The sequence below is a fragment of the Electrona antarctica genome (genome assembly GCF_951216825.1).
Source record: "Electrona antarctica genome assembly, chromosome: 13".
Lineage (NCBI taxonomy): Eukaryota > Metazoa > Chordata > Actinopteri > Myctophiformes > Myctophidae > Electrona > Electrona antarctica.
The window spans coordinates 6,773,757-6,903,517 of NC_136794.1; the positions used below are offsets into that span (position 1 = coordinate 6,773,757).

At 42.5% G+C, this 129,761-nt stretch overlaps 7 protein-coding genes and 1 long non-coding RNA gene across 22 annotated transcripts; 3 read left to right on the top strand and 5 right to left on the bottom strand.

Annotated features, from left to right (window-relative positions):
* Positions 1-247: 247 nt before the first annotated feature.
* me3 (malic enzyme 3, NADP(+)-dependent, mitochondrial) lies at positions 248-18,848 on the bottom strand. 2 transcript variants are annotated; one of them, XM_079518291.1, is made up of 15 exons: positions 18,613-18,848; positions 17,478-17,694; positions 13,669-13,802; positions 13,003-13,152; positions 11,624-11,699; positions 11,373-11,534; positions 10,463-10,566; positions 9,262-9,371; positions 6,559-6,656; positions 4,786-4,899; positions 4,368-4,473; positions 3,111-3,253; positions 2,518-2,691; positions 1,907-2,005; positions 248-1,700 (listed from the first exon to the last, which is right to left on the bottom strand). In XM_079518291.1, the coding sequence occupies exons 2-15, from the start codon at positions 17,691-17,693 to the stop codon at positions 1,539-1,541; spliced, it is 1,848 nt and encodes a 615-aa protein (XP_079374417.1). In that variant the 5' UTR covers position 17,694; positions 18,613-18,848; the 3' UTR covers positions 248-1,538. The 2 variants fall into 2 exon arrangements, with proteins under 2 accessions (XP_079374417.1, XP_079374416.1); XM_079518290.1 differs by having other exon boundaries at positions 17,478-17,698.
* Positions 18,849-20,790: 1,942 nt separating this feature from the next.
* LOC306935235 (immunoglobulin-like domain-containing receptor 1) lies at positions 20,791-34,365 on the bottom strand. The gene is made up of 8 exons (XM_079518199.1): positions 34,185-34,365; positions 32,943-33,113; positions 27,513-27,662; positions 26,316-26,435; positions 25,990-26,136; positions 23,518-23,640; positions 21,435-22,372; positions 20,791-21,243 (listed from the first exon to the last, which is right to left on the bottom strand). The coding sequence occupies exons 1-8, from the start codon at positions 34,243-34,245 to the stop codon at positions 21,205-21,207; spliced, it is 1,749 nt and encodes a 582-aa protein (XP_079374325.1). The 5' UTR covers positions 34,246-34,365; the 3' UTR covers positions 20,791-21,204.
* A 3,857-nt stretch (positions 34,366-38,222) lies between these two features.
* Positions 38,223-52,782, bottom strand: LOC306935736 (immunoglobulin-like domain-containing receptor 2). 3 transcript variants are annotated; one of them, XM_079518921.1, is made up of 10 exons: positions 52,648-52,782; positions 49,257-49,586; positions 47,950-48,069; positions 44,533-44,589; positions 43,018-43,164; positions 42,264-42,428; positions 41,609-41,722; positions 40,866-41,064; positions 39,719-40,430; positions 38,223-39,148 (listed from the first exon to the last, which is right to left on the bottom strand). In XM_079518921.1, the coding sequence occupies exons 1-10, from the start codon at positions 52,685-52,687 to the stop codon at positions 39,113-39,115; spliced, it is 1,920 nt and encodes a 639-aa protein (XP_079375047.1). In that variant the 5' UTR covers positions 52,688-52,782; the 3' UTR covers positions 38,223-39,112. The 3 variants fall into 3 exon arrangements, with proteins under 3 accessions (XP_079375047.1, XP_079375048.1, XP_079375049.1); XM_079518922.1 differs by lacking the exon at positions 44,533-44,589; XM_079518923.1 differs by lacking the exon at positions 41,609-41,722.
* A 2,837-nt stretch (positions 52,783-55,619) lies between these two features.
* On the bottom strand, positions 55,620-63,337 carry LOC306935596 (uncharacterized protein; the record flags this gene model as incomplete). Its single annotated transcript, XM_079518693.1, has 5 exons — positions 55,620-56,337; positions 58,122-58,251; positions 60,239-60,403; positions 62,541-62,754; positions 63,305-63,337. The coding sequence occupies 5 exons, from the start codon at positions 63,335-63,337 to the stop codon at positions 55,620-55,622; spliced, it is 1,260 nt and encodes a 419-aa protein (XP_079374819.1).
* Positions 63,338-66,977: 3,640 nt separating this feature from the next.
* Positions 66,978-83,320, top strand: LOC306935053 (POU domain, class 2, transcription factor 1-like; the record flags this gene model as incomplete). 12 transcript variants are annotated; one of them, XM_079517882.1, is made up of 15 exons in its annotated part: positions 66,978-67,044; positions 73,643-73,708; positions 74,623-74,765; positions 75,594-75,689; positions 76,321-76,500; positions 76,648-76,798; positions 76,890-76,981; positions 77,087-77,260; positions 77,669-77,810; positions 78,449-78,594; positions 81,077-81,256; positions 81,374-81,485; positions 81,695-82,013; positions 82,113-82,198; positions 82,328-83,320. In XM_079517882.1, 15 exons carry the CDS (start codon positions 66,999-67,001, stop codon positions 82,609-82,611), a joined length of 2,217 nt encoding a protein of 738 aa, XP_079374008.1. In that variant the 3' UTR covers positions 82,612-83,320. The 12 variants fall into 12 exon arrangements, with proteins under 12 accessions (XP_079374008.1, XP_079374004.1, XP_079374009.1 ...); XM_079517878.1 differs by having other exon boundaries at positions 77,669-77,809; positions 78,439-78,594; XM_079517883.1 differs by having other exon boundaries at positions 76,648-76,786; positions 77,669-77,809; positions 78,439-78,594.
* Positions 83,321-85,284: 1,964 nt separating this feature from the next.
* On the top strand, positions 85,285-89,985 carry LOC306935738. The gene is made up of 2 exons (XR_013791418.1): positions 85,285-88,234; positions 88,611-89,985. It is a non-coding gene; the product is annotated as an uncharacterized lncRNA (long non-coding RNA).
* Positions 89,986-90,979: 994 nt separating this feature from the next.
* On the bottom strand, positions 90,980-98,277 carry LOC306935722 (uncharacterized protein). The gene is made up of 6 exons (XM_079518900.1): positions 98,182-98,277; positions 96,703-96,800; positions 96,259-96,288; positions 94,186-94,230; positions 94,051-94,089; positions 90,980-91,256 (listed from the first exon to the last, which is right to left on the bottom strand). Exons 1-6 carry the CDS (start codon positions 98,243-98,245, stop codon positions 91,095-91,097), a joined length of 438 nt encoding a protein of 145 aa, XP_079375026.1. The 5' UTR covers positions 98,246-98,277; the 3' UTR covers positions 90,980-91,094.
* Positions 98,278-99,934: 1,657 nt separating this feature from the next.
* On the top strand, positions 99,935-108,233 carry lamp1b (lysosomal associated membrane protein 1b). Its single transcript, XM_079519005.1, has 6 exons — positions 99,935-100,337; positions 103,117-103,313; positions 103,939-104,067; positions 104,674-104,740; positions 104,977-105,144; positions 106,575-108,233. Exons 1-6 carry the CDS (start codon positions 100,271-100,273, stop codon positions 106,712-106,714), a joined length of 768 nt encoding a protein of 255 aa, XP_079375131.1. The 5' UTR covers positions 99,935-100,270; the 3' UTR covers positions 106,715-108,233.
* Positions 108,234-129,761: the final 21,528 nt, after the last annotated feature.

The window sequence follows — 129,761 nt, forward strand, 5'->3', positions numbered from 1 at the left end:
ACTTGTGATATATGATTTAGTTATTCAATTGAATTTACTTGGTTTGCTTTAGAATATTAATGTCTTAAATCTTTTAAAGGTGACAGGATTAAGAGCAGCCTGACAGAGAAACAAGCCTAGCTGAGAACATAGAATATTATATGAAACACCCTCCCAAAATGAACATGTGCCCTCTCAAGCCCCAGGCAGCTTTAGTGGTATTCACGCTGTCTAAACAGTGTCATCGGAAGTGATCCAAAACAGGGAGGAGGGGGGGAAAAAAATATTTATTTTGAATTACATTCCCTTCTGTAACAATGAATTTCCTCGACCCCACTGTGTGTGACTCTCACACACATACAGCAGTGCTTAGCACAACATAACACTTTCTCTGGGAGAAACAGAAATAGGATTCATCATGTCTATCAGTAACTTTGGCAGAAACACTGGAAGCAGAACTTTGTACAAAACAGATCTAAAAGAGGGGGGGGGGGGGGGGGAATTAAAAACACAAAAGGACCTAAATAAAATTCATTAACCTCATTCTATGCTATAAATAGCTAGCCATTCTTGCAGCATTTCAACAGGGAACCAGAGACGATGTCTAGATACAAACAGAAATAAGACTTGTCTTCAACAAATGGAAATATGCACGTCATTCGTTGGCATTCTAGAACAGGAGTGTAAAACAAGCCACGACTGTAAGATGTTACAAGCTGCTCAGTGTTGTTACAAGCAATAACAATCTAGTTTATTTGTATAGCACTTTTTAAAACCGTAGAAGGTGCCTCACACAGCCTCAGTAAAGGAAAACGAGGATAAAAAAAAAAGTTAACACAATAAAAGAGCAAAAGCAATGGATGAACAAGATCTTAGTTGGGAGTGTTCATTAATGGGTCAGCCATCAACAATGTGAAGAGGACTTCACTCGGTAAAATTTGATATGACATCCTGAGGTCAAACGGACAAGTTCAAGTCATTACTGTGGCATACTGTCTGTGAGATCAACATGCATGCTATACTGTTCCATCTGGTACTCAAAAACTGTCAAATAAAGAATGACCTTCAACATTGCAGAGGACGTATACAGGTGAGCTTGGATAGATTCAAGACCTTTCTTGTCATTGCTGCGCAAGCGCAATGAAATTGCAATACCCGACAAAAGGAGTGCAGTTCAGGTATACGAGACATGCTTATGACACTAGATATGGTGTTTTACCTATATAAATATTACTATGTTTTCAGTCACTTGAAGAGCACAGGGCACCGATATGAAGAAAGCACAACACCGATATAAAACATCTCCTATATGAAACATTGTGACAAAAATATTAGTAATAGTGCATTACTTTGGTTGACCATTTCGCAATGAACTCCTGTGTTTGGATCCAAGAAGGGGACAGACGTATATCAGCGTTTACAAAAAAACAATATAGTATTCTATATAAAAAAGGCATGAATGATTGGCAGCTTTTTTAGGTGGAGACATTACAGGAATTGTATGACTCTATTGTGTCATGAAATGCAGCCCAAAATATGTTAAGGAAATATTGGTGCACTCAAACATCCTGGATATTCATGGCTCCCTGGGGCCATTGGTACGTGTCGAGAGCGAAGGAGTCATAATCTGGGCTGTAGACATGAGACAACACAAATGCCTCCTTGTCAATGGGCTCGGGATACAGTGAAGCAATGTTGTGTTTGTACGCGTATTTGACGATCTGAGAGAGAGAGAGAGAGAGAGGGGGGGGAAATAAGAGTGGAAGACAAGCAAAGGGACAAAGAGCAAGAAAACAGTTGGAGGTTGAGAGAGTAGAGTAGACACAGCGTCATGTTCGAGTAGAAACCTAGGCTCAGAAGTATTTATTTGCAAAGGAGATGGTTCAATTTGAGGAATGTGGGTGGAAAACATGTAAAGATGTCCTACCTTCACGGCAATCTTAAATGATACCTCTCTTATGGTACTGAGAGGGGGATACAGCCTTCCTTCAGCCAAGTTCTCTTCCGTTACCATGCCAGCTATTGCCTGAGAGATAAAACAGCAATTCAATCTCAGGCGCACATGGAGAGGATAGATGACAGGGATGCTAAATTGTTAATGAAAACCAGCCTAGTTAAAAAGACACAAATGGCCAAAAACAGGAATAGAGAACAAATGCTATTTTTTATTCATGGGTCATTATGTTTTACTTACTCCTTTTCCATTTCTACATCCTGTATTACATTAGAGTAAATGGGTTTATTACTTATTAGTTATTACCACAGTGAAATTTAACTTACTGACTCCTAGGGGAAAAACTACTGTATTTGCCTTTCATGGAATCCATAACCCAGCCTTCATATATATACATACAGTGGTGTAATATTATGCTTGCTTTATTTACATAGGAGTACAAACGAAAGGAAGCCGAGGTTAGAGAGGTTGGGGGGTGGGGGGGGGACATGGAACACATGGTTGATCTGACATTCAACAGTATTTCATCTCTGATGTTGTGGTATAACAAATCACTTTCTACAGTGACAAGCAACACAACCCACCTCTGCAGTGGTGAGGAAAACGTCATCCGATATGTGGCGCACACCACAGGCAATAACACCCAAAGCCACCCCGGGGAACACGTAGGCATTGTTACCCTGGCCCGGATAGAAGGTACGCCCATCAGCCAGTGTCACCTTGTCGAAGGGGCTCCCGCTGGCAAAGATTCCCCGACCCTGAAGATGAGTGAGAGGACAGGTTACTGAAGTAGTATAGTCTGGCAGTGTGTGGAGTCGGTGACTCGGGTTCCTCGATGTAAAATAATAATCCACTTCTGGTGAAGTTAAACGATTTGACTTTTCAGTCCGTTTGCAGCGTTACTGTATTTCAATAAGCTTATAATTCAACTTTAATGGCGTACGTACAGTGATATGCTTCATACCATTATTATGTCTCTATACCTCCTAAAGCGACTCATATTGCTCCACACTTTTTGTATAGCATTTATTTGCCATATTATTATATTATTTCTTATAAATGATTCTAGTTTCTAGGGTTTTAGTGCATTGACTGGAGAGTTGAAATTCAAAATGTGTTACGCCTGGAATGAACAACAAAAGCATTGAATTAAATTGAGGTCAAGAGGATTCCTTACGTTAGTGAGTGTGTAGCACTGCTCCGCGGTGCACTCTGCCTTGCTGGTGGGGTTACTCAGGGCGAAGATTATTGGCCTCTCGTTGAAGGACGCCATGTCTTTTATGATCTTCTCAGTGAATGCTCCAGCAATGGCAGCCACTCCTTCAATTCAGAGGGACAATCCATCATATATCAAAAAACCTTCTGCGATTTCAATATGACAATTCAAAAGCAGTTTTCTGGGAAGATACATTTATTGTGGTGTTTATAAATGCACCTTGCACCCCATAACACAGATGATCTGTGACATCAACTGTGCTATTCAAAGAGAATAAAAGGTCAGCTACTGTATGAATAAGCCTATAAGAATATCACTGAAACCCTGATCATATGTGACATATGAAACTAGGGTGTTTGCATGATTCTGAATCCATTCCAAGCATTAGTTTTGCACAAAAAACACTCCTTGGGCTAAATTAGGCCATATCCACTTGACCAAATGTGCTGACCTCAACACGTTTGTGTGGCCGTTTTCCTCCCAAGGAGTGTTTTTTGTGCAAAACTAATGCTTGGAATGGATTCAGAATCATGCAAACACCCTAGTTTCATATGTCACATGTTACTTAAAGAATGATGAAATTTGGACTTTTTTGCCTTATATATGATGTTATGGGTATTGGTCACATATTATGCTAATAACTAAATTTCCCACGGGAGTTGAATTTCAAACTTTTAGTACATGTTATTAGACACCTTTAGAAACACATTGGTGAAGACATTTCTTGGTAACGATTTAGTTCCCAGATTTTCATAGATTTCTCTTACTATCAGGCCAATCAAATGGGCAACCAGGTTAAGTTAGACCCAAGTATTTCGCAAAATGGAGAAATCACCCGTCAAGGGCTTCTGCCAGAAATATGGGGAGGGATAAAGTAAAGTTTTAGACCGCGACGGAGTCCAACATACGTACAGTACATGGACAGTTAAGACTCACTCCTGGCTTCCCTGTGAGGTTAGGGTTAGTAATGTCCCGACATACATGTATGCATACGTGGCCGGTTAAGACTCGCCCGTGGCGTCCGCGTGCGGTGCCACTCAAAGTGACTACTGGGTTGGGCTGCTGGACGCAAGGGGTTGGGCCGTTATGTCTGGCAGACATATTTGAGGGGTGATATGTCCCCGTATGCAAGCATTTCCTTGCACACGGGACATATCTGAGTGGAGTGATTTTAATAAGCTTGATCACTGAGTGGCGTGATGTGCAGTAAAAGCTCACCTATGATAGCCGTGGGTTTGATGGTATTCACCACCTCGTCTAGTGTCCTCAGGTGAGGGTGATCGTGAGCAAACTCCTCCTTCTCATGGTTGAGATTGCCTCTTCCCTATATTGTATAAAAAAAAAAAATTAAGTTAATGCACTCTAGGAATTGTTGTGAAGTGCTGCTGATCACAGAGTAGAATTATAAAATGATGAATAAATTAATTATAAATGTGTCATGTGCATTTGTCTTTTTATTGTAAATAAGAGCAATGCATGTGGAGCTGGAGTGTGTTGCATATTTTTCTGATGCATGCATTGACTTTTTCCATGCAGCATTCATTGGTGATGACTGATGAGTCTGATGACCTAACATAATCTAACCGGGGATTGTATAAGAGAAAAGTGACAGAGAAAAGTGACAACGGCAAACTACCTTTACAATGAGACCTCTGGAGTCAACCAACCAGATCTTCTTGACGGCATCTTCGTGAGCCACGCCTTCCTTTGCCATCGCCATCGTGAGCAAATGGGCAATACCCAAAGCAGCCTGCAAGGTTAGGAAGAGTACCAATCAACACCTTTTTACTGTACTACTATATATATATATTTTTTAAATATATGTTTATTGGTAGCAGGTTTCAACAATTTAAGTTTAGTTTGAACTCCATTTTCTCCCTCACCCCATCCCTCCCCCCACAGTTATCGTCATCATTAACCCATTTAGACCTGAGGACGCATCCGTGTCATATTATAGCTTTTAACCCATTTTGGGCGGGAACCCCTTTTGGTGTTTTAACTAAGCATTATGTTATACTTTAGCTATTGAAAAATAGCAGATCTACAAGCTCATAGCGCGCCACCGAGTGGCGCGCTATGAACTTGTAGGTCTGCTATTTTTGAAAAATCGTAAAAATGCGGCACAAATCTTTGAATATATATTCTTTCAGCGTTTTTTTTATTTCGACGTCAGGCCTGAATGGGTTAAAACAATGTAAAAAAATAACAATAATTATTGAGTACAGACATACAAAAAAAGAAAAAAGAAAGTCCAGTCCAATCAAACAGCCATGCATATTTAACCAAGTGTAAACAGTAGGACACACAAAAAAATATATAATTTATGTACTACTATATTTACATCCGGGAAGACTAGAGGATCATTCATGGATCTCTAATGGAGATCCTTCCATAAACAGGAAGACTAGAGGATTATTCATGGATCTCTAATGGAGATCCTTCCATAAACAGGAAGACTAGAGGATTATTCATGGATCTCTAATGGAGATCCTTCCATAAACAGAAGACTAGAGGATCATTCATGGATCTCTAATGGAGATCTTTCCATAAACAGAAGACTAGAGGATCATTCATGGATCTCTAATGGAGATCTTTCCATAAACAGAAGACTAGAGGATCATTCATGGATCTCTAATGGAGATCCTTCCATAAACAGAAGACTAGAGGATCATTCATGGATCTCTAATGGAGATCCTTCCATAAACAGAAGACTAGAGGATCATTCATGGATCTCTAATGGAGATCCTTCCATAAACAGAAGACTAGAGGATCATTCATGGATCTCTAATGGAGATCCTTCCATAAACAGAAGACTAGAGGATCATTCATGGATCTCTAATGGAGATCTTTCCATAAACAGAAGACTAGAGGATCATTCATGGATCTCTAATGGAGATCCTTCCATAAACAGAAGACTAGAGGATCATTCATGGATCTCTAATGGAGATCCTTCCATAAACAGAAGACTAGAGGATCATTCATGGAACAATTAATAACATAAATTAATGAAAATAGCACATCTACAAGCTCACAACACGCCGCATCACGCGTTGTGAGCTTGTAGATTGGCTATTTTCAGTAATTTTAAAGGTTTGTCTTTTGGATCTCGAGCTGAAAGGTTTGGGAACAGCTGGTTTACACGAAGATGAGTTGTGTCACAGGGGTGGGCTTAAAGACAGCTTAGGTGGTTATTTTTATTCATCATAATGGATTAATCTCATGGACCAGCCACCCAGTCATGAAATTATTGGCTCAAGAAGAAAATAAATAAATCTCTCCATGAATTCAAGGCTGTGGGCTGTGTAATTAATACAAAATAAAATAATGGAAAAACAAATAATAATAATAGTTTTTCGAGTGAACTACTCCTTTCAAAATAATCACAGGCAAATCTTAAGTCTCTTAATACCTCTCCTGCTCCCTGGAACACAAACGTGTGGTCTGCGAGCTTGTTCTTGGTCATCTTCAATGCAGCCAAGATCCCGGCAACTGCTACCGAGGCTGTGCCTATGACGGAAGAATGACAAAAATGTGCCACTCAGCCATTGAAGAGAGCATTTGAAAGCTTGTGGATCAGTAATACAGATCATGTGTTGTTGTGAGCAAGTCAAAGAGATTATAAATGTTATTATGTAGAATTCTGACAGAATCAAGAGAGTATTTCGAATTATATTACTTAAATTATTAGGTACTATGTAATACTATATAACCAAACATTAAAATGTCACATAGTGCCTCCCTAGGGAGGTCCTCGACGCACGTCCCACTGGGAGGAGACCCCGGGGCAGACCAAGGCGCAGTTGGAGGAAATACATCGACTCACTGGCCTTGGAACATCTCGGAATCCCCCAGGAGGAGGTCACTGATATTGCTCTGGAGAGGGAAGTCTGGAGCACTCTGGTGGAACTGTTGCCCCCGCGACCCGACTACGGATAAGCGGTTGAAGATGGATGGATGGACATAGTGCTGGTCTTGGCAGTGCAGTGGGCACTGGGGAACCAATACCAGACTGTTTTAACCCATTTTGGGCGGGAACCCCTTTGTGTTTTCAGCAATAAGTTATACTTTAGCTATTGAAAAATAAGATCTACAAAAATAAGATCTACAAGCTCATAGCGCGGCATTGAGTGCCGCTCTATGAGCTTGTAGGTCTGCTATTTTTGAAAAATTGTGAAAATGTGGTGCAAATCTTGAATATATATTATTTCAGAGCGAACGTAACTCAAATCTTTGCTTCTGGGGTGTCCCTGGAACAACATATTTTCAGATGGGGGTCAGTGGCCAATTACATATAATTTTTGGGGTCCTTGACATGAAATATTGAGCACCACTGATACAGAAACCTAAGGTATTTCAGAAAACTGTCAGAATTTAGAAGACATTTTTTAAATTTTCGACGTCAAGCCTAAATGGGTTAAAGCTGCAATGCAACCCATAACTTTTGTGTTCTGCTTGGGATTCAAGCCCAGTCTTCCACTTTTTATTTTATACCAGCAATTTCCGTTTGCCCAGCAGGGAGATATTGTGCTCATCAGGACTAGTGCTGCACAATAATAAAAAAAAAAGATAAGAGATCTAGATTCAGACACCTATGCAATCTAATTGTGTAGAATCGTGCAGCACTAGTTGGCTGTCCAATTCATTTTAGTTACTCGTTTTTGTTTGTCTTTTTTTTTTACCCATTTAGACCTGAGGACGATTCTACAAATGCCTTCTAGACAGTTTTCTTGAAAAATCCATGTTTCTATGTCAGTCGTCGACTTTTTCCATGCAGCATTCATTGGTGATGAGTCTGATGACCTAACTTAATCTAACCGGGATTGTATAAGAGAAAAGTGACAACAGCAAACTATGAGCTTGTAGATCTGCTATTTTCCAATAGCTAAAGTATAACATAATCAGGCCTGCACACAACTGGTGCGCCAGTGCGCATGCGTCGTCAAAATGTTTTCTGCGCGGTAGATCAAAGGATGCAAAGCGCATTTGCGCACCAAGAGCTGCGACAGTTATATGTAGAGAATCTGACAGGTATTCAAAAGGAACTCAAATATGATGTTATGTCCTGTAAGTAGACTTAGAAATAAAACTTGTGTTGACTAATCTTTACACGTGACTCTTATTTTTAAGAGTCAGAGCACAGGAAGTCTGTTTCAGTTGTAAACAAGCTACTATGACACTTTCCCAAAGTTTACGTTGCTCCTGTCATAGTGCTAGTCGCTAAACCACGCGACCATATTTACCCCCCCGCTGTGCGCACCAACTTGCATGTCCAGGTGCTCCTTTGAGAACTAGCCCAAAATAATTATGTGCAGCCCTGAACATAATGCTTAAAACACCAAAAAGGGTTCCCGCCCAAAATGGGTTAATAAATATCTTCTTGGGGTTGGTAATGGTAAATCGAGATTCAGATTTGAGCACTAATCATGACACCTGTTGGTTGTTTGGTTGCCTTTGCTGTTTTTATGTCTCGTTTTTAAACCCTGGAGCAAATGTAGTGCAAAGATTTAGCGCGCTATAAATAAAATGTATTATTATTATCACATACAGTAGTGCTCGTCAACCATTAGGGGTTTTCATTTATCAATGGAATAGTAGGCGGGTGACAACCTCTATCCACTGCAGATGTGTAATAATAATATACTGTATACCATACTGGATTAACCCATTTTGGGCGGGAACCCCTGTTGGTGTTAGCATTATGTTATGCTTTAGCTATTGAAAAATAGCAGATCTACGAGCTCATAGCGCGCCACCGAGTGGCGCGCTACGAGCTTGTAGGTCTGCTATTTTTGAAAAATCGAAGAACGACTGACATAGAAACATAGCTTTTTCGGAAAACTGTCAGGATGTAGAAGACATTTTTAGAATCTGATCTCAGGTAAAAAAAAAAAATCTGGATTACAGCAGCTTTAAGTCTGAGCCAATAACATTCAGCCATTACTCCTGCCCTAACCCAAATACCACTGCTCATTTTGAAACTTGATCCAATCTTGAAAATACACGAAGGTCAGGACACTAGTACAGTGTTGTGGCTGTAGTGTAGGCTTCAGGACAGTACAGTGTCGTGGCTGTAGTATATAGGCTTCAGGACAGACAAAACACTGAGCATTACCTTGAATGTCATCATTGAAGGTGCAGTAACGGTTGCGATATTTTGCGAGAATCCGAAAAGCATTCATGTTGGCAAAGTCCTCAAATTGAATCAGGCAGTTCATCCCATACCTGTGGAGTGATGATGCAAGCAACATCAATTGACATAGACCTACTGCACGCACAGTCACACACAGTCAAACAGACACACAGAAACACACACACACACACACACACACACACACACACACACACACACACACACACACACACACACACACACACCCCATCCCTCAAGTGTGACGTACACAGTAAAATACTACTACCCATCTTCCACCCGACGCAAAAAAACGCATAGCGCCGAGTGCAAGGCATATTTTGGTACAATTCTCCTGACGCACGTGCCTTATGGCTGCCCACGTCATCTAGATATCAGATGATCTAGCGCCAATTTTGCCCATGGGCGTGTGCTGCTCTTAAAATGAGGTGTGGTCTGGCATGATCGGGGCGCGATCCCCACAGACATGGTTGACTGGTGGTGGGCAGAGGACTTTGCGCCACCAGCAGTGCAAGCTTGTTCTTGAAGGTGATGGCAGTCAACACTCAACAGACTCGACACCGATTGGTTTAATTAATGTAATGCCCAAAACACACCCATTGATAATTCAGGGCGTGTTCCGCCAGTCGCTAGCCTACTAGCCAGTTCTCGGTGCGCTCTGTCGCGCGAGTTGTCAGACTGCGTGACGTACGGTATCATAATGACATTTTCGGGGGCCTGTCATTGGATCTTTTAAAGGAGCATTCAGTGATTTGAGTGATTTGGAGAACCACCCAGTCCGCCCCGGTAACAAAATGTGCACATGCACGCTCTACAGTGGGGGGAAGTGCAACAGGCCAACAGCATGTGCACCCCACTCGATTATGATTGGAGGAAGGCCCCTCTAATCCTGATTGGATGAAGGCTTTGCCACCCGCCACCAAAACTAGGGTTTTTTGACCCCAGGGGCTCACTGGGGACAGGGAGGAACTCCTTATATGGTCAGCACACTCTATAGTAGGGAGGATTATCCAGAAAAAAATAAAAAATAAGTGATATTTAGATTAAGTCAAATCACTGAATATACCTTTAAGTGTCAATTGAACTGAGAAGAGTGTGCAAATGGAACCAAATGGATCTATTGGGATAACGCTGTGAATATGGCCAATGCAATGTTTGTACTCACTTGTCCGTCACTGCCTGCATGAATTCGTCAATGAGATCGTCATACTCCTTTCCTCTAACTCTGTTGTGCTTAAGTCCGATGTACAAGGGATCATCAAGGAGTTCCTGATCAGAAAAACCGATATGATGATTAGCCTACACATGATACCGCATACATATCTGTGCTTTGCGATTACTGCTTATATATCACACACACACTGGAATGGGAAAATGACATATCTATCTATGTTATAATGTAAGTCTGTATGTAGAGAACTGCTGACAGAGGTAGCCCTCCTGGGAGGAGGCCAAGAGGAGTAATGATGAATTAATGAATTGCATTTTATAGCGCTTTTCCAAGTGCTCAAAGCGCTTTACAATGGTTCATTCATTCATACATTGGGAGGTGAAGCGGCAAACAGTCGACGCCAGCGTCCTCACTTCCCACATTCACACACCAATGTTGGCAAGCTTACACCGACCGACTCATTGGAGGCAATGTAGGATTCAGTGTCTTGCCCAAGGACACTTCGACATGTGAACAGGAGGAGCCGGGATTCGAACCGCCGACCCAGGGATCATTGGACAACCTGCTCTACCTCCTGAGCCACAGCCGCCATAAATAACTCTTTCACCTGTTACCAGCAGTCAAGAGCCTATTTGTGTGATTTCTAGCAGACTTGAAGAACAGCCATTTAAGGCCATGTGTTAAAGGAGTGTTCTATTTATTTTCAACCTATGTGTGTTTTTTATTTTGGGACTCTAGAAGTGTATAGGAGAGAGGGTGTGAAACTGTAATTGGGAGATGTCATGAATGATACCTTGGTGTTGTGTCATTCTCCAGGAGCGCGCGCGCGCACACGCACACGCACACGCGCACGCACGCACGCACGCACGCATGCATACAGAAAGGTCTCACAGTTCTGAAGCACCTGGTTGTTAGTTCCTACGTCCAGCACCACAGGCAGACATTGCTGGGGAGGCACACCTCCGCAGGCCGTGTAGAGGGCTAGTTTCCCCACAGGAATGCCCATGCCGTAGCTTCCCAGGTCGCCCAGACCCAAGATACGTTCCCCATCTGTCACCACAATCGCCTAGGGGGTGGAGACGTTAACCGCTGTTAACAAAGGGCTAAACAAGCTCCCAACGTACAAATCTCTGAATCCGAGAGGGCAGACAGTACCTTAATGGTTTCCTCAGGCCAGGAGTTGAGCACAGTGGCAATGTGGCCTTTGTCATGGATGGTAATGAAGAGCCCTCTGTAAAGCAGTCAGGTTCATGAATCAGTTTTGTTTTCGTTTATTTTTCCCAGTAATGACATGTTTACTATACATTATCATGCTTATTAAATGGTTATTTATGAAAACAATCGACGTGAAACTTGATTTTACCCAACATACTCTTCCTGACATGCTGATATATATTTACAGAGGCAGAACACTTATCCGTTATTGAGAGCGACAGCGATCTGCTATCAGGAGCTAACAGACTGCACTGACTCACCAATTAGATATACAACAAAGCCTTGTAATAAATACAGTAATCTAACTGTAGCAATGGTCTGTAAAGGAGCATTTCCTTACATTTTGAACCCTCTTTAAAAAATGTTTCATATCTTAAAAGTACAACATCATAACTCTTGTAAATTAAGTAAATGGCAGAAGTAAAGATGTCTTTATAAAGTGATACAGAACTGTACAATTCACAGGAATTAACTTATAGTACTGTATTCCCATTCATAGCAACACTGTGTTGACTCATCGATCCACTGGATGAGTCTCCGTGACACACTTGTTCCATATGAAGTTAGTCAACAGGTGCAACCCATCTTTTCTTTAGATAAGAAAAGGTAAGACCAGTGTTGTTTTCGTCGACTAAAACTAAGACGAAAAATGTTCCGTCGACTACCTTTTTCCACTGACAAACTATTCCAAACTAAATGAAAACTAAGCTATGATGACTAAAACTAAGACTAAATGTATTGACAATTTCGTCAACAGATTAAAGCTAGGCTAAAATGTTAGGAAGGGACTAGTGGACAAGAGATCCAGTATACGTCATTTTACACTTGGTTGCATGCTGAAAATAGCACACAAGCACACAACATGTCGACACGTTGTGAGCCTGTAGATCTGCTATTTTTAGCAAGTGTAAAATCAGTCATTACAACGGCATCAAGGCCCGCCAAAATACATTTTAGTCGACTAAATCAACCGTAGATTTAGTCGAATAAAATCGTATGATATTTACGGCAGTATTAAGACTTAATACCTGGAGGCGTGGTCAATGCTGTTTGGCCACTCAGAATAGCCAAATGGCATTGATCACGCCTCCAGGTCTTAAGTTAAGTAATAGGACCTGGTACTTAAGACACGCATAATACTGCCCTTAGTCGACTAAAACTAGACTAACACTAAAACATCCCAGGTGACTAAAATGTGACTAAAAAACTAAATGAAAACTATTCAAGAGACTAAATCAAAATTTGCTGCCAAAAACAACACTGGGTAAGACAGTTATTGACTCCACAAGGGAAATTTGGTCGCCGTCCGTTTTTCTCACCGTGGTCTCCTGAACGCGAGGCCGTACTGTTGGCAGGCCAGCCCAACCGTGGGGGTGTACACAATGGGCATGAACTTCTCTACGTCAGATGTCAGCACACGGTAAAACAACTTCTCATTTCTGTCCTGCAGAGTCATCAGCAAGATGTACCTGTGTGTGAGAGGGGGATGGGGGTCATCTCTGCAACTGAAATGTGCATAATATAGTGACGTCGATTTTCTAGTCCTATGGATGCCTATTCTCAATTGCATACAGTACGTCATGACCCTTGGCATTTCTTTATTATTGACACTATACATTGTAAATATGACATACTGGTAGTACTTGCCCTAGCCTCGACCTCCTACAGGTGTATGCAAAGGCTCAACTTATGTAACTTAGACAGCATTTTATGTAGACTTACAGCATTTTATGTAAACAGCACTATATATATATATATATATATATGCATAGTTTCATTTTATAGATATTCCACTGTTACGTTCTTAGCTTACGTATGATTCATGATAACTACTTTGTATGTTGTATTCATGTATTGCCATGCTTTTTTGCTCTTGCTCATTGTAAATCGCTCTGGATTAAGAGAGTCTGCTAAAATGTTTTTTTGTAAAATTGTAATACTGAACATGTTACCGTGTAGTGTGTACTGTATAAGCATGTGCTCACTTGTCCAGGGGTTTGACGCGGGTGTCATAACTCTTCATGACACGGAGCACTTGGACGTCCTGGGACAGGATGCAGGGCGGCAGCAGGCCGTGGATGCCCAGTTGCTGGCGCTCCACTAGGGTGAATGCCATTCCCTGCGAGTTCGGAGGAGTCAGACCATTAAAGCAAACATCTTTCCTGGAAAGTAATTCACTCCACTCCAGCAAAAGCTAAAGCCCACAAAATAAATAGGAAACCAAAGTTCCACCACAATGAATCACTGCTTCCATCAGTAGAGCTAAATGTGACTCATACATCCCAAATAGAGGGAAAACGCCTTTTTATCCTTTTGGCTGCTCACTGTGCACGTTTTTCAGAAAACTTAGGTCAGGATTTAGAAGGCCTTTTTAGAAATCGGCCTCAGGCCTAAATGGGTTAAAACAATCACATGAAATTAAATCAAATCACATCTAATATGATCAGTTATAAGGATGATTAACAGACGTTTTATTTCATTGATGTGTTAACCCATTGATGCCTGATGCAACGTATACGTTGTTCTACCCTTGATGCCGGCGCGCTCTCTGCGTCTCATCAGCTATTGCTATACATGTAGCAACATAACTATTTAAAAAATAATTAATCAGAATTTGAAGGTTTTTAGAAACCTTAGGTCAGGCCATAGAAGGCGTTCCTAGATTCGGCCTCAGGCATCAATGGGTTAATACAAGGAATAACACGAATTATACTTCAACTTCAACCATGTTTATTCAGCCCTGGGGGAGCTTTGGCAAATCATGCATGTAGTATATGCGAGCTAGTAAGTTATAGATGTAGAGGACTGGTCAACAGGCCCTACAGTACACATTAACCTATTTAGGCCTTCTAAATCCTCCAGTTTTCTGAAATAAATATTTTCACGATTTTTCAAAAATAGCAGACCTACAAGCTCGTAGCGCGCCACTCGGTGGCGCGCTATGAGCTTGTAGATCTGCTATTTTTCAATAGCTAAAGCATAACATAATGCTAACACCTAAATGGGTTCCCGCCCAAAATGGGTTAAACAATAAACAGTCATGGTGTCTTGTGTCTAACATGTTTCTCTCAATGGCCAGTCTACACAAAGGCTATATGCAGCTTCTGTCTAATGTGTAAAGCCGTAAGGGAGCCCCGTAAGAGATTATAAAAAAGGTACAGTAAAGTACTGATGATGTTATATAATGGAAAACATATCATTGATAATTTGGGTTCACAGTCATTATACTCATTAAGCAGAAAACAATACAGGGTCATGCCATTGCCAGCCAGGTCACCGAGAACCGTCCACAGCTGCATTCTATCCTGGTAAACGTTCTGACCCCGCCTCTGCCTCCTGGTTGCGATTAGTGCTGCTACACGCACGCAAGGGTGCTGGCAGTCGCTCCACAGGGTAAATTGGGGTCGTGTGTGAGACTTTATCTATTTATTCTATCCAATGGGCATGGGAGCCTGGCTTACCTCCCCTGCCCAGTGTGCCCACACTCTCACTTTCATGTCTTACATGTCCTACTGTACATTCTCGCATTGCTCTCATTGCTATTTCATTCTTGTATGCCAGCAAAAGCCAGAGAGTGTTGTAGGAAAGAAAACAATCTAATAGGGTTCGTCGCACAATACATTCATGCCTCTTCTGAATGCACATCAGATGTTTTCTTGTGTATGTTTTGCAATGTGGTATACACTTATTACACTATAGTCTATCAGAATGTCAATACTCTGCCTGACTCCTTTTTCACCTCCTGGCACATGCTCATTTAAAACTACTGATATTTATGAGTAGTAGGTGATGAAATCGAGGCTGAAAATAGCACCGCGCAACATAAACATACTAACATACTGTACTATAGTCTATGAGGGAGCGAGGGAGAGAGAAGACAGAGATACAGTCAACAGTTACCTTGAACTTGACAGAGTAACGTGGTTAAATAGAAGCTAAAGAAAACCGATTAAGGGAGCCTGCCTAATCATCTCTAGAGTAATTTAATTAACCTATCCTTTCACAGCAGTGAAAGAGAGAGAGAAAGAACGAGTGTGCGAAAAAAGTTGTATTGCTGTGGGTGGCACAATGCCTATGATGTGCGTGCGTGCGTATTGTAATGTTCCAATTTGGAACACTTAGCTTTAAACCAAACACAATTACAGATTTCTCTGCAAGGTTCAAGGTTTCTTTATTTTGTCTTCCGAGGGAGAAATTTGTCTTGGACCCCAAGGACCCGCCTGCAAAAGTTGCTGCGGAGCCCTTGGCTTGTGCCCGTGTCGCCACAGAGCAGCGCCACATAACATCTTCCTTGCAACATCAAAGAAAAAAGATTACATTATGCTTTGCTTATACCATAGTATATAGCCAAATGTAAAAAATAATGTCCCAAGGAGTAGATTGCATTACCTTTGTGGACAATATATGATCATTGGCAGATTTCCTTAGTTCATCGAGTTATGTCATCACTGATTTCAAAGCACACCCGACTGTCATTATAACTGCTTGCTTCTGTCCAATGGTTGAGAACATCAGTGTTCAAAACTAAAGCCTAATTTCACCTTAGTTTGCATCACTTGAAAATCTGTCATTTTCAGCAAGCTGCACGGTCCTTACGACAGTACAAGATGTACTGAAACTCCTTACTTAATAATGAATTGCATTTTTATAGCGCTTTTCCAAGTGCTCAAAGCGCTTTACAATGGTTCATTCATTCATACATTGGGAGGTGAAGCGGCGAACAGTCGACGCCAGCGTCCGCCGTCCTCACTTCCCACATTCACACACCAATGGTGGCGAGCTCACACCGACCAACACATTGGAGGCAACGTGGGGTTCAGTGTCTTGCCCAAGGACACTTCGACATGTAGACAGGAGGAGCCGGGATTCGAACCGCCGACCCTGGGGTCATTGGACGACCTGCTCTACCTCCTGAGCCACAGCCGCCCTACTAATAAAAATCCCCACCTAAGAGAATGAATCTGTGAACTTAACTCCTGGGCCAGTTCCCAGTTTAGTGCTGACAAAGCAAAGGGACTGGAAGGAAGTGCCATCATCCGCTGTAGTGTTCTCCGTAAAACTGTAAGTTAAGTCACTCCCAAACGCAGAGAAATCCACCGTTACGTGTCTCTGTGCAGTTTTTCTATTTAATGGAATGACATTGGAAAAATGTCTGTTTACGTGATGGAGTACTGCTGTAGCCAAACCTGAGTCACTACTTTGTGGACCAATGACAAAAAACTCAAACACAGCAGCAAGATTTGTGAACTGTTGTGACAAAAGAAGGATAGCCAATGGAATACAACCACCCTAAGGACTACTATCTGTACCAAGTAGACCGCTGGACCTACTGCACATGTAAACAGAGCTGCTACCTTTAAGCAGATCTTAAATCTGAGTTTTTCCTGTATACTATTTAAATAGTCCTGAGAAAAAAATGCTGCCATTTGTCCCAAAAAAAAGCTTTATACCCTGTTATAACATGTATATAACGATGAAATGTGACATAGCTCTGTTTACAAAATGCTGTACACCCTCCAACTGTATATACTTTCCCCATTTACAACTGGTTTTATTGTATTTGTGACACTTGCTTTGGCAATGTGTTTTCTCATGCCAATAAAGCTCCTTTGAATTGAATTGGATGTTTCCAATCCAATCCACTTTATTTCTATAGCACATTTTACAACGCAAGGTTAGCAAAGTGCTGCACAGATGATCTAAAAAGCTAAATACATTACATAAAAACTGCCTGTTGATGGAAATCAGTTCATGCATTCATCAGAAATTGCTTTTCACAACCTATGAAACCAACCTTGTTTAAGTGGGGGTTTCTGGTGATATCATAGCCACGTCTCTTAGTACTGACGCTGCCTTTGTGGCTGGTTCCTGAGTGACAGACCCGTAGTGCCTGGAAGCAGGCCTTATCCTGGACAGGGAGGCCAGGAGAGCCTGCCAAGATCCCCATAGCGCCTGTGGACGTGCGCCTGCATAGTAGTGACAACACTGTTTTTCCAGGAAGGGTGTTCATTCTGCCTGCAAAACAGAAACACAACTTAGGCTACAACACAACAGCACATGCGTTCAACGTCGGTAACCCTCATTGTACACGTCACCAAATATGCATACGACTTTAACATGCCGTGCATACCACACGTGCAATTCCAGACCAACGAGTTTAGTCTAGTAAGACTACCCTTCAGTAAACAACTCCCTTTTAAAGCAGGGGTAGGCAACTGCAGGCACGGCCCCGAAGGTGATCACTGGGACACTGGCATAAGTGTGAGAGAGGATTTATTTTTATATTAAATATTTAAAAAAAAAAAAGTTTAGTCAGTTAAATGAAGTCCCCTCATATACAAATTACATCCTGAACATAATTCTGCATTCATTCAAACTCCTAATTGACTGGGGAGAGATTCTGGGAGATAGGTGGGTGGTTTATTGAGTCTAATGAACATTCCTGATGTGAAAGAAAAAATATCTTTTTCTAAAATAAGAAAAATACATAAATAAAAAGGTTGTTATGTTGCCTCCAGTCCTATGGACAATCAGTGGGAATATTTAATTTGGATGTGGTGTCACAATTAAACCTAATATGGAACACTGACCAATGAAAATGAAACCAGTCACCCAGGGCTACTGTAAAGTTTAGGCAGGCCTCTATAGCCCGGATGAGTCAGTTGCTTGCAGCTATAAACAACAGGTGCTATATTTAATCAAACACGTTATTATTTGGGGGCGGCAAGACGGTAAAATAACATTCAACGATTCGCGAGGAATTTAAATCTCATAAGCAGTTGACATGTACATTTTTACTTTGAACTGTATGCTGCTGCTAACGTTTAGCTGTATACTAGCTGATATGAATGGATTTATTTTCGTCATACAGGCTGCCTGTGCAGCCATCTGCGCAGTTGCATGCAAGCTAGCAAGTAGCTATTTGTTACCTGAACACAATCTGAAGCTGCCCGTGGCTTCTTCTTATTATCTCCAATCTTCATAGGGTGCACTTATAGCCCGGCCGCTCGTCTCTGCCGCCAAGGATTTTATTATCGGTGGATGATCTGATGAAGATGATGATGGTGGTAAAAATGAAATCAACTAAACCAGCTGACTGACTGTAGTGCTCCTTTGAGTTGACTTTGACGTTTTCACTTCAGCAGCATCTGTTTCTGCAAGGACCTCCCCGTCTATTCTGCGCCCACCAATCGGTTACATTTAAACTAAAAGTCTGGTGACGCGAGGTTACCAGACTGGATAAATTCTTTGTTTATACCTCCATAGCCTCCTCCCCTCGACCTCCACCCACCCCCCCAGCGCTCCTCTTTTCTGTGTTGGATGAACAGAAAACAGATCACATCACATGCTTCTCTCGAGTTAAGCCAAGTCTGGTCAACGTTAATGTTTAGAGTTGTCCATCAGAATAAATGTCTAATATTAATGGCTAAGCACAACCTAAAAAGGCCGTGATAAATAACTAATGTGTCACTGCACAGGTGTAATAGAAACTGTATTACAGTAACAGTACTCTACTGTATTATTACAGCTCCTGCCTGGAAGGGTAAAGTGAAAACACACGCGCGCGCGCGCACAAACACATACACACACACACACACACACACGATTTGCATTGATTTGCGGCTCCCTCTTCTGGCGAATTATGATATCGCTTGTTTTCAAGATTCAAATGTTCAGTTACATCTACACAAGACTACAATTCTTTGCTCTCTGCTCCTCTCTACTTACACTGCCTGCAACTCAAAACCAGGTAGAACTGCATTCACATAATAAACCTTTTTCATGGCAGTCATAATTTGACCTGAAATAGGGTAACACACGTTACCAATTATACTAATTAAGGTTCCATTCCATTTAGTACAGCAGAGCCTTTTCAGTGTGCCAACATACACGTGCGAACGGTGCGATAGCAGCACCCTGACTTTGATCTGAATGGAATGCCACACCTGAGTTTACCCTACTATTGTATGTCTATTGTACATTTGACATAACCTTTCCTCATCAGCATTCCACAGCTTTCACAAGCTCCCTCACACACCTACCTATATTTAAACATATGCCACACAAAGGCAGCTGACACTGTACACAAACATTCACAACTCATAGTTCAGAGATAACAGAGACAGGGGTGGGAGCACAGCTCTTTCTGATTCATCTCCAATAAAAGATAAAATCACAAGTGTGCATATTATGTTTATCTACACATTTATTGGAAATGTACAGTACACATTTCATGACAATACATTTTCTCAATTATTCTTATTACAAAAAACAAACCCCCAATTGAAATAAAATGTTAAACATCTGTTGTTCAAGAGCATCTGAATATTCCCAATCCTCTCAAATTAGGATTGCCTTTAATTGCTGTTATGATTCATGATATAAAAACATTAAATAGTGCATAAAATTAGAAAAGTAAAAAAAGAAATTAAACATTTAGAAAAAAATGCATTTCTGCCCGCATGCATGTGTGGGCAGGCACATACTGTATACATATACAGTGTATATATACATATCATACTTCTACACATACTTCTTATATCTGACTGGTGTCTTTCCCTCTGAGAAATGACACACTTTAAAGCAGTGGTAACCAACCTTTTCAAGCCCAAGAGCCCATTTTATTCCCAATTGTAAGCCATGATCTACCACTAAAATAGGCTATGTTTAAAAAAACACTTTTTGACAGGCTCAATGCATGTGCACACAAACACTATAGTTTAAATAAGAATAAATACTGATAATCAATGCCAAAATATTAAGACAAATGTATTTTTCCATAGTCAGACTGCTTGCCTGTGTAGGTATAGTAGTGAGTGAGAGGCTGTTTAGCTCTGTGGGTTTTTAGTTGTGCATCACAAGTTCACAGCGGATAGCGGTCAAACAAGAGAACAAACAAACTCTGCAGTTGATGACTCGATACACATGTCTGGGGCCATCCCTGCAAGCTATTCAAAATCCACATTCTGTGTATTGGTAGTGATGGCTGGCTGCCTGTCAGTCTGACACCCGCTCACTCCGGGATCTACTTGAATGGCTCGTGCGAGCTACTGGTAGCTCCCGAACCCCTGGTTGGTTACCCCTGCTTTAAAGCATAGGCTACGCTACTTCTACTTGTAAAAAAGGGAAACATTTTTACAAAAGTTACCACGCAAAGACTCTCACAGCACAAATAACACAGAATACATTAATCCCCCATCAGACAAAACACTTAAAATGAAAAATTATACTATTTTGGTACAAGACAGACAAGCATCGAGAAGACTTGCATGAATTATTCCAAAACAGGAGCATGCTTCATTAAACTGCAAAAATAACTAATTACATAATAGTGTAGACAGTAGTAGTAGTAGTAGTACACATACATTTTAACCATATTTGTCCTTCAGAAATGTTCAACACAAACTTATATCCTTATTCTGAACTTGGTACATCGTATGAATTCAAAGTACCTATTGTCTGTCTTCATTTTCACCTTTGTGGAAAACAGTCACCCAGTGGAAGAAAACACAGAAAAGGCTTCAGATGACTACGCTGGTTCCACTACGGGAGCTTCTATCCTACAAGAGAAAGCAACAGAGAAAAGTCAAAAGCAAGTAAATGAGGTAGAGAGACACACAGAAACAGTGTGGCAGAGAGAGAGAGAAGCAAAATAAAGAAAACACATATAAAATGTTAAGATGTACTCGACAATATGTCAGTGTGTATTTGTGCAAGATCAACTCATATACTCATGTGTAGTAGGTCTTACAGAAAGGCGATCATAGTTCCTTCTATCGCTGTGGCGACCAGGCTGGATGTCGATGGCCGAGTAACAGGGAGGTTTTTCTGGCCAGTCCTTCCCTTTGCCTTTCCGTCCTGCTCCTTTCCCGCTATCCTCTTCGTCAGAGCTCCAGGACCCTCGCCGACGTTGTGGGGGTGTATAGCTCCTGTCCCGTCTCGGTGCAGAACGACGCAGTTCGTCCATCAGGTCGTCGCGGCTACGGGAGCGCGGTGCGGACCCGCCGCTTCTCCTCCCCCTCTCATTTCTCCCTCCTCCTGCGAGTGTCCCACCTCTTCCTCCTCCTCCTCGGTTCTCCCAGTCAGAGTCGTCGCTGTAGCCTCGCAGGATCCCCCGGCGAGGCGAGGAAGGATCTCTACTCCCGTGGCCGTCGCGGTGGTGAGCTCCTCCACCGACGGTGCGACTGGAGCTTCCGCTGGAGTGGTTCGACATGCGGTAGCCGCCCCCCCTGGTCCCCTCTCCTTCTCTTGGGCCCCTGCGCGAGGAAAAGCTTGATCCGCGTTGGACGATAGGCGGCAGGGTTATCACCCTTCTTTCCAACCCCCTCACCCCCATCTCGTCCAGGGCTGACAGCATGCTGGGAGGCCCCGCGGAGAAGGGCACCGCCTGGGAAGTGGGCTGAGGATGAGGTTGTAATGGGGGCAGGTGCTGCGCATTGTTGGGAAGCATCAGAGGCCCCCCGACGTCCATTCCCCTCACCTGGTGCTCCAGGAAGTCCAGCACCTGATTGGTGCCATGGAAACTGTCGCGCGCGCTGCCGTTGCTGTGAAAAGCGTGTGGTGGTGGGGGAGGGGCGTGCTGCAGGTGGTGGCTCATCATGGGTGCCGGGCCCATAGGACCCATAGGACCCATAGGACCCATGGGACCCATGGCGAAGTTCTGCTTAGAGGGGTACTCTGAAAATGAGCCTGGAACGACATTGTTGAAATGGTTGATTTCATACTAAAAACAAAAGTATAGAGATCTAATACTCTTATTTAGACCTGAGAGCAGATTCTACAAATGTCTTTTAAATCATGATTTCTATGTCAGTGATTTTCAAATGTCAGGGACCCCAATTAATTGGCCGTGGACCCCAATCTCAAAATATGTTGTTCCAGGGATCCCCCCAGAAGCAAACATTCGCTCTGAAAGTTATATTCAAATATTTGACAAGCTCGTATTGCGGCAGACTATGCCACACTATGAGCTTGTAGATCTGCAATTTTTTAAATTGCTAAAGTATAAGATAACACCAAAAGGGGTTCCCATCTGGGACACATTTCCATAAAGTATGCCCTGTGATAGTGGCATTAAGACCATTACTTCTGGATACTTATGTGTCCTTGTAGGCATATCACTAAATTGTATACCATCCCTATGATGACTGACTCTCACCTTTCCCATTAAGGTCAATTTATGCTTTGCGCAACAAGCGTCGAAAGACACTACGTGTTTCACAATGTTCTGAGTTTTGAGCGTTCTGTCGGCCATTCGCCGAGAGTATTGCCAGAAAATGTTACCAAGGAAGCGATATTGTTATAAATTGTTCATGCATCTCTGTCATAACAGAGTCATGACCAATCACAGAATGGGACATTTTAATATGCCTGCGTCACTGCGTGCCACCATTAATCTTTCTAGAGGTACACGTCTGTTAGCCTGGAACTCACCTATGCTTTTTATGGCATAGGCAGCTCCCGGCAGGATCCGCCGGGAGAAACTATGCGCAGCGAATTAAGACTAATTACTTAGAGCGACAGAGAGAGAGAGAGGAGTGTGTGTGTACATGTGTGCGTGTGTGTGTCAATTTAACAAAGGTGCAGACGATCAGAAATCAGCAGAGAGTGAGCGATGTTTGCGCTACTCTATGCCGAAGTGAAGTGGACTCGGACCCAGACATTTTCTTTCTCCCTGGAAAGAAAAACGTCTGGGTTTCCGAGGCTACACGTCTGTTGACACACAAAGCATACATTTATCTTGTCTGGCTGAATAAAATAAAATAAAACCGAGGGCAGAGACCTGCCACTCATCTTAAAACAACAGCGTAAAGAAGAAAGAATGTCACCTGTACCTGAGTATAGTACTGGGTTGCCATGGGAAACGTTGGAACTAATGGGAGCATAGATGGGTTGTCCATGGAGCCATGGTGCCATGGCCTTCTGAGCATCCCGTAACATTCGATGCTGCATCACCGCTGGAGCAAATGGAGAAAAGGTGTCAGCTTGCGTGATATGGACACCAACATGAACTCGGGGGTGCATATCATATCATATCATATCATATATAGGTGCTGCCCCTCAATAGTCAACAGTCGACAGAGATTTGATTCGAGCAGTCAGGGTTTTTGCATGTTGATTTCTTCCCAGGCTGCCCTAAGGTTCGACCTCCCGTTAGTTCGACCGGATCAAGGTTGGTGAGGGATGCAAGTTTCACCTACTGCTAAGTTTCTCTATCTACTTCCAATAGGTAGAATTCAAAATAAAACCTTCAGTTATTTTCAGCTTTTGGACAAAAGAAATCTGTGTATGTACAATTACAATAGCGCAATTATGAACAATGATCACCACAATTTGGTGTCACGGTGTCACAATCTCAACCAGTCCATGGTACAGGTAGTCAGGTCCATCTGACATATAGAGATGTGTTGACTAATAATATGAATTAATATTACGTTTCCAATAGTGTAATAAATAAAAGTAGCTTATTTTGAAATCTGCCCAGTTTTGAGAGAAAATTCAATTTCTATTGAAGCCATCATCTTGACCCTGGTCAAAGTAAACAAAACAACTATACTACAGTACACACAATCTGCACCCAGTCTGATGCAGTCTGCCATCATTATTGCGAACGCAGTGATTGCGAACGCAGTGAGCATTTACTATGAGACCCAGCAGATCCTGTCTGTGTGTGTGTGTGTGTGTGTGTGTGTGTGTCACGCTGTAACACCACCCGCCCACCACCAGAGGGCGCAGCTGTATCACACACAAAAACACACACACACATGCACGCGCACACACACACACGCACGCACGCACACACACACAAAACTTAACTTAAAAAAAACTAAACTTAAAAAAAAACTTAACTTAAAAAAAAAAAACTTAAAAAGGAAAAACTTTAAAAGGAAAAACTTTAAAAAAAACTTAACTTAAAAAAAAACTTAAAAAGGAAAAACAATTTACGAGCTGCGTTCGCTTCCCGCGTTCGCGTGTCTTACTTGTGTAGTTGCCTTACCAGATTTATAGATTTTTACATGCTCAAAGTTTACTAACCAAGTATCCAAGTTTCCAACGTGGTATAAAATCACACTGAAACGCTCGCAAATGTGGGATACTTTGACATAAAGACCTATAATGTGTATCAAAGAAATCGTCAAATATTAGCATTAAAAGCCTGAATCTTATTTGACTAATTAGTAATTATCCAATCCTCCATCCTTAAATAATAAGGATGGATGGAGAGAACAGGGTCAAAGGTGTAATGTGCTGCTAAATTAATCAGATGGCACTAATGAGTCCCTCTATTACACATACTGTAACTGTTCAAGTCAGTATTTAGTACTGGAATGTACTGTGGCTGTATTATAACTTTGCATGTATAACTTCTTGTATAATGTATTATGATCCGACTAGACCTAGAGTATTAGTAGGTTCAGGTTATGTTTTATTGTAGATATTTACTGTAGGCTATTAACCCATTTTGAGCGGGAACCCCTTTTGGTGTTTTAAACATTACTTTATAATTTAGCTATTGAAAAATAGCAGATCTACAAGCTCATAGCGCGCCACCGAGTGGCGCGCTACGAGCTTGTAGGTCTGCTATTTTTGAAAAATCGTGAAAATATTTATTTCAGAAAACTGGAGGATTTTGAGGTCAGGCCTAAATGGGTTAAGTGGATGTTTACGATGTGTTTTGGTTTGTTTTCCTTTTTATTCCTATAAAAGGACACAGACTAAACCCCACAAAAAATGTATATCAACCAAAGTTATTATTAAACATCACCAGAACCATTCCTAACATTTTAAATGTTTTTTTTTGTGGCTTTCGCCTTTATTTTATATTTTTTATGGAGGGACAGACAGTAGGCTGACAGGAAATGGGGAGAGAGATGAGGGGGAAGACATGCAGTGAGGGCCGTCGGGATCGGGAGTCGAACCTGCGGCACACTGCCAGACTGGATTACCAGCCAAGGTGCCTGGACCACTGAGCCATGGCCCAGGCCATTCCTAACATTTTAGTCTAGTTTTTTATTGACGAAATTGTCGATATATTTAGTCTTAGTATTAGTCATCATAGCTTAGTTTTCACGTAGTTTCCATTTAGTTTTCGCCAGTGAAAAAAAGGTAGTCGACGAACATTTTTAGTCTTAGTTTCAGTCAATATAGTTTTCGCCAGTGGAAAAAAGGTAGTCGACGAACATTTTTAGTCTTGGGTTTCAGTCGACAAAATCAACACGGGCAGATACAGTCCATTGACCTCTCACCTACCCACCCAGTGTCAATGTGTGTGGGGTGGGCGGTTTTAAAAACATGACCGTATTTACCTTTCTCTGGGCAACAGCATGTCTGTGGGCAACAGGGACAGCGGACATAGCAGCAGCACTTCTGTGGGCAGCACTGGCAGCAGCATATGCAAAACAGCATGATCAGCAGCAAGGCACCAATGATGATGAATAAGACAGTCAGCCAATCTGGAAGAGTATTTGAGGTCAAGGGTCATCACCATACAAATGCTTATCGACAGACCAGGAATAATTAAACACCACACGGTTCAAATCTGTTTGACTAGCAGTGTAGTACATTATTAGATTACAAAGACTGCCAAGTTACAGAAGAAACTCTAGCCTACTTGTTGTAATGCCTAACTTACGGTAAACAATGAGCTTGACTTCACGATCCGAGTCTCCTGTGGTGTCGCCGGGAGCATCAATGGAGCAGTAATACACGCCGTTATCCCACCACATGACCTCGGTAATGACTAAATCAGCCTCTGTTGACAATATGGAAACAGAAAATACAGACAAACAGACAAACAAAAAGTTTTACCACTATGTTTGTCCTTGTAGTTGCTTTTTCATATGCTCAAGGGCCATATAACTTTTCTCTGTTGGTGTTTCACTGTAGGCATTTATTAATGGGACGATTTCATTCCTTATAGTACTGTAATGAATCCCAAATGATTATCGTCAAAATTTCATATTGAACAGTATTAAAGATAAATGTAGGTATGTAAATGTATGTAAATAGAGGCTTGATGGGCCCGGGCGGCTGGTGTAGCCGTCTGGGCACCTTGGCTGGTAATCCAGTCTGGCAGTGTGCCGCGGGTTCGACTCCCGATTTCCGACGGCCTTTACTGCGTGTCACCCCCCCATCTCTCTCCCCATTTCCTCAGCCTACTGTATACCTATCCCTCTATAAAATAAAACAAAAAGGCAAAAGCCACAACAAATATCTTTAAAAAAATCACACCCGTGTGAACTGAGTGGTGTAAGGTTTTATATAGCATGATCAGCTGTGGTCTGACGTAATAAGGTATTATATAGCCTGATCAGCTCTGATCTGACGTAATGAAATCACACCCGGATGTGATTTCACAACTGGCTTTTTTTGTGCAGAGAAAATGACCACGGTTGCTACGGTCATCCAGTTCACCCGGGTGTGATTTAATTACGTCAGAAATTATTTTGAACATAGCAACCATGGTCATTTTTTTCTGCACACAAAAGCCAGTTGTAGGAGTGGTTTACACCACTCAAAAATAGAGGCTTGATGACAAATAGTTGACAGACAGGTGGTTGGAGATAAGATTAAGAATAGATAGTGGGCCCAGGCGGTGGCGTAACCGTCTGGGCACCCGACTGGTAATCCAGTCGCAGTGTGCCGCGGGTTCGACTCCCGAGCCCGACACGGCCTTTACTGCATGTCTTCCCCCATCTCTCTCCCGTTTCCTGTCTGCCTACTAAAACCAATAAAAGGCGTAAGCCGCAAAAAAATATCTTAAAAAAAAAAAAAAAAGAATAGATAGTGATTGTGATTCTAATCCAAGGAAGAAGAAAAAAAACCTCACTGTTTTGAACGGTTATCTTGCGCTCCCGATACTCGGCACCCAACATGGCCTCATTAGTGCCCCTCTTCTGGATCACGGTGCGAACGGTACGCTGGCGATCGGGGCAGTCGTTGGCCGGGTCCTGACCCAGTTGCAGAGAAGCCTGATAGGCTTCAGAGGGAGAACAGAGGACGATGACAAATATTGTTATGATTATAAATTGAACATCTCACATTGCCCACAAAGAGCATTTACACGTACTACACTTAGCATACAAACATATGACCACATAGACCAGTTTAGAGCAGGGGGTCTAAAAGTGGGGTCTAGGATCCCTCAGGGGTCGTTGAGGGGGCAGTCTTAACCCATTTTGACCTGAGATCAGATTCTAAAAATGTCTACTGTTGTTCTACATCCTGACAGATTTCTGAAAAAGCTATGTTTCTATGTCAGTCGTTCTTTGATTTTTCAAAAATAGCAGACCTACAAGCTCGTAGCGCGCCACTCGGTGGCGCGCTATGAGCTTGTAGATCTGCTATTTTTCAATAGCTAAAGCATAACATAATGCTAACACCAAAAGGGGTTCCCGCTTAAAGAAAATGAGTTAATACTTTATGATAATCAGTTTAACTCGATTTTATACTTTGGCTATTCAAAAATAGCGGATCCACAACCTCACACCGCATCGCACCATGACACATTGTGAGCTTGTAGATAAGATATTTTTGAATAATTGTGAAAATATGTGAAAACTTTTAACACACAAACCTCAGCCAAATATACATATCAATCTGGGGATCCTACATGAAAATGTTTGAGAACCACTGGTTTAGACTAGAGGAGCCTTTAGTGCTGCATGTTTTTTTTCATATGGGAAAACCCAGCGAGGAAACCCATCGCAAACACAGGGAGAACATGCAAACTCCACCCAGAAAGGCCACTGTGCGTGGCTTTGAACCAGGGACATATCTTGCTGTGAGGCAACAGTGTGTCCATGTGCATAACTGTCACTTTTCAGGAAATGAAAGAAATGACCAGCATTCCAATGGATCCAATGTAGTTATTATTGACTCACGTAAATGACACGTTGTGAGCTATCTTTTCTAATTGTACTTTGACATTGTAGTATGATGAAGTAGGCCATTCATTTATTAAAAGTAAAACACATCAAAGGAGTTTGCACATAAAGCGCATTTTTTTCCGTGCGTTTTGCAGATCCGAAATCCGCAATAACAAACGTTATTGCGATGCGAATTGTTTAAATTAGTTGCAATGTTTTCGCAGAACAAATTTGAGTGGAGCAGCAGCAGTTGATCTGATCATTTTCAAACATGTTTGATATTTGTCTGGATCGCTATACTGTATGCCTGGAACAGCACAACGGGTGACTGAGAGAAAGACAGATGCAAGGGAGGGGGGCAATGCCATCAGCATGCTGATCACACACACACACACACACACACACACACACACACACACACACACACACACACACACACACACACACGGACTGACAGTCCCAAGAATTTTATTTTGTATTACTATCATCATTATTTTATTTTATTTTTTGCACTCACTGTATAGGACATAGTATTTTTCATAATGAGCTACAGTATATTATTGGATTCAATGCCGCAATGAGGTTATAAGGTTTTCAAGGTTTGCTATGTTTAGTGTTTTGTCCTGTCCATGTTAGGTGTATGTAATTTGTTTTGTTTTACTGTTTACATGTACAATAATGTTGTGACATGTATCTGTGTTGGGAGCCCCTAGAAAACGAGATGGTTTCATCTCAAGGGGTCTTTTCCTAATAAAGAAACTTGAATCATCAATACCTATTATCGCTATAATGTATCCCCTTAAACTTTTATAGTCTATAACATGCCTCAGTTGCCTGCATGGTATTCCTTGGTATTCCAACCAAAATGTGTAGGCTACAGTAGCCGATGAAACAACGCTTTTCAGTTTGCATTGATGAGAGACGTATATAGCTCTCTCTCTCTGTCTGTCTGTCTGTCTCTCTCTCTCTCTCTGTCTGTCTGTCTGTCTGTCTGTCTCTCTCTCTCTCTCTCTCTCTGTCTGTCTGTCTGTCTGTCTCTCTCTCTCTGTCTGTCTCTCTCTCTCTGTCTGTCTCTCTCTCTCTGTCTGTCTCTCTCTCTCTGTCTGTCTCTCTCTCTCTCTGTCTGTCTCTCTCTCTCTGTCTGTCTCTCTCTCTCTCTGTCTGTCTCTCTCTCTCTCTGTCTGTCTGTCTCTCTCTCTCTCTCTGTCTCTGCCTCTCTGTCTGCTGCCTCACCCGCTCGGGGCTTTTCATAAAGTACTTTCTCTTCAATGAGATGATCAGTGGAGATCATGTTGGTCTCGAAGGGCTCAGCAGTGCTCAAAGGGTCAAAGACCATGTGGAAAAACGGATAAAATCGACCCCAGTCCGAAAACGTTTTATACGGACGCAATATTCGGCGGCAGTGTGCAAACGTGATTGACATGACGTGAGGTCGACTATTGTTTTGCTCCGACATTCACTCCGATATTCGTCCCGAAAAACATGCTCTGTGTGCAAACACCTTAAAAAAAATTTAAACATAAAAACAAGGTTTCTGCCTGGCAGCAACAATATGACTGAGTGCAGGTTGCAAACAAGCAGATCTTAATACGTGCTGAATTACATGCATGAATGACTGCCATAGTGCAACTAACATTAGCTAATGTGTGTGTGTTCTGTGCCAGCTGGCAAACGTGTTCCCCAGTGGCCTAATAATTCATAAAACATCTGAGGCTAAAAGTATCTTGTACCTGGCTGGCTCATAAGTGGCTGAGTTATATGGTGAATAAATTAACACTAAAACAGTTGAAAATCCATCAAAGCAACAAAAAAAAAGTCTCCCCAGCTGTAAATGTAATTGGCTGTTAAAGTCTTGTGTTACTCACGATAAATAGTTGATAAGACCTTCCCAGTCTTTCAGAGTGTTCTCAATTACAGTATGTGTGGATGGATGCATGTATTACAGTATAATAATAACATAATAATAATAAATAATATGGTCCCCAGTCCAGTTGGGTACTGTATTCGCAACGTATATTTGCACATAATGTGAAATGTGTCCTCTGCATTTAATCCATCCTAGCCATTTAGGAGTAGTGGGCTCAAGTTCTGGTGCAGTGCCCAGAGAGCAGTTAGGGCGTAAATGGTGCATTTATATAGCGGCGCTTTACATAGGTTGTGCATTACATCCACCCATTGACACACACATTCATACACCAATGGCAGCGGAAACCATGCAAGGCACCAACCAGCACATCAGGAGCAATTAGGGTTTCAGAGTCTTGCTCAAGGACACTTCGACACTAGCTCTGGGGGAGCCCGGGTTCGAGCTGGCAACCTTGCGGTTACCATCCGGCCACTCTACCCCTGAGCCACCGCCACCCATGGTGTCGATTGGTCAGGTACACTTCGACACACAGCAGGTGGTGAACCCAGGGACCTTCAGTTTCCCAGATGGCCTACCTATCCACTCAGCTATGGCCTAGGGCCCTAGGCAGATGTCGTGTACCAGAACACCACAGACTCTCATCTTAAGCCCCTTAATGTCTTATACAACTCCCTGTGCAGGTTTGTATTGAGATGTCCATATGATACTCATCACTGCTTCATGTACAACTCACGGGTGCAGTACTTAGTTTAGACAGTTTTTGGTTTAGACTAGTCATTTGTTAGACCAGTCATTAGTCCTACAACTACAACCTATCTCAAACCCTCACCCTAAACCTAACCTCCCACGGGGCAGCACACCTAAACCTAACCTTAACCCATGTCTAACCAATGACTAGTCTAAACTAAGTATGCACCCCCAACTAACTGACTCAATTGGCTGCAGCCTAAATCAAGAAGGCAATTACATTGGTTTCTCTTCATTTATAAATGTATTTATTTAATTTTTAAGTGTCCTTCTTACCTGAAGCAGTACTCGGACCAGAGTCTACTCCATCATATCCACTTAGACATCTACAATACCCTTACTTTAAAAATACCAAGAATCTTCAACCAAGGACTCAACAGAGGTCTGCGCCCTCCGTTGAGTCTTTTAAATCACAACTTAAAACATTTTTATATTCACAAGCCTTTGCATCACAGACATGATCTTGCACCTTTCCTTTTAGATTACTTTGTCCTATTTGCCTGTTGTTCTATTATTGATGTCTTCTGCACTGAATTGTATTGTATTGTATTGTATTGTATTGTATTGTATTGTATTGTATTGTATTGTATTGTATTGTATTGTATTGTATTGTATTGCACTATATTCTGCCTTGTGAAGCACTTTGGTACAATGAGAGTTGTTTTTAACCCATTCGCGATGGGAACCCCTTTTGGTGTTTTAACTAAGCATTATGTTATACTTTAGCTATTGAAAAATAGCAGATCTACAAGCTCATAGAGCTTGTAGGTCTGCTATTTTTGAAAAACCGTGAAAATGCGGCACAAATCTTTGAATATATATTCTTTCAGAAGACTTTTTTTTTATTTCGACGTCAGGCCTAAATGGGTTAAATGTGCTATATAAATAAATTTGATTTGATTTGAAGGTTGGACGGAGGTCTTTCTGTTATAAAGCCCCATTTGATTGGAATAATCTTCCTCTATCTCTTAGATCGATTTCATCCTTCATTCGCTTTTAGGACATCCCTTGATTTACATCTTGTAAATGAAGTCACCTTGTTTATGCTTTTGAAGTACCAGTTATAACTTATAGCACATTTACCAATGTATTTGCACTTTCATTAATGATTAGCTGATGATGTGGTGGTTGGTGGGGTGGGTGGGAGAGGCTGAGCAAGCTGTCTGTGTATTTATGTATGTGTATGTACGTATCTGTATATTGTCTGTATTGTACATTTTATGTATTTTGTTCGTGTGTCACGGGTCCCCCTAGAAAATGAGATGCTGCATCTCAACGGGCCATCCCTTCAATAAAAATCTGAAAAAACATCTTTGCATCAGTGAGTGTGGGGGTACTTATGTGGGGTGTCACTCCAAGACAGGTGTGTGTACTAGAGACCTGCGAATGGCGGATTTAGCCGCGGTTAACCACAGTTTAGGGTGGATTTGGGTCATTCAAATATATTATAAATTAATATTGGATAAACCGCGGGTGAAATAATGCAATAATTAATGGCATCTATCTATAGGCTTATTATAGCTTTTAAAACGCACAAATTCTTAGCAAAATCTCGCAATTTGCGGATTTTCTAAATTGGAATAATGAATTAATGCAGTCAACGGATGCGGGTGACAAAAAAGCTCATCCGCAGGTCTCTATAAGTGTGTACGAGGCCGGGAGGGGATCATAAACTAGACAGCACTGCACCACTATACGTCCAACTGTAAATGCAACAGTCGGGAAGCAAACCCTGAGCCCCCCAACCCCCAAATCCACCCCCCCTGTGTAGTCTCACCTACGGAGTAGAACTCCAGTACAGGGTCTTTACAGAAGGATTTGTATCTCCAGGTCACCAGGACATCTGCCTGGTTGGCGGAGGTGGAGTAATCACAGCGGATGATCACAGAGCCAAAGAGGAACGTGCTCCTCTCTGTCTGGGGAACAATCACCTGGATGGAGAACACCTCTAATGGAAATAAGAGAGTTTGATTGATTGAAATATGTATTAACAGTTTGCAGAATTACAGTACATTTCAAGCACAAACTCAATACAAAGACTGTGAGTGGACGACCCAATTAAGCATTACACTTGTTTACAAGAGGGTCCACCTTGTTCAATTCATCAAAACATTTAGAGACGTACAAATAAACACTTCTATATAGTCAAAGAACAGAACAGGAATTCATCATAAGGGAGGTAAAAAGGGAAAAGAAACATGTACAGTGAGGGGAAAAGGGGGGTGGATTCAGATTTTACGGAGGCCAGTTTCGAATTGCAGCCGTCCGTAGGTGCCCTTTGAGAGCGGTTTTGAAGGAGTCAAGGGATTCGCATGTCTTAATGACTGTTGGTAAGGCGTTCCACATTTTGGTGGCATAGGAGCGAAAATAATTTAGGGTTGTACATGGTTCGTTGACGAGAGGGGGGTCGTCATGTCATGTAAACAGCCGCCTAAATATTTTAAAGATATAATTGAAACGTCCCTATTGCTACTTTGCAGCAGGTGCTCAAAGTGTTCATGTTTTCTTGTGTGTATGATAGATAGGAATCTGACCAGACTGGTATTAAAGAACACTCGTGTTAAACTACTCCCACATAAGTAGGCTACTGTATATCATTGTCTCATCACCACCATACATGTAATTGTAGCTGTCAATCATCAGGGTCTTACGAGCTTCTAAGCATTCTAGCATGGTACTGAGAAAAACGTATTCATTGTATTAAAAGCCTATTTATTTTGCTAGTTAATAACATGTTATTCATAGGCATGCCATCAGTGTCATGTGATTATTATTTAGTATTCTTCAATAACCATTAAGCCAATTGGTCACGTGGAACAGCTCGGCCTTGTATTGTTTACAGCCTGTTGTAATCATTAACTTGCAGACATACTTTCACCATTTTTGCTCGTCTTCTTCCTATGTCGCTCGATGGAAGTATTTAACAGTCAGACACTCGTATTTACGTATTATATATTTTTGAAGGTCCATTTGGATGTTTTTAGATAGCCTATGAAATAAAGAAAAAGAAAGGCCTTACCTATTGGCAGGTAACCAAGGAGAAGCGCAACCAATATCACATTTCCCATCTTGTTCTTCATGGCGACGCGGAAGCGCGTCTCTCACTACTAAACTAACCCAAAGTTCGCCGATTTCCACCCATTATTGTGAACCTTTACATGGACACTTTGCATAGGTTCCGCTCTGCATATTCTCTCTATACTCCCCTAAAACGCCTTGCACAGCACCGCCACCGAGAGACGAGTAGATTTCCACCTGTTGTTAGGAGGACAACTTTCTCCGCAGACCGCAGGTCGGTGGAATCGACGAGTCACACCATCCCCCATCCCCCAGCTTCAGGTGACATCACCACTGACCCCGCCTCGAGTTGTAACAGGTGCAAAACCCAGAGGCAGAACTCGACTGCTGTCACATCAAATACACTGAACACTAGATGGGACTGTGTAATAATCCCTTAGTGATTTTTTTTTATTTTGTATTTTATTTTTATTTATTTTACTTTTTGGGTGGGGCTAAAACAAAAATGAAAGATGCAATAACATAGCTACTATATCCACTTGTGGTTTTGGGATTTCTTTGCTCCTTCTGAATTAGAAGAGGACTAGGACTAGATTGCAGATAATAATGATTTATTTTGTGTATAGGCCTACATATAGACCAAGATGTGTCTTTGTCTGTGTAGGCCTTTGTCTCCAGGCTCGCAGTCGCACAAAACTGAATCCAGAGGGATTTGAATATGAATTGAAAGAATATGCTGTATGTATCACAGTATCGGTGCCTAATTCTGGTTAATTGCATGTGTCTGTTTGTTCCAGGGGTCATCAACATGTCACAATACTGGCAAGACTTGTCCATGTCTGTTTATTCATTTTTTTATGTTGGTTATAATGTCTACAATATATCAAAAATATTTAAATAATTAGTTTGAATTATTTTGGTGACTGGTGAAGTGTCAAGATGGCATGCTCATTAATGTCAGGTGAGGATGCAAGACAAGACAGACAGCTATAAGTAATGTTTGCTAATAGCTGCCTTTCATTGTTGCTCTTTCATTGTTCCACTGGCATAATTCCTTACATCACACCACCTACCGGTGTGCATGTTCTAAGACTTTCTCATCAACATTGAATACTTGTTCACCTTAATGGAAACCTACTACTCTTGAAACTAACAAATGAGTGGGATAGAGTGAATTAACTATATGCAGTGATAGTGAATAAAGGGAACTTGGTGACAACTCATTTCACTAGAACTTTCCAGCAAACAGAGAACTGAGAACAAGAAAAGAACTGAAATCTCAGCCATATGTATTTGTGTACCATACATGGAACTGGATAGACTAGAGCTCTCTCATCATTATTCTACTGTAATTATTTGTCTCATCAGCAAGAACTGAACAGTGATGGTGAAGAAAGAGAACCTGGAAAGACGTTTGCGGACAAACCACAAATCATTTGACTAGAACTTTCCAGCAAACAGAGAACTGAGAACAAGAAATAAAGAACTGAAATCTCAGCCATATGTATTTGTGTACATGGAAGAATTTCAACCATTTTGCCTTATCAAGTCAGGTGCAATTATCAGTATGTTAATCATAAATAATGTTTTTATTATTGTTAGATTTTTTCATAATTAGAGCCTACACATTTGAATTAGTGGTCTATAATAAGATGAAAAGGCAAGGGCTAAATAGATGTCAAGCCCACTGAGACTGTTGGGCCCTTCTGTTCTTCTTGAATTAGCCCCCCTTTAAAATGTGTAGCACACAGGCATAGTCACTATGGCACATTATGAGTCCATTCGTATACATTTAGGGCTAGCTATTTGGGTTTCTGGTAAAATGATTGACCATTTATTTTGTGTCAAAAATCAAGCGTAGCGTTAGTTAATTGCGGCACGGAAGAAGAAGAAGCGAGTTCTATGAACACGATCACTGTGCATTTTGTTCTGCATGGTACAGGCTAGTGTATATAGGGTCAGGGTGGTCACTGTTTGTACACTGTAGCTTGCCTGTGAGTGTGTACAGGGTGGAATACTGTAATGGATAGTGTGACTGTATGTATTTTGTACTGCATAGTGCAGGCCATTCTATAATGTGTATACTGCCGTATAGCTATTATTCATACTGAGGATGCTTTTTGTACGTTGTTACGCTTAACGCTATATGCTATAAAGCAGTGGTTTTCAACCAGTGGTCCGGGAACCACCAGTGGTCCTTGAGGGGGTTCCAGGTGGTCCCCAGCTAAATGGAGAGTTGGTAACCAAATGGACCCTTATTAGATCTTTAACTCTTGAGAGTGTAAAATGAAACCAAATGGACCAAGAGTTAAATCATTGTTAAACATCTGCATTACTTAATTTACAAGAAATCTACACAATTAGAGTAATGAACAATAGTATACACATTATAGAATGGCCTGCACTATGCAGAACTAAATACAAACAGTCACACAATCCATTACAATATTCTGCCCTGTACACACTCGCAGGCAAATATGTAACCAACAGCCTACACAGTAGAATAATTGTTATTTTGAACGACTGTTATCTCTCCTATAGTACCACTACCAACATCAATACATTATGGAATTCCAATCCAATTCCAATTCCAAAATCCAATCAGACGACGACAAAACATTGTATTTTATTTTTTATTTTACTTTTTTACTTTTTGGGGCGGCTAAAACAAAGATGAAAGATGCAATAACATAGCTACTATATCCACTTGTGGTTTTGGGATTTCTTTGCTCCTTCTGAATCACTAGGCCAGGGTTCCCCAATTAATTTTCCTCGAGGGCCATATTTTGACTAGGGTACCAGGCTGGGGGCCGAGTCCGCACGCGTGAGGTCGAGGTCTTGCCCTGAAAATGAATTTTCAGGGCAGGACCCCATTTGAAAAGGATGCCCAGTTTGACATGCATAGGCTACTGACCCCCATTTAATGCCATTTATATCTGGGACCCCCCCCCCCCCCCCCCAAAAAAAAGAATTCTTCCGCGGGCCGCAAGGGGGCGCTCCGCAAGCCGCAAATGGCCCGCGGGCCGCCTATTGGGGAACCCTGCACTAGGCTATTGATTGCAGATAATAATGATTTATTTTGTGTCTTTGTCTGTGTAGGCCTTTGTCTCCAGGCTCGCAGTCGCACAAAACTGAATCCAGAGGGATTTGAATATGAATTGAAAGAACCACTAGACAAGATGCAGATCACCTAGTCTAAAAACATGGCATTCATTCACCCTGGCAGACAGACAGAATATAAAGTTCCGTCCTGGGATAAGTAGGTCTATAAGCTTTTGTGGTCATTGTGTGGTTGTTTACATCTGCAGCTTTACTACCGTATTTATGCAAAACATGCTTGCCAGAGCTGAACTCAAGCACTCCTGTCAGCTCAACAGGCTGTACTTGAAAATGCCACATAATGGAACTGTTACCCATTCTGTTGCGAGCACAGTCATTTCATTCTGAACCTTTTGCGAGGGTCCAGAATCTACCATAATTTCCTTCCTGGAATTGTGATGTCAGCATGTGGGAAGGATGCATCTTTTATATCCTGTGTCCTGTTATCTTCTACTTTAATGTTTGCATATTTTGTCATGGATGTATTCCATTCTTTTCCTCTTATCATACTATTCTATCTAAACTAATAAATATGTTATAGTTAGTAAGCTCTGAAATTTACAATGGCCCACCTTTTTTCAAAATATTTTCGTATAGGCCTACCGCAGATTTATAGTTGGTTGTGTGTAGTGTCACGCAACAGGAAATAGTCGATCTGCAAGCTCACAACGCATTCGACGCAATTTGTAACCTTTGGCTATTGTCCACGACACTGGCACGCAACTGAGCATAAATCAGGCTTTAGATTCATACCTATACATGTTGTACTTGACACAAGTGTGCACACTGAGTAGTTTACTTTAGATGAAGGTAGTGAGCAACACTGGTGTGTATTTAGCTGTGTATGTTTGATAAGCAGTGATAAAGAAAACACAAAGCACACAATGCTATCACACGCATTATCAGACATTAACCACACACAGACACAATCTCTGTCAGACAATAGGTGTTTTATATCAAAATCAGTGACGTAAAAATTGTTATATAGCAATATCGTATGGCACAGTCTCATAGCCAATCACTTAGCCAGCCTAGACACTAGAGGCCAGTTTATGCTTGGGCTATAGGGTATAGTTCATGTAACAGTGCAATTGAAATTTGCAGAAAGAAAATGTAAGTTACAATAATTGGTCGTACATTTCACAAAAGACATAAACATACTGCACACACCAACAAAGTGAACCTGAGTTGCAGCACTTTGAGAGAAAAATATTTTTGATAAAGTTTGTAGGGAAAAATACAAAACTTTACAACCACAGTGGCCGCTACCTATTCATAAGTAGTGTTGTTCAACACAAGGCAGCACAAGGCATGTATAAACATCCTTAAATTGGCAAAATGAACATGATAAATATACAGCTAAAGTATAGCCTATTGGCACAGGTACACCCACTGAATCCACGTCCAACCCCCCCATCGCACGCACGCACGCACACACGCACGCACGCATGCACGCACGCACGCACACACACACACACACACACACACACACATTTACATACCATTTGTATAGGCTACATGTGTGCTTAATCACTCAAGTATTAATGCATGCACATATGCATTCACACACAAACAGAACCATAAACCTTTCCTTTAAAACAAACTATACTGCACATGATGCACTTTCCATTTCTCACGATTTTCCATCCAATTCCGCTGTTTGTCAGTGCTGTTATTTTAATGAGATGACGCACACATCATGTGACTGCATGGTAGAAGAGTTATTAGTCCGTCCTGCTTAGGAACAGAGTGCAGGTTTAAAAGAGTGGTGTGAGATTCACAACATGGGCAGTGCAGTATGGATGGACCAAGGCTTGAACGCTGACAGTGTCACACTATGAGAGAATCTCGGCTCAGTGCTGTGCTCTGTTAAAGGAAATAGACCAGGAGCCATACATTAGAAACCTTGCATTGCATGCTGTTCATGCTGGGTTAGTCTTGCGTGTTCACTGAGGCATTTTGGTTCTTGTAATAATAAAAACAACAATAAAAAAAACAACAATAAAAAAACATGCAGATCTGTTAGTAGTATATGGTGATGATGATTTTAAGAGTGCAAATCAAAAAAAGTGATTTTTGAATATGTGGTTTGATTGAAATTCCACTGACTTTGGACTGATATCTGGTAACAACATTTACACTTTGACAACATATATTGTGCTTGTGAAGTATAAAGAACTTATAGCTAGCTCTAATAATTATTAAAAAAAATAAAACTAAATTAGAATACTTCAGTGTAAGACTTGACTCGTCAGTTATATATACTGAAATTACATTACCCCATTTTCAAAATAGAGACATGCGGAATATATGCTGGCCAACAGTATAACAGTTTCAGTTTAATTGTTTAATTTGTATTATACTATTATTTATCCTCTGCATAAGAGCGCATTGTGAGAGCCAGTGTGTTACTCTTTGCAACTACAAGTAACTCACCATGTTTCTGTTCCTGTCCCCAGTGTCCCAGTCCTCTCTGCCGCCCTGCAAGGTATGCGATATTCCCTGGGGTGGGCGGGTGTAAGAGAAAGGCCTCATGGCTGGGTCAGTGGTCCTGTACTGTTCACTCTGTGGTTCTACCGTGCGGTAACGTTCTGTTTGCTGTTGTTGGTCAAATCTTCGATGTCTCTCCACTTCGCGCTCTGAGTATGGAGGCAAAGAGTCTTCGTCCTCGAGGCGGTTGCTAGGTGACCGGCTGTAGTAACAGTCACTGCCCTTGCCCTTGCCTCTAGAACTCCCCCTGGAGGGAGTGTCACTGTCCTCGTCAACCCTTCCGCCACCCCTGTCCCCTCCCTGCCCCCTCGCCTTGCTTTCCAGCGCGCTGTTAAGAAAGGCATCGTCGTAGCCCAACCCTCTCTGAGCGTGGCGGCGGGAGGGACGGGAGGGCCGGTCATTGTCCCACGTGCCCCTTCGCTTCTGTGGCAAAGGAGAAGGGCTGCGGCGATGCCAGCCGTCGTCCTCGTCACCGTGGAAACGACGCGGGGGGCTGCCGCCCGGGTGACTGCGGTCGTAGTCCTGCGCTCGGGGTTCTCCCCGGCGAGCATGGTTGCCGCCGTAGGAGCGGGCAAATTCCTCCAGCTCATCCAGAGAGCCAGTGCGCCCCCTGCTGCTCAGTGTCTTCCGCTTCAGGTGTTCAGAGCGAGGGTTCCACCTGGTCCAACAGGAGACAGCATGAAACCCAATTGATATTTTGACGTAACAGAAATAACAGATTCTCTGAAATAAATGTCACATTTTACAGTTGATATTGATAATTCAACACAACAAGAATAAATGGTAAATGGTGCATTTATATAGCGCCTGTATCCAAGGTGCTTTACAGAGATTGTGCATTACATTCACCCATTCACACACACATTCATACACCGATGGCAGCGGAAACGATGCAAGGCACCAACTAGCACATCAGGAGCAATTAGGGGTTCAGTGTCTTGCTCAAGGACACTTCAACAGTAACTCTGGGGGAGCCCGGGTTTGAACTGGCAACCTTGCGGTTACCATCCAGGCACTCTACCCCTGAACCACCGCCGCCATACCACCATAGCCAAGTAGGCTATAAATCAAATGCACTATATGTGCATTGTACCTGCTGTCTTGCTCATCCTCTGAGTGGTTGTCCCTGTCCCTCCTGTGCCTGCGACCCTGAGTAAACGGAGCTCTCAGCACTGCTTGGTCATCAAGGTCTGGTATTGGCGGGAGTGCCTTCATCTGGACAGTCTGATAGGTCTGCTTGAAATCTATATTCCCTCCATCGTGAAGAGAGCTCAGCTCTGATAGGCTTCTGGCTGTTGGGATAGACATGTCACTTTGGAGGCCATTAACTGCTAACTAACTAGTTTACTGAAAGTTCCATCCAAAGCAAGAAAGGTTAACTGTTTGACTGAGGATCAAAAACAGAACATGACATGCTGTATGGCGCCATTCACAGTTCACAGGACGTGCATGGGGGCAACTATAGCAACTTTAGTCAACTATAGTGCTAGAGTCAACGCAAGCAAGTAGAGTGCAAAGTCGCAAGAACAATAAATTGAGTGCAGCAGCAGACTGCACTCACCATGACGTCAGCGCGCAAAAAGGTGTGCACAACTCTTCATCGAATTGATGCCAATGGCACACTTTGTCATCTATGCATGTCCTGTGGTGAAGGGCCTATAGGTTAGTTAGTTATTGTGACGCTAAGACGGAGCATGTGAGAATGAGATGAAGATATGACATGCTTTATTTACCCCAAACATTGAAACATTGAAAACAAAGACATTTAAGCTAACACACAAACACACACACACTACACACAGATCACATAAACGTGCCAACTGATGACAGGCTTACATTGGGGTGCAGCTATCTTGGCAGAGGGAAACTGAGCCATCTCCTTCTCTACGTAGTACAGAACTTTCATTGAGTCCTGGCCTTGATTGGCCTGGAGTCGAAACCCACTGCGCACTGTGGACGTGGGACACGTGCACATTCACACACACGCCAGAACATAAACATGCAGGGCAGACACTTGTAATTACCATAGAAGCCACTGTGGGCTACAAACATGAAACTAACTCACAACCAGACAAGACAAACTGGCAGCAACATCACACATACAACACCCCCCACGCCCGCCCGCCCGCCCGCACGCCCGCACGCACGCACGCACGCACGCACGCACGCACGCACGCACGCACGCACGCACGCACGCACGCACGCACGCACGCACACACACACACACACACACACACACACACACACACACACACACACACACACACACACACACACACACACACACACACATTGATGTTTCCAACACTTGTCAATTATACTTCTCCATTCAGGTTAGGGACAAACTACTGAGGTTGGTGAATGAATTACGGTAAATGAGGGTTAGTCAACTCAGTGAAAGGAAAAATGTAGCAGGTTTATCTCACTCTCAAGTGCTACTGTACTGTGTGCTGTATGTGTGGCTTTCATGAACATTGTTCATAGCACTTACCTCCAGCCAGATTGTTTTCTACTGAGGCGGGGAGGGAAACCATGTTAGGGTCCATATGGGATGAAGGAGCCATGGGGATCATGGTGGAACCCATGGGAATGTAGTAGGGATACATGGGAGGCTGGGGTGGCTGGCCACTCTTTGCCATCTTCCCTGCCTCATATACTAAGAAAAATGGTGAGAAATGATATTTATCAAATAGACGATTGCCTTTAAATTAAGCACAATTCATACTTAGCTGCATGCCAATGTTGCACACGTGACACCTTCAATTACTGTTTTTCATCATGATGTGTTGGGTGGGCCCTCTCTAGTTCAGCTATTTTTCCAACACTGGCACACATCTAGGTATACGTACATTTAGCATTACCTCCCAAAGGAGAGCTTAACTAATGGAGCAGCCAGAAATCAAACACTAGTAAAACGTAGTTGGTCTTGTCCACTCACAGTGGCTTCGGAAGACCCTTTTTGGAACTCTAGTCTAAAGGAGATATCATCATTGGAGAAAGTGTTTTCATTGGAGAAAGTGTTTTCTTTTTAGACAATAATATGTCTCTCTTATCCAGATGAATGAGCAGGCACACTTCATCATGCTGAAGATATACCCACACACATATTGCTTGTAACATGGATAGTATGCAAGGTCTTCTGGTTACAGGACAACCTCAAGCCACTCAAAAGTCACTTTCCCTCATATATATGTAGTCGTTACCGTTTTCAGGTACCTCACATGATACTAGTGCACATTACTCACAGTGTCGTGGGCAGCAGCAGGTGTCAGGGCAGCAGCAGCAGCTGACGTAACAGCAGCACGAGTGTGGACAACACTGGCACCAACAGATCCCCGCCAACAGCAGGAACAGGATGCTGCCCAGCACCACAGACCCCACAAACACCCACTCTGGAATACACATACAGTAGAGAGATAAACAAATACACCCTCTGCACGCACAAGCACTCAGTCTAACAGATAAGCTAAGATAAGTTTGTTGTTGTTTTAACCCATTTAGACCTGAGACCAGATTCTAAAAATGTCTTCTACAGTTTTCTGAAAAACCTATGTTTCTATGTCAGTGGTGCTCAAACTATTTAATCTCAAGAACCCCCAAAATGAGATGCAATTGGCCACCGAGCCCCATCTGAACATATGTTGTTCCAGGGAACCTCCAGAAGCAAAGATTTGAGTTAAAAACGTTCGCTCTGAAAGAATATATTCAAACATTTGGGCCACATTTTCACGATTTTTTAAAAATAGCAGACCTAAATAGCAGACCAAAAGGGGTTCCCACCCAAAATGGGTTAAAGTAGAGTGCAAAATGACCAAATTACCAAGTCGTGGTTCTACCATTGCTGAGTGTTCTACACAAAAACTACAGTACAATTGTGCAACGTATCATTTCCAGAATCAGTGGTGAAGAGTAGCATTTGCAAATTACATTGATTGATTGATTGATTGATTGAAAAATGTATTAACAGTTTGCAGAATTATACAGTACATTTCAAGCACAAACTCAATACAAAGGCAATACAAAGGCTGCCTCACTTTCTGTGAGGCAGCCTCTGAAGCCATCACAGGCTGAAAATATAGAGCCTTTAATAAGGTATTCCCACATAACGTCATTAAACATAGTAGTCTTTAGGAAACCTCTAGGGAACTCTATCTGTTGGGGTTAAACTTCCATTCTTATCCACCTTCCTGTCTTTCAAGCATCCATAATGACACACTTCCTTTGGGTGTGGCCAAAAATGACAAATAATAGTCCAATCAACTCCCTGCCAAGTGAACACACACATCCTGTAGATGTGTGTCATACGGAAAACTACATGAATGTTTTGAATTGTCGCAAAAACACTTTTCTTCTTTTTTTTTTTTCGCTTACAGTAGATATGCCCTGGCCTCAGTCAACAATTAGCAGTGAGAGAAAAGAATTTAAAAAATAAGTGTTTTTTTCCTTTCATCATAAAGTAGGAAAGCCAAGATGGATATGGAGCATCAGCGAAACAGAATAAAGGTCTCAGGTGAGATTCAATCCTGCCGGCAGGGGTACATGGTATCAAGCAACCATTTGTAATCAAGGCATGAATCCTATGCATATGACTGTACTACATGTACAGTTCATATTTAAGATTGGCTCACTGAGCACAGAGAATCGAAAACTTGTTTCCTCTCGATGTGTTAGTAAGAGAGCAGAGAGCATTTTGATTGGACAGTTAAGGAGTAAAACAGAGGGCATTAGCTAAGCCATAGGTACCAGGTGAGGTGCCATACCTGGCATAATCTCCACATCAAACTCAGGTAGGATATCGTTCTTCTCACCTGTCCTACCTGCAGAGAGAGGGAGAGCAAAAGTGAGCGCTGGAAAAGGAAGCCGAAAAGCAAGAGAAAAAGGTGTGGCATAATATGAAGCCAGAGTGACGAGAGTAATGGCTCATGCAATAAACAGAATAAACAGGGCCCACAAACATTTTCTCGTCAGCTCATTGAATTCAATCGGACCAGAAGGCAGGGATTTCATCCCCAGCAAATCTAACCGTGAGTCTCTGCGGTGGAAAGTCTGGTGATGTGAGGTTACCCTGAGTCTAGCTCATCAACTAAGGTTGCAAGCGTAGACTAAATACTGTATATAGCCACACAGATGTGTAAGAGAGACATGGTACTGTACATGCTCTAGCTATTATGCCGGGAGCCAGGTCCACCCCTCAGGATGAGTTTTGGGAAAATTGCTTCTGGCGAAATTATGTAATTGTACATATTAAGGTACTGCAACTGCACAAATGGTCAGAAAATGCATGCTATCATATACTCCCTGTCCCTGACTTTTAAATCCTGTGCAGGATGTTTTGTATATTGACATGGAAACATTGGGCTGTCCAGAGTCCATGCTCCTAATGTCTGATGCGACTGAGAGTTTCCGAGAAATAGGCCTCAAAATACCAACCTATGAACATAAACACAACTCTCAAAAGTTATGGTTCAGAGTTCAAAGGCCAAACTCATTACACTTTTAATTTTAGCAAAGGCCCAGCGGTGCAACATTTCTGCAAAGTGGTCACTGATCACATTAAACATGCGCAACGGTTCCAACCGGCAAAGTGCATGCACAATGGTGCATAAATGCAGACATTATAGTTTAAATCCATTACAATTGGGATTGGTTATAGGTGGAGCCTGGAGGGTTTGCAAGAGAAAGTGTGGGAATTTAAAAGCACAAAGAGGGGGCTTGGGAAAATGGAGCGCAAAGTATAATAAAGGAATGTAGGGCACCAATTGACCAGTACTCATCAAGGCCGGGTCATATCGTCATGGAGACAATGACTCTTTGTTTTTATTATAAGGTGTACAGTAAACAGGCAGTAATAGAGATAGAAGGACCAAGAGAGCAAATATTTAAGAGACATATCTGTGTTGATTTACGAAGAGTGATATGGATGATCAGGTAAACTGGACTAAAAAGAATATACCAGGGAAATAAATTGTGATTGTTACACTATCAAACAACAGGCACACAGTACTCTCTGCTCATTCTCATGGCCCAGGGAAAATAACATTAATTTGGTCTGCAACAGGTGATTTGATGGCTACACTCAGATTGTTAATATGTATGTTCTGTGTTTTCAGTATGTGCTGGTGTGAGGTCTCTGGAGGCTGTTATTAAGGTAAGCCTCTGCCCTCACCGTCTGAGTTGTCTGACTACAGTAGAAGAAATATAGGCAGCCAGGCTGTATACAGCCTGTGCTGAGTAGGCAGTTACCATGGATAGCATAACCTCCCCTTCTGATAAAAGTGCACTGTGTGTGCACACAAGGCACCTAGCTGTGCTGGCCGGCAAACTCATCTAAATACCACAATGCTGAGTAATACTGAGTAACCTGAGAGACAGCAGAAGATATGCACCCCCTGAGAGGAAAGGGTGGTAGCGAGAGATGGAAAGAGACCATTAAATGGTAAGGAATTAATAGAGGAGGGAGTGGACAATGAGATTCTGGAAGAAAGTGGGGATAGAGTGCCGGTACAAAGGAAGAAAACTTAAAGTCTCTAAGGAGGGAATCAGACCAAGAGAGGCTATGGAAGCTTGATTTTGTCTTCTTAAAACTTTCCAGCTTTTTAGCTTCCAGCTGAAAACATAGACAATCTGAATCTTAATTTCAGCACCCCATGGTTTCTCTCTCCCCTGTGAGCTGATTATAAATAGATTAGTGGAGGGCACATGCATGAACACTCTTTGGTGCAACATGGCACTGTTACAGGCAAGTTTCCAGTGCTCACACAAATTAGTTTGGTCAATGACCTTATTCTGGTATGTTTAGCCTAAACATACCAGAATAGCAGACAGAAGTAGGCTTGACAGTGACCCTAAACTTTAGGGTCACTGTCAAGCCTACTTCTGTCTGCTTCTGTCTCTTTGGAGACATGTCCACACCATTGAACCCATGCTAGAAGTTTAGTCCCTTCAGGAAAAAAAATGAATGTTGCCATAGTAACAGCTTAAGGAGTGGCTTGTGGTTCTGACAACAATAGCCTACACACAGAACTTCTCTCTGGCATGATTCAGTAGATAAAGATATTGCAGTAGTATATTAAAACACAGGCTGCTCAACTGTTATAATCATTAATCAACAACAAACAATTTGTAATGAGCATAAACCAATACACACACACACACACACACACACACACACACACACACACACACACACACACACACACACACACACACACACACACACACACACACACACACACACACACACACACACACACACACACACACACACACACACACACACACACACACACACACACACACACACACACACACACTCTGTCTGTCGTGATCCTAGTCGACCATCTATCTTGACAAATGTTACATTGTATCTAACTGACTATTCTAAGTTGTACCAAAAGTGGGATCCAGTGAAAGTGTAGTCTTTAGGCAAACAATAGAGCCTCTCACAGAGGATCAGGAGCATGTAAAGAGACCATCATCGCTTGGCTGTCTCCACGGAAGCTTGTGTATGGTCCTTTTGGAATGCAGGAGACAACAATTGCATTCACAATAGCGTTACAAACCAATAAAAAGAGAACCAAAGCGGTCTCCTGACCTGTTTGTTTATTTGTATCTCTTTTAGCTTGAATGGTAGTATTATTCCAACTTCCAAGTGTCCATATAGAGCGTCACAGTCCCGCCCCCTACCATGGACCAGGAAATGATTCTCCGTTCATTTTCCTCATAGACATTTCAGAAAGTATTTATTTAAAGACGTTTACGCCGCGGACAAAGCCAACTCGAGTCGTGACAAATCAAACAACAAACATTAGAAAGAAGAAAAAAACGGCAGGTTACAACACTTTTTTTGTTGTTTTTCTTCTTTGTAATTATTTGTTTGGTCCAAAATATTGTTTGTGTTGTCATGTGTCACGACTTGAGTTGGCTTTGTCCGCGGCGTAACCGTCTTTAAATAAATACTAATAGAAATGTCTATGGGAAAAATGCATTGGGATTCATTTCCTGGTCCATGGTAGGGGGAGGGACTGCGACGCTCTATTGTGCAACCATGTAAGAGCAGAATACATATTCAGAGGAGCCGAATTGTATTCTTTCAATGTTTGTGTCATTTGCATCACAAGGTTTTTTTGGTGCTGGGTGTTAATGAGCTTTTGGTATGAAGGCAGTAGGGGACGTACCAAGCACGAGTAACTCCACCTGGGCTTCATTCTTCCCCTCCAGGTCGTTGGCGATGACAACTTTGCAGAAGTACACTCCGCTATCTCCCCATTGTAACTCTCCGATCCGCAAGTCTGCTTCTGCACAGGGAAAGAGCAGCGAAAGGTCAAATGACTTGAGAGCATGAACAGATAATGGCCATAAACATGTCAGCACTCTTGACTAGAACCCATCGTATATTCAGAGCCAGTCACCTGGCATTCATACCAATATATTTCATATATTTTGTCTGAATACTGCTAGCTTTTTGGGGCTGAATTCCAATGATGTGTTCTGTATATCAGGGGTTCTCAACCCGTGGGTCGCGACCCCTCGGGGGGTCGCCAAATTATTATTCTTTTTTTTTTTAAAGATATTTTTTTTGCGGCTTACGCCTTTTTTTTTATTGGTTTTTGAAGGGACAGACAGGAAACGGGAGAAGACATGCAGTAAAGGCCGTGTCGGGCTCGGGAGTCGAACCCGCGGCACACTGCGACTGGATTACCAGTCGGATGCCCAGACGGTTACGCCACCGCCTGGGCTAAATTATTTTGGGGGGTCCCCAAATTATTAAAAAAAAATATATATATATATTTTTTAACTGAATGCCTGGAAAATGGAGATGAAGAGTTTACATTATATCTGGTTTCAGTATTTATTTATGGTGTATTGTCTCTTTTATTAAGGTTATTGTAGCAGTCAATTTATATTGGGAGTTGGTAGGGGGCGGGGCGGGGGTCCCGAGACATTGCCAAAGCATTTCCGGGGGTCCCCGGCCAAAAACGTTGAGAACCCCTGCTGTATATCACTGACTAGGGGTTGACAGGTTTTACAATCCATGGTGAGTTAAGAGCAGCATCACGTCTTTACTTACTAATGTAATGAATGGTGACAGCGTGGGGCATTGTTTAAGGTGGTGTGTTCTATTGATGCACTTTAATAAAAGGCGGGTGTTTGGTTTTGATAAGAAGTGTGTTGTAAAAGCAGCATAGTCACGAATAGAAATGAATAAGGGAGCGGGGGATATCTTCATAGTAGCCAGTCTATTGTGAGACACAAGGACAAAAGAGAACCATTAAAGGAACAGGAAACCCACCACAGCACAATCAGCTTTGAGTCCTACTGAGGGATAAATCACAGAGTATCACACATGGCCACCAGTAATCCTGAACAATACAGTAAGCCGTGAACAAGGACCTCCACAACCTACAGATGTTCTGTATTTCAGACATATGACAATATTCAATTCAACATATTCAAATAATGTATATAGGAATCACCACATTACTGTTTATAATGGAGATATCTCTGCCTTTGTAGTGTTCGGAGAGCGTTATGGAGGGTCCCTGTCCGGAGGCCACAACACGAACCGTGCGGGTGCTGTCGGAGCACTCCAGATGGGCCGTGGGACCCAGATCCGATGCACGGGCCCCCAGACTTTCGCGAAGAGTAAATGCGTCTCTGGTGCGGTCGCGGCAGTAGGACTTGTACCACCACTGCACCACAGGGGTCTGGGTGGAGGCAGTGTGGTACTGACACTCGAGGACCACCGTCTGGAAGAGCATAGCCCATCGCTTGTCCTCCCGCACTGTAACCTGCACGCCATCGCACACACAGACTGAAACAAAAAACACACCAAACAAACAGAGGTGAAATATAGGGGGACATTCGGAGGGGAAGCCAGTCAAACAGCTGCAGGTGATGATTACGAGTATAGCGATGCCAGTATGAGTGTATTTCCAATAATTCTGGGAAATAATTAGTTTCATACAAAATTAACCCATCTAGCGGTCCCGTGTTTGACTTTTGAATACATCATTTTAATTTTGAATACCAAACGACTCGCCCCTTTACCAACTCGCCCCGGGCGTACAGCCGGCGGAACTGTGCGGCCTGGTATTCCTAAAGTAACCTATGTAAATTATGCTTAAACCTAACCTTAGTCCTAACCTTAACCTCAGTAAAACTATGCCTAATCCTAACCCTATACGTAAACTTAACCCCAGTGAAACTATGCCTAACCTTAAATTTATTTCTAACCTTATTCTCAGTAAAACAAAATAAAGAACCGTCGGACCGAGCGGTCGGCGTGAGGTTGGCGGAAAAATCGAGGGGTGAGATGGTTTAGGGGCGACCGTACCTGATACCTTAATTTTCAGAGGGTTATGTAAATGTTGCAAAGAGATCAAAATGGGTCCAGTTAAAACCAAGCAGAAGGGTAGACTGTCTGAAGCACTACAGGTGCTCTTGAGTGCATGTTCATGTGTACATGTGTTTGAGGCTCATCCATGAGAGATTACACCTAATAAACAGCTGACATGAGCAATATCAAAACAAGCCTAGAGGCAATGAATAGAATAGAGATGGGGGGGCTCCTCTTGTTCAGTACTGGGGTCACAGAGGTGAAATTCCTCTGTGCGTGGGGGGGCTGGGGAAGTTTGTTGAGAGGTAGGGGGTTGTCATTATAAAGGGAGCTGTGAGAGGCATTGTGGATGCATTCTTCTGCACTGTAGCAAGTGATATTAGGCCTGGGTGGGGCAAGAGAACCACATCTAAACATTTCCCACAAGGGGAGGAAATCACAACAATGACCAAGTCCACTGTGGACCTCTACTTTTAAGACCAATCTGACAACGTGCACTGTGGGTATATTATTTCCATTGGTCCTCTTTCTAATTACACCAACACGTAGTGTAACATCTTCAGTGTTAATTTACCTCTGAGCAAGGACGTACAGAGATTGTTAGAGAGGCAGGGGCTGAAATCTTGTAAAAGAGGGCACTTTTGGAGAAAAAAAATAGCGAAAATAGCAGATCTACAAGCTCTCAACGCGTCGCGCTGCGACGCGTTGAGAGCTTGTAGATCAGCTATTGTCAGGGCGCAACCCAGCACTCTTTAGCTATAGAGATGCGGTGTTACGACTAGGATTTCAAAACAAATTTGTTCAACGCAAAATGCTGCGTTCAAGTTCAGGAGGACTGACTGCTGCCATTCCGGGTATGGCATGGAAAGGAGTGGCATTTGCATTTCTTTCGCCGTAGTAAATGCTGCGTTTGTGTTCTGGAAAGGGCAGTTGTTTTTACAGACGGGTAAAAGGGCAGGGGCTGAAGCCCCCTTTGATGTCTATGTGTGCACGTCCCTGACTCTGAGATTGTGCAAATGGCACCAAATAAATGGATTGGTTCAATTGTACACTCAGGGGTTACAAGTTGATAACACTGAGGAATTTACTACGAAGGCTAGCAATTAGTCCACTCATTTCCATCATGCTACATTGACTCAAGGTGCTAGATTAGTAAGTGTTCTTGTGAAAGTTTAAAAACATTATTCCCATTTCCGGGGCTTATCTTGATCCCAGATGAGGATCAAGTTTCACTTACCCCACTGTAAATACTCAACAGGTTGTTTTCTGAGTGGATGGCAGGATGACAGGGGAAATTAGAAGGGTCAGGGAAATTAGAACGTATTTAGAAGGGTCTATTAGTCGTGAGTAAGCAGAATAATGTTGCTGTGCATGTGTATGGATATATAAACGCCCCTAAACTCCCTCACATGGGCGACTGTCGTCTTCTTTGTCTTCTTGATCAGGGGGTCTACTACCCATTGTTATCGCTTTACAGAAATTCTCCCCTTGTCCCGAGAGGGGGAGGCGGTTAGAAATAAAAACCAGCCAATAAGATGATTTCATCTCTTCCAGCTGGGAGTGGACAGCCAATTAACTGTTAGAGATTTAAAGAAAACCGTTATGTGCTGATTTGCTGAATCCCATCAGTTTGTTTAAGGCTGAGAGATGGAGTTAGGGAAGGTGGAGCGAAGCAAGTAACAACCACAGGATGCGTCACCATTGAGTTTTGCATTTGCTAGCTAATCATTCACCTGAAAGCTTTTTGAGTTTTGACTGTTTTCTAAAAGTCTTTCATCAGGTGTTAATTATTATTTCATGTGTTTTCAATGTTTTTTTCTTTAACAAGATATAGATAAATAATAAAATAACACACATATATCGATGTATTTCAATCCTATATCCCTATGTGGATTAACCAGCTTGTCTCATGATTGGATCATATTAGTGGTCAAAGCTGTACCACGGCCACAGGACGCTCCGTACGTGTTTCCTGAACACAGACTTTTCCTCTTTAAAACTAAGCTGTCACATTTCCTGACCAGCAGACAGACACGTCCCTGCTTATGCATTCCTTCACGTTGACTCATTCGCCTGAAAACACTGATAAGAACAAATTCTCCACACTTGGAAAAAGTGTAGCCTAATGGGGTGTTTTAATGTTAATTTGAATCACTAAACATGGCTACCTACCTCTTCACTTCACTCATATGAAATAACACCAGCGATAATATTTGGAATGGCTAGTCCTCTAAGTTTGGTTCACTTATTTGCCGCCTATAGGACCTATAATTTGGATCAACGTTATAGGGAAGAGTCTGGACAGATCTAAAAGACGCCTAGCTATACGTATAATCCATACCATTTATGAAAAGATGCAAGGTAGGCCTACCATACAGGAGAATTGGGTACACTGTACAATAATAGGCTAGTAGGCTACTGTATGTTTTGCACAGGCAGTGCATGTTGGATTAACCTGTTGAACGTCGTCCGCTGCTTTCGCAAGATTGAAAAAGGTAACGGTTTAGGCTATACTTTTTTGAAAAGTCAAACTTACCCCATGTTGCCAGTAAAAGGGCTAACTGGCGAAGAAGCATTTTACAGCCAGTTTACAGTGATCTGTGAATAATCCACATGATGGTCAAAACTCATTCTCGTTGTCCGCTTTTTTTTAGGTCCTTTTGGTCCACCGACTGCTCAAGATACTGGCCGGGGGAATCCGTCTGTGACTAACGGGACTGTACCATTTAATGAATGGGTGTCGCCACACAACCCACAATACTACTTTGACGTCATTTTGAATACCATCATGCTATTTTAATTACGAACTATAATTACTACGGTATATTATAGCGTCTACAGTAAAAATCCAAACTACAACAGCACAGTAATAGATTATTTAATTTCTTACTAAATGTAACATACCTATTTAAGAAAGATAGTCGGGTCTGGGGAAGGGGGCAGTTTATTAATAAAATCAGGTCAGATTTGGAGTATGGCTACTGAGGAATTTTAACACAAAACGTCTTGTATTATTTATTTTATTTAAGAATGAATTGTAATTAATTATCCATTGAAAATAATTTCAGTACAAAACAATAAAAAATAGGCTATATGAAATTCCAATTTCATAAAAATTCAAGAATTAGGCTACATTTCATCTTTACAAACAACAGCAAAACCAGACATACCAACAACAGCAACATTTACTTCATAAGTGATTCTCAATGTGTGGTCTGGGGACCCCCGATGTCCTTTTTAGGGGGTACAGGGGGTCCCCAACTAAATTAAAATGTTTGAGAATCAAAGGCCTACACACAATAAAGTTTAGAAGTTTCAGTAGGCAACATTAATACAGCACAATATTTTAGAACAGTAATCGCAGTTTGTTTTGTATAGAAAATCACACCCATGTGAAGTGAGTGGTGCAACTCTGTGTGTGTGTGTGAGGGGGGGGGGGGGGGGGGGGGGAGTTCCAGACCCGCAGGAACACACCCAGGGTGTTCCTGTGGGTCTGGCCACCCCGCGTCCGAAGCGGTTGAGAAATGACAGAGTTACCGTGTGGGGGTCCCTCTACCGTGTGGGGGTCCCTCTCTACTGGACCCTCTACTGTACTGTACTGTACTGTACTGTACTGTACTGTACTGTACTGTACTGTACTGTACTGTACTGTACTGGCACACCCGAAATCATCATATATACAGTTAATATGTGTGTGTGTGTGTGTGTGTGTGTGTGTGTGTGTGTGTGTGTGTGTGTGTGTGTGTGTGTGTGTGTGTGTGTGTGTTAGGTTGCGCACAGGTGGTGAAAAACAACAATGCTGTTTTCGTGCTCAGACCCAGGCACCCAGCCAGCCACCTACCCACACACACACACATAGCTCCGTCCGTAAGGGAGTGGTTGCACCACTCAAAAAGTTAAACTGTACAATTTCAGTAGCTCACATAATTCAAGAACCTGCACACCATGATAAAATCAGATGAATGTGCATGACTACAAGGGCATATACAGAAAGAAATATTTTTAAATATATAGGCTATACCAGTGGTTCCCAAAGTGGGGTCCGGGGACCCCTAGGGGTCCTTGAGAGAGTTCCAGGGGGTCCCCAGCTAAATGATAGTTTGGAACCAATTGTACCCTTATGGGTCTGTAACTCTGAGAGTGTACAAATGGAACCAAATGGACCTGTACACTCTCAGAGTTAAATTAACATTGATTTTACTATTTAAATTGGACTGATATGCATGTCAAACTGGGGGTCCTTGAAATTAAACGGGTTGAGAATCACTGCTAGAGCCGTAGCTCTAGGTTTGGGAACCACTGGGATATATTTGACACAACACGCTCTCTCACTCTCAGCAGACACATATAACTATAGGTGTTTGAATTCTCTGACTGCTAATGTAAAGGCAATACAACATATAATTACTTCAAGGATAGTACTGTATAGCCTATTTGCAGAATGAATAATGAAGCGATATACATTCAGAATGAGTGTTCTTAAGACCGACCTACTGGCTGAGTCCACACCATATAGTCCCTGAGTACCTCATGTGACAAGATATCCTCATTTCCAGGTGAATGCAATTCATTTCCTGATAGGATGGCAGCCCAATAGTTTTATTGGAACAGCTGTTTTTCTATCCTACCAGGAAATTAATTGAATTCACCCATGGGAATTCTTGTCACATGAGGACATCCTGTCACAGGAGGTATACCAACAGTCAGACACGCCATGAGTCAGACACCCTCCCCAAATACTAAACCTAACCCTAACCTCACAGGAAGCCACGGGAGATTTTTTAACCCGCAGCACATATAAACTTTGTGCAAGTCGGGAGCCACGGATGATTTTTAACCCGCAGCATGGGTGATTTTTTTACCTGTGCCCGCAGCACAGATATATTTTTTTCTTTTATTGGTTTTTGAAGGGACAGACAGTAGGCTGACAGGAAACGGGAGAGAGATGGGGGAAGACATGCAGTAAAGGCCGTGTCGGGCTCGGGAGTCGAACCCGCGGCACACTGCGACTGGATTACCAGTCGGGTGCCCAGACGGTTACGCCACCGCCTGGGCCGGACTGTTGGTATGTCTAACCAATTTATGCACCTAACTGGAATTTCCCCCGTGGGATTAAAGGTATCCAAAAATCCCAATCCCCCCCAAAACTGAGTGACCCTGTGTCATGTATCCCTTGTAAAGGTATGGTCTTGACCTGTACTGTAAAATCAAAAATGTTATGACACAGGATACATTCAAATCAATGAGCCGCTGCTACAGGGCTCTCATTGCTACAACTACAAGTATAAAATGCGAAAGAAAACAGCACCATTGATTCGGTGATACCACATAGTTAATCTCAATTCATGACATTATTGAAAGGCACCAGTTTCAATATTGACTTTGAGTGCTGTCTAATATAGTGGGTCATGACCCGGGAGTCGAACCCGCGGCACACTGCCAGACTGGATTACCAGCCAAGGTGCCTGGACCATTGAGCCATGGCCCAGGCACGGGGATACATTTTGCCTACAAATCAAGATGCTCTTGACTACCACCATAGCGATCATGGCGGTCGTCAAGGCGATCTCGACTACCACCGTAGCGATCGCGTTTGTCATCAAGGCGATCACGACTACCACTATCACGACCACGACTATTATCAAGGCGATCACGACTACCACTATCACGACCACGACTATTATCAAGGCGATCACGACTACCACTATCACGACCTCCACGACTCTCATCGAGGCGATCGCGACTACCACCATAGCGATCGCGGTTGTCGTCGAGGCGATCGCGACTACCGCCATAGCGATCGGGTTTGTCATCGAGGCGATCGCGACTACCACCGGAGCGATCGGGTTTGTCATCGAGGCGATCGCGACTACCACCGGAGCGATCGCGATGATCGTCAAGGCGATCGCGACTGCCACTATCACGACAACGACTGTCATCGAGGCGATCGCGACTACCACCATAGCGATCTTGTCTCTTGTCCATATCGTAGGCTCGGCCATCATGGCTCTCTTTATTGCTAGTATAACTGTCTTGGTCATCCTCGTACTTGTGTTTGTCAGTTCCAACTTTGTAGCTGTAATCACTTTGGTGGGTGACACTTTTCTCCTCAAACTGCTCAGAGGGCTCTATGCGTGCCTTCATGTGGTTGTTTGACTTGTCATCCCAGTGCTGCTCTCCGTCTTCAGCAGAGGGTTTGTCATGGAACTCCACTGTTTCTGGTGAACTGAAGAACAAACATTGATCATTACAACCACATAAGCACACGCACGCACGCACGCACGCACATACGCACGCACACCAGAGCATATTTAAAAAAAAGAAAGAAACCCAAGACAGAGTCTAATGGAACGCCCTCCCTGTGCAATTTTTAGCTATAGCGAGTGCACTTTATTAACAAATTGTGTACATGGTGTGTGTCTGTCCTCTGCTGCAGCAAGTTAAAGCATTGTTAAAATGATGTAAGTGTATGCCGCGTATTTGGGTGTGGCGGATCCCAGGAAGTTTGATGAATTGAACATGGTGGACCCTCTTGTAAACAAGTGTAATGCTTAATTGGGTCGTCCACTCACAGTTAACAGTCTTTGTATTGAGTTTGTGCTTGAAATGTACTGTAATTCTGCAAACTGTTAATAAATATTTCAATCAATCAATCAAAAAACCATGCTTAGGTAAGTGTTAATGAGGATCCATAATAAAGTAAAGGGGTGCAACAAATTGTTAACCTCACGGCCGTTTTGAGGTGTGTGGGCCTACTCAGAGCCATCTAATAGAAGAGTTGCGATATTGAGGGGTTCAGAAAACAGCCCGGTCACGTGGTTCATGTACTCGCGCGAGCCCAGGCATAGACTCCAATGCATTCCGTAAACGTCCGGTTGTCCCTATGTGGAGCCTTTCGATTAGGGACAAACCAATAGTAGTCTATGTAGAAGAGCCGCCATTGGACTGGCCCCATGAAGTGAACAGAGTTTGCGTAACTCTGTCTTACTCCATGGCTCTGGGCCTACTATATGTCAGTGCTGGGCTGCTGGCCAGTGCAGTGTACATCTCACAGAGAAGATTGTGCATGTGCACTTATGCCTGTATTTTGGCCAGGTGCTGGACATCAAGGCATCAAGGCGACTCAGGCGAGGATCAAGGAGAGGATAAAAACATCCACAGATTGTTTTATATCTCCAGAGAACTTACTTTTAATGGCGCAATGTTTCAACCTTTCGTAATTCTATGTCTACTTTGTCATTCTATGTCACACAAAAGTAGCAAAAAATAGCTGATCTACAAGTTCAAAACATGTCGCAGTGCGATGCGTTTTGACCTGGTAAATCTGCTATTTTTGCTATTTTAACCTGCAGGCAGCATTAAGTGAAGGTGGGGAGTAGTGGAGACCACATGTGGCCCCCGGGCCGCCATGCAGTTGCCCATGTATGCTCTAGAGTAGACAGTGTGTCCAAAAAAACAAATACAGGCTACCCACAATAGATCCTCCTACATACATTTTTTAACGAAAATTAAATAATAATAATAATAATAATAATAACCGACATACATACCCTTCGGTATATTTTTCTTTTTCTTTCTTTCTCCGGCAACAACAAAAGAGGATAATTGCCAGGACAATGATACCGGCTAGGACTCCCACGACAATCCCTGCAGTGGCCCCAATGTTCATAGAGGCTGGATTGAAATGGGAAACATCAAAGTGCAGGGAAAATGATTACTGACGGTCAAATATCCAATACTATGTGGAGACACATGCTGGAACCTTTTACTTTGAAATGTTTTATAGTTTCTGAGTTCTTTAATTTAAACGCCCAATGCATTCTCAATGGCGAAAACACAAACTTTGGCACCACGTATTAAAAACATTTTTTTTTCAAAGACGTCCACAGATGTCTTGGGCTCTGCCCGTGCGGTAATACCAAAGACGTCCACAGACGTCTTGGGCAATTGATGTGTTTAACTAGGTATGTCTGCATTTCCTGTTCCCCTCAGAAAGAAGCTATAAGTCACGTTGAACACTCACAGGGTGTCACCGCCAGGGTGAAGTTGCTGCTGGCAGAGCCGATTCGATTTGTTGAGGCACAGATGTAGAATCCAGACGTCACCATTGATACATTGAAGAGAGACAGGACGCCATCCTCTACAACACGATGAAATTCAGTAACGTTAGTGTTGTACAGCAGGGGTTCTCAACGTTTTTGGCCGGGGACCCCCGGAAATGCTTTGGCAACGTCTCGGGACCCCCGCCCCGCCCCCTCCCGACCCCCAATATAAATTGACTGCTACAATAACCTTAAACCATTTTGGGCGGGAACCCCTTTTGGTGTTTTAAGCATTGTTATAATTTAGCTATTTAAAAATAGCAGATCTACAAGCTCATAGCACGCCACCGAGTGGCGCGCTACGAGCTTGTAGGTCTGCTATTTTTGAAAAATCGTGAAAATAAAATTTATATAATTTGGGGACCCCCTAAAATATTTTGGCGACCCCCCGAGGGGTCGCGACCCACGGGTTGAGAACCCCTGTTGTACAGTACAGTATATAAAATTAATGTTGGACTAGAAGGCAATAATAGTGAACAGTGTGGACAGTGCACACCAATGAAACAAGAAAATGAAGGTATCACTGTTCAGGTTTCATTTTTTACTAGACATAATAGATACCAAAAATAATGAATGGAATGCAAAACGTATCTTTATCTCCTTATTCCATATTCAAAACAGGGTTATGAGAAAGGAATCCACATAATGTGGTATACAGTTGGAGGCCATCGATATTGTCCTTTTCTTTTTGCTGAGGTTTGCGTTATCTGCGCAAAAGGACAGTTAACCCATTTTTGGCGGGAACCCCTTTTGGTGTTTTAAACATTATGTTATAATTTAGCTATTGAAAAATAGCAGATCTACAAGCTCATAGCGCGCCACCGAGTGGCGCGCTACAAGCTTGTAGGTCTGCTATTTTTGAAAAATCGTGAAAATATTTATTTCAGAAAACTGGAGGATTTAGAAGGATTTTTTAAAATTTTGAGGTCAGGCCTAAATGGGTCAAATGATAAGGGACAATATCGGTGGCACCCAACTGTATGTGGCTTTGGAGCATACATGAATGGTAGGACTTCCGGCCAGTGTTGATTTCGTCGACTAAAACTAAGACAAAAAATGTTCGTCGACTACCTTTTTCCACTGATGAAAACTAAATGGAAACTAAATAAAAACTACACTATGATGACTAAAACTAAAACTAAATATACTGACTATTTCGTCAACAAATAAAAACTAGACACTTAATACACTTTTCGGCCAGTTATAGCGCCACCATGAGGCTGAGTTGAAAATGTTCACGTGGCATTTCTTCCTCGGCCTAGTTGGAATGTGCGTGCACAATTTCTGGGGAATCACACGATGTGTTCATGATTTGCAGCATTTTGTTTGAAACTGAGCACTCCTGCGAACTTTGGAAGCCAATCTTAGCCAATCAGGATGGAGTCTGAGAAATCTGAAAGACCCATTTAGTTGAATGGCTCTAGAGAAACTGTGTACCAATTTGCGTGATGTTTGGACAAAATCTCTAGGTGTACTGTCCAAAAACCTGTTTTGCACAAAGCGGCCTCCTGGTGGCGCTATAACAGGCCGTTCTGGAAATTTTGGGGCAGAGGTTCATCGTTGGCATCCAGGGAGTGTGTGTGCAAAATTTGGCATCGACTGGGTTAACGGTGCCGGAGATTAGCTGTTCACAGACGGACGGACGGACGGACGGACGGACACACGGACACATGGACACATGGACGGACGGACGGAGTGCAAAACATACTCTCTCCCCATGCCTTCGGCCTGGTGGAGACAATAAGTCATTTTACAGTTGGTTGCATGCTGAAAATAGCAGATCTACAAGCTCACAATGCTTCGCGTGCATGCATAGAAGGAAGCATGAGGTCAGTCCGCTGCCCCCCCCAGGTTGGCAGAGGAAGTGTAGCGCCCACGATTACATTAGATAATTGACACTGGGTGAAGAAAAATGGGTGCAAAATCGTGGGATAAAAATTATATATAAAAAAAAAGGATTCACATTTCACACTGATAAAAAAGCAAATGAAATGAAACAAAAACACGTATGGATCAAATACATACTCTCAGTAGTCCTTGGTGGAAATTCTCGGGGGATGTTTTGGACATTGTAGCTCTGCCAGGCATACGTGGGTGGAGGAAATCCGTTCTCAGACTTACAGGTGATGCTAATGTTGTTCCCATACACTGCAGTGCCTTGCAAGGTGCATAGGGGCTTAGAGGGAGTCTCTGGAATAAAACAAATGTCCACATGGCTGTTGTTATATGCATCTACAATTTCTGTACAGTATACTTCCTTCTATTGCAAAATCATCATTGTAGAGTACACAATACATTCTGCAGTGTTCATGTATCCATTTGTAACTCAAATGTAGAGTAAGTGGTTTTGTAGGATACACTGTGAGTGTATACAGAAACAAATGGAACTTTATGGGTCATTTTGGTTTAATTTGTATGCTAGGGGTGTGCCAATATATTGATATCGTGATATATAGCGATACTTCCTCCCGCGATATTGTATCGTCCTCCCAATATTGATTGGTTAGTACTAGTAGTGGGCTACCCATTGTTGTAGACCAGGGGTGGGCAACTTTGACGATGGAGAGGGCCACTATATTTCCACACTCACTCCCTAGGGCCATATATTACTGTCGTAGCAAAAATAGCCGATCTACAAGCTCAAAACGCGTCGCGCTGCGACGCGTTTTGAGCTTGTAGATCGACAATTTTTGCTATATTCAAAATTTTTGCTATTTTTGAATTGGAATCCTGAACATTAACATTTTTATGTCATTTCAAATGCCTTTAATTGTACTTGCGTTGAGCATTGAGCTACTAATTTAGACTGAAGTAATTACAGTGAGTCATGTTTTGCATGTCGTAGAATTGTAAACAGCTGAAACCAATAATATATCAGTATTCTGACATTAACCTGAGGGCCACATTAAGTGAAGGTGGGGGCCGCATGTGGCCCCCGGGCCGCCAGTTGCCCACCCCTGTTGTAGACAGACAAGTTGTGGACAAAGTTGCAAAGTTGCAGTCGGTGTTTTACTGTTTGGAGGAGGCAAGATTCATGTACTGTCTGTCTGTACTTATTGGCCAGTTTGTGACACAAAACATCTTGTAAGATTTTGGAAGAAATACGTAATTCTACATTTTTGCCTTTTATGGTTATTTTTTCAGTTCAGTTACAGATATTGTGATATATCGTTGATGAAATCTCTTGCAATATATTGAATATCGCAATTTATCTAATATTGTGATATTATCCGCTCTCAAAGGGCACAAATCGGACGGCTGGAATTCGAAACTGTCCCCCGTAAAATCTGAATCCCCCCCACCCCTTTTTCCCCTCACTGTATATGTTTTCTTTTCCCTTTTTACCTCCTTTATGATGATTTCCTGTTTTTTGGCTAAATAGAGCGTCGCAGTCCCGCCCCCTCGAGAGACCCGGAAAAGAAATCCCCATTCATTTTCCTATTTCCTAAGTATTTATTTAAAGACGTTTACGCCGCGGACAAAGCCAACTCTTGTCGTGACAAATCATGACAACAAACACAATTTTTCGGGCTGAACAAATAATTAGAAAAAAGAACACTTTTTTTGTTGTTTTTCTTCTTTGTAATTATTTGTTTGGTCCAAAATATTGTGTTTTTATAAGGTCTTAAATAAATATAAATAAATAAATACGTTTTCAAATGTCTATGGGAAAAATGCATTGGGAACTATTTCCTGGGCCTGGCGTCATCATGAAAGGGGGCGGGACTGCGACGCTCTATAGAAGTGTATATTTGTATGTCTCTAAATGTTATGATGAATTGAACAAGGTGGCCACCCTCTTGTAAACAAGTGTAACGCTTTATGGTGTCGTCCACTCACAGTTGACAGTTTTTGTATTGAGTTGTGCTTGAAATGTACTGTAATTATGCAAACTGTTAATAAATACTTCAATCAATCAATCAATCATTATCGAGGGGCTAATATCGCCACAGATATCGTATCGTGAGGTACCCATATCGTCCCACCCCTATAGAGGGTATGCGCATGCTTAAAGTGAATGGCACATCGAGTGGCAAATCGAGTGGCAAAGCAACAGGCAAAGTGAGTTTAACATGGTTTAATGTTGTTTAATGCAATCAGATATGACTTTTCTGTGTGGATGTATGGGCTGTCAAGGCCAGAAAGTAGTTTTTTGCCACTCAGTAGGCGTTCCTGCATTAACTTCCTGGTTTGATGATGATGTCACACGCATACTCTCTATTGTATAGCCTACCAGGAATTACCGGAAAGAAAATAGTACTGGTGTGTCACAAAATGTGGGAGAATGTAAAGCAGCATGCATTATGTGGCAATGATAAATTCTCACCCAGAACCAAAAGGGATGTGGTGGCGGCTGTTGTTCCCTCGTCATCATTTGGGATCGTGACACTGCACTGGTAAATTTGGCTGTCCTCCTGATTGACGTCAGTTATTTGGAGGGTGCTTTCCCGTTGGGCAATGTCAGTGGACAGGATTGCTCTGCCTTCATACTTAGGACCAATGTCTATGTGGCCATTGGAAAAGTAGGTGGCCACAGGTGTCTACAGAAATATAGATGAAAAACATTTGACAAAAAACACCACTCACGACTCATCAGCATCACATAAAGAAAAACAGTATCCTGGTGCTAATCATGATGCTAGGTGTATACTTCTCTATACTCTTAAAGGACCACTTCACTTTTTCAACCTATCTTCATATAATAGGTCCTCACTAATAATCATGATAAAATGGCGCAATTTTTTTCTACTCAGTCTGTGTCTCATAGGAGGGATGTGGGCAGTTCAAAGTTCCACAAGTGACATCCTCGATGGGGAATCCAAGCTAATAGAAACTGCAGGCTTTCTAGTTTTTTGTAAAAAATCTTGTTTAAAAAATAATAATCTGCCTAACGATGATGCCACTGGTGAGACACAGACTGAGTAGAAAAAAATTGTGCCATTTTATCATGATTATTAGTGAGGACCTATTATATGAAGATAGTTTGAAAAGTTGTGAAGTGGTCCTATAATATTGCATAATCAGATTTTCAAATCTTTGTTCTTTTAAATAAACTTGTAGGCTACTAAAGTCAGGGCTGCTAGTGCCAACACTCCTGGATCCTGCAGCCAGGTACTCCTGCATTTCGACCACATCTCCTGGATTTGGTATAAAAGTCCCAAAATTCTTACATTGCTTCAGTCATCAAATCAATTTCTGTAGGCATACGTTTTGCGTTTTAATGACTGAAACTGTACCCATCATTTTCCAATGCTAGTAAAGCAAGCTGATAAAAGTATCAAACTCCCAAAATTCACCAGTACACAGGAAATTACATCTACTCTGTTAAAAGGTTGCTGGGGTAGGACGCCCAGAACCCCCCACCCCCCAAAAAAGAATCTCCTGGATTGTCACAGTCCAATGTTGGAAGCCCTGACTAAAGTGCTAATTAAATATGCAAATCACACACATGTCCACTATTAATAATATGTCCTATATTGCATAGAAGCAGAATATCTACACCTTGACTTGGAAGTTGTTGGTAAAGTTGTAGCCTACTCCTTTAAATAATGGAATGACCCTATCTGCTGCATTCATTATTCCCCATATACGGTTACAAACTTATAATAATTTGAAAATCACATTACACAATATTGGCACAACCGTTGTATTTTACATAAATCTTAGTGAATAGATATAAATTCGCAATAGATTTCATGATATTATTATTGCTCTGTGACTTCATTGTGAAATATATATTGAAAAATCTGCTTAATAACAAATGTGTACACTCTGGCATTATGGACTTACCACTGGTTGATTGTTGCCATGTAGGATTTCCCAGTTGAGGACTAAAAAAGTGACGTCTGGGTTGGCGGGGATAAATGTACATGTCATGGTGATGGCACCTCCTTTTGCAACCTCATATTCTTTGTTGGCGATTGAAACTTGTAAGGCCCTGGAACAGGGCAGAGCTGAAAGGAAAGAAATGCAAATACAAATATATTGAATTGCTGTCTTAATTACAGCCTGTGCCTTCATCTGTTCAAGGCTGGACTGTTGCAGCATTCTCTTCATCAAGTTAGGTGGTATAAGAACCTATACAGAGTGTATCCAGAAATCAGAGTGACAAAACAGGCCTACACGCCTTCTGCACACACACTGCACTGACTTCCTGTCTCTGTTGAATTAAAAACCATCCTCGTGGTGAAACAGTACATCCATCATGGACCTGAACCCCCTATCTGAAGCATCTCCTCGTCCTCCAAACCATTGCACCACAAGATCCAACAACTACATCAGAACCCCCAAAACAATGCCCTGAACTGTGGGGTTCTGACTTTCTGATCGGATGAAAGTTCTCTTTGGAACACCCTTCCTGGCCACCTGAAATCACCAAAGACCATATATAGTCTTTGGTGCTTCTTCCCACTCCTACTTCTGCTTCTTGTCAATCTTTTATTTATTTTTTTGTTACACTCTGAGATTTACTGTTGGTGAAAAGTGTTAAAAATGTATATATTATTACTGTTATTATTATTACTGGATACATTCATTCCTTTTTAATGAGAAAATCTAACAAACTGTCTTACCTATACGTTTGAATCAGACAACCGCAATGGTCTGTCTTCCATTTTGGTCAGTGGCAATAGGTAAAGGATTATTCATTAACCAGAGTGACTATAAGGAAAAGGTGTGTGTGGTATCCCTTTTCAGAAATGAGAAGAAATGTAAACCTACCTGTGAGTATCAGAAGAAGATTTCTAAAACTATCCCACCTTTCTTTTGTCATTTCTGGTACAGTATGATAATTAAGATCCAACAATTAAAAAGTACAATCCACACGTATGGTCCCAGAATCGGTCTGTATAACCTTCACGTTTGACTTGTAGGTGTGGTGGAGTCCCCCCACCCTGTCCAGATCAAAAATTAACAGCCGTAGGTCACATGCTGTCAGGCGAGCCAATCGTTGGGCTTATACAACTTTGATAAGGCGCACCTTTAGTACTGAATGGTGATAAGACAGGAAATATTACTCACATGACTAGAATATCCTAATTTATTAGTCTATGACTTAGTTTCAGTTAAATGGAACAATATGAAACAAAACCTAAACAAAACAAACTTTGTTGGATGTTTTATTGCACTCATTTGACCATGCAGGCACATTTGTTTTACTGTGTTGCTTATATTTGTTGTTATGTTTAACATTTCCTGCAGGTTGCAGTATTGGTCTTAAAATTGAGCCAAATGTGCCAGTTAGTTACGCATGAGGAACTGCTTTAGTGCTTGCTTAGTATCCTGGTCTTCCAAAATATTCCAACATAAAAAGATAATAAATATGATTGTAACATATAAAAAAGCAACAGTTTTCTCAGTGCTTCAACATATAATTACCCACAATTATCCTTTTTCTTGGATCTTATATTAATGTATAATTAATCTCCTATATAACTATCATCTCCTGCTAAAGACATACTCTGCTCCTTTAGAGATAATTTACAGAAATATCTAATTTATACATGTGTAATAGAGTGTGTACAAATGTCACTCAGAGATAAATGAACACTGAGGAATTTACTGAGGAATTTACACACACACACACACACACACACACACACACACACACACACACACACACACACACACACACACACACACACACACACACACACACACACACACACACACACACACACACACACACACACACACACACACACACACAGGCCTGGGCCAATATACAGCTATGGTGCGAGTTGCGACTGTGTTGTGATCTTGTAGATCTGCTATTTTCGCTGAATGTTTGCCCCACATGGTCATCTAAAAGCATTCAGTGTTGGATGTAACACGAGAGACATGACAGAATTGATACATACCAGTTAATCTATCTAACTAATTTAGAGATACTGATGAATATTTAGCCATTTGATATTGCTATTATGTTTTAATAGTTGTAATCTCTTCATTACATTTAATCTTCAAGATATTCACAGCTATTTACAGTTTGGAATTATGACTGTCTTGATGAAAATGTCACATATATTTATATAAATATATTGTCATGTGTCAAACTGCTTTCACTGTTTCCTCAAATAAACTGCCAAAACAGATAAGATCATGACAGATATTTACATTTTTCACAACATAATTATATTCATGACGTGAGTTATACTTGGTTGATATGGGGTTGTTTGTCTTATAGTAGCATTGTCTTTATGCATATTGTATTGTAGGCTGCTATTTTATTTCATGTAACGCCCTATATGCCTATCTTCCAACATAACAAAATTAATAAGAATAAGAAAACAGCACGCTACCTAAAACAGATCCTAATCTGTAGGATAAAACATAATATCTTATAATATATTCATAGCCTATTGTATCCTATCCTACAGATATAATACAGCCCATATGCAAACCTGGGTGAAAGGGGTCCTTGTCTGAACTTTTTCAACCTCCTGGACTCACTTTTAAGTATTCAGGCAGGATAATGTACTTATAGGCCTATTTAAACAACAAGCCTGCATATCTTATATCCCTGACCAGAGTTTAAAACCAAAATCACTCACTCAATCACTGGACTGGAGTTATTCCTTATTCAAGTACAAAGCTCAATGGTCAATTGGACATATATCAAAGTCGCTTCTGCGACGCGCGTGCATATGTTTGTATGTACAATACATGTGTGAAATTCCGCGTGTATTTATGTGCGCGCGCGCGTGTGTGTGTGCGTGTGTGTGACTGTGTGTGTGCGTGCGCGTGTGGCACGCTCGGGGCTGGGATTTCGGGTTAAATATTCAAAATGGCGGACGGAGGAGCAGCGAGTCAAGATGAGAGTTCAGGACCAGGTAATCATTACAGCATTTTACATATTCATACTCATATTCAAACTCTCTAACTCACAATCCGAAATGCACACAACACTCGCGAAAAGAGGCTCATTTGGCCCAAATAGGCTGGCGATAATAGCCAGGTTTAGTTTATTTATATCCAGCTGTAATTTGACAGAGGAGGAAACGGGCTATTGCAGTGCGACGGCAAAATTACAGGGAAAAACATGCCTCCCTTTGTGTGATTAGACCGCTGTACGCCGCTACATATTCATACCTCTGTCGACAAATACAATTTAGCATATTTTATTAGTAATCGGCGACGTGACTCTGGTCCTTGGGGTGACATATTAACCCATATCATAAATGCAGTTTGGTTGAAATGAAGTAGCAAGCAAGCAGCCAAGGCTAGCGTTAGCCCAGCCTGCTAAAGGCAGCAGTCAGGTCGGCTTTGCTTTGTGTGTTGATGCACACACACAGCAGCACACAGCAGCAGCATGAAGCTTTTGAAAGCGGTTTGCATATTCATTTTTTAAGGGTTGAGCGGGGCAGCTCTGCGCCGGGACGATCACATTTATTTACACACAAATACATTAACGATGATCTTGCCTAGCTGTGGTTGATGGGGAAGAATAGTTTTTTTTTTTTTTACTGGACGTGATTTTATAGCTTTGTGCCCGTTTTTTTTCTTCTTGTGCCTTTGTGTGCTCGGTGCTGCAGCTGCATACAGGCAGGCTGTTGTGTTATTCATGTGGGCCTCCCATCCCCGGCACACACACTGCACACACCTATGGCACACACACACACACACAGGACCAGAATGCCGAGTGTTGTTCTGTTCGCGGCATTCTCTACATAAACTCAACAACTATAACGGCACATTTTTGGACTTCGTCGCGCGAGCCTTTTTCGTCAAAATGACGCATTTTCCCCAACTGAAAGAAATGTAGACATTTCGGTATAGAATTATATTTCCACCCGACCGAAAGGCTAGTAGTCAGGCCACGGTGTAAATGGTTTATAGTGCTATATTACTACATTGTAAACGCGAAGTTAATGTCTCGACTGATCTACAACGAACTTTGTTGATCCGTTATTTTTGGTAAGATGTAGTATGATAATGAATTTGGGGGTGTAATCGTCAATAGCACTCGGTGGTATTTCGTTTAGGGAGCAAGTTTACGACTGCGTTCGCAACTTGGTTCCAGAATTTTCGAATGTTGAATTCATATCTTTTACATTGTAGTTGTTAAATGGAACAGTCAGCTTACATTCGTGATGTTTCGCATTGTTGTTTTTTTTAAAGAGACGTGCGGGAAAAGTGCGCGTTGTTGGTACAAGTTTTACAAGTCTCACAGATCCATTCAGTTCAGTCCCAGTGCGTCTGCCTGTGTGTGTGTGTGTGTGTGCAGGCGGGTTGTTGGGGGGCGTTTATTTTTTCCCCTGAACAAAATATTAATTTCGCTGTTTTAGAATAGCTTAAATTTAGGAATGTTGTACACGATCCGCAGTAAACAGACAAGACAAGCAATGCATTCATTGTCACACATGACCAAGACAATTGTTGAGGAGGAGGTATATTTTAACTAAACTACTTTACTTTGACTATGAATGGCCGTTTTCACAGTTTAACATGGGTACCTGTGCAGTGTGCAGCATTCCCCCCAAAGGCCCGGGGGGTGGTGAGGCCCACTTCCGGAAAGCCACAACAACAGACAGGGCATTCTAATTCCCCCCCCCTCTCTCTCTCTCGCTCGCTCAGTCTGTTTAATAATAGGGCAAGTCACAGCTTGCGGATACCTCTTTCTCCCCTGTGGTTTAGCGAATTTGTTTAAAGGGGCAAACCGACCCTAACAACTTGTAGCAACAGCATAGACCATTTTAGCTAAATGAAGGCTGAGGACAAGAGGCACTGGCCGGAATGTGTATGCAATTAATAATACAAATTTAAACAAATTCAAAGTCTGCTTTCTATTACTATCATTTTACCATTTTATTGTTTTCTATGCTTAGTTTTTACAACTAATTATAACTTCTTACAATTACCAGATGAATTGTAACATGAAGCAAAACAAAAAGAAAAAGACAGTTCTGCCAGGCTTGGCAAGCAAATACCTAAAATAGAATACTTTACATTGCCAGGCTTGACAAACAATTAACTCAAATAGAACTAGATAAAGTGCCCCTCGGGGCACAGGTCTCCACCAGGCTAGGTCAGGTTGTGGCCTCCTGGTGGTGCTATAATAGGCCAATGTGAAATGGGTGCCATTTCTTCTTACGCCTTGGATGGCAATTAGATGATTTTACGTTGGTGTTTTGCAAAAATCCACCTGTTGGTGATGCTATAACAGGCCAATGTGAAAGGAGTGGGATATATTCCTCAGCCTAGTAGGAAAGTCAGTGAAAGTTTTCACTTAAATTGCATGCTGCGTTCATGATTTCAGGCTTTTTGTTCCAAACGGGCCAATCCTGCAAACTTTGAAAGCCAATGTTAGCCAATTAGGATGGAATATAAAATATCAGACAGATCTGTCGTCTTGAACACACGACTATAGAGAGAGTAATAATAATAGCAAAAGTCGGCCCCCTGGTGGCGCTATAACAGGCCGTTCTGGAAAATTTGGGGCAGAGGTTCATCGTTGGCATCCAGAATTTGGCCGGTAGCTGGTAACAGACGGACGCACACACACACACACACACACACACACACACACACACACACACACACACACACACACACACACACACACACACACACACACACACACACACACACACACACACACACACACACACTCACTCACTCACACGGACGGAGTGCAAAACGTACTCTCTCCCCATGTCTTCGACCTGGTGGAGACAATAAAAAGGTCTGTTGATGACAAATGTCAGTATTGAAACATGCTAATGATTTGGATATATTGCTTTCTACATGTCATGGGCTACTATTACTAAGCAGTCACAGGATAATTCATGTAGGTCAAGTGTGCTATCATAGGTTTAGCTTTGAGGTTCCTTTTCAGTCGAATCAAAGAGAAACACTACTTTAGTCTAGTCACTAGACTCTAGTGAGTGTTTTCATGAATTAATACATAGGCTATGTGGTGCTTTTTGTCTAAAGGACATGGTATAGAAAAGATATTGCAGTACTGTAGCTGATCTGCTCAACATGTGGTTGCATTAATCTTCTAATCCATGTTGTCGTTTTGCAGTCATAATATATTGTGAGAAATGATATCAGCTGTGTGTGAAAATGGCCTTCCACTCAACGCTGATTGATTTATTGACCTAGGCATTAGGCAAGGCTACTTGGTATACAGAGGAGAAATAATTTTGTCATCTTCGTACTTGGGCACACTAAGGCACACTTTTCTCATTTAATCAGTTTTACTGTTCCACCCTCATTCCATCCTAGGAGTTCCATCATGAATATTCATTAATGTAAACACAGTCGCCATGAATAATGCATCCTTTCCAGTAATAGATTCAAGACATGGGCATCTCAAAGTATTGAGTAGGCCTCTACATGAAGGCTCCAGTCAAACAAGCTGTTGCAGAGCGGAGGAAGAGAATCATAACGAATAGCCTTGTGTGATGCACCAAAAAGATAACTTTGTTTCTGACATTTCTGACAGCCTGTGTATAGGAATGAATGGAATTTAAGACAGAGTGCCAAGAAAGAATGCCTTATTATGAGCATGGAGAAGTTGTGCTCATAAATATATATTACGCTGTAATAGAATAGTTGGTGAACAAAGAATACAATAGATCACCATCATGCCAGATTAGATGTTAGAATCCATACAATTAACATAAACTTGGCAATTTGTGACACAATTATGTTCAAGATTTGTATTATTTATTTTTATTTTATAATTCTGTGTGTGTCTGTGTGTGTGTGTGTGTGTGTGTGTGTGTGTGTGTGTGCTTAATCACATGGCTCTGCGCTAATGAGCTACTTATTAAAAATCACTATGGCATAAGACATGGTACCACAGTTGAGTTTTTGTACACTATTCTGTGACTGGGCGGCGGGCCTATATGTAGCATATTATTTGTTTTCACATTTGGTGAGAGAACCGATATAATATTATGGGTTCTCTCACACACATACAGCATATTATATCCCAGGCATGAAGATTGCAGTTGAGTCTGCAACATATTGAATATGACTATTTGCCATTTATTTCTGGATCTTCCCCGGTTAAGGTCAGGCCTTATGGTAGCCTACATTATTCTGTACGGTGCAGGGTAAAGTGGCTTATATTACATACGAAATAGGTAGCTGATATATTGCACTTTTACCTTAGCGCTAGGTATACTCTTGGTTGCTTGTTTTTGCAGAAAATGCACTAAAGACTTCTGGTGATTAGTAGTTTTTGTTCCCTACCTATGTTGAATACACTTATTGTAAGTCGCTTTGGATAAAAGCGTCTGCTAAATGACTGTAATGTACATTGACTGGTGACAGTAGATGACTAGTCGATTTAGAGTGATAATAGAGTGATCAGTCTGTTCAGTTACTGTTTATGTCTCATGGTCTTACGAGAATCTATTTGGTTTACTTCCTGTCTTGTGTAAACCTCACCATGCCCTCTTGGTTAGTTTTGGTCAAATAAAGCTATAAATACCTTTTGGCAAGCATGATGGATGGACTAAGTGAATGAGGTGCCCAGAATTTTGTCCGGGTCAATATTTTTGGAACGACCACATAAAGCCCAAACTTCAATATCTACAGCACATGCTCAGCCATTCAGCTCTTGTCATCCTAATCTCCATTTATTTGACACCTGTGCCTCAGTCACCATAGCATGCTTGTTTCTCTGGCACATTAGCTCTCAGAGCATGTCTTAAAATGAATTAAAAAGAGCTCCGAAGTGAAATACTAATGGAATTTAAAGCTAATCTAAATATGCTAATCTTCAAACACTTCATAAACATAGCCTGCAATACCCACTCTCTGTAGTTGTTCACTGTGGAATGCTTTAGCCACAGGGGGTGTAGCAGTAATGACGGGCTCGTGGTGGATTAATGTGGAGTTATTTATTTCCGATTGAGCGGGTCCCCCCCTCCCACTCATGCCCCCACCCACCCACACCCTTTTAATAGTTGGGCCTGGTTTCCATGACTCCTGGAGGTGCTCCGGACTGAGACATTCTATTATCGCCATCTCTCCTCGCTAACATGCTCAGACCACCGCCGACAGGCCTCACATTGCATTCTGGGATATCTTCAGCCCTTTACCTGCTCTTAGCTAATTACATTTTTGTCTGTTCACTCGCACAATAATTGGCATTGTGCTGTTGCTGCCTCTGCTGTGCTGAGTGCTGGTTTGAGCACTATTTTGTATTTTTTTTCTCCTTCGTTCCCCGCGTGTCCTCCTTATTCCCCTGTTTTTTTATCGTCCTCCAAAAGCCATCCAATTAATATGCTAATGAGCTGATAAATATTTATGGGGGTTTTAAATTATGCAGAAAGCTTTCAGAGCCCGGTGTGAAATGCGTCGCTCGCAGGACTTCAAAGCCTTGCATCGCTAACGAGGCAGGGGCAGATTTGCATACGGCTTTAATCAGCTGAATACTGATTATCCTTCATTATAGTGTTGTTGGGGGGGGGGTTAGAGCTAGGAGGCTGCCAGCTGCAGTCGTCGTTTCTGTTTCATTCTAGAAAGAGAGGCAGAGAAGTTTTTCTGAAGTCGTGACAACCCTGGCACACGAGACGGAGAGAGGAACGGGAAGAAAAGAGGGTGCAAGGGCAACGTCGGGAGTGTTAAAAGAGGGCGTCAAAGGGGGTAAAGAAAAGACAAGGGGGAGAGAGAGAGAGAGAGAGGATAGGAGAGTTGTTTGCCTCAACCCTGTTGGCTTTCCCAGTGTGTGTGTATCCCAGTGTTGTTCACTGGACCGTGTGGTGGACACAGTGCCACTGTGTCTGTGTGTGTAGCTGTAGTTGTATTGGATTCTGCTCGCTGACCAGTGGAGAGTGAACAGGGGGAGGAGTGAGGGGAGGGGCAGAGTGCCGGGCAGTGGGCACCCATTCTGAGGGTCTGCTCTGCACAGACAGTTTTCTCCTGGTAGCTCTTGTTGCAACCATGCTGGAGAAAACGTGTGGACCAGAAGAGGGTGAGTGATGGAATAAGTGTTGAGGTGCGCGTTTAATGGAGGGTTGTTGGCTGTCGTTGGAGTTGTTGTGAAACTCTTCGTGTGTGTGTGTGTGTGTGTGTGTGTGTGTGTGTGTGTGTGTGTGTGTGTGTGTGTGTGTGTGTGTGTGTGTGTGTGTGTGTGTGTGTGTGTGTGTGTGTGTGTGTGTGTGTGTGTGTGTGTGTGTGTGTGTGTGTGTGTGTGTGTGTGTGTGTGTGTGTGTGTGTGTGTGTGTGTGTGTGTGTGTGTGTGTGTGTGTGTGTGTCGCAACTTATATACATTATTTTTGTCAGTTGTCTTTCAGCGCACAGCATCTTTTTTTTTAATCTAATTGTATTGTGTCAAATGGTATTGGGATGATTCTGGTGATGAAGATGACTGCACATGTCCGATGGCTGATTGTGCAGGTCAAAAATATATATACTTTTGAATGTAGAGGCCGGTTTCTTACTCTGTCCCCTTCTGTCTGTCTCTTCCAGATTCCAAAATGAATATAAATCAGTCGGAAACTAAATGTGCAATGGAGATCATTGGTGGAAACACAGGTGGGTAACATGCAACTTTCCTCCTCTTTTTTGGAGTGTCAAGTGGAGGGAAACAATTTCTACTGGCTAAATCAACAGGTTTCCAAATTTAAATTAGGCCTGAACATGATATATGTGAAAGGTGCTTATTTTATCTATTGTTATATTTTTGATTTTGACAATGAAAACGATACCAGAATTATAAAAACCCTAATCATCATTTTTGTGCAATGAAATCATTAGTCAAACACTGTAACTTGGTTCCTCTCTTGCCTATTGAATATGAACATTGATTTCCTCTGCCTTGATGCTTGAGTGATTCTGTAATATTAATTATTGTAGCAATGAGCATTGTAGGCCAAACATTGAATTGCATGATATTTATGCTGTGTAATGAGGTATAAGATGAATACCGACAGTGTTGCTTAATGTGAATATTCATATAGGACTGTAATGTTAATATTTAATGCTGGTGTCATTTGCAAATCAAATTCACCAGCTTAACATTCCAGCAGATTTATGGGACCATATCATGTAATTATGATCCTTCTTAACTGCTGTTGTTTTACGCCTTTTAATTTTCTTGCACCTTAACAATATGATTTGACAATTGATTGATTGAATACTTTATTATTAAGTTTGTTCTCAGTATGGTAGTACAGTCAGAAAAGCTATGCTAAAAGCATTATATTGTGGTCCATTGCAGTCAATTAATTAGCAATACAATACATTAAATCTGGGCTCCAGTAGTCTGATATTAGATGTAATGTCGAGGACTGCGTGGCCTGTGTTCTCCATCTCCATGTGTGACCTTTCACTCTGGACACGCCAAAAGTCATGGAAAATCCCTCACACATATTAAATTGTGTGTATGTGTCTGTGTGTATGTGTCTCTCTGTGTGTGTGTGTGTGCGTGTGCGTGCGTGTGAGTAAAGCATTTCCTGGTGCTATCCTCAATGAGCTTTTTCTGTCCTTAGGTGTCCAAACAAATGGACTTTCAGGACTGGACTTTCAGAGGCAAACGGTGCCAACCACAAGTGCAATCACTAATGCCCATGCACAAGCCCTCCTCCAACAGGTAACTTGCCACATACCCCCTGCCATCTTGATCCACACACACACACGCCATAGGCATGCCTATACTATATTACCAATACCACCTGAGTCTTTATGCCAACAATAATTACACTGATCAGAACATTCACAAAACGGGTGGTGACAGCTATTCAATTTGAGGTGCGCTTTTTTTTTTAATTTATTTTTATCTTGGCTCTCAATATCAAAGTCATTCTACAAATTTTGAATGTACACGGTTGTTGGATTGTATTGCAACGAAAATGAGGTAGGAAGTTTGACTAAGAGGCTTGCAGACATGTACACGCAGAAAGAGTTCCATTTAAATGAGCCAGGCTCTCGTGTCGCCTGGCAACAAGGCAGATTAATCAACCCTGTATGCTAATTAGCTGCTCTGCGGTTGCTCGGAAACAGATGGTAGAGAATATGCAAATCTATGCAGAATTTACATGCACTGCATACCAGTTATTTTAATTAGCACCCCCCCCCACCCTCCCAATCCCTTGTCTCTGAAGGCTGCAGTACATTTTAAACACCCACCTACTTGCCTTTTAATTTAAATCCTCTTGCTCTCTTAAAGACAAAGGACTCATTCTTTGAGTCTTGTTTGGGTGTCAGAGTTTCCTTGGCCTTGTTAATTTGTTATTTGAGTGGGTCTGTTTATGTTTTTGTTTTAATCTGGATTACCTGCACATCTATTCGTTTTTCATCCAAATGAATTTGGACGGTCCATCCTCACGTTTCACAATTTTTCAGTGTAGCCTACACTTTTCTGGTTAGGTCTCCTGGCAAGGTTGTCTCAATGTCGCATTTTGTCCTTTACCTCTACTAGTGTAAGTCGGAAGACTCGGGTGCTCTTCCGACCTCCGTCCAGCAGAGTGTGTTGCCCCAAACCCAGTTAATGTTGGCCGGGGGACAGATAGCTGGAGTAAGTGGCATGTTGCCTCCTTGGTTTGAGTTAGAACTTGGCCCTAGCCATGGATCTGGGATCAGTTGATACTGTCAAGAATATGTTTGAAGTGATTTCTGACCCTGATTCAGTGGCTACGGCAGTTTTCTTCTCCGCCTGCCTGCCTTTTTTTTTCCTTTATTCTTTATCCCAATGGTGGTCTGGTCAGGCTATGTCCAAGTCCATCCACAGCAGAAGCAGAAGGGGCTGTTTGGACATAGCCTCGGTGTGTCTCTGCACGCTTGTAATATCAGGGCAATCACATGACGCACTTGGAGTCCATTTTTCTACATCAATGGCTGAGTCCATGACTCCATATTTTATTTGTGGAGAGTAGACTGAATGTTTGAGCTGCACTTGAACTACACAAAGGTGAATGTTTTTTTATGCATGTGGGCTGTGAGTTCGTGAATGAAATCTTCATGTTCATTTGTACTTGTGCCTCAGCCATACGAATCCCCTCCATTTATCTCTATGGCCACGGTGTGATGATTACACCTTTTTAAAATAATATGTAATGTTTTATTGTGACTTTTGAATCCTCTTCCTAACTACTACCTCTCATTGTCTTACTACCTCTTGTGCCTACTGTCCGGGCTTCCTCCTTCAGCTGACCCTGACCCCAGCACAGCAGCAGATGCTACTGCAGCAGGCCCAGGCCCAGCTTCTGGCGGCAGCTGTACAGCACTCGGCCAACCAACAGAACACTGGAGCCAACATCTCAGCCTCTGCACTCACGCCCGTCACCCAGGCCCAGCTGTCATCCCTGTCACAGCCCATCCATATCCCAGTAAGAGAGAGAGACACACACACACACACACACACACACACACACACACACACACACACACACACACACACACACACACACACACACACACACTTACACTTGCTGGATATTGTTTTTCAGTGATATCTTTCGCATTTTGTCGTGCAGCAATTACAGCAGCTACAGCAGCAGAGTCTAAGTATGCCCCAGTTTGTCCTGGTGCAGCCCGGCCACCACATCGCCACACCACTACAACCTGCTCAGTTCATCATCTCACAGTCGCCGCAGGGCCAGCAGAGTGCGTACAGTGCGTTCCCATGTAAAACAACAAACATAAAACATTGAGGTTTAAAAGCATTACATTGCGTTTGTTCCTGGGACGTCACTCACCTGCTCTTTTTTTTCCCTAGTTCTCTCGCAAGCCCAGAGTCTTCTAACTCAACTACCTCAAAGCCAAGCCAACCTCCTGCCGACCCAACCGAGCATTACCCTTGCCACTCAGGTCAGTGACGGTGAACACAACTCTCGTAGAGTCTCCGGACAAGCTGCCTGACATAACCACCGTGGGGCAATAATCCACGTTTTGTATTTGTTTTGCCCTCCGCAGCCAGCGACACCGACCCGTACGATAGCAGCCACCCCCATCCTCTCTCTCCCCCACAGTCAGACACCACCCAAAAGGTTGGACACCCCCACCATGGAGGAGCCCAGTGACCTGGAGGAGCTGGAGCAGTTTGCCAAGACCTTCAAACAGAGACGGATCAAACTGGGATTCACACAGGTGTGTGTGAGGAAAGGAAGTCATTAATCAAGAAACAAGCCTGGGCGGCTGGGCTATTTCGACGATCCATGGCATAGGGTGCAAATTGAGTTGGGGTATTCCCCTCCAATTTAGCTAGTTAGACATAGTTTATATGGGCAGTCATATTCACTGTGGTCAGTTTCACTTTAACCTCTCAATAAGGCTTTCATGACTAGAGGTGATTCTGGTTCATGACGTCATGCATGTAGCTGTTCAAGACGGCTTCCCCTACAACACCCACGCCATTACAAAGGACTTTTATTAATATACTGATTCCAGAAATCAAGACAAACACATTGAATAGCACTATAGAGTTTGCACTAACATTATTATTTCTCCACCTCTCTCCATCTCATCATGGTGGTTGCCTTCCTTCGGTCACTCCAGGGGGACGTTGGCCTGGCCATGGGGAAGCTGTACGGGAATGACTTCAGCCAGACCACCATCTCTCGGTTTGAGGCCTTGAACCTGAGCTTTAAAAATATGTGCAAACTCAAGCCGCTGCTGGAGAAGTGGCTCAACGATGCAGGTTTGTCCCTGAACTCACCCAGCCCAGTGTGTTGTCAGAGGAATGGGGCCTAGGGCATTAAGCAACTAGTCGACTAGTTTACTAGTCGACTAGTAAATCCACTAGTCGACCTTGTTGGTACTAGTTGACTAGTTGATAAGGAGAAAAAAAAAAAAAAGTTTATTTCTTTTATTTTTTATTTTTTTCCCGATTTTGTAGGCCTCAAGATCAGGTAGATTATAGTTATAGTCACCATGTACACAGTTTTTCAATGTACACATATTTATTTCCCAAAGAAAAAAAAGAAAAAAAAGTTTATTTTTTTTAATTTATTTTATGTTTTACATAATGGGTAGTTAAACAACTAGTCGACTAGTAAACTAGGCAACTAGTCAACTAGTAAAAATGACTAGAAGTGAATGCCCTGGGCATGGTGGAATCCATTGATGTGTAATGTATAGTAATATATATATATATGCGTGCATGTGTATATCCTTTTCTTTTACACAATGCATGTCTGTGCTTGCCCACTACCTGTCTGGCTGCATTGCATACCATGCAGTAAGACAGTAAGACAGTAAGCATGAATGTACAGTTACAGTATAGTACCCTGTCTTTACCTCTATCCCGTTCCCTTTGCGTCTGTGCTGTTTGTGCAGAGAACCTGACATCTGACCAGGCCCTGTCCAGCCCCAGTGCCCTGGGTTCCGGCGGCCTGGGCATGGAGGGGCTCAACCGCAGACGGAAGAAACGGACCAGTATTGAGACCAACATCCGAGTGGCCTTAGAAAAGAGCTTTCTAGAGGTGAGCCACATTTTCTGTTATTATTGTCAAGCTCCTGTTAGGAAGCGAGGGGCTCTCTTATCGTCGTACAATTCAATGTTTGTGTTACGCAATGTTTGTGTTCACGCAAAACACTCAAAATGGTCAATTCATTATCGATGACATTTTGTTTGTGTAGGACAAAGTTTGTGTTTGCACACACACTAAAAGCTGGACATAGGAGTCCAAAAATGTAATAATGAAAATAGCAGACAAGCTCACAACACGTCAATGTGGCGTGTTTGTGACATTGGCTATTTTCATGACTTTTATTTTACTATGACGCAATTCCGTTTTTCCCCCTAGCTAAAAAGCGAGAAGCAAAATTGCTAACGCTAGCATTAGCTCACGTTAGCTATCGTTCTCCAGAAATGATAATATTGTAATCGCGATGCACTGTAAAATCACAAATGAGCATTGAACCTCGTGGATCTGATCATCACCACGGACAGCGCCGTAGTTTCCGAGGGAAAATAAGCGTAAAAACCTATTGAAACATAAGTAAATGGGTGTGAGCGCACGCAACAGGCCGGGAGGGGCTGAGCAAGGCGTTGCCTAGCCTGGCCCAGCCAGACTTCCGGTCTAGAGCAGGGGTTCTCAACGTTTTTGGCTGGGGACCCCCATAAATGCTTTGGCCATGTCTCGCGAAATGTGGCTCGTTTTCCCAGGCTTTTCTTTTCCTTGTGAAAAGAAACGCCGGCGGCCTCCGAGGCTAGGCATTGCCTAGCAACTGGCCCAGGGCTAATGCTGCATTCATGGGCAAGAGGTAAACGGCAAAACCTGCTGGACGGCACGGCACGGTAAAAAGTTTAAATATTTTAACATTGATGCCGTCTGCCGTTACCGTCGCCGGTTCTGGCTGCCGGGCTGCCGTGCCGTCCTGTTCCATTTACCGCCCTGCTCCCGTCCACTAAAATGAAGTCCGGTTGTCGTCTACCGCTTGCCTGATTCCATGTGAATGCAGCATTAAAGTTGATTTTCTTCATAGTTTCTTATCCATATAAAGCGATTAAATAGTCAATATCACATTTTTGTCAGCCGACGGGTGTTAACACCCTGAACGCCCGGGGGTATTTGTAACCATTAAATCAGGACGCCCAGCGATTTGTTTCTTCAGGACCTATTTCAAGGTGGCTCGGCGCCTTTTTGGGAAGTAGCTTGAAGTAGCTAGATGTAGCCAAAACACCCCCGAGGCGATCGACAACAACGGGAGGTATGATTAATTCTAACGCGACTAGCGACGGGACCGCGATGGGCCGTCAAAAATCTTTGATTAGAATTGGACGGATTGATTTAGATAAAGAGTTATTCACGTTTTTAAGATTTTCGGTCACATCCACTAAAATGGGGGGAACTTTTTGGATGACGTACCAACCGGAAATGACATTGAATGTTGCCCAACAGGCACTCGCCTGTGGAGCGATGCGCTCCGTTATGATATCAATAAAGTTCCGTCCTTTTATTAATCTCCGTCCTGAGCGTCGGGGCGTTACTATTTGATAGGACAGAGACCTCAGTTTATGCCACTCAGGGTGTTAATTAACGCTTAGCATTTAATGATAAATTGTGATATAATTCATGTGATAAAATCCAGAATTTTTCCCTGTTCAGCTCTTATTTTGAATAGCCAAAAATCCAGACCTTATGTTGGGGTGTGTGACGATGTTTTAGCAGCGCTGGTCGGTAAACGGGGAGGGATGATGTATCATGGAGGGCATCACAGCGTCGGTTCTGGGCCGTGGAATAAACCTTGTTTTGACCAAAAATGCCATCTGGGACAAGGAATAGGAGATACAGGCGATTGAAAGAAACGGATAGAATGGGTGTTTATGGGCACGGCCATCAAGATGGCGCGACCCAGTGTTCTTGACAACACCAACCAGCAACCCAATGCTAACGTGAGTAGCATTATGACTTGATCAATCAAAAGCACTATAAAAGACCAATTGCCGTACATAAACGGCATTGGCGCTAAGCGTAACATTTATTAATTACTTTTAATTGACGTAGATCTATGTCAATGGCTTAAATGGCAAAGTATTCATTACGGAGTCACTGCCAGCTGACGCCAACTCGGAATCTCAGGAATGTATCGACAGCGGGACGTGACGTATTTTAGCAGCAACATTGAGTTCAGACCCAGAAGTGTAGTTTTAAGACTTTTGCGGCAGAATTAATTAAATTTTCTCCAGAAACGGGCTGTATCAAATATGAATGAACATCATAAACAACACACAGCCACCCCTCTGACAGAAATGTGCTGTGATGATTTTTTTTGGGTTTTCTTATATAAAATACATGAACCCAACCCGGGGAATAGTGCCCTCTAGTGGCATTGACGTCAGACTTCAGTCAGTGGTCTATTCTAGCTCTCTAGTGTCTCATTAATCGGCGGCGCTGCGTTTGATGTGTCCTGGCTAACTCATACTGAAAGGGAATCCCCGATGTCTTTGACCTCTTTCAGCAGAACCAAAAGCCTACCTCTGAAGAGATCACCATGATCGCTGACCAGCTCAACATGGAGAAGGAGGTGATTCGGGTCTGGTTCTGCAACCGGCGGCAGAAGGAGAAGAGGATCAACCCCCCCAGCAGTGGCCTCAGCAGCACTCCCATCAAAACTATATTCACCCCCAGTAGCCCTATGGTACAGACACACACAATCTGTCTCTGTCTCTGTCTCTCTCTCTCTCTCTCTCTCTCTCTCACTGATTCTTTTGTCTGTATCTCATTCAATCTGGCGTGTTTCTCCGCTGTCATCCAGGTGGCGAGCACAGCAAGCCTTGTGAGCAGCCCCATTAACACACCCACCACTCTGACTGTAAACCCAATAATGCCTCTTACCAGCACCAGCGTCTCCGGCCTGACCTTCACAGGTGTGTGTGTGGTTATCTTACGGTATGCTTGTACTGGGGGCGGCGGTGTCTCAGGGGTAGAGTGGGCGGCCGCCATCGGTGTATGAATGTGTGTGTGTGAATGGGTGAATGTAATGCACAATCTCTGTAAAGTGCCTTGGATAAAGGCATCATTTACTGTATATATGACCGACTACATATTCACGTTCATTCACATTGTTCCTCCCAAGGTACAACAGTCGGAGTGACAAACACGGCATCGGTCATCTCCACCACACCAATGATCACCATGGCTCCCTCTTTAAGCCCGTCCCTCACGTCTGTGCTGTCCACGTCGACCGAGTCCGGCAGAGGCCTGGAGCAAACGATCTTCACCCAAGCGCCCACATCCCTGCACACCACTTTGGGCGGCCAGGTGATGGTGGCCTCGCCGGGGCTGTCCGCTGCGCTGCAGAATGCCCAGCTACCAACCAGTGCCAGCTTCGCTGCCATGGCGGCCGCGGCCGGGCTCAACCCAGGACTGATGGCCTCCTCCCAGTTTGCACCGGGGTGAGTTGGAAGCCATCTCCAAAAAAACGGAACATATCTTTCACTGAAATACTGCTTGTGTCTTATCAGCCGTGTTGACTGTATATCTGTGTGACCCAGGGCCTTGCTAAGCCTTGCTCCTGGTGCTCTGGGTCCTGCCCTCATGAGCAACAGCACTCTGGCCACCATCCAAGGTCTGTTTAGTGGCAAGTACATAACATTTTTCTTTTTATCATGCATTTGCAGCACATAAGCACCCCCCTCACCGTCAGTCAGACAAGCAGCTCACGACGCCGATGCCTCAACTCGTTTTGCCCCATCTTTTCTCCTTGCAGCTCTCGCGTCGAGCAACGCTCTCCCCATCACCTCCCTGGATGGCGGGAACCTGCTGTTTGCCAATACCTCCGCAGGCGGCCTCGGTGGACCCCTCTTCCTGAACCCCCAGAACCTGTCGCTGCTTGCCAGTAACCCCGTCAGCCTGGTGTCGGCCAGCGCGGCAGGGGCGGGGCACCTCCACCTCTCCGCCGATGGCCACCACCACCACCACCACCACCAAGTGACCACGGCGGCCGTGCCAGTGTCGGCCTCCACCATTACCACTGCCTCCAAGGCTCAGTGAAGCACCTCCTTGTTTTCTTTTTACGTTGTGCACTTCTTTGTTAAAACCACACCGTATAGAGAACAAGGAGGTTTGTTTTGATCGAGGCTTTTGTGCTTCACTCCTCCCTTTTTTCATCTATCATTATTTAAACATTTTGCTGCCACCAAAAAGATATCCTCCTCTAAAGAGGCATGGATTTATTCTCCTACTCCTATTTTATTTAGTATTTTAGTTTTTATTTTAATTTTCGGTTGGGCCCCAGTGTCACATTCAGTGGCTCGAGTGGTTCAGTTTCTGGCCTGTCACTCCTATGTAGACATACACACACACACACACACACTCACACACACACACACACACACACACACACACACACACACACACACACACCAATTTATTTGCATATACAGTATATGTATATGAAATACCCCCCCCTTTTCCCCTAAACAATTCTAACCAAAAATGAACTACTAATTTCACAATATACATCATCACTATTGGGGATTGGTGTGTTGCCCCTATCTGCAGATTTATCTCTTTTGGGTTCTGTCGGAACAGGCCTTTTTCACACTAATCATATCAGTTATATATTAGAAAAATCACACTTTTCTTTTCTTTTAACTATGTGTTGACACTTTCCGAACTTTTAAAAAAATCTAATATTTAACTCATAACATTTTTTTTTAAATCGTGGTTATAAGGCTTTATAAAAACAAAGTAATAAGTGGCCGATATAATGGTTATCATTGCTTTAAGGACCTTAAGGGACCAGGTGTGTCTCTTCTCCGGTTCTCTCTCTTGTCTGGAAACACTGAGTTTTACATTTTGCTGCAGTGGTGAACTTGGGCCGCGGGAGCTTTTGTAAAATTGACGTCTGGGCGCGACTCCATAGACACTGATAGGAAATGACTGAAAAATCATAACGTCAAGAGCTTTAAAAAAATAATAATAAAGAGCTGCATGCGTTGCAGTTCCACGTCTGATTGAAGGTGGTTTGGTGGATAGCAGTAGTCACAGGGAGAGATGGTGGATTCAGCTGCTGCTGCCCCAGAGTTCAGTCATTTTATGACAACACATGCTCTGTGGTTGACTGCGCTCTCTTTTTTTGGGGGGGGGGGGCTCATGGTCATCATACCAGCTGTATGTTGACGTTGGGTTGGGGAGGGGGGTGGGTAGCCTGGCTAATAAGCCAGACTCAAATCACACTGTCGTGTGGTATTTTGAGTCTGGAGATGCTGTGTATTGGATCTTGTTTCCCGGGGGGCGGGTTCAAACATTTTCTCTTTGACGCAATTGGTCAGAGCTACTGTCAGTCAAAGGTCTCAAGCATTGAACGTCACTGTACCAAAGCCCGCCCATATTGCATACCGTGTCCCGATTGGCCTCACCAGTTCTCTGGTGTAGGAAATGGGCGTACAATTGAGCCTCTCCAGACCGTAATCCGCCGGCAGGCAATTTTCTTTTGCCAACGGCTGATTCGGTCTGGCTTATTAGCCATGCTGGGGGGGGGGGGGTCTGTTTTTTGAAGTACCGTTGTATCTACTTGTGCACAGTATCTGTACCAAAAAAACTGGATTGATGAGCTGCAGTCTGCCTGTTTTGGAGGAATGAAAACTCGTTTTGATTTGAAAGGTCCGTTTGTCTGCAGTCGTTTGACTGGCTCACTTCAAGATATACCAAAAATATTTGTTAAAACAGTGTGTATAGTCTGTGTAGCTTAGCCTAGTCAATATATTTATGAGTACAAAATCTCTCATAGTGGCAAAAATAGAGAAATGCAATATTTTGATTATCACTTTCCAAAGACCTTTTTTCTTCTTTCTTTTTATTGTGGGGGGGGGGGGGGGGGATAAAGTTTCTTCTAGCTCAGCTTTTAATTGGCGGCACAAGTGACCAAAAAAAAAAAGATCAGGATTGGCAGGTGGAAGGTGTGGAAAAGTAAGTTTTCCTTTCTAATAGTTTCTGTGTAATTTAGCTGTGTTTGAATGGTAGGGGTTCTGTTTTGGGGGGCCTTGCCCTTAAGGCTTTATCCTGGTTTCCTATGAGGTTCGCCAAGTTATTTGATCTAGGACAACTTTTCTTTTCTTTTTAGGCCAGTTTTAGTTTTCAACTGTAAGTGAAGCATATGTGAGTGCTGTCTGTTTTGGTTTGGTTTTCTACTAATATTCAGCCATGAAACGAGCTAGAACCAAAGTGGTTTTCCTCACTAGCTGCTGTGCCTGGGGTGAGCACACAAAGATGCCGTTCACAATTCATCACTAATTCCACTACACACCACCACTGGCAAATTATTTTCCTCCCATGCCTATTTCGATACTTTATCCATTCCTGATCTGTTGCTGCTTGGTAAGGATCACAGAAACGTAGCTTTATCAATTTCGCTGTTTAAGTTTCTGTTAAGAGTTGAGCTTTTGAGAGGCCTGCATGCGTTTTTATAGCTTTATGACTACATCCTGGTAAAGTCAGGGTTTGTGGTTCCATTATCCTTCCTCTGGAGAGCTCAACTTTTTTTTTAAACGTTACCACTGATTATCAGATAGATAAACATCACATACCCATCCTCTGTGACCCATTTTAACCCATTTTGACCTGAGATCAGATTCTAAAAATGTCTTCGACATCCTGATTTTTCTAAAATAGCAGACCTACAAGCTCGTAGCGCGCCACTCGGTGGCGCGCTATGAGCTTGTAGATCTGCTATTTTTCAATAGCTAAAGCATAACATAATGCTAACACCAAAAGGGGTTCCCGTCCAGAATGGGTTAAAATAGCATGTCACAGGAAAGATGTGTTGTTACTCAATTCTGGCTGTGAACTATTCAGACCTGCCAAATCACCTTAGCTAACCAGTTAGGCTAAGCGATGTAGACCCGTGTGCTACCCACTGTACTGCCCCTTGATGATAAAGTGACCCCCACGAGGAAAAAAAAGTAGCACCATTCTACTGCTTCCAATGTCATCCGATTAATAGCCACAGTGGTTATTAAATCACTGCTTACAGAGACTGTAAGCAGTGACATTTGTCCACATTATCCTTTTTTTATGTGCTTGTTTGTATTGTTGGAATTACTTTTGACTGAATATACCTCAGCAGCACTTAAACACAAAGTTCACAATTAGAAATGTCTATCTGTAGAACATTGTAGAATGTACAAGTACTGTCTGGCTCGCCATTTCAAAATTGATAATAATTAACCATACACGATAAAGGACAACCTTACTACTGCTATTTTCTAGTACTACTATTTATGGGGTATTTCCAGGTTTAAATATTATTTTGTGGTCCTTCTTGCCAAAGTAATAGCCTTTCTCTTTCCAGCTAGGTGGGTGTCTTGCTGCTCATTTAGCTGGTTATGTCTTTAGGCCACGATGGTCCTAAAGACTCAGTCCTGTTTTAGTGCTGTTTGTAATTACTTAAGAGGTTGGAAGTGCGTGAGCAAGGCGAACCAGTAGCCATCGGCACCAAGAGATGTTACTGAAATATTTATCTGAGAACGACTTAAGAATTAGAGAAATGGATCTTTTTCTTAATTCTATATATAAATATATATATATACAACACATGTAAGATATTCATATTTTATATTTGAAACCAGTATGTTATCAAGACTGAATGTAGTGTTTATCATACTTATACTCAAACTCCCGCCCCCCCTCCACAAATAACGTCCTTCTCCGATTGCAAAACGGCAATCTTGAAAAACTGTCAAGACCAAAAACAAAAAAAGAAACCGTGACCACGCCTTGTGGGTGTGAGTGGCTGATACCTGTGTCTGTTCTTCTGTATAGACTGGGTCTTTTGGAATAGGAGGGGGCTCAGCGGTCCCTGTGGTTGTGAGGAAAACGAGACTCTGACGCATCTGATCTTAATCTTTTAATAGATTCTTTGAGGGGATTGTTTTGTTTGATTTATTGTGGACTTGATTTGCTGTGCTGTCTTTAACAATCATTTGATTTTTGTTTTTATATATATATATTACTTTATGCCTTTAATTGTTTTGTATCGTGTGTGAGAGGGCAAGATCACTGGCTTTCTTAGTTTGACAAAATATTAACATTATCATTTATGCCTTATCGTTACATAGAAGACAAGAGCATTGTAGCATTATTGTGGCCGGCGAGAGTGTGAGAGCAAACGAGAGGGTCACATCTCTTTGGCTTTAGCTTTGAGCTCGCCTGGTGCATTGTTTTCACTGAAACAATACAGTGTACATGGGGCATTTTCAGTGTGTGCTGTCCTGGCATGATTTATGTGGCTAGATTTTTAGGTGTGACTCAAACAGGTTGAAAATACCTGTAAGAAAAGCTTTACTAATTACTCAATTCCAGCAGGTGCGCTTGTATGTGGTGTGTTTGTGTCAAAGCGAGTGAATAGGGGGATGGTCTGCAAAACATTATGCTCTGTTTTCTTTCCCATCTTCCAGTGAGTTTAAAAAAAAATCCAAATAAGAATTAAACAATGGAAGTAAGAAAAATGTTTTGTTTTGGAGTGGTTTCCTCTACTTTTTCCCCAAAGCCTCCAAGCAGTCCATTGCCAGGAACGGATTTGGATTACAATGGTGCAACCAAAGTTTGTGGGAAGAGTAGAGTTGATAACTTCAGTTTGGTCAGTGAGAGTAGACAAAACCTGTATTGGACTCCCTTGCTCCTTTGATCTGCTCGGTAGGTTGAACCAACCGCATTGGTTTGCTGGTTTAATAGGAAAAAAACGAGTGTGGAGCACCAGTAATGCACGTGCAAGCTGTTGTATACCTCATTTCTAACTAAAACTTGCTTTAATCTACTTAACAAATAATACAAAAAGTAACAAAAAACAAACAAAACAAAACAAAACACATTGTCATTGTTGGAGAAGCCCACTTGTCTTGTTTTCTTTTTGTTTTGTTTTTAAGTGGGGAAATGCCGCCACAAGGGGGAGACATGTTACATACTTGTACAAAGAATTAATGAATGTCTTTATTTTTTCTGTTCTCAGCCTGTTACCATACACAATGTTCTCACAGGGCACAATGACTATTGCAAACCTTTGGATGTATAACTTATTTAGTATATTTTATTTCAATTTATTTTTTTAAGTTGGCCCCATCTGAAATATTTTGGCCGTGTCTTTTGAACAGAAACTGACTTTACATTGTAGTGTAGTTACTTGTACACTTTAAGGGTCTTCTGTTTAAACAAATTCTATGATTTTGACAATCGTGTCTTGTTTTGATTGTGAGCAGGTACAGGTATGTGCGTGTCTTGTCCCAACGCAGGTGTGGTGTCACAGCTCCTTTTGTCTAGTGCCCTCTCCTGTGGTAACAACATTAACCAAAGACTTCTAGTGATTGTATATGGGCTACACCAGCTCTTACCTCTTCCCACATCACTGATCAAGATGAAATCCCAACCACGATAAACTGTTGGAATGCCAAATAATAATAGATTTGCAAGTGATACACATGCTGGCTTAAGGATGAGTTGGGCTTCAATCTTGATACTCCTGTATGACGAACAGTGTTTGCATGTGTATGCACATCACACACCAGCCCTGTCTGTGCAGTGGCATCAGTGCCTGTGGGTGGGGATTGGTAGAGTTTGGCAATGGCCAAAGTGGGCTTCTCTGACGGATCGCTAAATGTTCCAATCCGGTGGTAGCTGGGTGATGTTTGCTAATACAGGGGTTCTCAACGTTTTTGGCCGGGGACCCCCGGAAATGCTTTGGCAATGTCTCGGGACCCCCGCCCCGCCCCCTCCCGACCCCCAATATAAATTGACTGCTACAATAACCTTAAACCATTTTGGGCGGGAACCCCTTTTGGTGTTTTAAGCATTGTTATAATTTAGCTATTGAAAAATAGCAGATCTACAAGCTCATAGCGCGCCACCGAGTGGCGCACTATGAGCTTGTAGATCTGCTATTTTTGAAAAATCGTGAAAAAAAATAACTTTTTTTTTTTTTTTGAAAATAATTTGGGGACCCCCTAAAATAATTTGGCGACCCCCCCCCCCCGAGGGGTCGCGACCCACGGGTTGAGAACCCCTGTGCTAATACACGTTGAGGGTTGATCCTGTGCACACTGTAAATGCTCAGGACTTACATGTCTGTCTGTCATCAGTGCTGTTGCTATGATACATATGAAAATGCTCCTGCCTCTGTCTTTGCAATACAGTGCGTCTGTCTTCTGTCGCCTCATCTGTACACTGTAGTTCCTTGGATAATGCAGCGCTGTCTTCTCGATACACACTCTGTGGTTTCTAGAAATCCTCCTGTCTCACCACTGTGCTCGCTTTCCCTCTGTCCTCCCTGTATCTTTTGACATTGTCTTCTCTGACTTTTGATCAGCTGTGTGACACTATGCATCACAGTCCTTCACTCTGCATGGACTGTCTTCGCTGGTCGTGTGCTCTCTGGCCGCCGGGCTTCAGTGGCACTTTGTTCAATGCTTTAACTCCACGTGAGGTTGTAGGAAACTCACAAGCGCTATCTATCCCAAAGCAAAAATCCAAATATTTTAACTTTTGACAAATACAGATACCAAAGATAACTCTCTGTCCTGTCTCTCTTTCTCCTTGCTTTCATCCCGCAGCTTGTGTATTAAGAGACAAACCCAGCACTGGCTTTAGTCCTAGCCTCAGTAATTCCAAAGCTTAGATGTATATTTTGGTATATTTCTGAGAAAACCTAAAGTGGGGAAAAAAAATCTGTTTAACTTCTTGTTGGTTTGTTGTATCACTTTTTTCTGTCACAGCATGGAACTAATTGCAGAACTGTCTTACTATTGGTAGGTTAAAGATATAGTATTTTTGTATGTTTTGGGTGTGTCATGTGTGCGATATCAATTCACAGCCCAAGCGTTTATGGTTTAAAACGAGAATAACGAGAATAGGAAACAGAAAAAAAGGTAAACATGTACATATTACTTCCGTTTGTGTATCTCAAGAACTGAATTCTGTAAAACATTTATTACTCACTCGGAGGCTTGGGCTAAACTACAGGAATGTGTCCCCCTGTTTATTGTTTTTCCCTTATAGTCTGATTCGACAGTCTGTGAATCAGCTGTGTCACTAGAACTCTAGGATCTCGGACACTCATTGTGACATGATATGTCATTGTCGGAATCCTGGGTTCCACTATGGACTACAACACTGCTTACCTGACAGACCAGGTTGGGGGGAATGGGGACACTTCTCTGATCCGACTACATAAAAACCCTCCAGTCATGGGGGGGCGCATAGAACTGAAAGATTGTGTAGAATTTTAAGTATGTGAATCAGGATACATAGTAGTTTTTGATGCATTTGTCTGCTGTATTTTTGTTTGTTTTGTTTTTATACACATATAAAGATCTTTTACTGTAAACTGTACAGTTCTCTTTTGTTGTAAACATCATTAAACCATTTTCCAAGTGATTTGACATTCATGCTGGCCTTTATTGAAGAATGTGGTGTACATACCGTGCATAGCATATATATATATATATATTGGTAGAGAAGTTCTAGTGTAAGCAAGAACCTACACAAATGGCGCAATGCAAATAATTCAACCAATCTCGAGTGGGCATCATGTTAATGGTTAATGTGGTTAAACGCTAACGTGACATGGATGTGTTCCAGGTCTCAATGGATTAAAGCCATTCAAAGGCACAGGCAAATATTTGCTTTGTTGCATGTTCAATAATATAACGGATTTTCAGCTGGTAAATCAACACTGTGGCAAAGTATAAGTCATTAGGTGACTTGAGTGTAGATGGTTTGGATCAAAGGCAAGATTGATTGAAAATTGCATTGCAACAGTTTGCAGAATGGGTACAGGTCAATACAAAATCTGCTAAGGGGATAAAACCAGACTAAGACTTGTTTACATAAGGGTCCTCCATTTTCAATTCATCAAAAATATTGAAAGACATACAAATATACACTTTATATGCAAAGAAATCACACCCGTGTGAAGTGGGGCATTGTTACATCTTCCAACATTGCTACCAATGTATATATTTTATGATGTAATTATCAGACAAAACAAACATTAAACTTCATTCCATTTCAATGGTGTTTTTGAGTGGTGTAAACCTTTGTAGTTTGTCTGTCTGTCTGTTCGTACCAAAAAATTAGCATGGTTGCTATGGTCACCCAGTTCACACGGGTGTGATTTCATTACGTCAGACATTACGTCAGACCACAGCTGATCAGTCTATATAAGACCTTACACCACTCAGTTCACACGGGTGTGATTTTTAATGTTAATCCTCAAAAAAGGAGAATGTCCAGTATAGAAATAAAGGGAGGGTGGGGGGAGCCTTTTACTTTTTTTTAATTTTTTTACAGGGGCCAGTTTCTGATTGCAGCCACCCGTAAGTGCTCTTTGAGAGCATTTTTGAAGGAGTCTAGGGATTCACATTTCTTAACGGCTGTTCGTAGGACGTTCCACATTTTCGTGGCATAGGAGCTAAATGAATTTAAACCCCTTTTTTTATCCCAAGCTGGGTTGAACGTGGTGTCTCAAAGGAACCAGGGGGACGTCAGCGTGTAGGCCTAGAAGACGAAGTGGAAGCTGCGGCCGAAGTCGAGGCTGTGGCCCGTGTAGGCCTAGACGAAGTTGACACTGTGGCTGAGGTTGAGGCTGTGGCCCTCGGGTTCAAAACTTCATAGGCATCCGCATCCCTGCTGCTTGCTTGGAGAGACTGGGCAAAGGAAATGACAGGTGCATGTTAGTTTTAAACGACTTTCACTTTCAAACACATGTGAGAACCTCAGACAGTTTCTTTTTTGAGTGGTGTAAACCACTCCTACAACTGGCTTTGTTAGTCTGTCTGTCTGTCTGTCTGTCTGTCTGTGCGTACCAAATGAGCACGGTTGCTATGGTCACCCAGTTCACACGGGTGTGATTTCATTACGTCAGACATTACGTCAGACCACAGCTGATCAGTCTATATAAGACCTTACACCACTCAGTTCACACAGGTGTGATTTTCTTTCAATGTATTTTTATTGAGGCTCTGAAATTTCACACCTGTTCAATCGCAATTCAATGTAAACCACACATTTTTCTTTTTTCAACACAATATAGGAAAACAAGTACCACAATACGGACATTACAATGCACAGACAAAAAAAACGGAAAGAAAAACAAGACACAACGAGTATACCACAGTCTTGACAAGCTCAGACAGCTTCTAAATATGTTAAAGAGTGCCAGGATGAAACACAGTCTTCAAAAGACTAGGTAGGCTATTTTGTATACTAATAACTTATTCTCTTTGTCAATTACAGTAACTCTAGTAACTTGTTACTCAGAGCAGTGTAGATGTTTTCAGGCTGTTCTTTCTCACCAAGGTTGTAATCAAGTAGGACAGGACAGTAAATGATGCTGAAGCCTACTGTATACTATACTTCATCACACACTGGTCTGATTTTTGGTGAGCGAAAAAGCATAAATAAATTAAGCTTTAGGCATTGCTATGAACAGATGTGATGACTCTGAAAGAGGATTTAGAATGTTTGCAAGTGCAAACATGGGCAGTGTTTTTGTAAGATGTATTTTAATTTAAATACATATTTTACACACATTTAAACACACACCTGAGCCACTGTTGCTCCAAAATGACCCAAAAGAGAAATGTGTTTTCTCCCCCCCGGGACCCAAACTAGTGAAAATTGCTGATCTACAAACTCAAATCAATAGATGGTGAAAAAACAGTTCATAGAATTGAAAAGGAAGTCTGTTTCTTCGTTGCACGGCCCCCGAGGAAGTTGTGGGCTACTTAACTTAACCAGTTCACATCACCTGACAAGAATTTCTCATGATGCAGCAGAGTACATTGAGCACACACGCCAGTGGTCTAAATCTAGGCCGGGGGTGCAGACTCAGGATGAAACTAGGGGGCCCACAGCAGGGCCTGCCATTTAGGGTGTTTTATTTCACGACATACACTATTACTGCTGTTAATAAACATAACTTGCATCACTGCATAAGTGGACAGATATATAAAATAAATAAAATATTGGTGGCCCGTATAAGCTAATCAAAATTACACTCAGTAATTATTAATGTATCTTGATACAAATGTTTTGGGTTGGTTTTTTTGCTCATTGATTTATTGATTGAATACTTTTTTAACAGTTTGCAAAAAAAGCACAGAAGAGTACAGTTTAATACAAATGAAATGCTAAAAGGATTGAACCCAAGAAAGCACTATATGGCTTGTTTCCATTGGGGGAGTATTCAATTCATAGAATAATTTAGTGACAGACAAATATACAATACTATAATACAAAAAGAGAGAGAGAGAAGAGGACAGTAAGCAGTTTGGTGATAGGCTTGGATTTTTTACAGGGGCCAGTTTTGGGGCCGAATTGTAGCGAATCCCTGCCTAAGTGCTGATTTGATTCATTCAAATAATGCCAAGAATGATTAGGATATAACCAAACATATAGGTAAATATTAAAACAAGAGAATTTCACTCCATCACTGAGTAAACGAATACACTCTCAAGGAATTAGGTACAACCTACTCATCGGGAGCAGTTAGGGGTTCAGTGTCTTGCTCAAGGACACTCAAACCGGGCACCTTCTTATTCTCAAGCGGCTGCTCTACCTGCTGAGCCACTGTCGCCCCCAAAATGCCATGCTTTTTCACTATGAGCAGGGAGTACAACACAATCAGCAATTTAAATCAGTGGTTCTCTAACTTTTTTAATCCAGTTGCATACACAACTCCAGTTGTGTATGGATTTTAGGCCATGCCGCCACATAACCCTAGTATCGGGAGAACTCGCCAGTTTACCAACTCGCCGCGATTTAGTGCATTTTAGTTTGACTTCATCTTCATTTAAATTGCATTGAATTGAGAGAGAGAGGATAGCTGTTTAGAGTTAACACTAGAGAAAGTAGGAATGCTACAAGTTTAAACACCAAAGTACCGAAACAATGTAATTCATTAGTAAACAATTCCTGAAATGGTAGGCCTACTTATCATTGGTATTCACATACTCACCTTTTTATCATCATCTAGCTCTCGAGACATTGCCAAAGCATTTCCGGGGGTCCCCGGCCAAAAACGTTGAGAACCCCTGATCTAGCTGACCATTTAATTGCACAAAATAATTTGATCACTTTGGAAATTAACTATAACATTTGTGAGTTTGACATACTACACTGACTTGGTAAGATCATCTCTTGGTAAACTGGTAAACTGGCGAGTTCTCCGGTATCCATAACCCTGAGTGTACAAATGGAACCAAACATACCTGTAAGGGTCTGTTTGGTTCCATTTGTTCAATCTCTGAGTTACAGATGTGATGGTCCATTTGGTTCCTAACTGTCAATCATTTAGCTGAGGACCCCCTGGAACCCCCCAAGGGTCCCCATACCCCACTTTGATAATAACTGATTTAAAATCACCAGTTTATTTTGTTACTTTTTGTTTGCAATCTTTTGATAGCATGAGAATAACTTGGATGAGAATAACTGATTTACCTCATATATTTGTGGGTTCTTCTCCTTGCGAGTTTTTTTCTGTAGACGAAATAGCAGCAGGATTATAATAATTAAATTTAGACTTTAGGAATGAATGGTTTAATGTAATGGTATTAATCAATGGAAATGACTCACCTTTTTCTTTAATTCAAGTCCCTGATCAGAATCAGTGCCCTTGGCCTGGGGAAGAAAATATTGAAAAACACGTGACATCAGTGTCTTTTAAGTTAAATTGTATCACAGAGGATTGTGAAGCATGTCATATGGCTACTATTCAGTTATTTAGGGCAACAGATAAGGACAACTTCACGACATCACTAATGGAGGAAGTTGCTAGTTGTACACACTGTACTAAATGTACAGTATGTACAGTGCAAGGCTAGCAATACAGTTAACTATGAAACCTTTGTTTTTGTCACGTCATGTCACACTCAATTTTGTCACTCAATTTGTCACGTCATATATTGTGCACAGGTCTCGTGACATCTCTATGACAATCAGGGATCATATCATAGTAAATGCGACCTGCTGTCGCAATTAAGCCCATATATGGAGATCCCTAATGTCATCAATATTAGTATATATGGATATATGTCAGAAGATGTTCTGACAATCCATATGTTGATCCTTCCCCATCCATCCTTCCTCTTCGATGTCTCCCTTTTGACTGATACCTGTCCATTTAAACTCTAGACGGGCCTGCCCCAAAGTTATTTGTGCAGCAGAGCCCAGCAGCCGGCGAAAACTAGAGTACTCAACAGGCCCGAAAATTAAGGCCCGGCCCTACCTGTGCCCTCATCAAACCCTGTACACTCAAGACACTGCCACCACTGCCACACTTAAGATCTCCATATATGGAGCTGACCTGTTCTGACATTCCATATGTTGATCTGACCTCATCAAACCCTGTACACTCAAGACACGCTCCATATATGGCCAGTGCACGCTCTAAAGGGTGAGGTCGCGCCCAGGCGTCTTACTGGTATTGACCTATACATTTTAAATGTCCATTCACAGCCAGCTATACTTGCAATGCTCTGGAAGCCTGTTAACTGTGAAATAAATTAATATCGACTATGATATAAGTTTGCTTTTATTTGTTTTTTTATAAGGTGGATTTCTTCAGTGCTTACATTACAAAATGTTATTTACTGGATGTTTTCTGAATGTTAGCTGTTCAAACACCTGTTTTCAAAATGTACTGTACATAACATATATTGTTTACTATGAGAATGGGGTTGCCTGACTATAACCTCTGCATAATCAGCACCCGCAACACCCAGAAAATGTATACAATAGTAGGTCATCAAAACCAAAGCAAAACACAAGCACCACTTGAGCACTACTGTACTTTATAACTTGCATAGTAGTACAGCGGCTTATACCCCAATACAAGAGGTATTGTGCACTTTTTCAAAAAAGCATGAAACTTCTACCATAGTTAGATGATATCATGAGGTGTATTTTCAGATGTGGAGTCAAGTCAGATTTGACCCCTGAGGCCCGGTAGAGCATAATATGTGACCAATACCCATAACATCCTATATAAGGCAAAAAAGTCCAAATTTCATCATTCTTTAAGTAGCATGTGACATATGAAACTAGGGTGTTTGCATGATTCTGAATCCATTCCAAGCATTAGTTTTGCAAAAAAACACTCATTGGGCTTAAAACGGCCATGCCCACTTGCCCAAATGTGCTGGCATCATCAATTTGTGATGACGGCATTGGCCGTTTTTAGCCCAATGAGTGTTTTTTTGCAAAACTAATGCTTGGAATGGATTCAGCATCATGAAATCACCCTAGTTTCATATGTCACATGCTACTTAAAGAATGATGAAATTTGGACTTTTTTGCCTTATATAGGATGTTATGGGTATTGGTCACATATTATGCTCTACCGGGCCTCAGGGGTCAAATCTGACTTGACTCCACATCTGAAAATACACCTCATGGTATCATCTAACTATGGTAAAAGTTTCATGCTTTTTTGAAAAAGTGCACAATTTTTTGGTAATCCGCTGTACTATAGCAACATCCTGTGAGCTTGAAGATCAGCTATTTTCACTATTTTTGAAAATGTCTGAAAATGTGTGAAAAGTCTATAAAATCTATATAGGGTTAAAATGGTTAATAAATACCCACGTTACAAATGGAAACATTAACACTGAGGATTGTATTGTGTATAGAAATGATGTAAGTACGTACAGATGTCGAATCTCTCCTAAGACACAAAATCTGCACAGAGATGAGAGGGGACAAGAACAAAACATTTCCTGTGAAATCACACCTTTGTATTTTTTACAAACATACTCCGTTTAGCCCAAATGTGTGACTGTATCTTGTGCTGTTTGCATAAAGTATTCATTCATTTGCTATTCCACTTAAACCCTATATTCTTTCGTGAAACGGTCCTTTAGACAACAGCAGACCAACAAGCTCACAACACGCGACGTGTTGTGAGCTTGTAGATCTGCTATTTCTGGCCAATGTTCTCCCCAGAATAAAGGGTGTTGGGTGTTCAAGTGGTTTAATATTTTTTTGCATATAATGCCATGCCTAAAACAAGGATGCCAGGAGGCTACAATGTATCATTGTCTTTGCTTCAATCCCAATTTGTTATGGACTAACGTTTATGTTACTGTTGCTTACCTTCTCTTTGAAGAAGAACCCAGTGGCAAGGACACAATAAAGAAGCAGAATCCCATCCAGTACATAACAGATTTCTGCATTGTTGAAGCCTGAAGCCTCTACAGGACATGTAGTACAGAAAATAACAATTTGACCAAAAAGCATGACTAGGACATAGATATAAGATATGACACAGATACATAAAATGAATACATATACAAATTATACATGTCTTTGTTTATACAGTATGTATATGTATTGTCCATGTCTGTGTGTGTGTGTGTGTGTGTGTGTGTGTGTGTGTGTCTGCGCGCGTGCGTGCGTGTGTGTAAATGCTTGATTGTCCTGAAATAACTACAGATCATCTTGCGATCATGGGATCAGAGTAGCTGCAATGCCAAATTTGTATTTATGATGCCCTGGAAGGAAGACATTTTATGGTTTTATGGCCAGATTGGCCACCAAATTTGTAGACTAGGCTGTATTCTATCTGATAGGGACATCCAAGTAAAATTTTAATGCTGCTTCTCTCTAAATTTACAATTTTCTAAATTAAGGTTAATGTTAAGAATACAAAATAGTAGGTTGCTAGTTCCAAGTGATTTGTAGATGTTATTATCTTTGCCATGCCAACAGGCTGGAAGGGCAGCAGCAGTCTCACACGTTAATCTAGACAGAATAAATACTTGTATTAATAAGTCTATTTATAATATATATTATATATATTTAACTTATAAATCTGTGAAACGTCTCTCGATAACTCTAAATAACCCTCTGTATATAATTCTTGCCACTGTGTACTAAGATGCACTGATGTTAATAAATTAATAATAACAAGCACTAGTCAACTGTTACTACTAGTAGTAACTTAAATTATCGACGGAAAACCTTTTTTCTCCCCTCGATAATTTAAGTTACTACAGTTCAGTTATTATTGATTATTGTTAAAACCCTGTAACTAATACTATTAGATTACATTTAAAACAAATAAAACCAAATAAATATAGAGAATACATATTATAGAAATTGCCATTATTTTATGAATTCTGTATTTTCACTTGGATTCCATGTGATTTTTATGATATTTTATTACTTTACTAAAATTAAAAAAATATGTTTGCATTTGCACTGTTATTGTACATGTTATTGCTCTGCCCGTCTACAATGTTTTAGATTTATTTTCCTTATAGTAGGGCCTATAGCCTCAAAAATCTATATTTTTCCACAGCAAAGTGTTCTGCTTCAATTATCTTGCTATTTGGTGATCAGAAAAGAGGACTCTGTTTGTTCAAAACCCATCTCCAAACAACAAAAAATGGATGCACATGCAGAGGCTCTAAATGAGCAAATGGGATGTTGGAAATGACATTCTATAAAAATCGTATATCTTTATCAAACACCTTCAAGAACCTCCTTTTCCCCCCCTTGCTGTCTTTATAATAAATAAATATGTCCACCTTTTCGTACAAAGTTAAACACCTTTGGGTCTGCTACACTTACCTGAAGATGATACAAGCGACAAGACCAAGAAGAGCACTAACATAGTCATCCTCAATCTGTCCATTGTGTTCGTTCTCTGTCTCTCTTCTTTCAGTAAAGGTTGATGTCTCTCTTTTGGGCTGACAACAGGTTTCTTCTTGTTGTCTAATTTTAACACATCGCTGTTTCCCCTCACTCTCATCACAGGAAGTGGCTAGCATGACACAATTTACTGCATAGGCCTACCTATATGGACTGAGTCTTGGTTTGTCTCTTTCCATTCTTCAAAGCATATTGTACAAACTTCTAAGATCTAGGTCTATAACTGACGATGCCTGCCCTGTTCCACTCTGCTTTTTCTCTTTTGCCTTTCCTTATTTTGCACTAGCATTAATTTAACATTCATGAGGTTTTGTGTCTCATATTTTCCTCCATAAATTGGTGATTGGTGGCTACACTTTGATGCAGTGGTAAAATAAAAGTTCATCTCCAGTTGCAGATGAAAATGTTTTTTTTGGCACTGGCATTTAAAAAGGCAACTAGAAAAATGTATATTTACTAAAGCACACAATTGAGACAGGAAAGAGAGGTAAAGGCCAAGGAGATGATCCGATCTAGAACATAGAACTGACAACATAGAAGGCAAGGCAAGGCAATTTATATAGCACCTTTCATACAGAACAGAGAACCTAGAACAGAAGACACAGGGCTGCAACATTAGTGTCTTCTGTTAGGCAGAGAACATAGAACACAGAATGTAGGACACAGAGAAACTAGAAATGTGTATACAGGGCTGAGCACATAAGAGAATAGTACAGAGAACTATGCTGCCCTGCAAAGCCAAACTATGATTATTATATATTTTTGAGTGGTGTAAACCACTCCTACGACTGGCTTTGTTAGTTTACGTGTATGTCTGTCTGTTCGTACCAAAAAATGAGCATGGTGCATTGTGATTGGCCGGAATGAGACATTAGTCAGTGACCACAGCTGATCAGGCTATATAAGACCTTGCACCACTCAGTTCACACGAGTGTGATTTTTTTACTGATAAATGGGTTTAAAAATGTTTCAACTGGTCACTGGTCAGTCAAATGAGATATCGGCATAAGTGATATTATATTTTATTGTAATTTTTTAGCAGGTATTGCTTATTTTATTGCAATTTTCAGTGATGAAAAAGACAAAGTACCACTTGGACTGAAGACGTTTGAGCACAGGGCCCTGCTAATCACATTTATTTACAGTACAGTACAGTACAGTACAGTACAGTACAGTACAGAACCGACAGAGAGCACAGGTGGTGAAATTGCAATGAGGGCGCCGAGGTGCAGACTAGACTAGAGGGGTAGCTTGCACAACCGCAACGAGGAGAATGTTTTTTCACACTGGGACGTCAAAATGCCATGCCCTTTGTCATCTGACTGATTGCAGCCTGGCCTACGTGAAATGCTGCACGACTCTTTCTTGAGTCTGTTGCAATCCAATCATCATATACAAAAATAAAACACGTCTGTTTGGTCATTTTAACATCCGCTTTGCATGCTTTCTTGTTTTCCACTTTTCCCTAATGAATTAACACAAAATATAGTAGGCCTATCATGCAAAGCATTCATAATTTATTATCTAAAAATAAAAATAAATAAACCAAAGGGACAATCTTCAAACGCGTGAGTACCAATCGGGTGCCAAATTGCCAATGATGAGCTAATGCAAAACCAGAGCAACTTGTTCCTCTGTATTAATCATGTGACTTCATCTGGGCGGTTCTTAATCACATGATTCTGAAGTCATTTCTGATTTTCTGTATCATCAGCGGCGAGCAGGACAACAGTAACCTCTAACGCATATTATTATTACTTTAAACCACAAGCGAGAGAGCAGAGAAATCGGAATCCCAATATGCACGTGTGATCTTCTAGTTTAGCTGGAACCTCGTTATTTTGCCAACGTAGTGGGCTTTTTTATTATTATTTGTTTTACCTTGCCTTGGGACTTTCTCGTTGTGACGCTACTAGCATAGCAAGCAAACAAACTAGCATCCAACGTTGACGTCGGGTTTGTTGTTGTTTATTGAGGAACACGGAACCAAACAAACGAATAAACCAACATGAAGCTTCAGCGCAGTCACTGCGACACGCCAAGCTGCGTTGTCGGGCTGTTCATTGTGCTATTAGGTGAGTGTAATTGTTGTCTAGTATGTCTACATTCCTCTCCAGCTGTGGTGATGACCAGCGGCCTCTGTATACTTCGGTGTACGACGGTGTCGCGCGCTGAAAACAGCCGATCTACAAGCTCACAGCGCGTCGCGGTGCAACGCGCTGTGAGCTTGCAGATCGGCTGTTTTCGGCGGCACCGTCGCACGATGTCTTTTTTTACGTGATTTTTTTCCCTTCTCTTTAATAACACAATTGACGTATGTTTTCAACTGAAAAGTCTTTTCTGTTGTGTTGAGTACATTTATCTTTGTCGTTTGCTAAAAAAAAAGCTTTAGAATTTGCAAGTCTTTTATAAAGGCCAGGGCAAAAAAGTGCGCACGAATACATTCACATTTTCAATAGTTTAATTCACTTTCTGAAAATGGACGGCCAACGGTTGCTTCGACAGATTTACCCTACTACTACCCATATATATATCTATGCTACTACTACAGTGGAGTAGCAGGAGTACAATCATAATCATTAGGTTGATTTGTGGACTAAACTGGTTTCGCTACCGCCATCTTCAGGAGAGCTGATGAACATGACCAACTCAAACCAACTAAATGGAAAAAGCAGCACTCAAACAAAATATCCAAGACTGGCTCAGATGCAATTTCTCATCTCGGCAGAGTCTTCTTCAGAGCAGACTAGTAAAAAGTGATACTGGGGATGTGGGTTACCCCCTCTATGATGATTTCCTGTTCTTGGCTATATAGAAGTGTATATTTGTAGGTCTCTAAATGTTATGATGAATTGAACCAGGTGGACCCTCTTGTAAGTGTAATGCTTTATAGAGTGTATGCGTATGCATAAAGTGAATGGCAAATTGAGTGGCAAAGCGACAGGCAAAGTGAGTTTAACATTGTTTAATGTCGTTTAATACAATCAGATAGGACTTTTCTGTTTGTATGCATGGGCTGTCAAGGCCAGAAAGTAGTTTTTTGACACTCAGTAGGCATTCCTGCATAACTTCCGGGTTTCATGATGTCACACGCATACCCTCTATTGGGTCGTCCACTCACAGTTGACAGTTTTTGTATTGAGTTGTGTTCACTGCTTGAAATGTACTGTAATTCTGCAAACTGTTAATAAATACTTCAAATACTTACCCCTGCCTCTCTCTCTATCTCATTAGCAGGCAACAGTGCAGCTCTATCTCTGTTTCTGGCACAACAGTGCCACTTTTGCCCCTACTGGTACTCATAGTCGCATAGTCGTCACATAGTCACATAGGTTAGGACGGACATTGCTGTTCCTTGGACTGGTTGCACCACTCAACAAGTCATACGGTAGGCCAGAGGCCTAACAGATGATGACACTTGTTACCTGTGGTGTCATTTTAGCACATAGTAGACCCTACAGATCAGATCACATATGATATTGGTCATGCATTTTAGACTGTTTTGGGCACAATACGCTGCACAATAAGGCTTCATCCTGCTCCTTTTTTTTTTTGAGTGGTGCAACCACTCAAAAAACTCCAACGAACAGCAATGTCCGTGTCCGTGTGTCCGCCTATGTGACTATGTCACTATGAGCACGAGTACTAATGACTACCACAAGTGGTGCTGTTGTGCCAGAAACGGAGAGAGAGAGATAGTGCTGCACTGCTGCCTGCTATTGAGAGACAGACAGAGAGAGAGAGGGGGGGGGGGGCAGTTGCACCACTCGGTTCACACGGGTGTGATTTTTAATTTTTTGAGTGGTGCAACCACTCCAACGAACGGCAATGTCCGTGTCCGTGTGACTATGTCACTATGAGCATGAGTACCAATGACTACCACAAGTGGCGCTGTTGCCAGAAACAGAGCGAGAGAGATGGTGCTGCACTGCTGCCTGCTAATGAGAGACAGAGAGAGAGAGAGAGAAATTAATACATCAATGCCTGCATTTGTAAAATGCCTGCATTTGTAAAATGCAGGCATTTTACAAATTGATTGATGTATTAATTCCTCTCTCTCTCTCTCTCTCTCTCTCTCTCGTACCCATGGTGTTTTTCAGACATGTATCGTGCCCAAGTTGAATATTCAATTATTGACCGTTAAATAACCACATACTTATTAGTCACACTATTGTGTTACTTTGTCCTTGGCCTGAGCTGTACATGCATACGATCCATACATTACTGCCCAACATGCATGCATACTGTACATGCATCACATACCATATTTGTCAACAGAACAGCACAATATTACTGAGGCCGAGTACAAATTGTAAAGTATACAAGGATATTAACAATGTGATTTTTGAAAGGGTTATACGGTGAAATCCAAAGAAGTTCATCGTATTCTTTGATGTACGCATAATTGCATATGTTTGAGGGCAGCAGACAAGCTTTACTGCCGAGTATGTTCATCACAAGGCTCCTCTTACTTGTGCAACGCATAGGGCGTCCACTATAGTTTGTGTAATTGACACTCACAATTTTGACGGTTTTGGAATTCCTCTCTCGGTGATCATTGGATACTTAACTAACTTGGGGAATGTTCATGTGACCATCTCACAAGTTAAATCATTGTTTAAATCTAGTTTTAACCTCAATCATGACAAGAATTTAACATGGCCAAAGACTGACTAAATTTCATCATTTGTCATCTTTGTAGACGGCACCACAAGCACTAAAGTCTGCCACAACACATGACATAGATTTCACTTTACTGTTCAGGGTTTAATGGTACAAATTAGGGTTGTTATTCACCTGCACTACAGTATATTGCATTAACTCGACTGACTCAATTTGTCCTCCCAACATCAGCTGCCACCTTTCACCAGAGCTTTGCCACTGATGCCCCACCCACTGGTTCTCCGCAAATCGCTGCCCCTCTCCTCAACAACCCAGGAAGACCAGAAACGGGCAATTACACAGTCAAGACCAGTAATGGAACTGCTTGTCTGATGGCACGCATGGGCTTACAGATCAACATCTCCTTCAACTCTACCACCCAGAATAAGGTACACACACACACACACACACACACACACACAGGCATACTTTTTCCCATAAATTGTACTTTTTTTGTACAATTTCTCCTAATTAATGCACTTGACTTGACCAAAACATTGCAGAAATGAATATTAATCAGGATTACTAACATGATTTGGGCTGGCTGGGTACTCCTGTGCCTCTAAAAAACGAACACAACAGCCAAGCTTATGTCTGGCTATTGTTACTGATTCATCTTTGACAGTGTATTTGTCCGTAATACACTGGTTGGTTGCAGGTGAAGTAGTCTCACAAGGAATGAGTTTCCGTCTTTCCATTGTCAGGGCACTGATAATGGTTGCATGACCAAAACGTTTGTCCAACACTCTTTGAGCATGTGCAAAGATTTCCAAGGAATCCTCCTAAAACCTTTTGTGCTTCCTCCACCAATACTGTCCGGCAGAGTAAAGTGCTTGGAGCCACAACATCAATGTGTTTTTGAGAGTTGGGGGGGGGACACACACATGCAGTAAAGGCCTGGACCGCTGAGCCATGGCCCAGGCCTTCTGTGTTGAGGGTAACAAGTCCACCTGCTTAAACGCATCAAAACACTGGTGATAAAATTGTATGTCCTGCTCTCTTTTGTACTTACAGACCGTGTTGGATTTGGTGAATCTTCAGCCAAATATAACGAAGAGCACTGGTTCATGTGACGTAGACAGTGCCTCTCTGGTTTTAACAGCAGATGTTGAGAAAACCAACCTCACATTTGTGTTCTTACTGGTGAGCTCCTTTGTCTTTTTGTCTTACAATTAATTACTCGTGACTAAATGAACGGGAAGAAACAAGTTCTGTGTGGTAGCGTTCATCCTCCGTCGTCCTGAGTGTTCGAATTGTCTTTTTTTTTGCTTAGGTTCTTAACTGAGATAAATGTCCCATAATAATTTAAGCGGCACTTGAATTCTCTAATGCACACTACTAGCAGCGACAATTCTGTCATAAGTAGGAGAGGAGATATCTTTGCCAGATATTTTTTTAATTCAAAACGTGTTTTAAACTTCAGAATTGTATGCAAAGCAGTAGATTAAAGCAGACCTGATGCATTATCTTGAATCATTTTATGCATTAATTCATTATTTTTAATGCAGTCAAACTATGCCGATAAACATGTTTCTCAAAGTGTGTGTGTGTCTGTGAGAGAGGGACACATTCATGTCAGAAGGTCTGCTCTCGGCACCTAGGATAATTAAAAAAGTGCTTTATGTAGTGCTTCTATGTCAAGGAAAATTTCACTTACTCTTAAGCACCACTAGATGGCAGCTTCCGAACATGCAAGTAACTATTGCTTGTTTGAATGTGACTGAGGGGTTATTGATTCTTTACCCTCAGAATGCTACAACCAGTAAGTACCACTTGAGTGGAGTGACTCTGTCAGCACTCTGGCCAGACATGAGTGGTGAGTAAACATCCCATTATCAACATGGCATGAATAATACACATGCATACATTTTGTAACCCTCTTCGAACCCTAATCTGCCAAGTGGATATCTTGTGTAGTGGGCAATTTGCGATCATCCCATTTTCTGCCATTGTTTTGGTCATTTCATCCATTGTGTCCCAAATAATTTGTTATGTCTTGTGCATTTTCCTGGCCCTTTTTCACTTTTGTTGTTGTTTCTCCTTTTTTTACAGCACCCTTCATAGCCACTAACGGTAGTCTGGACTACCTGCAGGGAACCCTGGGCCGTTCATACATGTGCCATGAGGAACAGACCTTGGATGTGGTCCAGAGCTTCTCCATCAACACCTTCCAGCTGCAAGTGCAGCCCTTTGGCCTCACTGGAGAGCAGTTTGGAGCAGGTATATATGCTTTCAAGATTTTTGACCGTGCGTTCAACTTTATAATTGAATCATCGTTTTCAAAAGGTCCAATATAGCCACATTACACACTTGCTTTTAGTTCCATATGTGTTTTGCCTGCAAGGTTAATTATTTATAACCTTTATTTCCCCAGTAAAAATACATTGAGATTGTAAGTATGCACTTGCCAAGATGCAGGATATTTCACAAATTCCATGGACAGAACAGGACAAAAAACAAAGAGGCAATATTTTGCACAATGAGACTGGCCAAGAAATCAAAGCATGATGAAAAGAAAATCACACCCGTGTGAACTGAGTGGTGCAACTCTGTTTGGGGGTCCCCAGGGGGTCCCCGGAACATCCAGACTCTCATGAACGCGCCCAGGGTGCTGGCCCAGTTCCAGCAAGCCGCCCTGTGTCCGAAACGGTCGAAATGACAGACTTACTTACTGTGTGGGGGAATTAGCAGACTTCTCTTCTTTGTTCAGACAACACAAACATTAAACATCTCCGTTCATTTTCCCATAGACATTTCAAAAAGTATTTATTTAAAGACGTTTACGCCGCGGACAAAGCCAACTCAAGTCGTAACAAATCATGACAACAAACACCATTTTTTTTGGGCTGAACAAATGATTAGAAAGAAGGAAAAAAACGGCAGGTTACAACACTTTTTGTTGTTTTTCTTCTTTGTAATTATTTGTTTGGTCCAAAATATTGTGTGTGTTGTCATGAGTTGTCATGACTCGAGTTGGCTTTGTCCGCGGCGTAACCGTCTTTAAATAAATACTTTTTGAAATGTCTATGGGAAAAATGCATTGGGAATCATTTCCTGGGCCTGCTGTCGTCATGAAAGAGGGCGGGACTGCGACGCTCTATAGCTGTTTATAGGAGGGGCTAGCGCCCCTCAAAACGGTTTGGCAATGGCATCTTCCACACACTACAGTTCTTGCCCTTTATTAAGTTGTACTTGCACAGTTGTGTGTTGGGGAATCTGGCTTTTAATGTAAAAGTAGCAACTAGGGCTGTCAAAACCGGCCAAAGATGACATGCTTTTTATACACGTTTAATATGTGGCGAATGGCTCAATCTATTTTTATAAAATCTTGTAAACCTTAATTTAAAGACTACACAGCCTTCACTGAAAGTCTCTTATCTTACCATGGTTGGAACTAGCTCAAATAAATGACACTGATGATACTGAATCTTATAGCCTAATTTGACTTGTGTGTATATATACACCATAATACATTATACTTTCCATCTATAACTAAAATTTGAAATAAAAAAAACACCTTAAATATTTTGACGCTTGATATGACCATAGGTTAAAATTTCAACTATTCATTGAAAGTTGGTTATCGGAAAGAAATCTTTGCTTTACAACCATGATCAACCAACTCCTCTTGTCTCCTTTCACTCTCCAAGCTGAGGAATGTCAGCTGGATGAAGACGACATGTTGATCCCCATCATAGTCGGTGCAGCTTTGGCCGGCCTCGTCCTCATTGTCCTCGTGGCCTACCTCATCGGCAGGAAGAGGAGTCATGCTGGCTACCAGACCATTTGATTGGTCACTCCGTCACGTGGCCACAGAGGCCAGAGAGCGCTATCCCACCCATGCAATTAACCACTATTTTAAAAGACTGACACTACCCCCCCCCCCCCCCCCCCACACACACACACACACCTTGCCCCCCCCCTTTCTTCTGTGTCTATGAAACCACCTGTATGTCTAGAGTATGAAACCTTGCTGCTCCCACTCCATTTGCCTGTATCCTAAACACTAGAAAAATGTCATTACTACCTTTTTATGGGGGTTTTCTTGATGGTGATATGCACCTTCTTGACTGACTTTCTCTTTTGTACAAAATGGGACGTTTGGTGAGAGATCGTAATGGAACAACCAAAAGCTGTTTACTTACACCTTTTGTAAGGAATGGGTTCAGTGTTGGCTGGCTCTAGTACCCATAGAACCGTAGGTCAGATATTCCACAAACTACAATCTTCGCTTGCTTCTTGGTGTGTAGTTTAGCTTGAATCATAGATATTATTTATTGATTTCTGACAATGGAATTTTGAGGGATTTTCTTTCTGTGCAGGCATTGGAATAACTGGTTCTTTATTGTTTATCAGATTTTGTTTTTTGTGGCCATTTTAGTGGTCTTGTCTTAAAGGAGCTGTTGTTACTTCAGTGTAAAGGGAATATATGGTTCTATTCTATCCCCTTCTGTGAAGACGAGAAACCTTCCAGTGTTTTATATTGTAAGTCAACATACAGCCCAAGAGTGCATACAGTAGAGATCTGCAAAGAGTCAGCTGGGACTATCGGCCTCAAACAAGCAAGTGTAAGGAGTTGTGCTCTTTAATGGTTGGACCTTGGGTACAAAGTCCAGCTTGGTGTGATTTAGTTGAGGTGTCCTTGTTGACCGGGTTAAGTGAACTAATAACGGGTGTTACTGTATGTGCTGCACTGAGACTGCTGCCCACCCAGATATTTGCTGGTACTACACACGCACAAAGGTCATTAATTGAGACTAAAACCTCATAACTGTTTGCTGAGGGGGTTGAACTTTTCTCAGGATGTCTCTGTAATGGAGGATTAACTGTAATGTCGAGATGATGTTCTGGTTACTCAACATGAGCAATCTAGGAACACTTTTTTTCTTTTCCCTTATCTGTCTTGAGAGATTACAACATTGTCCTTCTCGATAGCGAATTAGCTTAAAACGCCACTTGGATTTTTGTTACATAAGGGAAAGTGACTGGACTGAAGTCTAGAGAGAAATCCCAATTTAACTAAAGATGGCCAAAATACCCATGTCAAATTTTCGTGTGCCTTTCCAGCTGTGAATTCGATGGGTTTGCCAATACCAGAGGTACTCGCTCATAGACGGTGCATGCTGTCAAGTTTGGGACATACCTAAGGCATCCTGTACTGTTGTTCTGAAGATGTGCATTATATGAAGTCAAAAGTATGTTAACATTTTCTCCATCTAGAAATGTTAATATCCATGTAGCGGTTTAATAAGGTTTTAATGGAATGTTTGCATTGTTTTCTAAAAGGCCAATAAAAGTGGAAGAACAAGTCTTTTTTAAAAAAAAACTTTGGTTTGTCTAGTATAAACGAACGGTGCATTCAAATCCGTTTGCTTATGAAAACTCCCTTGTTAAATTGGGTCAAGAATTGTCCATTACAAATGTGCACTTACAGTACTTAAGTATTAAACGGCTGTTTAGACTAATTGCATATGCTAATTTATCTCCCAGTCCCAACTTGGTTATGGCAATTCACAAATTTCTCCCGCACATGTCACTTCTAACCCCTACAGTTTATTTGCGATGGTGTATAGTCAAACACGTGTCTCCTCCGACCGATACCCATGAAGCTGCCAGCCGCTTCCACAGAGTCATAGTCTCAAGACTGTTGGCCTCCTGCAAATTTCAAATGCTTCCGTCATACAGTCTGGAGCACGGAAGCTCTGATCATGAGCAAGCGATAAAGTGGAAGAGAAGCCTCCTAAGTCTCTGGTGATGGACAGAAACGTTACCCCCTACAACACTACCTGGATTCTGGTGAAGGGCAGAAACTACCCCTGCACCATCTGGAATCTCCAAATCTTTTTCATCACTTTAACCCATTCTGGGCGGGAACCCCTTTTGGTGTTTTAAGCATTATGTATACTTAACACCCCGAACGCCCAGGACGCTCAATGTGTATTTAATGGATTAAATAACCCTGGCCGCTCAATGTGTTAACTATTGAAAAATAGCAGATCTACAAGCTCATAGAATATTCTTTCAAAGTGAACATTTGTAACTCAAATCTTTGCTTCTGGAAGGTCCCTGGAACAACATATCGTCAGATGGGGGTCGGCAGCCAATTACATATATATTTGGGTGTCCATGACATGAAAATGTTTGAGCACCACTGACACAGAAACATGGGTTTTTCCAGAAAACTGTCAGGATTTAGAAGGCATTTGTAGAATTGGCCTCAGGTCTCGGCAGAGAGGCCCTTAAACATGCTTGCTCAAATTATTTTTGTAGGACAAAGGACGGTTAACATGAACAATGAATGTATTGAGGCAACATTGGTGATGCAAAGTAAGCCAAATAAAAGATACTAATTTGATCCTAGCACAGCAGCAACCGATATTGTTTAATAACATCACCGCAGCATTGTTGGTGCAACTAAGAGAATCAAGTTAGTATTTGCATGCAGTTGAAGTCTACTGCTATCTGTAATCACCAAAATATGAAGAATCATTCAACTTAACCTCACACAAAATAAATAATTCAGAGGGATACTTGAAGCAAAACTATTACTTCCCTTTAAGAGCCACCGATCACTCTTGTGTATATCCCTGAGGTCTAAGACCTTATTAGCCTACCGGTATGCTTCACTTCGTACACCATAGGAAAACGCTGTAAAACAAAATCACACCCGTGTGAACTGAGTGGTGCAACTCTGTGTGGGGGTTCCCGGTGGGTCCCCAGAACTTTTTACAACACTTGCTATGCATCCCATGTGTATACAACATCCCACTGATTGCGAACGCAGTGAGCATTTACTATGAGACCCAGCAGATCATGTCTGTCTGTCTGTCTGTGTGTCTGTCTGTCACGCTGTAACACCACCCGCCCACCACCAGAGGGCGCAGCTGTATCACACACAAAAACACACACACACACACACACACACACACACACACACATGCACGCACACACACACACGCACGCACACACACAAAACTTAACTTAAAAAAAACTTAACTTAAAAAAAAACTTAACTTAAAAAAAAACCAGGACTCAGGAGGAGCAGAAGGAGGAGCAGAAGGAGGAGGAATATCCTTTAGCTCTCGATTGGAGCCTCATATCGGAGCTTAGTTGGGACGTCCAAGGCTCAGCCAGCCAGCCATGCGTGTGGCCGGCCTTGTGGTGTGTGTGAGGGGCGTGCTGCTGGCTCTGGGACCACTCAACCACCACCATGCCTTCTGTGAGGAGGAGGAGGAGGAGGAGGAGAACCACCACAAGACATCTTAACCATCTTCTGCTGCTGCTTCTTCTTCATCGTCGCCGCCTTCCGCTTCATTTCAGCAGATCTCTTCATCTTCATCATCAGCGACCAGCACGCAGTCTCAGCAGGCAGAGGTGAGTGCCATGCAGTCTGTAAGGCAGGGACTCCTCCATATAACAGTCTGCCAGGCAGGGACCCTCCATATAACAGTCTGCCAGGCAGGGACCCTCCATATAACAGTCTGCCAGGCAGGGACCCTCCATATAACAGTCTGCCAGGCAGGGACCCTCCATATAACAGTCTGCCAGGCAGGGACTCCTCCATATAACAGTCTGTCAGGCAGGGACCCTCCATATAACAGTCTACCAGGCAGGGACCCTCCATATAACAGTCTGCCAGGCAGGGACTCCTCCATATAACAGTCTGTCAGGCAGGGACCCTCCATATAACAGTCTGCCAGGCAGGGACCCTCCATATAACAGTCTGCCAGGCAGGGACCCTCCTAGCCCTGAAACATGACTGCCATGATAATCGTCATGATGATTATCATGGCAGTCATGTTTCAGGGCTAGGACCCTCCATATAACAGTCTGCCAGGCAGGGACTCCTCCATATAACAGTCTCAGCAGGCAGAGGTGAGTGCCATGCAGTCTGTAAGGCAGGGACCCTCCATAAGAGAAGATGTTTATGGTTCTAGCATTCATTCTCAACCATTTTAATTTCAAATGCAGTTTGACGTGCCTTTAATTATTAAGGTCATGCATGGTCATGGACCACCATTTCTATCTCTGTGACCCCAATTTATATTGGAAAAAAAATCTATGTTAATTTAACTCGGAGTGTACAAATGGAACCACATGGACCTGTTAGGGTCCATTTGGTTCCATTTGAATTTCCTTTTTTCCACAGTTTTGTTTATTCAAGATTTCAGGGTATACAGTAACTCAGATAATATAGCAATATATGAGACACACCCATACGGGACATACCAAAAAAATAACATGTACATATAAACGTCATAACCACCATATGCAAAATATTGTGGTAGCATTAAAGAAAAATAATCCATTTGAATTTCAAGAAACTTGGTCATTCCTACCATCCAGTGCCATTTCAGCCTAGTAAACGTTTTCATCACAAAATATATATTTTTACAGGATTTTTCTTTTCTTTTTTCCTGAAAGAGGGCATGTATGTTCAACTGATACATTCATCACAATTAATAACATATGGTGAGAAGTATTAGAATTATAGTAGGCCTATATAATAAGAATTCAAAGTTTTGATTTTGTTTGGATTTGAATAGATAGCTGAAGCTGAACAAACATATGGAGGCTGGAGGGCATGGCATTTTTGCATATACCTCTACTCAAATCAAAGGGATTATTTTATATTTATATTCTGAGTTACAAATCCAGTTAGGGGTTCAGAGTCTTGCTCAAGGACACTTCGACACCAACTCTGGGGGAGCCCATGGTTCGAACTGGCAACCTTGCGATTCCCGTCCAGCCACTCTACCCCTGAGTCACCGCTGACTTATACTGTATTATTTTTAGTTTCCAATACTCTTACATCTACTCCACTGTATCTCAGAGGTAGCCTGACATTTATTTTCCTTTTGTTTTTATCCTAGAACACTAAACATGGGTGATTTTCACCCGGACGATTATATTTTTGCAATTTTCATAATGAGGTGGGTGGGTCTTTCAGTACCTTCATGATGCTCAGTGACATCATAGAAGGTAGGTTTGTTTCTGTGACCACATCCCTGTTTTTTTCTACAGGCAGGTGTTCGGGTCCGTGTTTATAGTGATAGTGTGATAGAGAAAAAATCCCATGCACCCACAATGGACTTTTTATTTTTTTCTTCACTGGACCATTCTCACGTGTCTTAGGAATGGGTGGACTAAAGGAGAAGTTCCCAACTTAATTTCTCTTTTTTTAGGAATATTTAAAAAATAATATGCACGTTTTCACCGATTTTGCCCCACCCCCATGAAATCTATTTTTAGTTTTTTTGTGAAAAGTCATGATGAAATATTAAAGGCGTAGTGAAATGAAAAATAAGTTTTTCACACTTTTAGACCATATCCATGGTCATCATATGGGCATACCTAACAATGGATTGCCAAAAAAAATGTAAAATATTGTTTTAATTCCTGAAAACGAAAACGTGCTGCGTGATGACGTGTAGAGATACACATCGATAAAAGCCAATAAAAATGAAGCTCACCAGTTTTATTCCCATGCTTCTTGATTCCTCCTCCACAGCTGGTTTTGATTAAAGAACTACTTTTAATCCAATTCAAGATGACATCCAGACAGTGTATTACTGGTTTTAAACGTAATCATCACACTAAAATATGTATAGGGGTTGTCCCCTATGTCTCCCTGTCACTTTGATTACAAACGAAATTCACGAAATTCACCTACAAGCTCGTAGCTTGTAGATCTGCTATTTTTCAATAGCTAAAGCATAACATAATGCTAACACCAAAAGGGGTTCCCGCCCAAAATGGGTTTAAATGTGTGGCTAGCGATTCAGGGCTGGAGCCTCAGAGTAGACTAGGCTGATTTTCTCAAAATGTGCTTATTTAAAGTGCTGACGGCAAATCGTGTTAATTTATTACATATATGTTTTCTAGCGGTATTAAGGGCTGCTGAATCCAAATCTGCTGTATGTAAAGCTAAAAAATGGCCGCCAAGCCCTCAAAATGGACCATTTAAAGATGACGGCCACCACTATAATGGAATATATTACATAGCATCTTTTTGTTAGAATTTTGTTTCTTTTAGGTTTTCATATATGGGGAATCCAATTAAATATTCTGATTTGAAATCAAGTATGAGGAAACTGCTTAAAACGCATATGTCACTCATTCTTGAGATAAGGGACAAAACTTTTTTCAAATCAGAGTTTCTTTTTTTTTAAGAAACATTAAACTCAAATGGATGTATTTGTAGACACAGGTCTCAACTACCAATCTTGAGAAGGAACAGGTTTTTCGTGTAACATTTTTTTCTAAAATGGGACATTTATGCACTTCATAACTGATTCATGTCAACTCCGTCAGACACACTAAAATTCCCTTTATTTTAATTTGATAATTTCAACAATAATATAAAGTCCTCAGTTATCGTATAATGACTTTCAGTAGTCAAGTTAAGTAATACAATTAATTTAATATTGTTTAATATTGTTATTTGCAACCTCTACTTTCAATATTATAACATAAAAACCATGTAAAAAAAAGCATCATTACGTACATTATTTAATCTGGATCTAGATTCTAATTCCTCGCATTTCTTTGATAAGGAATCAACTAGTGCGGTTAGCGTGCTAACAGTAACTTGTAGCTCCGTCACGGTATCGGCCTGGACGCTAGCCGAGCGCTCCAAACTCACAATGGTCTGGGTATTGGCCGCTACTTGAGTCTCCATCGGCTTTAGTGCGCCAGCCATCTCCCTCCTAACTGTCTCCATAACGGTTGATTCGAATTTAGAGATGAGGTCTGTGCGCAGATCGTCCATCATTACATTAAAATGTTACTTTTCAGCATTCCAATAAAAATAAAAAAGGATTTCAATTCAAATAGGCTATTTTTGCCCTGACCTGTATATGCAGCGTGGCCCTCTGGAGTGAGTGTGGAAATATAGTGACCCTCTCTATCGTCAAAGTTGCCCACCCCTGAAATAGGTAAGGCTCCACAGCACAAGGGTAGGAAAATGTGCCCAGCAGCCAATCAAAAGCCATTTTAAATTGGTCTTATTCTGAAGTCCTTATATTTGCTAGCTCACAACCAATGCGGAAGTCTTATATTTGCTACCTTGACGGGGCCCAAGAGGCAAATTTGCAAGACGCTCCGCTTTACTTCCCGTATCTGCGTGAAGGGGGCGGACACATTATTAGGAGATGGGAAGAATATTGGAGTCTATTCATTTCCAATGGGAGAATGAACATGAACACAGCTTATGATCCATTCTTTAGCTCCATAGTCACTGAACAAAATGCTGGAGCCAATCATCACAAGGAACACAATATTTCCAAGATATACTGGCTTCAAATCAGGAGAAAAACTACTTTGTTATCGACCTTTCTTTATCCCAGCAACAAACTCTTGCGGGATTTGAGAGTCCGGAAGCCTCTCTCTGTCCATCTGCAATTTGACAGACAACACATGGGGGGCTCTGGCCCCATATTTAAGATGACAATATGTGAATATTATAATGTGAAATGAATGGACATATTAAAAGTGAAATAAAATGTGTTCCAATGCTTAATAATATAATTTTCCATAACTGTCTTAGAGTCTTGGTTGATGGGGCTGATTTGGGAAATGGGAATCATGACATCTTGTTGGCAGTGAGCACTAGGGACAGATTAACCCCCACGAGGGCCCCTGGGCCGGTAATATTTGCAGGGTCCCCATAGCGCGCGTGTGTGCGACATTTTCGTGTTTTTATCATCTTTTTAACCTAAATTTAACAAAATCAACAGCCAATGAAGGGCCCCAGGAGTCCTTTTCAGGGTGTCAAACCTAGTACCTCACGGTCAAAAAGATTCTTTGGGGCGAGGGGCCCCAATGGCTAATCTGTCCCTGGTGAGCACACTGTTGGTTCTCATTAGAGTTCTCATCGGGCCTGAAAATTAAGGCCCGGCCCTACCCTACCCTAACTGGGTCGGCCCGAGGCTCGGCCTGACCCTAACAATTACCATAATGTCAGGCCCGAAAACCCGAAAAAGCCCGAGTGGAAAAAAAGGGAAAAGAAAAAAGGCCACTATATGGCCACGGCGCCGTGGATTATTGAGACGAGTGTGTCAGAGAACGCACTAAAAGTCGCCGAAATAAGGGATTTATGTAACTCACGTTAATTGGCTGATAATGTTCCATTTCCAACCTTCTAATGGTTTCCAGCAATTTCCAGGGGTGAGTAAACATATTCTGAATCAAAGTAGCAGCACCAGCGATCCTCGATCTGAAGTGACGCAGTTAATATGTCCAATACTGTCCCCGTTAACAAAGTGCAACTTTTTCATTGCATTGCTTTTTCACCGTTGTGCAACAGTCCCGATTCAGAGCTATACAATATTGATTGATTGATTGATTGAAAATTTTATTAACAGTTTGCAGAATTACAGTACATTTCAAGCACAAACTCAATACAAAGGCTGTTAACTGTGAGTGGACGACCCAATTAAGCATTACACTTGTTTACAACAGGGTCCACCATGTTCAATTCATCAAAACATTTAGAGACGTACAAATAGACACTTCTATATAGACAAAGAACAGAACAGTAATTCATCATAATGGAGGTAAAAAGGGAAAAGAAACATATACAGTGAGGGGAAAAGGGGGGGGGGGGATTCTGATTTTACGGGGGCCAGTTTCGAATTGCAGCCATCCGTAGGTGCCCTTTGAGAGCGGTTTTGAAGGAGTCAAGGGATTCGCATGTCTTAATGACTGTTGGTAGGGCGTTCCACATTTTGGTGGCATAGGAGCGAAAATAATTTAGTCCCTTGTTTGTGCCGAATCTGGGTTGTACATGGTTCGTTGCACTCCCTCTGGTGTTGTGGGTGTGGACTTCGTTAACATTAAGGAAGTATCTAGACAGGTACATGGGTATCTTGGTGGAGTATCGAATCTTGTGGACCAGACCCATTGCAAGATGCTGTACTCTGTCGCCAACCCTAAGCCATGCCAGTCTGTCAAAGTGGGCAGGGGTGAGGTGGGTTCGGGGGGTGAGGCCAAGTAGGAGCCTGACCAGTTTGTTTTGGGAAGTCTGGAGCCTAGTTTTAAGGGCCTTTGAGGTGCTGTGGTACCAGGAGGTGCATGCATAGTCAAAGAAGCCTTGTACGAGGGCTCCTGTTAAGGTCTTCAAGGTGTTTTTGTCGACCAGTGAGGAGATCCTGTAAAGGAATCTTGTTCTTTGGTTGACTTTTTTGATTACGTTGGTGGCCATTTTATCACCGGAAAGATTAGCCTCCAGGATGGAACCTAGGTAGGTAATTTCATCTTTATGTGTGATAACATTGTCACCCACTCTAACCAAGAAGCCATTTGCCTTGCTGAGATTACAATTAGATCCAAAGAGAATGGATTCAGTTTTTCCCAGGTGTAAAGATAGTTTGTTATCAGCGAGCCAGGTGCAGATTCTACCGAGTTCAGAGCTGAGGGCATTTTCAACCTGCAGTTTGTCCCTGTCCGAGACCAGCAGTGCCGAGTCATCTGCGAACAGGAACAAGTTGCAGTCACAAGCTGAAGTCATGTCGTTTACATATATTAGGAACAGTAGAGGCCCTAGTATGCTTCCTTGTGGAACGCCACAGCTCACTGGGAGGGGGGGGGGGACAGTGTTCCGTTCACTTCCACCATCTGTTCTCTCCCCTCCAGGTAGGATTGCATCCAGCTCACTGATGTGCTATCGTAACCAATTGCTTTTAGCTTATTAACCAGTATGGAGTGGTTCACGGTGTCAAAAGCCTTTTGGAGGTCCAGCATGACCATGCCGCAGTATTTGCCAGCATCCACCTCTTGTTTGATGTGGTCGCTCAAATAGAGAAGGCATGTGTCAGTGGAGTGGGATGTTCTGAAGCCAGATTGGAACTCGTACAATAATTTGTTAGTGGCAAGATACTTTTCAACCTGTTCATAGACTATTTTTTCCATCACTTTCGAGATGGAGCTTAGAATAGAAATAGGGCGGTAGTTGCCGGGGTCTAATTTACTCCCTTTCTTGTGCAGGGGGGTTACTTTGGCCAGTTTGAAATCTAGGGGGACCTGTCCCTGTTTGATGGAGAGGTTTACTATGTGGGTGATGATTGGAGCTATAGAGATGGCTGAGTCTCTGAGAAATTTGGAGGGAATATTGTCATGGCCAGTGGCCTTGTGGGGTTGGAGGGCACTCAGTTTCTTAAGTACCTCATCAGTTGTTACCATAACTAGTTTAAAATCGTCTTTACAAACACCTAGGTTTCTGTAGAAGGTTTTAATGTGCTCTACACCAAAGAGCCCAGAGTGGGAGGGCAGATTGTTAACCAGCGTTCTTGCTATGTTTGTAAAGAAGATGTTCAAGTAGTTGGCCACATCAAGCTTGTCAGTGATGAGAGTGTCGTTCGCTTTAATGTTTATGTTTGAAAACCTGGTTTTCAGTTTCTGACCGCAGCCTAGTTGGTTGTTGAGTAGCTTCCAGAGCTCTCGAGGATTGTTTTTGTTTTCCTCAGCTTTATTATTAATAAAGTTATTTTGGCGGATTTGGTCATGGCAGTAACAATATTTCTTAGCCTGTTTCGTTGGGTTTTTAGGTTGATCAGCTGAGCTTGGAGATCCCTGTTGAAGCGCTTGGCAAGCTTTGACTTGCATTTTAGAAATTCAGAGCATTTTTTGTCTCTGGCATTTGTTGCAGTCAGTATGTCCGAATTCATCCATGGCTCCGAGCGGGTTTTGACCCTGATGGTTCTCAGAGGAGCCATGTTGTTCAGTACTGATGTAAATTTGGTTTTGAAGCCAAGCCAAGCTTCTTCGACAAGTGTGCTTTTAAGCTCATCGGACTAATCCAGACTCTCCAATTCTTGGTTAAAGACCTCACTAGAGTAGGTTTTGAGGTCCCTTGATATGACTGATTTGTGGCAGCCAGACTTTGGTTTTTGTTTTTTGCGGGTACAGAATATCATGAAATGATCACTAAGCCCGCATACAATAACACCTTTCTTGGAGATTCTGGATTTGTCCGAGGTCAGAATGAGATCAATGACAGTTTGAGTAGAAACACACACTCTAGTGGGTTGGGTAATAAGCTGGCTAATACTATGCAGATCACAAAACCTACAAAATTATTTGAAAACAGGCACCTCTTTACGCTGTACGTCTGTATTCAGATCGCCCATCAGGATTTTCTCTGCACCCTCCTCCTCAGCTAAGCATCCCTCAAGAATATCATAAAAGCCTTGCTGGTCAGGAGGTCTGTAGACTGTGCCAACTAGTACTGATTTCGCATTTTTGAAAATTAATTCAACCCACACAGTTTCAATTTCAACAAGCTGTAAGTCAGTACGGGTAATGAATTCAGTATCTTTGTGGATATACATGCAAACACCACCCCCATTACGGTTTCTATCATTTCTGACTACTGAGTAGTTCTCCATTTCAATCTCAGCGTCCCTGATGGATTCATCTAGTTTGGTCTCAGAAAAACACAAAATGTTTGCCTTGCCGGTAAGGAATAATTCTCTAATTTCGGCCAGTTTGGAATAAAGGCTGTTTATATTGAGATGAAAAAGGTGAATACCATTGTTGTTGAGGATTGAGTTGTTGATGTCAGCAGTTGAGAAGAGTTGATCAGGTCCATTGTCTTTTTTAGTAGCCATGGGTTGAATAGGGGGAAGGGAAGGGGAGCGGGCGTCCTCGGTGGGGGTGGGGGGGGGGAAGATTCACGTTCAGCTCCGTTCCTTTGTTTGTTTGCCTTGGAGGATCTGTGTTGGGTCCCCAAGTCGGCTCCGTGCCCGTACCTTGAGTTGGCTGTGTGGCCGTGACCGTCTCTTGTGTTGTCCTTGCGCTGGGTCCCCAAGTCAGCTCCGTGGCCGTACCTTGCGTTGGCTGTGTGGCCGCGACCGTCGCTTGTGTTGTCCTTGCGTCCGTGTTCATCTGGCTGCAAATTTGTTTCTTCGCCTGAAGTCTAGTGAATACAGGACCAGGATTAGGTTGGATGTCTCCTGCCATTAACAAGAATATACAACAGTCGTCTGTCGATCTTGCCAAGCAGGGGTTTGTTTCTTTTGGCCGGATTGCAGGTTAACAGCGCGTGAATTCCAGCCGCGCCGTGACCAAGGTGTTTACCGGTTGATCCATTGTTGTTGCAGAGGAGATAAAACGCGCTGTGTTGTTCGTTGTTTACGCTGGTGTTGTTCTCGTAATCAATTTTCCTCATATCCACGTGATGGTAGAACCAGGGTGAATTGGAGTAGAAGTCCATAATCCACAGGAGTAGAAAAAGAAAATGAGCGAGAAAATACGCTTTTTTGTCAACATTCTGTGACTTGGCGCAGGAGCGAGACGAAACACGTCTGTCCATCTCAACGACCGGATTGCTGTATGACAACTGTCAACTTGGCTATAATCTACTAGGTTATAGTTTACATTAATCATTGCCTCTCAATATACCACGTGTAATGTGCGTTGCCAAACCAAAAGAACAGACATACAAACAATCAACATGCCGCTCGATGGCGTGTCGACAGCTTGCAGATCTTTTATTTTGGGCAGTGGGCACACAACGAGGCGCGCTGCGCTACGATGGGGAAATTAAATAGCTGTAGCCTACAGCGCGCTGCGATACGATTTGGAAACCAAATAGCTGTAGCCTACAGTGCACTGTCACTGTAACATTGCTTGGTCATCATGTAACTATATTACGTGTATGCAGGCGCTTTCATAGTTATATGGAGCATAGTGGTGACTGACTGGTGAGTGGTGACGTTGATTAGGTAGCCTAATTTAGCTTATTCACCCAGCTGGGTTCAACGAGAGAGACAGCAGTGTCTCGTTAAGCCCTGACGTTTCCAAAACGAGCTATTGCGGAAAATACATTGCTATAAAATTGTGTAAGAAAATACATATTTAGCCCCATGTTCGAATGTCCCCGCCCCCCTGTCAAAAATAGCTAAAATCGCTACGCTAACGAAAGAAAGCAGCAAATGAAAGAAAATGAACATCTTATACTTTCTCTAATAACAACCTAAAACATGAACCTTGGTTGCAAAAAACTAAAGTTGTCCTTTAAGTTATATACTTGGTGCTGAGCACTTAACCAGCTCATTTGGCTCGCAAACCAGAAGCCAGCCAGCAGTAGCAAGTTCAACAACCACCGTGTTCTCTCACTTCTCTGGTGCGCTGCTGCTGATCATCACCTCCTCCTCCACCAGTTCAGTCAAAATAGTATTGTAGCGATCCCAGGAACCGGAGGCAGAGACGTAATGCACAGAATAGGATTATCTCTTTATTACTTCAGGATCGGACAGTACAATCAACACGTTTGTGCTCCTCCTAGCTTCTTGTAGAACACCAACACAACAACATTCCACACACCGCGCACGTCACTCACTCCCCAGTCCCGGAAGTCCCACATCCAAGTCACCCCCATTGGCTGAAGCCATAGCTTTCAGTACCGCCTCCTGCAGGTCCTTAGGAACCACCACTTGCCACTGCTCCTCCCCGGTGGCCGCCGCCCTGAACGCCCGCTGTAGTACTCCTCCGGACAGCCGCAGTGAGTCGAACATGGTCCACAGACCCTTGGTCGCCTTGGAGAGGGGCGCCACCGCCTCCCATGGCACGCGCTGCTGGGCCTCCACCCACCGCAAGACGGGCTGCAGGTCCGGGTCTTCCTCCTGTTTGTCTCTCCATTCGGCGTCTGTCACCGTTTGCAGCTCCCTGCAGACGACCTCCTCGATCCTCCTGACGGCTGCACACTCCTCCCCCTCCGCACGCTGTTCTAGCTCCCGTGCTTCTCTCCTCTCGCAGTAGCGGCAACCTTCCGTCGCACACGGCCGGCGTGACAGGGCATCTGCGTTGGAGTGGCGAGCCCCTGGCCGGTGCTCTATCTTGAAGTCGTATTCCTGCAGCTCCTCCAACCACCTGGCAACCTGCCCCTCTGGCTCCTTGAAAGTCATTAACCACTGGAGAGCTGAGTGGTCCGTCCTTACAACGAAGGGGAGACCGCACAGGTAGTATTTGAAGTGTCTGGCAGAAAGCACTACTGCCAAGAGCTCCCGGCGGGTGACGCAGTAGTTCCGCTCAGCCTTGTTGAGCTTTTGTCTAAAGTACGCCACAGCTCTCTCCCCCTCTGGCCACAGCTGTGATAGAACGCCCCCCACCCCCACACTGCTAGCGTCAGTGTCCAGTATGAAGGGCAGTGTGGGGTCAGGCGGGGCGAGCACCGGAGCCTTGCACAGTGCCTGCTTTAGACCGAGAAACGCCCCTTCCCCATCATGGGAGCCAGCTGACCTGTGGCCGTGCGGAGCCGCACCGCTGTAGGCTGCAGTGTTGTCCCGCCGGGCAGGACGTCCGGCCTCACCAACGTCACCGACGACCCGGTGTCCACCAGGCCAGCAGTAGGCACCCCTTGGACAGTGACAGCGACATGGCAGGAGCTCCCACCCCCGGAGCTCCCACGGATCCACCCCACCACGACCGGTGGAGCACCGCTGTCATCTACTTCTGGGGGGGACGGAGCCCCTCCCCCCTTGCTGCACCGTTGGGCTCCCTCCGCTGGACAACAGGCCTGGGCTGGCGACGTTGGGGCAGCGGCGGAAATAGGGGCCCGCATATCCCCGTCTATGCGGACCCCGAGGAGTTTCCCCGCTTCTGGAGGGCAGCAGGGCAGTTCCGTAGTATGTGGCCGGGCTGGCCACACCCCCAGCAGACCTGCGGCCCACGCGGTCCCTGTAGAGTCACCGCCCGTAGCAGCTCAGTCATCTCCGCCGCCCATGCTGGCACCTCCTCCCTGGCGGGGCATCCTGACGGAGCCCTCACCGCATGGGAGCTCACTTCCTGTCCACCGCCGGCAGCAGCGCTCTGCAGGCTCTCCCTCTCTATAGCCGCCTCCATCGCCTCCTGCAGAGACTTCGGGTGCTGGAGCTATACTTGTACACGCAGGTCAGGGGGGAGATGGCCCCGACGAACAGATCAGTAGCCAACTCACTCCGTGCATCGGCGGGCATGTGACTGTATGCCCGCCGCACCTGGCCCTCAATGACATTAGCCAGCCCCCGGAGCGACTCACCAGGCTTCCTGCATCTTCCTCTCAGTTGATTTTTCAAGAGCGCCGGCTGGGACCACGTTCCAAACCGCCTCTTGAGCGCCCCCACCAGGGCATCGTAGCACCGCCGCTGCACCGGGTCCAGCAGCAGGAGACATGACAGAGCGTCCCCCTCAAGACACAAAGCCAACTGCAGTGCCTTGTCCCTTGATTCCCACCTTCTAGCATCTGCCAGAAGTTCAAATTGAGCATGAAACGCCTCCCAGTCCGAGCCACCAGTGTATTTGGGCGTCTTCACCGAGGCAGCAGATGCGGGAAAATGGCGGGAGGAGGAGGAGGCGGCGGCGGCTGCGCTGTCCGTGGCGTCCCCCGCAGCGCGACCCACGCGGTGGTCAGCCATCTGGCTTGTGGCCAACTCTAGCTGGGGCATATCTGACGGTCCAGGCAGCCCATAATCTGCCTCGTTCTGCGGCTCTCTCTTTATCTTCATTCCACCGGCGCTCTCCATGTTATCCTGCCGGTCTAGCTAACACGCTAACTGAAGCTAAGCTAGCTAGTAAACAATGCGCGCAACTTACGTCTCTGTACGACAATCCGTCTTTAGTTTTTAGTTTTCTTCTGACACCAGTGTAGCGATCCCAGGAACCGGAGGCAGAGACGTAATGCACAGAATAGGATTATCTCTTTATTTATTAGGATCGGACAGTACAATCAACATGTTTGTGCTCCTCCTAGTTTCTTGTAGAACACCAACACAACAACATTCCACACACCGCGCACGTCACTCACTCCCCAGTCCCGGAAGTCCCACCTCCAAGTCACCCCCATTGGCTGAAGCCATAGCCGGCCGCTATATTCTAGTTGATACATTCCTGGCCCGATAATGTCGGGCCAGGTCAACCTGGTCAATCTGCCGGTTCGGGCAGAGATTGAGAACTCTAGTTCTCATGCCTACCAGTTCCCACCTGATGTTGTGTGGGAGTTCAGACTGATCCAGATCGTACTGAATAACTGCTAGCTTGCATAATGTCTTCAGGCTCGGATTCAAGTCTAAGATGTACAGATCATCAGTGTATCCTCCAAAGACGATGATACGTTCTCCCACAATGCAACAGCACATACCAACCATTGGAACTGGGGCTTTCCCGTTGTACTCAACCTTCTTCCAGGAGAAGGTCTCTGGACTGAATTTCCACAGACCATTCCAGATCGGTCGCGATGTTTGAATAATAGCTGTATGTACATACAGCTCTTGATTGTAGGTAAAGGCCACTTGTTGGTTCCATTTTTTATTTGCTTGCATCTCTACAGTAGAATTGTTCATCCAGTGGTTGGTCTCTGTGTCAAACTCGCTGATGTTGTTGTAGTAGACGGAGTGGAAGTATTCAAAATCCCACTCGTAGTCCCAAATTACAAACATCTTTGTCCCAATGATGGTGGCAGAGTGACGGAATGGAGCAGATGGTGGAGTTCCTCTGGTCTTAATTAAAGTCCAGACCATTGTGCTGGTGTCCAACTTGTAGGTGTCATTATTATAATTTTTCGTCTTGGTGTCTCCTCCATGGATGAACATGACCTTCTCCAGCACACAGGCTGAGTGGAGCATCCTCCCCTTTGGAACAGTGCCAGAAACCCTGTTGGGTTTGAACCATATGTGGGCGTCCACATCAAATGCATGAAGCACATTGTAGTATTCCTCTCCCCAGCAGCCTCCCCAGATGTAGACTGTATCTTCTACCAGAACAGCTGTGTGGCCGTTGCGCCTGGATGGAACCTCAAGGTGACCTGTTCCAGGGGTCACTGGAGGTAACTTATTCCAGGACAAAGACATTGTGTTGAAGACATGGACGTCAATCTGATCATTGGTGTTGTTGGCCCATTCGTCAGAGTAGTCTCCAAAAGAATAAAGTTTGTTCCTCACTGTTACAGCAGCATGATGGACTCCGTTTGGTCCTCCTGCCTTGGAAAAGGTCCAAGAAAACATCATCCTGTCTGTCTGTCCGTCCGCCTCTGTCCGGCCGTCTGTCTGTCTGTATGTCTCTTGACACTCTCGACGTCTACTGTCATTTTCAACACAGCGCACCATCTTATATCTTCTGGTGTGAAATCACATGCAACACAAACTGTTGCCATGCACACCTTAACGACACCAATTTGTGCAGCTGTGCTTCAGGGATCTAAGGGTGATCTGTATGTGGGCCCTGCCCGGAGCCTGGGCAGAGAGAAGTTATCGAGTTTCAGGCATGCCCAAATATGAAGTGTGTTGCCTAATCTCAATGGGATGTCATGGAATCTACAGGTGAGGGAGTTATTTGTCAGGCATGCCCAAATATGGAGTCTATGCAGATGTCAGAACATTTTGTGATGTCAGAACAGGCCAGCTCCATATATGGAGATCTAAGGCCTCTGTCCAGAACCTGGACATGGTGCATTTATAGATACTAGTCCTTACCCGTTATATGAACACCCTGGTGTTCAGTGTGGGTAATGTGATGTAATTTAGACCACATGGGAATTGTTTACAGAGGATCTTGGGAAGTTGGGTTCGGGGTTTTGGAAGTTCGGGGACCCCCAGGGACCCCCTAGGTCAACCGTTTTGGACGGGGGTTGGCTCGTTGGAACCGTGTCTCCTCTCTGGGCGTGTTTTCGGGGTTTTGGAGGTTCGGGGACCCCCAGGGACCGCCACATGGTAAGTCTGTCATTTCTCAACCGCTTTGGACGGGGGTTGGCTCGTTGGAATCATTTTGGAGGTTCGGGGACCCCTGGCGACCCCCAGGGACTCTCTCATCTAAACGGCGCTACCTCCGACAGAAAGACAGGGGAAAAATTTTGAACATGACAAGCAGAGTAGACCCGATTGAATGGGAAACACACAACGTGTAACAATGTATGTTGTGCGTTGTGGACCGGTGCCACCAGAAGACCTGACAAACTGCATCTCTGTCTGGTCTGGAAGCTGTAATGAAGCAGACTGGAAAACAGTACAGAGAGTAGTGAGGACAGCGGAGAAAATCATCGGGACACGGACATCACTGCCTTCCACCAAGGACACTGCGCACAACCGCTGTCTGTCTAGGGCCAACAACATCAGGAATGACCCCACCCACCCACACCAGGGACTGTTCACTCTGTTGCCTTCAGTTAACAGTCTTTGTATTGAGTTTGTGCTTGAAATGTACTGGAATTCTGCAAACTGTTAACTGAAGGTATCGAAGCATTGGAAGTAAAACAGCAAGATTTTCCAAGAGCTTTTTCCCCCAAGCCATTAGACTTTTAGACTTTTAAACAAGTGCAATATCCCCTAACCTTTTCCCCCTATATGCTGTTATAAGGACTCCTGTTGTGCAATATCTGTCTCTCAATGAACTAATGGTGCTTTTTAATGTATTTGTTTTTAAAGTGGATTTTAGATTTTAATAGTATTTTAGCTCTCTTTTAACTAGCATACTAAAAGCCAGTGAAACGACATTTCGTTCTCTTATGCATTTTATGTATCTGCTGAATGACAATAAAGCTATCTATCTATCTATCTATCTATCTACCACACACATTAAAATGCCCCCCCGCCCCCCCCCCCCCCCCCCCAAAAAAAGTGCCAAAGCCAACTGCAGGGCAACAGAAAATATTAGCAACCCTATTTTCTAAACCTAACATCATCTGCTAATGATGATGTGTGCACAGCCTACCTCCTCCATGACTGCTTCTACTTCATCTCCAGGTTAGTTTTGTAGCATTCGTTTTAATTTTTTATGTATTGTGTAATGAAAACATAAAGATTTATTAACAGTTAAAACTGGCAGAATTATTATAGATTTCATATAGCCAAAATAATATGAAATATGTAGAGCATTTTTTTAATTCTAATTTATTTTGCTACATGAATATAACCAAATTATAACTGCAATTTGTAAAAATGGCAAAATATGACTCTTAAACGTTGTTGAAGTGGGACTCATCACATGCCCCTGGGACTCATTACATTGAAAACCTATTTACATCACTGTGAGAGCTTTAAAACCCATTTAGGCCTGACCTCAAAATGTAGTTTCCCCCGTCCTGAATGGGTTAAACCATGGGAACAACCCCATGGTGGGGGGGGGGGGGGTCGATGACGTGGCGCCCCTGCTGGAGAGCGCTGAGGAACTGCAGCTCGCTGTCGTCGATGACCTCCATGACCCGGCGCTGCTCTCGCCGGAGCTCGGGATAGTCGTTGGCGCCAGGGCGTCGGCCACCACGGGCACCAGGCTCGCCAGCGAGCCCTGCTGAGCCCACAGCACCTCGGCGCAGAACCGGACCGCTCTCCTCAGAATCCTCCTGAGGACAGGGATGGGCAATTAATCGGTCGTCACATCGGTATCGGACGATATCGGTAATAATTGGTAATATTATATCGGATTTACCACATATTTTATTACATAATAATTATTTAGAAAAATAAATTAAAAAGAAGTCTGAAAAATGACTTGTGATGGAGGAAGGCTGCAAATTCTATCAGTGTTTTCAAGAGTCAACAAGTTGGAACATTTTTAAATAAAAAATACTACATTCAAGCTGTTTATGTTGTGGATATGGGACAACATGGTGGGGGTGTCAAACCACCAAAACGTGGGGTTATGGTTAGGGTTTGGGGTCATGGGGGACCAAGGTTATATTACACTTAGGGCTCTATTTTCATCCATGCTATAAACCCCTTATCCCTAACCTACCTTTTACTATTTTAAAGACATCTTTGAATAGTTAAAATAGCCAATCTACAAGCTCACAACGTGTTGAAGGATGAAAATAGAGCCCTTCAGTACAAATCTATTACTCTGTGTTAAGATTTTAACATTAATTCCCTGATGAGATCATTGATCATAGAATAAAATGACGGATGATTTACTAAATACAAATCTATAGTGAGTATTGAACAAGACGTTAATAAAGTCATAGAAAAACAATTTACTCCAACTGTTTTTTTAATTGAAGTCTCATACAGGTGAGCTTGTTTCTGCAACCAATGGGTCCAACACTCCAACGTCAAAATCCCACACTCTTCACATCAAGTAAGAAAAATATTTAGAATTATAATAAAAATTTGAAAGAAAAAGAAAAAGATCGCTGCAAGCAGCGATAAGGCAGGACCAAGCAGGAGGGCAATAAGCAATAAGAATAAGCCACAATAAGCCATAGAAACATGGAAGAAAACGAAGGCCATGGAATTGTGACAGGGTCGGTTTTTTACAGTATAGTGGGGGGCAGGGTTCTTGAAGACTCATACACTGAGTTGGCAGTGCCCGGATTTGAACCCATGACCATACGTGTTGCAAAGGCAAGCGCTCTACCCACCGAGCTAACTCATGGACACAATCAGTTCTTCCATTGTTAACAGCAACATCTTTCAGTGTTTTTGTAGCAAGTTGCGCAAGGATAACTAATGATAAAGGTGGGTAAATATAAATTAATTGACTGCGTATAGAACAGAAAATGTACCAGATTCGGAGGAGGAGCTCAATGAGTGAGTGAAAACCAATGAAATGAGAGTCGGAAACAGGGATTAAAGGTTAACTGAAAAACTATTTTCAGTCTTCACAGACTTCACAGAAAATAAACAGCTTTGAACATTCATGAAAAACAAACAAATGGGGGCCACTTTAAGTTGTTGACTTGAAAAGTCCCAGTTCAGTTCCTATTCAGTTCTACTGGCAACTCGGCGGCTGGTGGAGTCTTCGTGGAGCAGGCAGCGGCTGTTGGCATCTTGAAGAATTGTAGCATTCTCTGGCCCTCGATGAGTCTCTTTTTAGTTTTTTTTTTTTATTCATTTCAGGCAATACTATTACAATACAATCTGGCAAATCTATAATAACGTAATGTACATATACAATTTTAAAACCATTTCATTTGACAGATTAATTAAAATACATCCATTAATCTTTGGGTTACAACAAATTCATCCATATTCCACAATCTTTTTAAATCTGCGTAATTATACTTTTTGTCCACCATGAGGTAGTCTTTAACCAATGTCAGGCTTACATTCACTACGGCTTGTTCTGGCATAGAATATCTTTTATACAACAATAGATTTCTACTTTTCCAAATTGCATCTTTTACACAATTGATAGCGATCCACCATCTTTGCCATTTATCATAATCATTGGAATCAAAGGCACCATACATTACATCCATTTCAGTGGGGTCTCTATAGAGGCTAGTTAACCAGGGTCTTAAAGATCCCCACACCTTTTTGGAAAAGTAACACGACCAAATTGCATGTGATACACCCTCCTCCTTACCACAAACTGACCGTGGACATTTTGCATTCATGGCTATTTTTCTATAAAAAAAAAGCTTTGGTAGGCAGACAGTTATGTACTACCTTCCAAGCCAAATATTTATGTGCATTAGAAAGATACGGGAAATTAACGTTCCGCCATACTTTAACACATTTTCTTTCTATTAAGGTTCTTACTGGTACTAATCTAAAAGTTTTGGGTGCTAAGCCCTTTTCAACCACTCTCCGGTTCACATAACCTACTGAAACACTACCCAAGCCAGCTGCCCTGACAAGGGTTAGGACCTTATCATACAGTTTTGGCCTAAATTCAGCATGTGGTGTGTCAAGGGGAAGTCTTTTGCCCGTTGTTCTCAGAATATTATGACCAACCCAAAACTTGGCAAAATGAGCCCATAAAACAGTATTATTTTCCTTTAAAACAGCATTCACAATAGGTGTCAAAAACAGTTTTGAGGCCACTTCTGGAACTTCTTTCCCACCTTTATCTAAAGGCCTGTACATGATATCACGCTTACGTTTTTCTTGCTGGGAACCCCAGATAAATCTAAACATGGATCTTCTCAGTGACGCTAGGAATGAATAAGGCACTGGGAGAGTGGTTGCTAAAAAGTTTAGGGAGGCAAGGATTTCTGCTTTTATAACCAGAACTTTCCCAGTAAAAGACAGATCTCTCTCCTCCCACCGTATAAGCTTACTTTGAATCATTGGGAGTCTTGATTCCCAATTGAACGTTTCCATTTGTTTTCCAATCTCTATACCCAATATTTGTATTCTTTATTTTTTATCTATTAGGCCGAAATCTGGTTTAGGCTCCTTCCAGTTTAAGTAGAGGATTTCACTCTTGGCCCTATTCAGCTTTGCCCCTGAGGCAAGGGAGAACTGATCACACCACTGGAGGACTTTAACCACTGATCTTTTATCTGTACATAGTACTGTTAGGTCATCCATGTATAATGACAATTTGGCTTCTTTGCCACCACTACCAGGGACACGAAGGCTGTTAATTGATGGATCTTGTCTTTTTAGTTGGTGGAGGCATGTTGTCTGTCTGTCGATAAGCTATAGTCTCTGGTTCCCAGCTGTGTGCTCCTTTATACAGTGTACCTGGCAGGTATTGGACATGAAGACAATGCCCCACATTTGCATATCTATAGAGGGCAGAGGCGCATGATTTCGTTGGCTGGCACATATGAGGCTCACCTACACCAGTTAAGTCTATATTTGTCAGACATTTATTTTTGAGTGGTGTAAACCACTCCTACAACTGGCTTTGTTAGTTTACGTGTCTGTCTGTTCGTACCAAAAAATTAGCACGGTTGCTATGGTCACCCAGTTCACCCGGGTGTGATTTCTGCTTTGTTAGTTTACGTGTCTGTTCGTACCAAAAAATGAGCATGGTTGCTATGGTCACCCAGTTTTTTTAATTTAATTACGTCAGACCACAGTTGATCAGTCTATATAAGACCTTACACCACGGGTGTGATTTTTGAGTGGTGTAAACCACTCCTACAACTGGCTTTGTTAGTGCAGAAAAAATGAGCATGGTTGCTATGTTCACCCTGTTCA

Coding starts and splice junctions, on each gene's coding strand:
- LOC306935736 (XM_079518921.1), bottom strand. CDS start 52,687: ATGCTTCTTCGCCAGTTAGCCCTTTTACTGGCAACATGGG. Junction 44,590..47,949: donor GGTGGAGTTACTCGTGCTTG/GTACGTCCCCTA, acceptor CTCTCTCTGCAG/GTAGGACAGGTGAGAAGAAC. Junction 43,165..44,532: donor TGATGTGGAGATTATGCCAG/GTATGGCACCTC, acceptor TGTGTATTCCAG/AGTGGGTGTTTGTGGGGTCT.
- lamp1b (XM_079519005.1), top strand. CDS start 100,271: ATGAAGCTTCAGCGCAGTCACTGCGACACGCCAAGCTGCGTTGTCGGG. Junction 103,314..103,938: donor ACTCTACCACCCAGAATAAG/GTACACACACAC, acceptor TTGTACTTACAG/ACCGTGTTGGATTTGGTGAA. Junction 105,145..106,574: donor TGGAGAGCAGTTTGGAGCAG/GTATATATGCTT, acceptor TCACTCTCCAAG/CTGAGGAATGTCAGCTGGAT.
- me3 (XM_079518291.1), bottom strand. CDS start 17,693: ATGAACACCCTTCCTGGAAAAACAGTGTTGTCACTACTATGCAGGCGC. Junction 4,900..6,558: donor TGTTCCAGGGAGCAGGAGAG/GTATTAAGAGAC, acceptor CTAACCTTGCAG/GCTGCTTTGGGTATTGCCCA. Junction 2,006..2,517: donor TTTTCCTCACCACTGCAGAG/GTGGGTTGTGTT, acceptor TTTATCTCTCAG/GCAATAGCTGGCATGGTAAC.
- LOC306935235 (XM_079518199.1), bottom strand. CDS start 34,245: ATGAAGAACAAGATGGGAAATGTGATATTGGTTGCGCTTCTCCTTGGT. Junction 33,114..34,184: donor CCTTGGTTACCTGCCAATAG/GTAAGGCCTTTC, acceptor TATTTCCATTAG/AGGTGTTCTCCATCCAGGTG. Junction 21,244..21,434: donor GGAACTATGATCGCCTTTCT/GTAAGACCTACT, acceptor TTTCTCTTGTAG/GATAGAAGCTCCCGTAGTGG.
- LOC306935722 (XM_079518900.1), bottom strand. CDS start 98,245: ATGGACAGATTGAGGATGACTATGTTAGTGCTCTTCTTGGTCTTGTCG. Junction 96,801..98,181: donor GTCGCTTGTATCATCTTCAG/GTAAGTGTAGCA, acceptor CATGTCCTGTAG/AGGCTTCAGGCTTCAACAAT. Junction 96,289..96,702: donor GGTTCTTCTTCAAAGAGAAG/GTAAGCAACAGT, acceptor ATCTCTGTGCAG/ATTTTGTGTCTTAGGAGAGA.